Source organism: Myotis myotis, unplaced genomic scaffold (assembly GCF_014108235.1).
Source record: "Myotis myotis isolate mMyoMyo1 unplaced genomic scaffold, mMyoMyo1.p scaffold_m19_p_1, whole genome shotgun sequence".
NCBI classification, from domain to species: Eukaryota; Metazoa; Chordata; class Mammalia; order Chiroptera; family Vespertilionidae; genus Myotis; species Myotis myotis.
The window spans coordinates 83,944,860-84,089,038 of record NW_023416313.1 but is presented as its reverse complement, the minus strand read 5'-3'; the positions used below and the strand labels follow the sequence as shown (position 1 = coordinate 84,089,038).

At 40.8% G+C, this 144,179-nt stretch overlaps 1 protein-coding gene across 1 annotated transcript; it reads left to right on the top strand.

Moving 5' to 3' along the window:
* Positions 1–42,923: 42,923 nt before the first annotated feature.
* Positions 42,924–141,355, top strand: LOC118672946 (glutamyl aminopeptidase). Its single transcript, XM_036343135.1, has 20 exons — positions 42,924–43,751; positions 59,517–59,658; positions 62,228–62,359; positions 80,859–80,979; positions 87,473–87,627; positions 88,054–88,167; positions 90,942–91,076; positions 92,682–92,747; positions 97,848–97,913; positions 98,502–98,653; positions 104,943–105,022; positions 116,967–117,100; positions 117,208–117,263; positions 125,311–125,461; positions 127,055–127,128; positions 127,239–127,343; positions 127,432–127,602; positions 130,740–130,880; positions 139,246–139,324; positions 140,596–141,355. Exons 1-20 carry the CDS (start codon positions 43,147–43,149, stop codon positions 140,746–140,748), a joined length of 2,832 nt encoding a protein of 943 aa, XP_036199028.1. The 5' UTR covers positions 42,924–43,146; the 3' UTR covers positions 140,749–141,355.
* Positions 141,356–144,179: the final 2,824 nt, after the last annotated feature.

Genomic DNA, 144,179 nt, shown 5'->3' with positions numbered 1-144,179 from the left:
GGGAGGAAAGGGTGCCTTAGGGGTGAGGTCCTCATTAACAGTGCTTATCTCCAATACTTGTTCTACCAGTTTTTCCCATTGTTGGGTGTCCAGGATGTTCTGCCGTGGTGATCTTATACTTGGCCCATTGTCCTTGCTCTGCTCATGTCTGTCTAATTCAGTGGTTCTCAATCTTCCTAATGCTGCGACCCTTTAATACAGTTCCTCATGTGTGGTGACCCCCAACCATAAAATTATTTTTGTTGCTACTTCATAACTGTAATTTTGCTACTATTATGAATCTTAATGTAAATATCTGATATGCAGGATGTATTTAGGCGACCCCTGTGAAAGGGTCGTTCGACCCCCAAAAGGGTCGCGACCCACAGGTTGAGAACCGCTGGATTGCCTACCACATATCTATGAAATGTTTCAGATTATGCTCAAAGCACTCCTTATGGACAAAAAGTAATGCCTTCCAGAGGGTAGAATCTAGAGAGGGTCTAGTTCTAATCATGTAAGGGTTTGAAAGTCTGGAGAATTATTATACATTTAAATGTTAAAACTATTACATCACTTTTAATTTTCTTTAATTATTATTTATGTGAAAATATAGATTGTTTTAAAAGTGTTATTTTATCTTAAGGAACATATATAAAGATAGCAGCAGGGAATTAAGATATTCAGAGCTATGGTAATTGTAACTGTAAAAGAGTCATTTATTAATGAATTTTACTTTATATGGGTGCTAATTGCATTTGCTAGACTTTCAGCAGTGTGCAGTGTCCAAAGAGTTACCTCTGACATGAGCAAAAATACATTTTTAGATTTCAGGACTCATATGTAGACTTGGTAATGATTTCTAACACCAGATAACATTAGCAGTGCTTTGTATAGCTCCTAGGTGAAACGCTTTTTATTTTACAGCATACTATACAGAAAAATCTATAGATTGTAGTGTGAATTAAATTTGAAATATGTAGTTACGACATGTCACGGCTTAGGGTCTCAATGACTCAGCAATTACAAGCACTATCTTTCTAGGAGAAAATGGACCACAGTGATTGTATTAGCTTGCTAGGGCCACCATAACAAAATACCACGGGCTGGGTGGCTTGAATAACATAAATCTATTTTCTCACAGTTCTGCAGGATCAAGTCCAAGATCAAAGTGTTGGTAGGCTTGGTTTCTCCTGAGGCCTCCTCTCTCCTTGGTTTCTCACTGTGTCCTCACGTGGATTTCCCCATGGTGTCTCTTTGCATGTCCAAATTTCCTCTTCTTGTGAGGACACCAGTCAGATTGGATTAGGACCCACCTTAACTCAATCATCACTTTAAAAGCCCTATTTCCAGATATGGTCACATATTGAGAGGTTAGGGCTTCAACATATGAATTTGGGAGGAAATAGTTCAGCCCATAACAGTGGTCAAGCTTGTGAGTTTTAGAATCAGTGAAACTAATGTCAAAAGTCATGCTTTCAGCACTGTATCAGTCAGGATGGTCCAGGTTTGACTGCAGTGATAAACAATCCCAAGACAAAGATTTATTTTTCACTCATGCTCTATGCTCACTGTGGATTGGCTGGGTTCCCTGTCCTCTATTGTCCTGACTCCAGAACCCAAGTTGTCAGAGCTGACATCAATACCTGAAACATTGATGACAGGCGGAAAAAGCACTGAGGCAAATTTCACACTGACTCCTCATGAGAAATCAAGTCTGACCAGTGCCTGGAAGGAACATAAACTGGAATATTTGTAAGTAGCCTCAATATCAATGGAAACCACTTACTATTAAGTGCCATTAGGTAAGTTATTTAATCCTTCCAGGCCTCATTTTTTTTTTCTGAATGTAAAAGTACATAATAGTGAAAGGAGTTTTAGGGGTAAAATAGGCAGGTTTAGGAGTTTTAGGAATAAAGAGGTCCCATGGGGGAGGAATGTATAGGTGAGGGCTTGGAGCCTTTAGAAGGCATACATTCACAGGGAAAAAAAAAAAAAAGTGCCACAGGATAAGGGGAGGAAGCTATCCACTCACAGAAGAGAGGGAAAAGCCACAGGGTATAAAGAAAAAGGAAATAAACTTTCATGTAGCACAGAGAAATGCCGACAAATGGTAGAAAAAGGAGAACAGATTTTCACAGGAGATAGAGAAATGTTACAAGTTAAGGGGGAGAGGAAAAGAGGGGTACCACGTGGGATTTGGGCTTTGAAACTGATATTCTGCAAAAAGAGTGACCAATCATAAGGGAGCATGAAGAAACAAAGAACTACAGCATTTATAAAGCTTAGAAAAAGCGGCTCAGTGGGTTACCCCCTTGGAGTCCCTTCCCTATGTGGGTGCCTATATTTGCTTCCAATAAATTTCTGCCCTTTTCATCTACCACCTTTGTCTGTGGCCTCATTCTTCGAATCCATCTGGACAAGGACCCGGGAAAGAAATCACCCTTGTATCCTGCTCAGGACAACAAGCTGAATCAACAGCAATACTGAAACATGTCACATAAGGTTCTTGTGAAGATTAGCTAATGAAAATAATACACTTACATAGTGTTTGGAAAAGGTTAAATGCTCAATGTATGTTAGGTATTATTATTATTGTTATTATTATTAATTATTACTGTAAATAGGATTAGAAATTTCTTCAGATGGGAGCAATGTAGAGATCTAGTCAACTCTTTCAAAAAAATAAAAATAAAATAAATGTGGAAACAGAGGCCCAGAGTGGATAAGCGACTTTCAGATGGAATAGAACCCAAGTGTGAAAATTTGTAACTTTAGCCCATCATTCTCTGTACTGTGCTGACTTTCACAGTCTGCTTTAAGCACATAGACTATAATGGTAATTTATAGAGTTTGGGAGAATTCCAGATCCTGTAATACTTTAATGGACTGGGAGACAAGAAGTGCTTTAGGCAGAGTCTCTTTATCAAAAGGTTAGTGGTTGTAAAATAGGGACAGGGACCCATAGGGAAAAATCCAGATGAGCTGCTGAAAATGAGAAAGAAATGAGAAGAAAAATGCTGCCAAACCTGACAGCTGGCACCACTACGCAAGAACAAGGAGTCACCTGAGCTGACAGGTGGGTATGAACTGAGTATAGAAAATACTAGAGAGAAAAGAGCTGCAAGAGTGTCCACAGATGCCCTCCTCACAGGTATGATCCCTTTATGAACATATTTCCTGAATTAATTTTCACACTAGGGAAGTGGTCTCTCTACTGGGAATAACAAGACATCTCAACATCTCCTTGGGCAAACAGCAGTTTGACTTCGAGGGGTCTGCTCATTCCTTTATCTTGCAGAATGCAGAGGAGAATGCAGAGGAGAGGTGCCAATTCTTCCCTGTTTCTCCCAATTCCTGGCGAACATTAGCTTGTCATTTAGGAATGCAGTCTATTGAAAGGTGTTCTGGCTTTTTAAAAAAATTAACAATGCTGCAAAACAGAATTTCTGGCCCTAGCTGGTTTGGCTCAGCAGATAGAGCGACGGCCTGTGGACTGAAAGATCCTCGGTTCCCTTCCAGTTAGGGGCACATGCCCGGGTTGTGGGCTCGGTCTCCCGTGGGGGGCGTGCAGGAGGCAGCTGATCAATGATTCTCTGTCATCATTGATGTTTCTATCTCTTCCTCTCCCTTCCTTTCTGAAATAAATTAAATATACATATATTTAAAAATAAATAAATTAAAAAACAAAACAAAAGAGAATTTCTGAGAGAGCCAGAATTATGTGGAATCCATTTGTCCCAGGCATAGGTTCATTTGAGAACACAGAATTTGGAATCTGGCCAAGTGACCTGGGTTATAACTCTAACGCCAGTCATTTTAATTATGTGACTTGTACAGGTTACTTAATGTCCACAAGCACCCATTCCCCTGTCAATAAAACAGAGATAATAATAGTATGTACATAGCTCCTGAGGTTCTTGTGAAGATTAAGTGACATCTATCATCAAGAAATGTTAGCTGCTGCCCAGTCAGCATGGCTCAGTGGTTGAATGTCGACCTATGAACCAGGAGGTCACAATTCGATTCCTGGTCAGGACACATGCCCAGGTTGTGAGCTTGATCCCCAGTGTGGGCTGTGCAGGAGGCAGCCAATTAATGATTCTCTATCATCATTGATGTTTCTCTCTCTCTCTCCCTTCCTCACTGAAATAAAAAAACTATATTTAAAAGAAGAAATGTGGAGAGAAACCAAGATGGCAGCATAGGTTAACGCTGGAGATTGCTGCCTCGAACAACCACTTCAAAAAACAATTAAAAGATGGAACGGACATCATCCAGAACCACAGGAAGGCTGGCTGAGTGGAAATTCTACAACTAGGAGGAAAGAGAATATCATACCCAGACTCAGAGGAGGCGCAGTGCTGAAGTGAAATACTAAGGTGCGGAGTGCACATGGAGTGGGCTGGAGGCAGAGGGCGCGGTTGTTGTTTTCAATCGGGAGGGAGTTTCAGACTCTGAGCTCCAGATCCGGGCGAGTCTCTAGGGACCCAGACTCAAATGGGAGAAGCGGGACTGTCTGGCTTCGGTCGGAACTCGAAGGCAGCTTTCTCTCCGAGGTTTGCAGCGGTTGCTGGGACTCTGTGAGGCAGAGCCCCTTGGGACGGAACTGAGAGCAGCCATAACTGCTCGCTCCGGCCCACCCTGTAGATCCCCGGGGACCCGCCCCACTCAAGCTCTGCGCAGAGCCATTTGCCGGATAGCCTCAGGCAAATGGTAGATTAGCACCGCCCTAGAGATCCAGCACAGAAGCTCTCCCACTGCAGACACAGCGGACTCTCATAGCCAGTTAGCCTGGAGGTCAAATCACCCCCGGTATTGCCGACAACAGTCAAGGCTTAACTACAACAAGACTGCCCACAAAGACCACTAGGGGGTGCACCAAGAAAGCATAAAAAATGCAGAGACAAAGAAACAGGACAAAATTGTCAATGGAGGATATTGAGTTCAGAACCACACTTTTCAGGTCTCTTAAGAACTGTCTAGAAGTCACCGATAAATGTAGTGAGATCCTCAAGAAATCTAATGAGACCCTCGATGTTATGATAAAGACCCAACTAGAAATTAAGCATACACGGACTGAAATAACGAATACTATACAGACTCCCAACAGCAGACCAGAAGAGCGCAAGAATCAAGGCAAAGATTTGAAATGCGAAGAAGCAAAAAACACCCAACCGGAAAAGCAAAATGAAAAAAGAATCCGAAAATACGAAGATAGTGTAAGGAGCCTCTGGGACAGCTTCAAGCGTACCAACATCAGAATTATATGGGTGCCAGAAGATGAGAGAGAGCAAGATATTGAAAACCTATTTGAAGAAATAATGACAGAAAACTTCCCCCACCTGGTGAAAGAAATAGACTTACAGGTCCAGGAAGCGCAGAGAACCCCAAACAAAAGGAATCCAAAGAGGACCACACCAAGACACATCATAATTAAAATGCCAAGAGCAAAAGACAAAGAGAGAATCTTAAAAACAGCAAGAGGAAGAAACTCAGTTACCTACAAGGGAATACCCATACGACTGTCAGCTGATTTCTCAACAGAAACTTTGCAGGCCAGAAGGGAATGGCAAGAAATATTCAAAGTGATGAATACCAAGAACCTACAACCAAGATTTCTTTATCCAGCAAAGCTATCATTCAGAATTGAAGGTCAGATAAAGAGCTTCACAGATAAGGAAAAGCTAAAGGAGTTCATCACCACCAAACCAGGATTATATGAAATGCTGAAAGGTATCCTTTAAGAAGAGGAAGAAGAAGAAAAAGGTAAAGATATAAATTATGAACAACAAACATGCATCTATCAACAAGTGAATCTAAGAATCAAGTGAATAAATAATCTGGTGATCATAATATAATCAGGGACATAGAAAGGGAATGGACTGACTATTCTTGGGGGGGAAAGGGGTGTGGGAGATGCGGGAAGAGACTGGACAAAAATCGTGCACCTATGGATGAGGACAGTGGGTGGGGAGTGAGGGCGGAGGGTTGGGCGGGAACTGGGAGGAGGGGAGTTATGGGGGGAAAAAAGAGGAACAAATGTAATAATCTGAACAATAAATATTTAATTTAAAAAATAAATAAAAGAAGAAATGTTAGTTGCAATCATTATCCTCATTGTCACACTAACAGAGTTTCTTCAGACACAAATCAGTTTCAAAATGAATTTTTAAAATGAAATCTATCTTTCCTTTGTAAATCTGATAGTGAAGATAAAGCTTTGTAGCTTTATTCTCATTTATTGTTGTTAGTGGAATTAACTTTCAGCATCGTAAATTTATGTTTATATTCAGGAAAATATCGCTTACTAAATTTTCTTGGGTTAGAAATCTGTGCACAAATGTAATAGATTTTCTCAATGTGAAGGGAGCCCAATTTTGATGAAAAGAATACTAAATTTGGCCATCAAGAAACTTACAGTTTTATGCAAGAACATGGTTAGTCACCAGCTAGATGGCCTCGGACTATTACTTTAACCCTTTGCTTCCTTATTCATCAAATTTAGTATCTAATGAGGTCTGACTGGGTAAGCAAAGAGGATTCACCAGAAGTTCAAAGTCTCAATTTGAACAATTGTAAGAATAATCATGCCTCTAACAAAAATATGGAAGTTAGAAAGAAAAAATAGTCTGTTGTGCATGAACATAAACTTGCTTTTAAACGTGTCGAGTTTGAGAATGATGGTGGAACGTCTGAATGGAAATGTCTAGGCATCAGTTGGAAATCTACAATTGGATTTCAGCAGCAATGTTAAGGCAGAAAAATGTCGATGTTAGGACCGTTACATAGAATACTTGACGTTATTAAAGTGAATGATAATGTTAATGATAAATATGCAGATATGAAAAGAGCTAGAAGGCTAGCAAATTATATTTGGGAAAAGGAGTGGAAATTAGAGAAGAAATTAGTGGGAAATTACAACAGCGTGGTGCCACAGGTATAAATGTGCACTTCTCTGTGGTCAGCAGTGATGCGTGAAGGAGTAGGTAAGGAATTGACTGTGTGAACTGACTACCCCCCACCCTCACCACCCCCATGCTGGAAAACATACACACACACACACACACACACACACACACAAAGTCTTTGCGCTTAATTAAGCACTGAATAGGCCACCAACTTCTAACTCCTGACAACAAGGGAAGAGAATGTCAAGAAAAATCCGGAAACAAAATGTCAGTGACAGCAGGAAATACAAATCATGAGTGAGACTCGAGAGTTAAAGTCCATTGAGTTTAACTCTGAGAAATTGTCTGTGGCTTTGAACAGTGCTTGTTCCTCAGTGGAGTGGGCTGGTGAAAAGTCATATAGTTGCGAATTGACAGAAAAGTGACTGATGAAGAAGTGGAGAGAAATCCAGTTCAGGAGTGAAAAGACTTGGTGTGATAGTCAAAGGGAAAAGGGGGAAGGAAAGAGAAACATGCTGTGTATGGGGGCACAGGGAAGAAAGGCCATTTTGAGGAAACGGTTGAGGTGAGATCTCAGAGCACCCATGTAATCAAGCAGAGTGAAGCTTTGAAACATTCATCTAACATACTGATAATTCTTTAAATATTTACTCATCGGGCTTAGATTAGTTTAGTCGAGAACTCTGTTAAAAGCAACTTCTGTTTCTAGAATTCATCATTATTTTAAGCAAAGGTATAGACTCTACATAGACTGATTGACGAGCATGTTGATGGTAAAATGTGATTACCTTAGCAATTTGAATGAGTGACCCCCCCTCCCCAATTTTTCTTTTTCTTTAACTAATTATAATAATCCTCAAGGAGCCTTGTTTTGCTCCATCGCTGCATCTAATGTCGGCCCTCAGTGACTCCTTCCCAACCTACTGCATCCAACGTTTATGAGAAGGGGGAGCTAACAAACTAATTAGAGCGGTAGCTTAAGAAAATATGAATTGTGGTACAGGCCCACACCAAAAAGGCTTACATGCACAGAAATCAAGCTTTGGGGCTTGCCCAGACATCCAAAACTGCTAACCTCAGACTTTATCTCACACTTGGAACATTGGTATTGTTTTGCTTTGTTTTGTACTTTAGCACACTGCATAGAAGTTTGCCATACTCATGGAATAAAAACTGCTTTTCAATGTAGGTGAGGTCTACATTGGGAAAAGTATGTATGAGAACATTTGGGAATATAACCCAACCATTTTGCCATGAGTAAAAATATGCAAATTGAAAAAAATAATAGAATCTACTTTAGCTGTTAAAATTTTGAGGATGGCTATAAATTGGTTAATTTTTTGTGTCAAATAAAAACACAACAGCACATGTTGTCTCTGCCAAATACCTATCTCTGTTGATATTCTGTGGCCTCTGTATAATCATTAAATGGAAGGAAAATTTTTACAAAAAGTTATGTTGACATGCTCATGTTCCTGTACAATGAATATTTATATCTGCATCTTGAAGTTAAAAGACTTTGAGGAAAAGGTAAAGAAAAGAATAGGCATTATAAGTGGGTGCACCAAATTGAAGATGTTGGGCTAAAAGTGGGATCGTGGATGTTTTTTATTTCTCCTTTTGCTCATCTACAATTGCTTTCATTGCTGTTCTTGTAAAAACAAACAAACAAATAAAAACAAAGATGAGCAAGATCTGACTATGCCTCACATAAAATATATGGCAAAGTTTGTGCTTTTGTAAGAATGGTATTTTAAAAATATATATATTTTTTATTGATTTCAGAGAGGAAGGGAGAAGGATAGAGAGATAGAAACATCAACGATGAGAGAAAATCATTGATGGCTGCCTCCTGCACACCCCCTACTGGGGATCGAGCCCACAACCCAGGCATGTGCCACTGGCTGGAATCCAACCTGGGACCCTTCAGTCCACAGTCTGACGATCTATCCACTGTGCCAAATCAGCTAGGGCTGTAAGAGTGGTTTTTTTGGTATAAACAGACTAAGTTATAACCTTATAAGCAGAAAAGGAAAAATCAAATATTCCAGCATTCTCTTTCCTTTACAGTGGTCTACCATGTTTCTAGCCTGTTTTCTCAGGCTCCTTTTTCATGAGTATAAGTGACTTTTTTTCTTTATTAGCAGTTTTATTTTCTATTCGATCTTTTTCTCCCCCACAAGTGATAAGATTCCCCTTTCTAAACAAATAATGCTCTTTGCCTCATCTAAAAACCGAAATGTGATATCCTTATTTAGTAAGTTATCTTGGGTCTTTTAGGGAAGCCAGCTATATTCAGAACAATCTGAATTACATATGTAGATAAACCAATCAATCAGTTGTGATTCAGTCTATGGTGACAAAATTTACAAGGACCTCAAGGTGGATGCCACACCAAACTCTTGCCCACATTAATGTTGAGTTAACTATTATAATTAAAACATTTCTTGAACTTATTTTACTTTAGTACAAGCAGGTATAACTGATGTTCTCTTTATTTTACAAATGTCATTATTCTTTAAGAAGAATCTGACGGTGGAGATGATCAGCTTGCTTTCTGATTTTAACTCTGAATTGTTATATGTTTTGCTGGTAATTTATTTTAATCAACATATTATTTTTAAATGTGAAAATATGTTATGCACCTAAAATTTACTATCAAGTTACATCATCTTTTAAAAAAATGAAGTAAATGGACATGCAAAATAGATTTGGAGCCATCATAGTAAAAAAAAAAACATGTACTTGTAAATGACAATCTGTCATTTCTGGGGATGTTTAAATTGACATTTTTGTGTCTCAGCAAACATCCAATTTGGACAGAATCAGGAGTTAAAAAAATAACATATCCAACCTGAGCCATAATTTCTTATTTGCAAATATAAGAACTCTGTCATTTGAAATAAAACCAACTTCTTTTTATTATTTCAAGAAGTGCCCTTACTTATCCAAAAGAAGTACAGAGAATAAATAACCAAGGCCACAAAACAATCCTTGTGAGATTGCCAATTTTGTAACAAAATGTTAATTAACTTCTAAACATTCTCTTTTTGAATATTTCTCAAATTCATTGTGTTATTACATATTTTTCTACCACCATAATTTTTATAATTGTATCTTCATGTTTTAAACCAAACACATAAGTCCATTTTATTATAGAACATAGAAATATGTTTATGGTATGACTATAATGCTTATAAGCACACATAATTTCAGTCTCTAAAATATTCTGTATAATTTGCAATGAACAATAAATCTTTGAAAAACATTTCAAGTGGATGTACCTTAAGATCAAAGTTTTCAGCACTTCCATAAGGTCATGAAGTAGTTATTGGATAAGCTCCAAAAAGATCTCAACAGATATTGATGGGTAATTAAATCATAACTCATAAAGTATATTGCTTGGTCTTTTATTGTACGAATTCCTTCTTTTTTCTTTTTAGATATATAAGCCCACATTACCTCGTTTCAGATTTTTTTTTAATTCTTTATAACTTTGTCATTTCACACCATGAAAAATGCTCATTCTTAGCAGCCTATCGAAATAATTGAAGAAAAATTGATTCAGATATTTTAATCAAATCCATTAGTTATAGGTAGCCCATTCAGTAGGGTAATTGAGAGAAAACTTCAGATTTGTTGCTCTGGAAAGGAAAAACTACCCTGCAAAACTTTGACTGATGTTGGTGTTCAAATGGTTCTTGTAATTGTTTGTGATTATTCAGAAAGACATTCACCACGCTGACATACTCCAAAGCAACACTGTAGAGTGAGAAAAGCTCTGCTTGTGAATCAGAGTATCTGTTTGACTCTCCTATTGCCATGTCCTCATGCATAAAATGATGACAATAATAATGATATCTCAGGTGGTAAATAATGCACTGGAAACTGCCTGCCACGTAATCAACTCACAATAGATGTTAGTTTTCCCCCTTTGAACAATAAATATAAGTGGAATATCTACTGATTTTTCAACGTAATAGTGTGCCGTGCTCAGTATGGCCAGGGGTGAACCTGAGGGGTGGGCAGTGAAGGATTAAAGAAGACAGATAAGAGAATAAAGCTGGGGCTAGGTGGGACGCTGCTCTCTGAAGAGACAGTGCCACAGCCTGCAAGCCGAGTCTTTATTTTATAGCCAGTTTCCACAAGGCCAAGTAAGGGCCTGGTCAAGATGTTCATAATGTTCTCACGGGTTTCAAAGTTACACAGTTACATGCACCTGAACTTTATCAAGCTTTGTTTTGGCAGCACTTGCTGTACCTCCCACAGCCTATATCACTTAGCCTCCTGGGACCACAGGTTCGGACCATAAGGTCAAGCTTACAACTATAACCTTTGGCTATAATTGTGCTGGGAGGGCTTTGCCCTCCAAGCTGGGACTTGCACGTGGCTTTGCCACGAGAGGACTGTGCCTTCTCATTAGTCCGAGGCTTGAACCTGTCCAAAACGCTGTAGTCGCTTTCCACATAATAGAACTGTTTTTCTTTCATTTTGCAAATATTTCTTGAACCAGTCAGTCAGGGTTTGGGCATGAAAACAGACACCACTTAATATATTTCCAGTATTAATGCCAGGAATTAGAGGCTTGCAAAATGGTGGGAAGTATAGGGAAAGCCGCCAGCTTCCCTATACAAGGCCAGGGAGGCTGCCCGCAACAATCAGCCTGTAGCACCAAAAGATTCTCAAGAGCTTGTGCAAGATACTCCTTAGTATCAAGTACCCCTGCGAGGTTCCCTGTGACCCCTCAGGCTGCAGAACTACTGCCGATGATTTTCAGGGAGCTTGCCTGGAAGCTGCTTGGAACCCCACAGCTGCTCCCTCACCTGCCTGCAACTGCCTCCAGAAAATAATGATTCCCTTCTATTCTAAAACTTGTGATGCCTCTAGCTGCAACAGGATTCTGGGAAATGTAGTTCTCAGCTTCTCCTGCCATGGAGACCGTGGGAGAGATGGGCGGGAGTGATTCCAAATTGACTCCAGATAATCTAGCACATCTTGTGAGTGCCAGGCTCAGTGCTCAACGTTGCAGGGAACACAACGATGATTTAAATGTGGATCTTGTTCTCATGTCGCTCCTAATCTGCCCAAGATGGTAAGCCATGCGAATAAAAACAGTAGTGCAAGTCAGAAGGCTTGGGTAGAAGCAGGAACAAGGCCAATGCTGGCAGTTCAGAGAAAAAGATGGTTTCCAGCTGGGGGAGAGAGAACCATGAAGGCCTCATGGAACAGGTGGACTTTGAATTGAGCTGTGGAGAACCAGTAAGTCAGAAGTATAAGTAAACATGGAAAAGCAGGGAATTCCAGGGCCATGAAAATGGCATGAAGAGAGGCACAGAAATAGAAGAACATGTGGTGAGTACTAGGAGCGCTAAGTGATTTTATTAGGCTGAAGAAAAGTGTTCTTGAAAAGGAACAAAACAGAGGGGAAATCCCAGGAAGTAGTTCTTATTTAATCTTAGAACATTGTTACCAAATACAAGTTTGACATTTATTAGAAAATGGGAAGGAATGTAAGGTTTTGGGAGTATCATGATTGGATTGCCCAGGAAGGACCTCTGCTAGCCCAGGTGAGCTCTGCTTCCCAGGGGGATGCAGGATCCAGTGTGCACAGGGAGATGGACAGGGATGTGCGCATGACTCCAGATGTGTGTACAGTCGGAAGTATACATTTAGATAGTTTTTTATCCTTACCAAAATACTTAATGAAAAGCAAGTTGACTCCAGTCATGTTAACGAAGAGACAGAGTAAAAGGAACCACTGGAAACAAAGCCTCTACAGTGGGGCCTTGACTTACGAGTTTAATTCGTTCCGTGATGGAGCTCGTTAAGGAGCTCGTTAACGCAAATTACTCTGTCAACTCAAAGCAAAAAATCTGCCAGACAGCTCGTATCTTGGAAAAGCTCGTTAGTCGGGACACTCGTAAGTCAAGGCCCCACTGTATTTTAGATCTAGGCTACAGCCAGTCTTTGCAATGCCCCGATGAAAGGAAATGGAAGTAAAATAGTTTATGAAAAAAAAAAATGTGTGCTTATGAAGGGATATTGATGATGAAATTTTCATATTCTGAATCACTAGCACAGTTGGCAACATAAGTACAGTCCTAATGAAGCAAAATTGTGAAACAGCTTCCTGTGCAGAAAGAAAAGTTTCTTTCATTCTCCTAATAAGAGCCCGATGAGGTAAACACTGGTAATGAGGAAACTGAGAAATTAAGTTGCCGGCACAGCTGACAAGCAGTGGAGGCAGGACTTAAACCCACACAGTCTGTTTCCACAGCCTGTGCTGCATCTCCCAGTCTCCTCCACACCACTCACTGTTTGGGTTTTACTTAATGGCTGAAAAGATACATCATTATATATATATATATTTTTTGCTCAAACCCTCCAGGCCCTTTCAAAGTCCTGTAGTTAGCCCTAGCCAGTTTGGCTCAGTGGATAGAGCATCAGCCTACGGACTGAAGGGTCCCGGATTGAATTCTGGTCAAGGATTTAAAAAAAAAAAAAAAAGTCCTCTAGTTATACCAAGGATTTTGCAGGACCGGTTATGTCCTATAAACATAACACATTTAGCTGCTATGTTATAGCCACCTTTTCCTGTAACATCCCTGCTCTGGTCTGGTTCCCCCTGACGTTATGACCCTGGGTCAGCCACGCCTTGTGAAGGCACTGGCTGTCGACAGTGCTGCTGCTCCACAGCTGGCCTGGCCTGGCCTGCCCAGGTTCCTCCTTGCTGTGCTGCGGCTGCCAGCCCAGATGTGTTCACTCCCACCCAGCCAGGCCAGTGCTGCCAGTGCCGGCAAGCTCTTGTGTTGCCAGCGGATGTCACAGCTGCCAGCAGGAGTGCTGAGCTGAGCCAGGCCTCTCTGTCTCTCACCCCACAGCCTCCAGCAAAGTCCAGGCAGGCCAGCTGAGCAGAGTGACAGACGCTGCTGTCTTCAGAAGGCCTCCTCCGCCTCCTGATGCTGAGCACTGGTCCAGAGCACGCTCAAGCTTCCTACTGGCTTCCCTTAGGATGAATTTTTCTTCAAGAGGTAATTCAATCCAGATGTGAATGGACTCCTGGCAGGTCTGCCCTACTGGTGCTTAGTCTCCCGACTCCCTGACATAAGTTCAAAAGCTTTAAGTTCCATTAAATTTAAGCTGAGATCCCCACAATAATCATTTCAGAACCCTCAGTGTTTGGCATACACATGTTTATCTAAACTGGGTCAATACACTGGGTCAATACAAAACTCCCAGGTAACTAACATTATTATTCGTATTATCCAAGTAGCAACAGTTTTTAAGAGTATTTTTCTAGTGATTCTCATTCTGATAAATGATATTTTCATATACAGGAGAAAGAATTACTTTTATGAAAAACATTGCACTGACTTTTATCTTGGTATTCTAAAAAATTTCTTTTTATATTGAAACTTGGAGTAGTTCATTTTGGAGAACTGCCTTTTTAGTACAATTTTGCTGCTTCTGTGTGATTTTCAATGTTATTTTCCCTGGAGGTTAAAGCATAACCTCTTGGAATAGTTTGTATTTATACTTTAAAAGTAAAGATGTTTGACAAGTACAATTGTGATTTTTGTTTTCTTTTCTTGGTCATCTTTCCATGAGTGAATAGGCTATTTCTCAGGACAAAGTTAGCTTTTTAATTTTTCCTAATGTTGCATACACTTTTCGGAATAGTTTCCCTTATTACATTAGGATTGAATCTTAGTAAGTGAACTAAAGGAGTGAATATACCTCAGATCATGAATTATCTTTTTACTCATTAAGTAATCTTTCTTTTTTTCCTTTTTATTGAATTTATTGGGGTGACACTGGTTGACAAAATTACACAGGTTTCAGGTGCACAATTCCATAGCACATCATCTGTACACTGTATTGTGTGTTCACCACCCCAGTCAAGTTAAGCAGCTTTCTAACTAATGGGCTCTGGCTCTGATGAGGACTATAAGAAAAGCACACAGAATTGAATATTTAAGTTTTCCCTTGAGTGTTTTGTTTTTTTTATTGTGTGTTCACCACCCTAAGTCAAGTCTACTTCCATCATCATTTATCTCCCTGTACCTACCTTACCGTCCCCGCCCCCCGCCACAGTCACCACACTGCTGTTCATGTCCATGAGTTGTTTCTCTCTCTTTTTTTTTCTTTGTTGATCAAACCCTCCAACCAATTCAACCCAACCCTGCAATCACCCTCCTCCATAGCAGTCAGCCAGCTCTCTGTGAGTCTGTCTCTATTTTGCTTATTGGTTCATTTAGTTCATTAGATTCCAATATGAGTGAAATCAAATGGTATTTGAAATACTATATTCCCTGATTTTTTAAACATGATCTGTATTTGTAGAAAGACTAGCTACAGATAAGTACAATTACTTAAGAATTATTATATTCATTCCTTTCATTAAGAATAAAATTATTTTTAAAAGTTACTTCCAATTTCAGTGTTTAATAAAAACAAAACATTTGATATTAAACATGTAATAATTTGAGATACCCACTGAAGAAGTATTATTTTAAAAATGCAACTCACAAGGAACCCAAACCCGTTGATTTTCAAATATTAGTGTATTTGTTAAGTTATAGTGTTTTTAGTTCTCACGCTTTTGGAATTATTTATACAGAAAGCTATTCTTTGGATACAAAAGAACATTAAGAATGGTATTTTTAACAAGACAAATAGCCTGGCTGGAGTGGCTCCATTGATTGAACATTGCTGGGTCCTGGTCAGGGCACATACCTGGGTTGCAGGTTTGACCTGATGTTTCTCTCTCACATTGATGTTTCTCTCTCCCTCTCTCTCTAAAATCAGTAAAAAAAACCCCCAACCAAACAACAACAAAAAAACAAATAAAAGCAAGCATAGTTGACATTTTTGCTTTGTAATACATATCCTATCTAATAATAGACAAACATGGTAATTAACTGTAACTTCGCTACCCTTCCCATTGGCTAATCAGGGCAATATGCAAATTAACTGCCAACTGAGATGGTGGTTAACCGCCAACAAAGATGGCGGTTAATTTGCATACGTAGGCACAATGCTGGGAGGCAAAAGGGGAAGGACGGAAGAAGCTGCCGCTGCTGCCAGTGATCGGAAACCAAGGAGGCAGCCAAGAGAACCGGGTGCTTTTGCCTGCCCCCGGCCAGTGATGGGGGAAGCAGGGGCGGAACCGGCAATGGGAGCTGGGGGTCCCCTGCCCAGGCCTAACACCTTGGCCAGAGGCATTAGGCCTGGGCAGGGGTGGAGCCGGCAATCGCGGGGAGCAGGAGCAGAGTCAGCGATGGTGGGCAGCTGGGGGTCCCCTATCCATGCCTAATGCTTCCGCCAGAGGCGTTAGGCCTAGGCAGGGGTGGAGAAGGAGATAGTGGGGAGTTGGGGGTCCCCTGCTCAGGCCTAACACCTTAGCCAGGGGCATTAGGTCTGGGTAGGGGTGGAGCCGGCAATGGTGGGAGCTGGGGGTCCTCTGCCCAGGCCTTAATGCCTTGGCCAGAGGCATTAGGCCTGGGCAGGGGCAGAGCCAGCAATCGAGGGGAGCAGGGGCGGAGTCAGTGATCGTGGGCAGCTGGGGGTCCCCTGCCCAGGCCTAAGGCAGGGGCTGAGCGGGAGATCGTGGGGGGTTGAGGGGTCCACTGCCCAGGCCTAATGCCTTGGCCAGAGGCGTTAGGCCTGGGCATGGGTGGAGCCAGCGATCATGAGCAGGGGCGGAGTCGGCGATCATAGGGAGCTGGGGGTCTCCTGCCCAGGCCTAACTCCATGGCCAGAGGTGTTAGGTCTGGGCAGGGGCAGTGCCAGCGATCATGAGTAGCAGGGGGGGAGCGGGCGATGGTGGGAGCTGGGAGTCCCCTGCCCAGGCCTAAGGCCTTGGCCAGAGGCATTAAGCCTGTGCAGGGGCGGAGCCAGCGATTGCGGGGAGCAGGGAGGGAGCTGGCGATGGTGGGGAGAGGGGCAGAGCCAGCAATCATGGGGAGCAGGGGCTGAGCCAACGATTGAGGGAGCTGGAGGTCCCCTGCCCAGGGCTAATGACTCGGCCATAGGCGTTAGGCCTGGGCAGGGGCCAAGCCGGCAATTGATGTGAACTACAGAGGAAACACCTTTTCTGACTGCTCATTGGCTTAGCTCCCTGTATGTCACTGGTAATATTCTTAGTAACTTGGGTAATAAGAATCCAAATAAGTGATCTAGGGTTTTTTACCACACTCCTGGAGAAAAAAAGGAAGGTCTGCTGCTGGAGGGTTAAGAAATGTCATATCCTGTCCTAGCTGGTTTTGCTCAGTGGATAATGCCTCGGCCTGCCCACTGCTGGGTCTGGGTTCAATTCTGACCAAGGGCATGTACCTAGGTTGCAGGCTCCTCCCTGGCCGGAGCCCAGGTCAGGGCTTATGCAGGAGGCAACCAATAAAGTGTTCCTCTCACTTTGATATTACTCTCTGTCTTTCACTTTCTCTTCCACATTCTCTAAAAATCAATGGAAACATATCCTCAAGTGAGGATAAAAAATATAATAAAGAAATGTCATATCCTATGAAAGACACATCTTGAAAATGCCTAAAGAAAGTTGTCATTTTTTCATGGTGAAGGGACTGGAGTCCGTGTTGATGAAAACACCTTGGTGGCTGCGGTGACTGGCAGTGGCTGCAGCAGCGGGGTGACGGGGGCTGGTGCCTTCCCCTGATCAGCCGGGTCGCCTCCCACAAAGGGAGGCCAGACTGTGGCTTAGGCCCGCTCCCCAAGGGGAGCAGGGAGCAGGGAGTAGGACATCCCCTGAGGGCTCCCAGTATTTGATAGGGGGCAAGCTGGGCTGAGGAACCCCCCCTCCAGTGCACAAATTTTTGTGCACCGGGCCTCTAGTAAAGTTATATAAATCATAACTAGGGAGTTTGGAAATTTTTTTAAATTTACAAAATGGTTGGAAACAATTTTCATTATAAAGAAGCAGAAGAGACTGCATATCAGCAAAGTGATTTATTGGAGAATGACTTGTTGGAATCTTTGAGATTTGCATACATGAGCACTTCTGTTCAGATGGGTGCAATCCCTTCCCACCACTCCCTCTTAGTCTCATTTCTTTTATGTACACTTTAGGGAATGCATTTTTATAGATCTACTGGAGGCCTGGTGCATGAAATTCATGCACGGGTAGGGTCCCTAGGTTTGGCCAGTGATCAGGGCCTACCGGGGCCTTCTGGCTGCCCGCCAGGGCCTTCCTTCCCTGGCTGCTGGCCGCTGGCCAGGGCCTTTCTTTACTCCATGCCACCCCCTGGTGGACAGCACACATCATACTCCCAGTCTCCCAGTCAAACTCCCAAAGGGACACTTTGCATATTAGCCTTTTATATATTAGTATATAGATTGTGTTAATGGCTTTATAATCCAAGAGCAACAACGTGCGCATAAATCAAGAGAAATATTATTTAGAGCCAGTGAAAGTGGGACTCATGGAACTGGACAAATGAAGACAAATCCAGGAAGAAGAAAAATACAATGCTGTGGTCCTTCCTTCAGAGCAAAGGTAAGTCAGGGTAAGTTAAAGAAAGCTCCAGCAACCAGCGAGGGGAGGGTGGCGAAGAGTGGCCATTGCAGTGAGAACATAGAGGAGGAGCCCACCATCGCATGGCTCGTAAGGGAAAGCAAAACAGTCCCTTGGATTATGAAACTGTTTCCTGACTTGGCTGGATTGTGTCATTCAAATTCTGAATCATAATTTTAAAACATCTTAAATAACGTTTGACATTTTATTTTATGAAATTGTATCCACCATTATGCTATTTACTTTTCAGAGTAAAATTTCAAAAAGTCTTCTTTATTTCATTTCCCACTTCCTGCAACATCTGACTTTTAATGTCAAATTGAACTTTTCTCTCACTATGCTGTGAATTTATCATATAAATTTTCAAATACTGTAAGTTCATGAAGAGAAGGTTCAAAAATATTCTTTATCTCAGAGGGAAGGTGGGGAGGGTGGGTGGGTGAGTGAGAAGAGAACAACTACAGAACTTGTATGTATATATGCATAACCCATGGTCACAGACAATAGGGTGGTGGTGGAGGTCTGGGGGGTGGGGGGTGGGGGGTGGGCTATAAGGAGTCAATGGGAGGAAAAAAAGGGGACATATGCAATACTTTCAACAATAAAAATTTAAAAATATATGTCTTCTTCTAACTCTAATGCTAAATTATTGTTTTTACTATTCCAATCAAATATTTTTGAACTATTTCTACATGAAGAACAACTAGTATTGATAATTAAATCCAGGAATGCCATCCTAATTTACTTTCCTTTTAGAAATAACTACCAATATATCAAAGAAATAACATCATTGCACTCTTCGCATCAGAGGTGGAATTACACACACTGCATTAAGAACCCTGAGATAAAGCCACACCTCAGGGTGTGTTCATCAGGCAGTGTGACTACAGATCGGAGCATGTGAGAGTCAGATAAGCATACAGTTCATACTGTGTAAGTCATTGTGCCTTACAGTCTTGCCTGAGTTTTACATCCTCAAAAGATAGAGATAAATGAAAAGCACCAAGATACTATAATCACTACTTCAAATTGAAGCCAAATCTCTAAATGAAAAAAATCTGTTTAATAACTTCATGTTCACTGTCCATTCATGTATTGTCATTTGGTTGCCTTCTATGTGACAGGCACTGTGACAGAGAAGAAACGATTAACTCTTGCAAAAGAGTTAATCATATAATTAATAAACATTGATTTTCATTAGATGGAGGGGAAAGAGCCTTGGGCTAGGTGGCTCCGCCTTTACCTGGCTTAGTGACCTTTGGAAATCTACTTTGCCTCACCTTGGGTTTTAGTTTTCTTACCTGTAAACTAGATTATATCTAAGTTGCATTGCAGCTTTAAATTGCCATGTTCTATAAAAGATAAATTTATTTTAATTATGAATCAGTGAAGTTATAGGCAGTTATGGTTGAAAAAAATTTTAGGATGAATTAGAAAAATTGGTTAGGCTGTGTTGCTATAAAACCATTTTATAATTCCCATTTTGACCTAAGTTCTTTTCTTTTTTTTTTTTTTAAACCCTCACCCAAAGATATTTTTCCATTGATTTTTAGGGAGAGTGGAAGAGAGAAGGAAAGGCAGAGAGAATATGGGTGTGAGAGGAACACATCAATTGGTTGCCACCTGCAGGAGCCCCTACCAGGGCCTGGGCCAGGCAGGAGCCTGCAACCGAGGCACATGCCCTCGACTGGAATCATACCCCGGAGCCTTCAGTCCACAGGCCGATGCTCCATCCACTTTGCCAAACCAGCTAGGACTTGACCTGAGTTCTAAAACACACTCAAGTCCTTCTGACCAATGTTGCAGAAGAATGCTCTGATTCAAGGTCAGGGCACAGGTGTGATAGATAAGCAATATTCAACTGAAAGCAAAAGCCCTACTAATGATGGCATCATAGTTTCACCTTGGTAGACCAAAAGACAACACCGAGATGACTGAGGTGCTTTCCATTACAGAATCTAATTTCCATTACCCTAGTCTAATTGGTGAAAGCCAGAAGATGGACGTGGGATCGGGACAATGGCGCTTTTGGTGGTGGCCGGAAAAGGCACCGACTGAGAATGGTGACAAAGAGAAGCAGAGGACCTGGGAGAAAGGACTTGCTCTACTCGGAGATGGAAGGTGTGCTCCTTACACCCTGAGCAGCAGATTCTGTAGCCGTTTTTAGGAGCAAACAAGGTACAGCTACTGTCTATTACTCAAAGACAACTTTTATTTAAATCCCCAAACAAGAGGCACTTATTTTGTGCCTACTCTGTACCTGGCATACTTCTAGGCAACAGGAACAAAAGAAAAAGTTCTGTTTGGTGGAGCTTCCATTCTAGCTGGGAGACAGGTAGTGTGTATTAATGGACAACGAAGGGAAATAACTTCAGATGGAGAGAAGGCTACAAAAACTGACATCGTGTAATGGAATAGAAAATGCGAAGGAGGAGGGAGAAGGGCTGTAACAATGTACCTACGTAGCTGTTGAGGTCCGCTCTGAGGTCAGGGTGAGGTGTGAATGGTGAGAAGGAGGCAGCCTGGGAAAGATGTTGGGAAAATGTGTTTTAATAGCCCAGAAGTGGGACTGTAGAGTGTCCAAAGAACAGAAAGAACGGTCATAAGGATGGAGCCTATGAGGTAAAAAGAGAAGACAATGTGCAGGTTCTGGCAGGCCATAGAAACGAGTTTCAATATTGTTTTAATTGAGAATTTCAAGGAGGGAAGTAACACTATTTATGTTGGTTTTTTGTTTTTTTTTTAAATGCTGTGGCTGCTGTGTATATTGTATTGTTTGGGAATGAGAAAAAGAAAAGTAAACTTCATATTGAAAAATTTTGCCAAGTTTCCTTTAATAAAAAAATAAAATCAGGTTTTAAAACATGAAACATTTGTTTTATCCTCCTCATGTGTATCTGAATGTCAGATGTCTTCAATAAAGGCTTAGCACAGTGTATTTGTTGTTTGACTGCTCTTTAATTCATGTTGTGAAAATATCTCCAAGGAAAGGAGTAAGGTTTAGTAAAGCCTGAGTGAGGGCCTCAGCATGGGCGGGGTGGCCGGGAAGTGGGAAGGAGATGGGAGGGGAGTGGATAGCACATGGAATGTAAATATCAGCACAAATCAGAGGTCAGCAATGAAAACATGACTTATGAGAAAGTGTTTAAAGGAGGACCGAGGTAAATAATTAAACTTATCCTAATAAAACTACAAGTATAAAATGATGACAGGAAATAGATTTGTATATTTTAGAGACGGCATAAACCTCTTGCCTTGATTTATTTAACTTAGTAGGTCAAGATTTGGAAAGGGATGGTCATTAAAATGCAGGGAAGTAACAGATGCTGATGAGCACCTAGATTTTTTTTAAAGAAGAACTTGACCCAGTATGACATGTATGTGTGTGTTTAGTTTTCACTAAATACTAAAGTAACATATCTTTCAGAAAATGCTCTACACAGGCCTGACCAGGCGTGCCTCAGTGGTTGAACATCGATCTATAAACCAGGAGGTCACAGTCTGATTCCCTGTTAGGGCGCATACCTGGGTTGCAGGCTTGATCTCCAGTGGGGGTTGTGTAGGAGGCAGCCGATCAATGATTCTCTCTCATTGTTGATGTTTCTGTCTTTCTCTCCCTCTCCCTTCCTCTCTGAAATCAATAACAATATATTAACAAAAGAAAATACACAAAATAAAAACAATACAAAAGTGCAAAAAAAATGTTTCTATGTCCTATATATTACCAAAGAAACCACTGTTTTAAACATTCTGATTTATATTTTTCAGTCTTTGGGGGAGTTTTATATTGTCCCTGTCATTTTGTTAACTGCTTTTATTGCATAATGTATATACACATATATTACTTTATGTGCATTTTCTTATTTTTCTACAATAAGACTATATTAGTAATTAAAACAGTTAAATACAGTAGCATAATAAAATTGATTACTATCCTACAATGAAAAACTGGTAAAATGCTGTTTTCTAAAATTAGTTAAACTTGTAAATTTATAAGCAAAAGAGAAAACGAATTTTTCTTTCAGCTTAAGTGTTATCCGAGCATCATTTTATCCTCTATGAATTTAGCACCATGCGATGCAGTGTGGGGGACACAAAGGGAGTAGAAAACGCTATGCTGGCCTTGAATCTCAGGAGAAAATTGGTTACTGACGAAATGTGAGAGTTCTCAGAAAAAACATGATGGTTGAGTTTTCCAGTGGAGGAAGAGAAAGTGTCTGCCTTGTGGAAGAATTACATTTAGAGGAAAAGAGAAGACACAGGGAGAGGCGAACCAAAGCAATGTGGCGGCACAGAAGCTAAGGGAAAGGAGAGTCAGGGCAAGGAATGATTCTTTTCTTTCCTCTCTGCTTTTATTTGCTTTCATTCCGTCTTCGCTCATGAAACATTTATCAAACACTTACTCTCTGCCAAGTGTTGCTGGGGACATAGCAGTGAGAATTGTACCGTGTAAGGGAGGACAGGGTGAGAGGGCTATGGAGATTACAGAGCTTTGCACAAATGACAATTAATGATCAACGCTATCAGTTGATCACAGCATCAAAATAAGAATCTAAATTAATCAAGGACAGGATCAGGAGATTACTAAATTAGGGATTTGATACAACTAACCAAATATTTAAGGATATTTATTTTTTCCATGTGGATATAGCCTAGAGCAGGGTTGGTCAACCTCAGCATGACTGGCATTTGGACTAGATGACATACGGGGAGCTGTCCTGTGCACTGATGTTTAGCAGCATCTTAGATCTCTACCCATGAGAAGCCAATAGCAGGTGTAAGTATTGGCTTTCATTCCCCAAGTCCTGACAATTAAAGATGTTGCCAAAAACTGCCAGGTGTGCCCTGAGGAGAGCCAAAATTGTCCCTGATGGACAACTACTGGCTTGAAGTAAACATTCAGCAATTAAATAAAACTTATATGTACAGTAAATAGAGGAGAACTCTTCCATCTTTCGATAAATAAAATTTATCTTGTTCACATAAGAATCCGTTGGTGGTGTAGAGTTAGGGAGGGGATATAGTCATTGGAAGCCCAGACTCCTGCCACCTTTTCCCTTTTCCATGTGTACATTTCCTGATTTCCCTGAGTGTCAACATCTAGCTAGCAGGCAAAAGGAGAGTATAGGACCACACAGGTGGTTTCTGTGGACAAGGTCTGAAGAGAAGATAGCACTTCTTTTCACATTCCACGAGCCAAAATGGAGTCACATTTCCACTGCCAAGTAGGCTGAAAACCACTGGCCAGCTGTGAGTCCAGGAGGAAAAAGAGGTATGCTTCCCGAGCAATTAGCCTGTCACTGCCAGGAAACCACCAGCTACCTTGGACCTCAAATGGACCTTTGTCCGTAATTATCAGGTTCCCATGTCTACCTGAGTCCATTTGATAAAACTGTTATATGAATCTCCGCATATCTTATTGCCTTATAAACCTCTGCGTTAGAGACAGCAGGATTGAGTTTCAGTTGCTAAAGGAAAGCAACCAAATGAATAAGGGATTCTGTGCTGAGAGACACATAGTTATTATGCAAATAACTTTATAAGCAGTTGCGGGGAATGAACAATGCTGGCCTTCAGAGAGATGCGGAACAGAACGCTGAGTGTTACGATTAAAGTCACAGATTGGTTCAGGCTGTGCTGCCCAGGTTTCCTCAGACTGATGTGGGTGACTCTGAGTGTGGATGTGGGTGTAGTTATTCGTATCTATGTTGTAGTTGAGACACACAAGACATCAGTCATCAAGAGTGATCCTACTTCTAGGAATATATCCCAAGAAACCAGAAACACCAATCAGAAAGGATATATGCACCCCTATGTTCATAGCAGCACAATTTACCATAGCTAAGATTTGGAAACAGCCTAAGTGCCCATCAGCAGATGAGTGGATTAAAAAACTGTGGTGCATCTACACAATGGAATACTACACTGCTGTAAAAAGGAAGGCACTCCTACCATTTGCAACAGCATGGATGGACCTGGAGAGCATTATGCTAAGGGGAATAAGCCAGTCGGAGAAAGATAAATATCACATGATCTCACTCATTTGTGGAATATAATGAACAACATAAACAAAACTGATGAACAAAAACAGATCCAGAGACAGAGAAGCATCAATCACATGCTCAAACCTCAGAAGGAAGGTAGGGGAGGGTGGGGGTAAGGGGGAAAGATCAACCAAAGGACTTGTATGCATGCATATAAGCCTACCTGATGGACACACACACCAGGGGTGAGGGCATGAGTGGGGGCAGTGGCAGTGGGGGGATAAGGACACATATGTAATATCTTAATCAATAAAGAAAGAATATATATATAAATTCTATAAGCTAAAGGGAAAATACTAAAAAAAGAAAAGAAAATGAAAGCCTTCGTTAAAATCATCTGAAATGATAACTCACTCAGTTTCTCAAATCTATGATTTATTTAAAAAATAGAATAACAATCAGTTTTTTAAAACTGTTTAAAAAACAGTGCATCACACTTCCTGTTCTTTTGTTGTTGTTGTTCTTTTGTTATTTGCACTTTTATCATCACTTACCAAATAAGCTAGGCAGTACTTACACTGCTCAGACTATAAGACCAATTTCTGCACACCACAAGCAAACAGAAACACCCTCCAAAAGTAATGCAATAGCCCCCCAGCTCAGAGCATGTTGGAAAGGGGCCTCTCCCAGGGCACTGAGAGGACTGATGACCAGATAAACAAATAAGTATTATATTTGGATCTTCTAGCACATTCTTGTTGGGAAACAACATTGTAAACGTGATTTGTTGCCTAGCCTAGATGCAAAGATCTATGTAGCTTAAAATAAAAAATCATGGAAAAGTCTGGATTAGCCCATAAATATTGCTAAATTCCTTCTATTAGATTTGGAGGCAGAAAGACATGGTTAAGTAGCAACTGGGGCTCATAATAACGAACTCAGAGCATCGCTGGATGAATCAAAAGACAGCAGATAGAAGACATCTGGCACCATGTAAGACTAAGGAGGTTGGTTCTGTGTCACTCCATTTCCTTCCCTTTCCTTCCAGCTCAATGCAATTATCTTTACTTACATGTGTTTCTATGTTGTGCTGAAGTACACATACAATGGTATTTTGCAAAATAAAATAGAGAGTTGCTGTATCTAGGCCATTCTAGAAGCAGTGTGAGACCTGGAAAAATTCCTTTGATTGTATCCCCCCCTCGGTATGAAAAGTCTATTCAGAGAAAATCAAGTCAAAATAATTTTTTGGATCAGCCATGATGGGAAATAAACATTAGTGTATTGATCATATAGCTGAATAGTTTTTATATATGTGTGAGAAGACTACTTTGCCTTGGATATATAGCCTTAGGCCTCTATAAAAGTTTTAACAGCATTTCTTTATTTTTTTTTTAAAGCACTGACTTTTATTTATTTACTAGAGGCCCAATGCATGAAATTCCTGAAAGAGTAGGCCTTCCTTCCCTCGGCTGCCGGCACCGGCTTCCCTCTGGCACTCAGACCTGGGCTTCCTTCGAAGCCCTGGCTTCGTCCAAATCTTATGCTAATTACATCTGGTCTAATTAACATATTACACTTTTATTATTATAGATTTTAAAATTATTTTTATTTTTACTGATTTCAGAGAGGAAGGGAAAGGGAGAGGGAGTGATAGAGATAGAAACATTAATGATGAGAGAGAATCATTGCTCGGCTGCCTCTTGCACGCCTCCTACTGGGGATTGAGCCAGCAATCCAGGCATGTACCCTTGACCAAAATCGAACCTGGGACCCTTCAATCTGCAGGCGGTGCTCTATCCACTGAGCTGAACCAGCCAAGGCTCGTTTTCTATTTATAACCTCCTTTTTCTGACTCACTGCCCTACACCAACAAAATAAATCCTAAGATGAGGGAAGGCCAGCCTGGGTGGACATGGCTAACTGACCAGCAGACACGGCAGAGCTGTTGTGGCCGACATGCTCCAACCCCCTTTGCTTTTAAGAAGGCTTCTGTGACTAGTTCTGGACAATGCTTGTGAGTGAAAGTAATGTGAGTGACTTCCAGGCCAATGTGTTCAGAAATTCAGCGTGAGCTCTTCATGCTACCTTCTCCTTCTGGAGCCGTATATTGAAGAGGGCAGCACCATGAGCCAGACGAAGCCTAAATCTGAATCACTGCTTGGAGGAGAGCTAACTAGGAAAGCTCTTTAACTAACACATTCACCTTAGATGCAGCCTGATTGAAAAATAAATAATAGAGTACAGATATATTGGTACAGCTTGTTTGGGTTGTTAGAATACCCTTACTGATACACAGCACAATTGGCCAGATTGGGACTGGTCTGAAGATGAATGTCAAAGAAATAATATCACCTATAAATGTTTACAGGGGTTTATAGGAGGATTAGTCATTGTGGTCTGTCTGGAGACGTGAAGGTTTACTTGAGCCTCCTGAGAATGAGTAAAAAGAGAAGAAGAGGGAGAGAGACCTGAGCAGGATCATGAGCACAAGCATTGTGTTTGAACTGTGCAATGTATGTCTGCAACACAACCAGTGGACCAGTTTGGCTTGGGGGTAAATTTGAGAAATGATTTTGGGAGGTTAGGAACTTTCTGGAGAGAATGGAAGGGGGCTCTGAATACTGTGCCAAGAACCTGATTCATTTGGTGAACGAGACTCGCTTGAGACTTTTACATGGTGCAATGGCAATGTGAACAATGACTTCAGGAAGAAGTGAGGAGACAGGTAAGGTGCTGGGGAGAATGGGCAGCAGGTGGAAAACAATAGGGAGCACAGACTCTCTGCTGCTCTCAGATCTGTTCTCCTCTCCACCGAAAGGATGTCTTCGGCCTGGCCTGTGCTCTTTGATATGTGCACCAGTCTTTCTTGTCCAGCCAATGGCCTTTGCCTCCTTCTTACTTTCAAACAAATATCTGAGTTTGTTAGTGGCAGAAATGTGTGCTGTTCTGGAGATGGGTTGGAGTTGTTTCAAGTCAGTCATTTCCGCCCAGAAACCAAGATGGCAGCATAGGTAAACACCGGAGATTGCTGCCTCGCACAACCACTTCAAAAATACAACTAAAAGACGGAACGGACATCACCCAGAACCACAGGAAGGCTGGCTGAGGGGAAATTCTACAACTAGAAGGAAAGAGAAAAGCATACCGAGACTCAGAGGTGGTGCGGTGTGGACATAAAATACTAAGGTGCGGAGGTGCGTGCGGAGAGGGCTCGCAGCTGAAGGCGCTGTTGTCTGTTTCAATTGGGAGGGAGTCTCAGGCTCTGAGCTCCAGTTCCGGGCGAGACTCTGGGGACCCAGACTCAAACAGGAGAAGTGGGACTGTCTGGCATTGGTCGGAACTCGAGGGCAGCTTTCTCTCCGAGGTACCTGCAGCAATTGCTGGGACACTGAGAGGCAGAGCCTTTGGGGACGGGACTGAGAGCAGCCATAACTGCTCGCTCTGCCCGCCCTGTTGATCCCCTGGGACCCACCCCACCCAAGCCTTGCACAGAGGCATTTGCTGGATAGCCTCAGGCAAAGGCTAGATTAGCACCTCCCTAGAGGACAGAAGTTCTCCCACTGCAGACACAGCTGATTCTCACAGCCAGTTGGCCTGGAGGTCAAATCCTCCCCAGTATTACCTACAACAATCAAGGTTTAACTACAATAAGACTGCACACAAAGACCACTAGGGGGTGCACCAAGAAAGCATAAAAAATGCAGAGACAAAGAAAGAGGACACAAATGACAGAAATGGAGGAAAGCAAAATTCTGGATAGAGAGTTCAAAACCACACTTTTAAGGTCTCTCAAGAACTGTTTAGAAGCCGCCGATAAATTTTGTAAGGCCCTCGAAAAGACTGGTGAGACCACCGATAAATATAGTGAGATCCTCAAGAAATCTAATGAGACCCTCGATGTTGTGATAAAGGACCAACTAGAAATGAAGCATACACTGACTGAAATAAAGAATATTATACAGACTCCCAACAGCAGACCAGAGGAGCGCAAGAATCAAGTCAAAGATTTGAAATGCGAAGAAGCAAAAAACACCCAACCGGAAAAGCAAAATGAAAAAAGGATCCAAAAATACGAAGATAGTGTAAGGAGCCTCTGGGACAGCTTCAAGCGTACAACATCCAAATTATAGGCGTGCCAGAAGAAGAGAGAGAGCAAGATATTGAAAAGCTATTTGAAGAAATAATGACAGAAAACTTCCCCTACCTGGTGAAAGAAATAGACTTCCAAGTCCAGGAAGCACAGAGAACCCCAAACAAAAGGAATCCAAAGAGGACCACACCAAGACACATCATAATTAAAATGCCAAGAGCAAAAGACAAAGAGAGAATCTTAAAATTGGCAAGAGAAAGAAAGTCAGTTACCTGCAAGAGAGTACCCATATGACTGTCAGCTGATTTCGCAACAGAAACTTTGCAGGCCAGAAGGGAGTGGCAAGAAATATTCAAAGTGATGAATGCCAAGAACCTACAACCAAGATTACTTTATCCAGCAAAGCTATCATTCAGAAGTGAAGGTCAGATAAAGAGGTTCACAGGTAAGGAAAAGTTAAAGGAGTTCATCACCACCAAACCAGGATTATATGAAATGCTGAAAGGTATCCTTTAAGAAGAGGAAGAAGAAGAAAAAGGTAAAGATACAAATTATGAACAACAAATGCACATCTATCAACAAGTGAATCTAAGAATCAAGTGAATAAATAATCTGATGAACAGAATGAACTGGTGATTATAATAGAATCAGGGACATAGAAAGGGAATGGACTGACTATTCTTGGGGGGGAAAGGGGGGTGGGGGATGTGGGAAGAGACTGGACAAAAATCGTGCAGCTATGGATGAAGATAGTGGATGGGGAGTGAGGGCGGAGGGTGGGGTGGGAACTGGGAGGAGGGGAGTTATGGAGGAAAAAAGAGGAACAAATGTAATAATCTGAACAATAAAGATTTAATTAAAAAAAAAATCAGTCATTTCCATCACATTCCTCTGTAGCTACGGAGGTGAAGTTACAGAGGGACTGTGAGTCAGGACTGCAATGCCAGGAAAGCCTGCCGAGAGTGTCTGGGAACTTCTTTCCTTCACTGATAGAAGGAAAGAAATCTTAAGGAAAAAAATCTTTACTCTTCCTCATTCCCTTCTCTTCTTTCTTTTTGAAAGACTTGCTTTACAGCCAGGTGCAAACATTTTACAGTTTAACCAAATGTTTGTGAAGTGTTTTCACATGCCTCATCTTATTTGATCCTCACAGAAGCCCTGGAGTAGGTAGATAGGAGACTTGGTAGAATCCTATTTTCTTTTCATTAGCCAGAAAATGGAGATTTATTGGCTATATTCCCTGTGCTAAACTTTACTTGATGACATTATGGAGAGGCCAAACCTGGAGATACTCCCCACCTCCAGATTTGTTGTTATCGGAGGTAATTAGATGTCTTTATAGATTAAGTCACAGTTAGTTAAGTTTTTTTTACTTGGAACTAAAAGCATATCTGACTTACAAATTTCAAAATAAATTCTTTCTCAAAGGGCATTGAACATTTTCATATGCTCCAACCCACTGTAAGCTGCACCTGATGATTTCACACATGGAGACACGTCTGAATCCTGAGTAAAGAGATTTTAAGCAATTAAGCTAAAACCCTTGCAAGATATGCATATAACTATTTTAGGCCCAAATTAAAGAGATATCAGACAAACCAAGGTTAAAAGGGTCACATGAAAACCCTTTAAAAGCTAATAGAAATCAAGTCATCAAAGAAACATTTCTAGCCCTACCTGGTTTGCCCCAGTGGATAGAGCTTCGGCCTGTGGACTGAAGGGTCCTGGGTTTGATTTTGGTCAAGGGCATGTACCCTAGTTGCAGGCTCCTCCCCAACACGAACCCTGGTTGGGGCATGCGCAGGAGGCAACCAAACAATGTGTTTCTCTCACATTAATATTTCTGCCTTTCCTTCTCTTCCACTCACTCTAAAAAATCAATGGAAAAATATTCTTGGGTAAGGATATTTATCATCAATGACAAGAGAAGAAATAAAAAAGGCAAAGCATTCAGACGATAGAAAGAAATCACTATATCCATAAGAAATAGTATTATTTTGCCAAAGATTTTAGCATCATTAACAAAAAAACAACACACCTAGAATTAAAGCTTCCCAATAAGAAGTATGTAAATCTTTCTCCAGACATAAAGTTTATATATAATGTAAATAAATTCAGTGGGAGTAATAATGTTTATACAAAAATATACATTCTGTTCACTGAAGAAATAATTTATCAACCTTGTTAACAAATATCCTATGTAAAAGCAATTGGAAAATGACTGCATAAAAATCCTTTAAAGCCTTGAGTAAAATATGTATATTTACTGAACAACAATAACAGTTGTTCTGAAGTTTATCTCTAGAAAATAAGAAGTGAATGCAAAAAAGAAAGAACACTATGGTGTAATAAGCCAATATTCTGATTCTGAGCCTCTTTCTAATTGAGAAAAACTTCTGTTCTGACTGTTTTCATGTGTATTTTTTTAAAAATATATTTTATTGATTTTTTACAGAGAGGAAGGGAGAGTGATAGAGAGTTAGAAACATCGATCAGCTGCCTCCTGCACATCTCCCACTGGGGATATGCCCGCAGCCCAGGTACATGCCCCTGACCGGAATCGAACCCGGGACTCTTCAGTCCGCAGGCCGATGCTCTATCCACTGAGCCAAACCGGTTTCGGCAATGTGTATTTTTATTTAGTGCTTTTTCATCAGTTGAAATACCTGGCAAGATGTGTTTCCCAATAAAGTTGTGTGGAATGAATACATAAACACTACTGTATTCATTTTCTGTGGCTACTGTAACAAATTACTACGAGCTTCATGGCTTAAAATAACAAACTTATTCTATCACATTTTTTAAGTCCAAAATCAATATTGCGCCACAATGGGGTGTCAGCGGAGCCACACTTTTTTTTTTTTTCAGAAGCTGTAGGGGAGAATCTCTTCCTTGCTTCTTCCACCTTCTGGTGGCTGCCAGCATTCCTAGGTTTGTGGATGCATCACTCCAATCTTTAAGACAGTCATCTTCAAATCTCTCCCTGCCTTCCTTTTACAACAACACAGGAGATTGTGTTTAGGACCCACTCTGATACCAGATAATTCCACTCTAATCTCCCCATCTCAGGATTCTTACTTTTTTTTTTTTAAGTGAGTCAGTTGATTGTGGTTTATTTTTTTTTTCAGTGCTTCCCTGAGGGCATGCTTCCCTTGATTTTTAGAGAAAGAGGAAGGAAGGGGAAAAGAGAGAGAGACAGAGAGAGAGAGACAGAGACAGAGAGAGAGACACAGAGAGAGAAACATCGATTGATTGCCTCTTGCACACCCCCCAACCTGGGATCGAACCTGCAACCCAGGCATGTGCCCCAACCAGGAACTTTGCTGCATGGGACGTTGATCCAACCAATTGAGCTCCACTGGCCAGGGCCCAAGATTCTTAATTTAATCTGCAAAGACCTTTTAAAAAAACAAAAAACAAAACAAAACATATAAAGTAACATTTACAGATTCCAGACATTAGGATATGAATGTCTTTGGTGGGGGAATGGGGGAACCATTTTTCACCTTAAGACAAAAGCATACTAAAGAGTGATAAATGAAAAATGGAAGAAATGCCAAGAAAAGGGTACAACAACAGAAGAAATGACATTCCTAATACTCCCATGGAAGACTTTTATCATCATATTACAGTTAACATCTTTATTACCAAAGAAAACAAAAATTAAAGACAACTTTATTTGTTAAGATTAATGTGGTAATAAAGACATTTTCAAATAAAACAGCCAGTGATAATAAATGAAGATTGGAAAATTACAGGCTTTTCCTCTGAAAGAAATACTATCACTTAACGTGGAGACTGTAGCTATTAGAAATCTTGTGGGAAACATGATCCAAAATCATCATTGCTAGTATAATGCTCTTGGACTCCTTATGGGATAAAAGAACACTGGGTGGGATATTTACCCCACATCAACATTGCATTTGCAGACTGCTGCAGGCAGAAGAGAGAAAAGAAAATATCGCCAAGAATTTTGATACTACAAAGGCTGAGAGAAAGTATTGAGTGAATTAAGCATAAAATAAAATTAAACATAAAATAAAAAAGATAAATTTGAAATTCTTTAGAACTATGGAAATCTAGACTACATTATCGCTACTATTTTTCTCCTGCTGTTTCTCTATCCTGCCGCTGTCTCCCACTGTATTATTGCACATTGGAGAACCCAATAGAAAAGCAATTTAAAATTATAGGAAAATAAATCCTTTCATTTTATTTTTCTTGCTTTTCTGAATACTTCAAAACCTCTACTTACTAGGAGCAAAGCAGAGATTTACATACATGCATGTCAGAGCACTTACTAATATTTCCTTTAATGTCCACATTTTCGTTTATCTTACGATTTTTTGTCCAGTATATATATGTTGAAAAGTAAATATTAGGCTTCTGCTTTCTCCTCTTCCCACAACTACACCAAAATAACAACAAAATTACAGAACAACTATCACTGAGAACCACGTATAACTGAATTCCTATAACTAAGGATATAAAGAAGAAGCCACATGGAGACTAATAAGATGGTAAAGATAGGGGCAGACAGGTTTCCCATTCACGGTGTGGTGGTTAAGAAACGGGAGGGGTGTCTCGGCTGAGGAGGTTTCCCCTAAGAAGTGAGGGAAACTGATTCCATATTGGGGTCCCCTGCCTGAGGTATCAGTGCTGGGAAGAAAATTCCTGATTACACCTGGCTGTGAAAACCAGAGTGGATTGCATCTCAGTGAGATGGAGGGCTGCTGGATACCTGGGCGCTGCAGGTATTAAAGGACCTAAGCACAGGCTTACTCACTCTGAGCTCCAATGCTGGGGCCATAGTTTGAAAAGCAGCAGGGACATATGGGAAGGAACTGAATTGACTGTATTTAGAGCAAGAGCTAGAAGGGAAAGGTCAGGGCATCTCTCTCTGGGGACAGAAGAGCCAGCAGGTGCCATTCTTCTTTTGCTGAGTTTTCTCCCAACCCAGCCCATATGGACACCAAATTTGAGCTCTCAATTAACTTGGCTGACATCATTTGCTACACCCCGATGATTCCCTGAGACACTGCCCCACTCAACTTGCATGCCCAAACTGAACTATTTCCAGCAGCTTTTCCACTCAAGTAACAGACTTTCCTAAAATCAGTTCAAGCTACAAACTTTCCTAAAATCTCTCAAAGGTCCTAAAACACCAAACAAGCAAAGGCTGCCCTAAGTGTGCCCCATACTACTTGCAAAAAGGCACCAAACCTTGACACTAGCATCGGTTCCAAGCCCAACACAGGTGGAAACCAATCACTTCGTAGCTCCTACCAGGTGGCCCTGGGGGGCGCAGACTGGCTGAACTGGGCCTGCACAAGAGACACTCCCAAGAGGGCCCAGAACCAACACACGTAGTGGCCAGCTTCAGACCACACCAGAGCACAAGCCAACCAGCCCCACCAATGAAGCCCCCAAAGGGCAGACTCAGCAGGCACCAGACGCCCACTGAAGTGAATCCTACTTTGTAGGGTCGGCCCCTATAAAAAAGCTCATCCCCTGGAGTCAAGGCCATTCCTCTCAGTCAGTCAACCTGAGGGTCCATCCCACCTATTGACATGCCAACAGCAATCAGAGCTCAACTACAACATGAGGGCACACAGAACCCCCACACAAGGGACACTCCTGGAACACCTGGCTCAGGTGACCAGAGAGACTGCACCAATTGACCCCACAGGACACCTACTACATAAGGCCACTCTGCCAAGACCAAAAGACATGACAGATCTACCTAATGCATAAAAACAATCACAGGGAGTCAGCCGAATTGAGGAGACAAAGAAACATGTCCCAAATTTAAAGAACAGGTCAAAACTCCAGAAAAAGAACTAAATGAAATGGAGTCAAGCAATATTCTACTAGCGGTGGAGTTTAAAACACTGATTATAAAGATACTCAGTGAACTTAGGAGAAGAAAAATGAACACGTTGAAAAATTTAACAGAGATAGAAAACATAAAAATGGAGATAGAAAACAAAAAAGAATCAGTCAAAAATAAAGAATACAATAATGATAACGAATACATTGGAGAGAATCAACAACTGATTTGATGATCAGAACAAAGCAATCATAATTAACAGAACATGATTAATCCTATATAATAAGAGAGGGATATGCTAATTAGCTCAGATATGCTAATTAGTCATGACTGGACATGCTAATTACTCACAACCAGTATGCAAATTGGCCATCAATCCAACACAATAATAAGAGAGGGATATGCTAATTAGTCTTGATATGCTAATTAGTCACAACCAGTATGCAAATTGACCATCACTCCAACACATAAGATGGCTGCCTCCATGTGGCCACAAGATGGCCAGCAGGGGAGGGCAGTTGGGGGCAACCGGCAGGGGAACATTTAGGCATCAATCAGGCTGGCAGGGGAGTGGTTAGGGGGTGATAAGTCTGGCAGGCAGAAGCGGTTAGGGGCAATCAGGTAGGCAGGCAGGTGAGTGGTTGGGAGCCAGCAGTCCTGGATTGTGAGAGGGATGTCCGACTGTGGGATTGTGCCTAAATGGGCAGTCAGACATCCCTTGAGGGTTCCCAGATTGGAGAGGATGAAAGCTGGGCTGAGGGACCCCCGCCCATGCACAAATTTCATGCACCAGGCCTCTAGTATCCTATCTAATAAAACAGAAACATGGTAATTGGCATACGACTGCTACCCTTCCCATTGGCTAATCAGGGAGATATACAAATTAACTGACAGCCAAGATGGTGGCCGGCAGCCAGGCAGTTGGAAACTAACATGAGGCTTGTTTGCTTTAGTGATGGAGGAAGCCAAAGCTTCCCCGCCTGCCTTGCCAGCCTCTCAGCTGCACTCTAAGCAACTATGTTACAAAAATAGAAGCTAAACAAAACCCCGGACTTCAGCCAGCAGGACCGCAACATTGTTTCAAATACAGAAGGGTAAACAAAGGCCAGAAACCTGCTTTCAGCAGCAGAAGTCTCATAGCTGGAGCCAAGCCTCAGACCTAAAGCTGGCCCAGAATGAAAAAAAAGGAAAAAAGGAGAGGTTGGGAGCTTCAGTCACCCGTCAGCCTGAAAACGACCCTCATCCCCTCACCCAGGCTGGCCAGGCACCCCAGTGGGGACCCCCACCCTGATCCACGACACCCTTCAGGGCAAACCAGCCGGCCCCCACCTGTGCACCAGGCTTCTATCCTATATAGTAAAAGGGTAATATGCCTCCCAGCACCGGGATCAGCATGACAGGGGGCAGCGACCAAAACCCCTTGATCGGCCCTGCTCTGTGTGTGACTGAGTAGAACCATAACCTCCCCATCGACCCTGCCCTGAGTGTGAGAGTGGCGGCGCCCCAACCCCCTGATCCGCCCTGCTCTGTGTGTGACAGGGGGGAGCTCCTCAACCCCCTGATCAGCCCTGCTCTCTGCGTGACAGGGGGGAGCTCCCCAACCCCCTGATCGACCCTGCTCTGTGCGTGACAGGGGGCGGCGCCCCAACTCCCCAATTGGCCCTGCTCTGAGCCCGACCAGGGGCTGCACCTAGGGATTGGGCCTGCCCTCTGCCACCTGGGAGCTGGCCTAAGCCAGCAGGGCGTTATCTCCTGAGGGGTCCCAGACTGCGAGAGGGCACAGGCCGGGCTGAGGGACCCCCCTCCCCCCCGAGTGCACAAATTTTTGTGCACTGGGCCTCTAGTTTCTTATAATTATAGTTAGTTCCCAATTCTATTTATGCCTCTAATATTTTCTCTTAGTCATATTCCATCCACTGCACCTACCCTGATCCTTGGCTATACATCTCCACTTAACCTTATTGCATTTGGGGTTGAACCTGATCTGTCTCCCCTACTGCAACACCCCACTGTTATTCTCTATTGAATAAAGTCTTCTTTATCACCTTAAAAAAAAAAGAAGTAAAAAATAATAATAATATAAATGTAGATGGGATAAGAGTCTAGCTATTTTAGAATGTGTTCAAACTTAAGCAACCATTAACTTTATATATATATAGACTGATATAAACATAGCTTGGTATATAGGAAGCACAAGACAACCACAAACCAAAATCTACAAAAGATATCAAAGAAATGAAGAAAAAGGATCCAGACACAATGCTATAGGAAGTCGTTAATACGAGAGAAAGAAGCAAGAGGATAAGAAAGGAATACAGCAAAACTACAAAAACAAACATAAAATCCTATCTAATAAAAGAGAAACATGGTAATTAGCCGTACATCCGCTACCCTTCCCATTGGCTAATCAGGGCGATATGCAAATTAACTGCCAGCCAAGATGGCGGCCGGCAGCCAGGCTACTGACGCGAACATGAGGCTTGCTTGCTTCAGTGACGGAGGACTCCAATGTTCCCCGCCTGACGCTGCTGGGCTCTGAGCTGCTAAGAAAGATTGTTACAAATATAGGAGCTAAACAAAACCCCAGAAACCTGTTTTCAGTCAGCCGGGATATCAGAGCTGGAGTCTTAACAAAGTTTCAAATACAGAAAGTAAACAAAGTCCAGAAACCTGCTTTCAGCAGTGAGTTCTCACAGCTAAAGCCGGCTCTCGGCTCCAGTGACAGCCATAAATCCAAGAATAAAAAAAAAAAAAAAAAGGAAAAAAGGAGAGGTTGGGAGCTTCAGTCACCCACCAGCCTGAAAACAGCCCTCAGCCCCTCACCCAGACTGGCTAGGCACCCCAGTGGGGACCCCCACCCTGAAGGGGGTGTGACCAGATGCAAACAGCCATCATCGCCTCATCCAGGCAGGCCAGACACCCAAGCGGGACCCCCACCCTGATCCAGGACACCCTTCAGGGCAAACCAGCCAGCCCCCACCCATGCACCAGGCCTCTATCCTATATAGTAAAAGGGTAATATGCCTCCCAGCACCCGGATCAGCGGAGCCGCAAGGCCTCCCAGCATCGGGATCAGCGTGACAGGGGGCAGCGCCCAAACCCCCTGATCACCCTGCAGCTCTGTGTGTGACAGGGGGTGGGGCCACAACCTCCCTATCCGCCCTGCTCTGTTCGTGACAGGGGAAGGTGCCCCAACCCCCTGATCAGCCCTGCTCTGTGCCTGATAGGGTGGAGCTCCCCAACCTCCTGATCGCCCTGCGGCTCTGTGTGTGACAGGGTGTGGCGCCCCAACCCCCTGATCGGTCCTACTCTGTGCCTGATAAGGGGGAGCTCCCCAACTCCCTGATCGGCCCTGCCCTGAGTGTGACAGTGGCAGCGCCCCAACCCCCTGATCGGCCCTGCTCTGTGGATGTTAGAGGGTGGTGCCCCAACCGCCCCCCTTGGCCCTGCTCTGTGTGTGACTGAGTAGAGCCATAACCTCCCCATCGGCCCTGCCCTGAGTGTGACAGGGTGCAGCGCCCCAACCCCCTGATCGACCCTGCTCTGTGTATGAAAGGGTACGGAGCCCCAACCCCCCAATCGGCCCTACCCTGAACATGACTGAGGGTGGCATCGCAACCTCCAGATCTGCCCTGCTCTGTGCATGACAGGGGGCGGCACCCCAACTCCCCAATTGGCCCTGCTCTGAGCCCGACCAGGGGCTGCACCTAGGGATTGGGCCTGCCCTCTGCCACCCGGATGCAGGCCTAAGCCAGCAGGTCATTATCTCCTGAGGGGTCCCAGACTGTGAGAGGGCACAGGCCAGGCTGAGGGACCCCCCCCCCTCCCCACCGAGTGCACAAATTTTTGTGCACTGGGCCTCTAGTAATTAATAATAGGCAATAACTACATACCTATCAATAATTACTATATATGTAAATGGTGTAAATGCTCCAATAACAAGGCATAAGATGGGTCCTAGCCAGTTTGCTCAGTGGGTAGAGTGTCAGCCCACAGACTGAAGGGTTCCTGGTTTGATTTCAGTCAAGGGCATGTACTTCTGTTGTAAGCTCCATCTCTCACTCTGGGTGGGGCACATGATGTGTCTCTCACATATCAATGTTTCTCTGTCTCTCCCCCTCCCTTCCACTCTCTCTCTCTGAAAATCAGTGGGAAAATATCCTCAGGTGAGGATTAACAACAACAAAAAGACATAAGGTGGTTGAATGGGCAAAGAAAACAAGACTTGAATATCTGTTGCCTACAAGAGACCCACTTCAGATCAAAAGACACACGGACTGAAAGTAAAGGGTTTGAAAAAGAGATTTCATGCAAATTGAAAGGGGAAAAAAAGCTGAGGTAGCAATATTTATATCAAACAAAATAGACTTTAAAACAAGGGCTCCAACAAGAGACAAAGAATGGCATTTCAAAATGATAAAGGAATAAATTAAACAAGAGGATATAAATATCATAAACATTTATGCACCCAACATGGGAGCACCTAAATATATAAAGCAAATTATGACGGCCATAAAGGGAGGGAAGGACAGCAATGGAGTCACCGTATAGGACTTTAAACCCTACTGATATCAATGGATAGATCATCCAGACAGAAAATCAGCAAGGCCACAAGGGCCTTAATTAACACATTTAGATCACAGGAACTTAATTAATCTTTTAGGACATTTCACCCAAAAGTAGCAGATATACAGTATTTTCAAGTGCACATAAAACATTTTCAAGGATAGACCGCATGTTAGGCCACAAAAATTTAAGAAGACAAATCATATAAAGCACCTTTTCTGATCACAATCATATGAAACTAGAAATCAATTACGAGAAAACTGAAAAATGCACAAACATGTGGAAGCTAAATAATATACTACTAACCAATGGGTTAGCAACAAGATCAAGAAAGAAATCAAAGGATACCTTGAGACAAATGAAAATAAAAACACAATGATCCAAACTCTATGGGATTCAGCCAGAGCAGTTCTAAGAGTGCAATTCATAACATTACCAGCCTACCTTAAGAATCTAGAAAAATCTCAAGGAAACAATCTAGACTTACACTTAAATAAATTAGTCTAAAAAAGAAAAGAAAAAAACAATAGAAACAATCTATGAAACCAAGAGCTGGTTCTTTGAGTAAACACAATTGGTAAGCCTATACAGACTCAACAAAAAAAAGAGAGAGAGGGCCCAAATAAATAAAATCAGAAATGAAAGAGGAAATAGAACAACTGACACCAAAGTAATGCAAAGGATTATAAGGAAACACTACAATTATACACCAACAAATTAGACATCTTGGAAAAAAATGGGTAAATTCCTAGAAACATAGAATCTTCCAAGGCTGAGTTAGGAAGAAACAGAAAATCAGACAAACTTATAACTGGTAACGTAAAAACATTCAAACCTGTAAAGAATTTTTGTGAGTTTATTTGAGTCAAACTGTTGATAATTGCTGGGAAGCAGAATCTCAACGGATTGGAATAATGCTTCAGAGAATGGCGTTTTTCATCTATTTTTATACATTGCAATCAAAAGGAGGAGATGTAAGTGGGTTACATGAAATCAATTGCTGATAGATTAGAGAGGCGGGAGAAAGCAAAGCAAGGAAACCTCTGGGATTGGATAAAGAGTAAAATGATAAGATATATACTTCTTTTATTTAGTGGGTACAGGATAGTTAACAGTCAACAATCAACATGATAACAATAACAGTGAAGGAATTTGTGGTATCTGTCCTGGCACCCAGGGCATTTGGTTGCCTGAGGAGTCGGTGGGGGGGGGGGGGGGGGTTGTTACCCTGATATTTCAATGATATGTTATAATACAGTCAAAAAGACAATAAGCTCAGTTAAGGTAAAGATTAACCTTGTCAGGGAAGATTAACACCTAGGAGATGACTACCCACCATAACTGCTTTAATTAAAGTTTAATGTCAGACCATCCTTTGTGGTTACTTCAGGTCTTTGAGTTTGCAAGACTGCCGTGCAGGCCTTCCCTGAGCTTGTCAGGTTAGCATGTGGCCCCTTTTGTCCACATAACTACTAATGAAATGGAATTGGTAACCAAAAAAACCCTCCAAAAAACAAAAGTTATGGACCTGATGGCTTCATAAGTAAATTTTACCAAACATTCCAACAATTAATACCTATACTTCTCAAACTATTCCAAGAAATTGAAGAAGAGAGATGGCTACCTAACTCATTTTATGAGGCCAGCATTACTATATACCAAAATCAGAAAAAGACACTAAAAAAGAAAGTTATAGGCCAATATCACTGATGAACTTTGATGCAAAAATTCTCAACAAAATATTAGCCAAATTCAATAATACATTAAAAAAGACATATGCCACAATCAAGTGGGATTTATTGTTGGGATGCAAAGTTGGTACAATCTTTGCAAATCAATTATTCTGATTACCACATTATCAAAATAAAAAAATATAAATCATATTATCATATCAATAGATATAGAATAAACACTGACAAATGTTTCTACTAAGTGTAGAAACTACTCAATAGTACATCCTGCCTGGGACATTCACAATATATGTAATATCATCTGGAGGCTCTGAGAGAATGGAAGGTAGTGATAGAACTTAATAACTTTTTCTAACCCAGCATTGCTTGCTCTGTAAGTGTAATCGGACAACCAATGGGTCCGTGCTGCCTGTCACTACTTGAGCCAATTAAGCAGAGACAGGGTTGAATCATATATGAGCATTTATTTAAATACTGCCAGCAATATGGGAAAGCAGCAGGTCATCCACTAAAGTCTGCTCTGCAGCCCCCCATAAGCCAGCTGCTTATATAAGGTAGGACAAAGACTACATGGGGAAGTAGGGATTACAGGTATGGGGAAGTGGGAGGCTGGAGTGGGACTCCATCGTTTGGGCAATCAGGTTGTTAATCTTTCCATGATAATAGGCAGTTCTTGAATGAGAATGGTTCCAAGGTTGATTGCTAGGTCCAAGGTTGACTCCCAGGTCCAAGTTCCTGAGGGCATACAACTTCCAGCCAAGTTAGAATGTCCTTTCTTTTTTTTTTTTTTTTTTTTTTAAAAAAAAAAAATATTTTTATTGATTTCAGAGAGGAAGGGAGAGGGAGAGATAGAAACATCAATGATGAGAGAGAATCATTGATTGGCTGCCTCTTGCACGTCACCTACTGGAGGTCAAGCCAGCAACCTGGGTATGTGCCCTTGACTGGAATTGAACCCAGGACCCTTCAGTCCACAGGACCCTTCTATCCACTGAGCCAAACCAGCTAAGGCTAGAATGTCCTTTCTTTAACCAGAACAAGGCAATCATGGTTAATAGAGCATGATTAATATTTCCCATAAGCATAGCTAGTCCCCATTATTTTATTTTTGCCCCCAATATATCTATTAATATCCATGGATTGCACTTTGGGAAATATTGATCAAGTTTTTCATAGTTACTTACCCTTTAAACGTTTCTCCCTGTTAAACATTTCTCTTCTTCAGAGAATGGAGGCAGTGAGTTAGATATATGGGCTTTGGATTCAGACAACCTGGGTTCCAACCTTAATTCTGCTATTTATCAGTTGTTTGACCTTAAGCAAATGACTTAACCTTCTTAAATATCAGTCTTCTCATTTTTAAAATAGGCAACATAAGTGTACCACTCTTACAGAGTTGTTGGAAAGATTTAAATAACTTCCATGAAGTTCTTGTATAGTACCTAGCATATAGAAAGTTTTCAAAATGTTTATAATTATTATTGTATCACTACTAATAGAGAAGGCTCAGGTGCCTACATTTTAACAAGGAGGTCATTTTGTGATTTCTCCCCGTGACCTTACCATTCAGAAGCAATAATGAGTCTCCCAACAGGCCTCCTTTCCCATCAGAATCTGTTCCAAATGTGACCTACCACATCCAAATCTAAAGCACATCTCCCTTGGAGGCAAAGTGCAGAGATAAGTTTATCTAATCTGACACGATTATCTAACAAGTTTACCTTCCTTAGAGTTCTGACTTTCCAATCCTTCTCCCTTCCGTCTCTTGGGCTTTTCAAGCCCAGGACTGCTTTGGCTAATTTCTTCGTGTCTCCCCTTCTCTTCCATCCAGCATCCACTGTACTCATTGAGGGCTACCTGGCTCTGCTTTACTAACTCCCCTGTTCATTAAATACTCACTTGAGTCCCCAAGTGGTCCTTGAATCTATGCATCGCTCTGAACATCCGATTCCAGGACATGAATTTTGGCAAAAGATAGGACCTGAATGTTTACATTACATGAGGAAAAGAATGAAAACACTTGGCTTCTTTGGCAAGCTACCTGATAAAACAGCTGAAATTCAAGAAGCCCTTCGGTGAAGAGAGAGACCGTGAGCACAGCAGGAAGAAGGCAGAGACCCGGTGACAAAGGTTGAGTTTTTCTATGGCCAGCACACCCCTTTCCCAAATGTTCTCCAGAAAGCTGCTGACAGAGCTTTGGCAAAGGACCATCCTCCTGCTGCCTGATAAGCTAAGTCCTGTTTTATATTTAACTCCCTCCAGCGCCCGAGGGGTGGGGTGGGGGTGCGCTGTTTATAAGGCAGCGGGGACAATTTTCTCGTCAGTCCTCTCCCTCCCGCTCAGCTCCTCTCCCACCCCATCCCTCCTCCGCATTCATCCTTGGGTGGCTGGCGGAAACGTGCAGGGAGAGAAGCCAGAGAGAGGTGTGGGGAAAGTGAAAACAGGCTGCCCAAACCAGGGCATTCCCCCCATTTTTTTTTTTTTTTTAAAAAAAGGAAGTCTGCTGACGTCCGCCAGTTAGTTTTAACATCCTTTCGGGAGCAGCCTTTGTCTTTGGAAACAACGATGAACTTTGCGGAGGGAGACGACTCCAAGAGATACTGCATTAGAGGGAAACATGTGGCCATCATCTGCGCGGTGGTGGTGGGCGTAGGCTTGATCGTCGGACTCGCTGTTGGCTTGACCAGATCGTGTGACCCCGCGGAAAGCGCCCCCACCCAGGGGCCTCCCACCTCCGGCCCTCCGCAGGACCAGGGCGTCTGCCCCGCCAGCGAGGATGAGAGTGGGGGCTGGAAGAACTTCAGGCTCCCGGACTCCATCAGCCCGGTGCACTACGACCTGGAGGTGAAGCCGGTGCTGGAGCAGGACACGTACACGGGCACCGTGACCATCGCCATCAACGTGAGCGCGCCCACCCGGCACCTGTGGCTGCACCTCCGCGAGACCAAGATCAGCCGGCTCCCCGCGCTGCGCGGGCCCTCCGGGGCGGCCGTGGGTGTGCAGCGCTGCTTCGAGTACCGAAAGCAGGAGTACGTGGTGGTGGAGGCCGACGCGGAGCTGGCCCCGACCCGCGACGGCTTCTACCGCCTGACCCTGGAGTTCGCCGGCCAGCTGAACGGCTCGCTCGTGGGCTTTTATAGGACGACCTACGTGGAGAACGGGCAGATCAAGTAAATATTAATTTTTGCTCTCTGTCGCCTCATTTCACATGCTTGCTTTCCGTTTCTTTTTTCTTTCTTTATCGCTTTCCACCTTTTCATTCGTTCGTTGGTCTGCTGTGTATCCTTGGCGTCCACGCTGCCTGTTTTTCCTGGGAGGCACAAAGTCTTGCCCTGGGGCCTGTTCAGAATCATAACATTTGAAAGTTTTGAGTGAACTGCACAGAGTGTAAAAAAAAAAGAAAAATCAGTGTAAGGCTTTTGTTCCTTTGGGAAAACTATTATATGCTAAACCGTGTCCTTTCTATTATTTTATTTCTGTTAAACCTCACTGGAGGATATTTTTTCCTTTGATTTTGGAGGAATTGGAAGGGAGTGGGGAGAGAAGAGAGAGAAACATCGATGTGAGAGCCTCCGCATTCACAAGTTGCCTCCTGCACGGGCCCCAGTCGGGGAGGGGAACCCGAAACCCAGGTACCTGCTCTTGACCTGAATCGAACCCGCGACCCTTGTTCTCCAGCCGACGCTCTATCACTGAGCCACACCGGCCAGGGCCCGGTCCTTAATATTTAGTAGAAACTAACTCAGATTTTTTTTTAATTTTAATTAAATCTTTATTGTTCAGATTATTACATTTGTTCCTCTTTTTTCCCCCCCATAACTCCCCTCCTCCCAGTTCCTGCCCCACCCTCCGCCCTCACTCCCCACCCACTGTCCTCATCCATACGTGCACGATTTTTGTCCAGTCTCTTCCCGCATCTCCCACACCCCTTTCCCCCCCAAGAATAGTCAGTCCATTCCCTTTCTATGTCCCTGATTCTATTATAATCAACAGTTCATTCTGTTCATCAGATTATTTATTCACTTGATTCTTAGATTCACTTGTTGATAGATGCATATTTGTTGTTCATAATTTGTATCTTTACCTTTTTCTTCCTCTTCCTCTTCTTAAAGGATAGCTTTCAGCATTTCATATAATCCTGGTTTGGTGGTGATGAACTCCTTTAGCTTTTCCTTATCTGTGAAGCTCTTTATCTGACCTTCAATTCTGAATGATAGCTTTGCTGGATAAAGTAATCTTGGTTGTAGGTTCTTGGTATTCATCACTTTGAATATTTCTTGCCACTCCCTTCTGGCCTGCAAAGTTTCTGTTGAGAAATCAGCTGACAGTCGTATGGGTATTCCCTTGTAGGTAACTGAGTTTCTTTCTCTTGCTGTTTTTAAGATTCTCTCTTTATCTTTTGCTCTTGGCATTTTAATTATGATGTGTCTTGGTGTGGTCCTCTTTGGATTCCTTTTGTTTGGGGTTCTCCGCGCTTCTTGGACCTGTAAGTCCATTTCTTTCACCAGGTGGGGGAAGTTTTCTGTCATTATTTCTTCAAGTAGGTTTTCAATATCTTGCTCTCTCTCATCTTCTGGCACCCCTATAATTCTGATGTTTGTACGCTTGAAGCTGTTCCAGAGGCTCCTTACACTATTCTCGCATTTTTGGATTCTTTTTTCATTTTGCTTTTCCGGTTGGGTGTTTTTTGCTTCCTCGAATTTCAAATCATTGACTTGATTCTTGCGCTCCTCTGGTCTGCTGTCGGGAGTCTGTATAATATTCGTTATTTCAGTCCGTGTATGCTTAATTTCTAGTTGGTTCCCCAATATAAGATCGAGGGTCTCATTAGTTTTCTTGTAGATCTCATTAAGTTTATCGGCGGCTTCTAAACAGTTCTTGAGAGACCTTAAAAGTGTGGTTCTGAACTCTATATCTTCCATTGAGAATTTTGTCCTGTTTCTTTGTCTCCGCATTTTGTTATGCTTCCTTGGTGCACCCCCTAGTGGTCTTTGTGCGCAGTCTTATAGTTAAACCTTGTTGTAGCTAATTCCAGGGAGGGTTTGACCTCCAGGCCAAGTGGCTATGAGAATCAGCTGTGTCAGCAGTGAGAGAACTTCTGTCCTCTAGGGAGGTGCTAATCTGGCGTTTGCCTGAGGCTATCCGGCAAATGCCTGTGTGCAGGGCTTGGGCGGGGCGGGTCGCACAGGATCAACAGGGTGGGCCGGAGAGAGCAGTTATGGCGGCTCTCAGTCCTGTCCCCAGGGGCTCTGCCTCTCTGAGTCCCAGCACCCGCTGCAAAGCTCAGAGAGAAAGCTGCACTCGCTCTGACCGAAGCCAGACAGTCCCGCTTCTCCCGTTTGAGTCAGGGTCCCTAAAGACTCGCCCGTATCTGGAGCTCAGAGTCTGCGACTCCCTCCCAATTGAAAATGCCAACCGCGCCCTCCGCCGCCAGCCCGCTCCGCGCACTCCGCCCCTCAGAATTTGACTTCAGCACTGTGCCTCCTCTGAGTGTCAGTATGTGTTTCTCTTTCCTCCTAGTTGTAGGACTTCCACTCAGCCAGCGTTCCTGTGGTTCTGGGTGATGTCCGTTCTGTCTTTTAGTTTCACTTTTGAAGTAGTTGTTCAAAGCAGCAAACTCCGGCGTTAACCTATGCCGCCATCTTGGTTCTCCCAGAAACTAACTCAGATTTTTGAAATACATGTATTTGGCAAATTTCACTGGCGATATTAGTGGGTCCCATGGCGATGATTTTTAAACGGAACCTTTAAAATGCTGTTACACTCAATTTAAGTGAAAGTCAGTACATGTCAATTATAATTTTGACTATTTTACTAGAGAAAAGACATGGAAAGAGTATGTAAAATTCATGGAGCTGTTTTTTGTGACTCCATCTAAGAATGAAGGCAGGACTGTGTCCTTTATCTCATTTAGCCAGAATCATATACAGATAAGCTTTCAATAAATACTGAGTCCACACATCAGTGGCAGCACATAGATACATCTTTGGACTTATTGCCCATGATGCAATATGCATGTGAATGCCTTATAAGCTTTTTGCAACATTAAAGATATATAATTAAGGACATAAAAACATTTTCTTCCCCAAAGTCTTCCAAGTGTGTGTGTGTGTGTGTGTGTGTGTACACAACTTCATTTCCTGAGTCCAACAAAGATGTTACTTGCCTTGACAATCAATCAGAGGCTGCCACTAGAGTTGTACTAAAGGTATAAACTCAATGATCTTAGAAAACCTTCACACTGTGGGTGTGGCCCTTGTATCAAGGAGGAAGGCTACACCTGAAGTGTCACTGAACTTGAAATTGCTTTGACCTTTGCCTACTTAGATTCTGAACAGGTAAATGAGTAAGAAACCATAGTATCACAGTTCAGAAATGTGAACCTGGGGCCAGATCACTGTACATCCCTTTCCCATGTTGTTCTAAGTATCTTATAGGGCAAAGCGAATATTTTACCCAAAGTTCTTTCTGTTTGTCAGAGAGACCCAAGTACTAAAATAAAATATTGAAATGTCCCTGTCTTACTGTGTAGGACACTGATACATTGGGTAGAGATGCAGTGTGAAGGCATCATGCTCCTATAGATGGTGTATCTTAACAGTAACCAAACAAACTTCTTTATTGTTTACATTTTTCTGTTTATAAAAACTACATATGTTGAATGCATAGAAAATTATTAAAAAGGAAAATCAAAAGAGCCAATAAATGCTTCCACCATTCATTGGTAACCCCATTAACATGTTAATGTAATTCTAACATTTTTCTAGGCGATCAAAATGGCAATCCATCTATATACCTTTTTAACTTATTATAAGCATTTCTTATTCATTCTTAAATATTTTTAAGAGTCAGATTTTTAAAATGGTACAATACTCCCCTGCACGAATGCACTATTTTTTAAAACCAATTCCCTGATGCACATTTGAGTTGTTTCCAGAATTTTATTACTATAAAAAAGTCAGAAAAGAACATAGTGTAAATACACATTGCCACAGAAAACTTGGAAGACAGGGAACATTTTATAGGAAAATATAAAAATCCATTTATAAGTCCATCGCTCAAGTATAGTCATTGTTAATATTTAGGCAAATATTCTTTTAGCATTTTTTTCTGGACACATAAACATGGCATTATTATGCTGTGCACAGCATTATGCAATAGCCTTTAGGATATATCAACACTTTAACAAGTCATTGGCTATTCTTCCATATGATTTAATGGATACATGGTAGTTCATTGTATGAATATAATTTATTCAATTGTTCCATTAAGCCTGAGCATTTAAGTTGCTCCTATGTTTTACCTAGAAACACCTGTAAAAATGTAATGAATATCTCTATAATAATGTATAACATTTTCTAAGATTTCTTTAGGAAAATGGTCCAAACTACATATGTATATATACATATATATATATATATATATATATATATATATATATATACTAGTACACACAAATATATGACACACTTATATATGACGCGTGCATGCACATATGTATTTATGTGTGTCTCCAAACCAACTTTCAAAAAGTATGTCCCAAATTACATTTCCGCCAACAATGCATGAAAGTACCTACTTTTATGAGCCACACTAACAGTAACATAATTTTTTAAAGTGTTTGCACTTTGGTGGAGGAAAAGGCATACTATTCCGCCTTCAAGAGATACTAAAAATTCTTTAGTATAAATTGAGTCAAAGCTTTAAAATTACTATTTCTCAGACTTTAAAACTGCTTCCTAGGTTGTGAAAATAATAGAAATTTCATCCAATTAAAGCCATCAAAATATTTCATAAAAATTCTATACATTATAGGAAGGCCAAAAAAATATGAAACAAGGTTCCATTAATAAATTTCTGTTACATATTTCATAAATTAAAAAGACACACACTGTGGATAGAGAGTTGCCCTGCAGACTGAGAGGTCCCGGGTTCAGTTCTGATCAGGGGCACATGCCTGGGTTGCGGGCTCGATCCCCAGTAGGGTGCGTGAAGGGGGCAGCTGATCAATGATTCTCATCATTGGTATTTCTCTCCCTTCCTCTCTGAAATCAATATAAATATATTTAAGAAAACCATACATTGTATACTAAAATATATATTACTCTGATTCTTTGGATTATTTTACCGCACCAGTTAATTTTGCCATAAAATATATGTGTGAGAGAGCTGACATTCCGAAACTCAGTTGTATTAATTGTTGGGCAGCAAACACCATGCTGTCACAAGATTGGTGAGGAAGGCCTGTGCTGCTAGGTTCTCAGGGAAGATTGGCCTTCCTGAGTTTGTTTTCATTGGTAGCTTTTGAGGCTCTCATATTACACAGGATGCTGCCAGTTGTGCACTGCATACACGCTTTGGAATAGCCCTGGCACATACTCAATAACTTCATTTAGGCTCAATGGAATACTTTTGGTTTGGCTTGTTAGGAAATATCTCAGACATATGAGAAAAAATGCATTTCTTTTAAGCCTTTGGACAATGCAGGCCTCTGGGGGTTCCCATCACTGTCCATATAAGGACGGCAAGAGTGAATTCATTGGAGCAACACCATGCTTTCACATTATAGACTGAGCTTTGTAATATTCGAAGCTCCTGCAATTTAAAGCACCACTGTAGTAATACACTTTATGCAATCAAAATCATATTCTCTGACTATTTTGCCTTAATGTAAAATTTAACTCCAGGATTGAGTATTGGCAGTTTGGGGTATTATTGTTGCAGCCATAATGCAAATTAAACATGAATGAACTCAGTAGCTTCTTTCCCTCAAAATGCTAAGGTAAAGGAGAGTTGTAGAAGAAGGGCCAGCCAGCTTAGAGTTCTCTATGTCCAGCTGTCACCTTGCTGGGGACAGACTTGTAGTCTGCTTAGGAGGAGAACGTGTGGAAAATTTAAAAGTCACTTTTCCTACTACTCTCTTAAGGTCTGAGAAAAAAAAACACTTAAGAAGGATTGAAACTTTTGAAATGTTTCCTTGCCCACACCACCCGAACCCCCACACTCTTTTCAGTTGTTTTTTTCCCAGAGTCCCCTCTACTCAAATCTTCAAGTATATAACAATATATTTTTTTTCTCTCCCAAGTTGAGCATTTCTTTCTTGGCATTTAAACTAATTTTACACAGCATTTCCCAAAGTGTGTCGCACAGAGCTTTAGCTGCATGGGATAGCAATAGATTTTGCCAGGACAAAAGTAGGGGAGGGATACTGTGGCCAAATTAGTTTGGGCAATAATATTAAATACAATAGGATTTCCTGTGTGTTTTTTAATGGTGAGACTTTTCAGAGGCTTTCTTCCGACAGTGTCCATAAGAATTTTCAGAGACTGCCATAGTGTGGTTTTCCTACCTTATGTGACTGGACTCTTCCGTGGGTCTCTGAGAGTAAGCCAAGCCTCTCTTGTTCACTGTCTGGCACACACTGAACACTCCAATATTATGGGATGAATATATGGGAACAGTTCACACCGGCTTCTCCACTCCTAATGTCCTCTGGCGACAAGCGGGGCCAGGCCACATGGCTACGGCCCTTTCCCATGAAGGAGTCCAGCTTCCACCAATGACATCTCTACCTTCCAAATCAGGGTGGAAACTTTCCTTGTTTGTTTTCTGCCCATCTTGTTGAAGGGAAATGGAATTGGTATATATTTTCTTTGTAAATTTAGGAACACGGTCTTTATGCTTTAAGGACTGAGATGATTGGAATTGATAGAAATTACAAGGATTTAAAAGGAGGACAGATGGTTTCCAGTTTGAGTTTTCTGGATCGTCCTCAGAACATTGGTAGGATTGACACTGACTTTAACAGTATGGTGGGATTTTAATAGGCAAACTGAGAAGGTAAAAAGCAAGTAAAAAGGAAAGGCACCAAGTCAGAAGAGTAGAGTGGGGAGAAAATTAGTTTGTGGGAGAGGTTTATAGGAAGAGGTTAGCTAGAGATAACTCTGGAAAACCCATGAGAAAGGAAAGGAAGGATAGCGGATGAAAGGCATTATGCAGGAAAAATTAACTGGTCCCCATTTGGAAGTGGATGGTGAAGGAAAGAGCCAAATCCATACATGGGTATATGGGAGACAGTGCAATGACCCAGGAAAGAGATGAAGATCAGGTAGGACAGTGGCTTCAAGATAGACAGAAGATGACACAATGGAGAAGGAAGTTTGGAGGAAAGGAATTAGGATTTGCAAACTGACTATGCAGAGGGTTAAGGTAAACTTATGGGCCTAGATGTCCCAGATACCTGATCTTAACAATAGCCACACATTATTTAGAAGAGAAGAACCAGACTGAGAAGGGAAGGTCTTAAGTTCAGTGTCAGGTGTGTTGAATGCCTATCAGATCTAGGAAGATGTCTAGGAGGCATTTGGATAAATAAATCTGTAGCACAAGGTGAAGGCTTGTGATAAAGATTTAGGAGTTAAGTGGAAATATGGTAAAAAAGGAAATCAGTGGGATGGTCTTAGGTCAGTGTGTTTGGTACATTCCCACATGCGTGGATGTGTATGTCAGTTTATTCATTATATTCTTAGATCGCTATGTCGAGCTATCAGTATATCCATTATCAATGAAGAATTCATTTTTTTGGTCTTGTTTACTTGTTGCAGGAAGCTTAGTAATTTATTTTAGGAGCAATGAAACATTTACTTGGCCTTGCATGTCTGCTACATAGGGAAAGATAATTGGAAGATAAAGGTAAATAATTAACGGTTTCATTCAAACCACCAAAAGCATGTTGGAATCTGAATAAGTGGGATGGGCTGTTTTGCACTGACCAACTTCCATTCTTAACGTGTGGAACACTCACTTTGGCCTGCACTGACACGTAGCAACCTTGGCTGCCCCACTTGTGTCAGAGCCTTTTGTGTTTTTTTGTTGTTGTTGTTTTTTGTTTTTGTTTTTTTAGCGTCTCCAGAGTATTTTATTTTATTTTTTATTTTATTCTTTTTGGAACTATAGTTTTTTCTTTTTAATTAAATCTTTATTGTTCAGATTATTACATTTGTTCCTCTTTTTTCCCCCATAACTCCCCTCCACCCAGTTCCCACCCAGCCTCCGCCCTTACTCCTCACCCCCTGTCCTCATCCATAGGTGTGCGATTTTTGTCCAGTCTCTTCCCGCATCCCACACACCCCTTTCCCCCCCAAGAATAGTCAGTCCATTCCCTTTCTATGCGCCTGATTCTGTTATAATCACCAGTTCATTCTGTTCATCAGATTATGTATTCCCTTGATTTTTAGATTCACTTATTGATAGATATGTATTTGTTGTTTATAATTTGTATTTTTACCTTTTTCTTCTTCTTCCTCTTCTTAAAGGATACCTTTCAGCATTTCATATAATATTGGTTTGGTGGTGATGAACTCCTTTAGCTTTTCCTTATCTGTGAAGCTCTTTTTCTGACATTCCAGTCTGAATAATAGCTTTGCTGGATAAAGTAATCTTGGTTGTAGGTTCTTGGTATTCATCACTTTGAATATTTCTTGCCACTCCCTTCTGGCTTGCAAAGTTTCTGTTGAGAAATCAGCTGACAGTTGTATGGGTATGCCCTTGTATGTAACTGACTTTCTTTCTCTTGCTGCTTTTAAGATTCTCTCTTTGTCTTTTGCTCTTGGCATTTTAATTATGATGTGTCTTGGTGTGGTCCTCTTTGGATTCCTTTTGTTTGGGGTTCTCTGCACTTCCTGGACTTGTAAATCTATTTCTTTCACCAGGTAGGGGAAGTTTTCTGTCATTATTTCTTCAAATAGGTTTTCAATATCTTGCTCTCTCTCTTCTTCTGGCACCCCTATAATTCGGATGTTGGTGCGCTTGAAGCTGTCCCAGAGGCTTCTTACACTATCTTCGTATTTTCGGATTCTTTTTTCATTTTGCTTTTCCGGTTGGGTGTTTTTTGCTTCTTTGCATTTCAAATCTTTGACTTGATTCTTGTGCTCCTCTGGTCTGCTGTTGGGATTCTGTATAATATTCATTATTTCAGTCAGTGTATGCTTAATTTCTAGTTGGTCCTTTATCACAACATCGAGGGTCTCACTAGTCTTTTCGAGGGCCTTACTAAATTTATCTGCGGCTTCTAGACAGTTCTTGAAACACCTTAAAAGTGTGGTTTTGAACTCTCTATCCAGCAGTTTGCTTTCCTCCATTTCTGTCATTTGTGTCCTGTTTCTTTGTCTCCGCATTCTTTATGCTTTCTTGGTGCATCCCCTTGTGGTCTTTGTGCACAGTCTTGTTGTAGTTAAGCCTTGATTGTAGTAGGTAACACTGGGGGGGATTTGACCTCCAGGCCAATGGGCTGTGAGAATCAGCTGTGTCTGCAGTGCGAGAACTTCTGTCCTGATCTCTAGGGAGGTGCTAATCTAGCCTCTGCCTGAGGCTATCCAGCAAATGCCTGTGTTCAAGGCTTGGACAGGGCGGGTGCCAGGGGATCAACAGGGTGGGCGGAGCGAGCAGTTATGGCTGCTCTCAGTCCTGCCTTCAGAGGCTCTGCTTCTTAGTGTCCCAGCAATTGCTGCAAGTACCTCGGAGAGAAAGCTGCCCTTGAGTTCTGACCGATGCCAGATAGTCCCGCTTCTCCCGTTTGAGTCTGGGTCCCCAGAGACTCACCCAGAACTGGAGCTCAGAGCCTGAGACTCCCTCCCGATTGAAAAAGACAACCGTGCCCTCAGCCACCAGCCCGCTCCACATGCACCTCCACACCTTGGTATTTTACTTCCGCACTGCACCGCATCTCCTCTGAGTTTCGGTATGCTTTTATCTTTCCTTCTAGTTGTAGAATTTCCCCTCAGCCAGCCTTCCTGTGGTTCTGGGTGATGTCCGTTCCGTCTTTTAGTTGTATTTTTGAAGTGGTTGTGTGAGGCAGCAATCTCTGGTGTTTACCTATGCTGCCATCTTGGTTTCTCCAGAAGCCTTTTGTTTAAGGTTTTTACCTACACCAGTGATGGCAAACCTATGACACGCATGTCAGAGGTGACACGCGAACTCATTTTTTTGGTTGATTTTTCTTTGTTAAATGGCATTTAAATATATAAAATAAATATCAAAAATATAAGTCTTTGTTTTACCATGGTTGCAAATATCAAAAAATTTCTATATGTGACACGGCACCAGAGTTAAGTTAGGGTTTTTCAAAATGCTGACACGCCGCGCTCAAAAGGTTCGCCATCACTGACCTAGACCTTGCTATTTATTTTGCTGGATTAAGTCATCGAATTGCTGAATATAGCCTGAGAGTCTTCCTTGGAAATAGTCTGCCAGATGACTTATGGGATAGTAGTGTGTTGTTGTTTTTTCAATTTTTAAAAGTTGATTCAGAGTGAATTGCATCATCACTTCCTCTCTCTTTAGCTTTCTCTAAAGTCACGTTGATGTGACTTACTCAGAGAAGTCAGAGGGGTGTTCTTCCCTTTTATAAATTAATAAGCTACATAGAATTATATTTTTAATGTGCTGGGCCTCGAAAGGGGCTTATTAACAGAGCATAGCAAGGCCCCATGGGAAAGTGGTTTACCTCAGCCCCTTTGCCTGGCATGGTAATTATTCAGAACACACCCAGCAGTCACTTTTGAACATACTGTGTTATTAGCCTGGCTTTCCGCATTAATTTGCAACACAATTCAGCTGATTGTAAAAAGGAAAGTTTAATCACTGAATAAAACCTCCCCAAAGAAGTTGTAGTCTAAAATTGTTTTGTACTGCTCTCTCATATGCCTCCTTTTCAAATTTGCATATATACACAAAACTTTAGTAACTTTAGTAACTTTAGATGGAATTTAACATATATATAATTGATTTCAGAGAGGAAGGGAGAGGGAGAGAGAGATAGAAACATAAGTGTTGAGAGAGAATCATTGATTGGCTGCCTCCTGCACAGCCCACAACCCAGGCATGTGCCCTGACCAGGAATCGAACTGTGACTTACTGGTTCATAGGTTAACACCAAGGCATGCCAGCCAGGTGAATTTAGCATATTTAAATTGGAGCTTTTGAGTCATACAGGAGTTCATGAGAAAAATGTTATTTTAAAAAATTGTTATATCTCCTATAGTATTTACACACAAATTAAAAAAATTGTTCCAGTACAGATATTTGTGTCTGAATGAATTTTGAAGTCTGTTGGTGTGGAAGGTGCTACATCATAAAGCAGAGTCAGGCTCACCTAAGCCTGGACCTACGATGGCAGCCTGGTTGGGACTCTGCTTCCTGATTTCGGGTTGGTTACAGGCCTTTACTTGGGAGCACTCTGTGCAAAGCTGTTTTGGGGGCCTAGGCATCTGGTGTGGGTGCAGGATGGAAGGATCTTAACCAATTGAGTGGAGCCTACATGGTCTGAATACTGGTTTCACAGTGTTGTCAATCTTAGAATGTCCTTTTTTTGTAAGATGTGAATGAAGTGTTGATGTCTCCACCAAGTGGTGGCAAATACATTTGGGACTTTTTCTTTTGGTTGATTAAAGTTGCATATGCTATGTGAGAAAGCAAAGAAAGAAAGAAAAGAGAGAAGGAAAGAAAGAAAGAAAGAAAGAAAGAAAGAAAGAAAGAAAGAAAGAAAGAAAGAAAGAAAGAAAGAAAGAAAAAAGAAGCATAGCTAGCTTTCCAGAATTTAAGAAAATAGAATGAGGTGTATCCTATCCCATTATGCACATTTTAAGAGAGTTTCAAATATCACTACACATGACCTAGCCCTCTGTCTCCTCCCAGCCCTGGGAAGAGGCCTGATGTGCTTTGGTAACCAGCTTTCATAGATGAGGGCACCGAGAATGGTAGATTTTGTGATTTGTGCAAGTACACATTAGGGGCTAAAGACTGATTAGAATCTAGGAAGTTTTACTCTTAGAAGAGAATTTCCCCCATAAAATCATATTGGTTCTACAATTTAGAAATAACAGGGCACATTTTGTAACTCTTCTTGGTAATTCGTGTCACTTGGCCTACACCAATGTACGTCCAGATTACTGTAGCTGCATGGGTTTGCCGTGATTAACATTCACTGACAGGACCAGCAAAGGCACCACACAGAGACATTTCCAACACTGTTCGGTTCATTTTTAAAGTACAGGATCTCTGAGTTTCTTTTTTTTTTTTTTTTTTTTTTTATTGCTTAAAGTATTACAAAGGGTATTACATATGTGTCCATTTTATCCCCCCGCCCTAGACAGTCCCCTAGCCTCCCCTATCCCCCCATGTCTTATGTCCACTGGTTATGCTTCTATGCATGCATACAAGTCCTTTAGTTGATCTCTTACCCCCCTACCTCCTGCCCCGCAACCCTCCCCGGCCTTCCTGCTGCAGTTTGACAATCTGTTTGAGGGAGCTCTGCCTCTGTATCTATTATTGTTCAAAAGTTTATAATGGTCTCTATTATCCATGAATGAGTGAGATCATGTGGTATTTTTCCTTCATTGACTGGCTTATTTCACTTAGCATAATGCTCTCCAGTTCCATCCATGACGTTGCAAATGGTAAGAGTTCCTTCCTTTTTAGAGCAGCATAGTATTCCATCGTGTAGATGTACCACAGTTTTCTAATCCATTCATCTACTGATGGGCACTTAGGCTGTTTCCAGATCTTAGCTATGGTGAATTGTGCTGCTATGAACATAGGGGTGCATATATCCTTTCTGATTGGTGTTTCTGGTTTCTTGGGATATATTCCTAGAAGTGGGATCACAGGGTCAAATGGGAGTTCCATTTTCAGTTTTTTAAGGAAACTCCATACTGTCTTCCATAGTGGCTGCACCAGTCTGCATTCCCACCAGCAGTGCACAAGTGTTCCTTTTTCTCCACATCCTCTCCAGCACTTGTCGTTTGTTGATTTGTTGATGATAGCCAGTCTGACAGGTGTGAGATGGTACCTCATTGTTGTTTTGATTTGCATCTCTCGGATGATTAGTGACTTTGAGCATGTTTTCATATGTCTCTTGGCTTTCTGAATGTCCTCTTTTGAAAGGTGTCTATTTAGGTCCTTTGCCCATTTTTTGATTGGATTGTTTATCTTCCTTTTGTTAAGTTGTATGAGTTCCCTATAAATTTTGGAGATTAGGCCCTTATCGGATATGACATTGGCAAATATGTTTTCCCACACAGTGGGTTTTCTCGTTGTTTTGTTGATGGTTTCTTTTGCTGTGCAGAAGCTTTTTATTTTGATGTAGTCCCATTTGTTCATTTTCTCTTTAGTTTCAAGTGCCCTAGGAGCTGTATCAGTGAAGAAATTGCTTCGGCATATGTCTGAGATTTTGTTGCCTTTGGATTCTTCTAGAATTTTTATAGTTTCCTGTCGTACATTTAAGTCCTTTATCCATTTTGAGTTTATTTTTGTGTATGGTGTAAGTTGGTGGTCTAGTTTCATTTTCTTGCATATATCTGTCCAATTTTCCCAGCACCATTTATTGAAGAGACTATCTTGGCTCCATTGTATGTTCTTGCCTCCTTTGTCAAATATTAATTGAGCATATTGGTTCGGGCCGATTTCTGGGCTCTCTATTCTATTCCATTGATCTATATGCCTATTCTTGTGCCAGTACCAGGCAGTTTTGAGAACAGTGGCTTTGTAATACATCTTGATATCTGGTATTGAGATCCCACCTACTTTGGTCTTTTTCAGGATTGCTGCAGCTATTCGAGGTCTTTTTTTATTCCAGATGAATTTTTGGAGAGTTCGTTCTAGATCTCTGAAGTATGCCGTTGGTATTTTAATGGGAAGTGCGTTGAATTTATAGATTGCTTTGGGTAGTATGGACATTTTAATGATGTTGATTCTACCAATCCATGAACACGGTATGTTCTTCCATCTGTTTATGTCTTCCTCTATATCTTTTTTCAACGTCCTGTAGTTTTCTGAGTAGAGGTCTTTTACCTCTTTAGTTAAGTTTATTCCTAGGTAGCTTAATTTTTTTGGTGCGATGGTAAACGGGATTGTTTTTATAATCTCTCTTTCTGAAAGTTCACTATTGGTGTATAGAAATGCCTCGGATTTCTTGGGGTTAATTTTGTATCCTGCTACATTGCCAAATTCATGTATTAAGTCCAGTAGCTTTTTGATGGAGTCTCTAGGGTTTTGTATGTATAATATCATGTCGTCTGCAAATAAGGACAGTTTTACTTCCTCTTTTCCAATTTGGATGCCTTTTATTTCTTCTTCTTGCCGAATTGCAATGGCTAACACTTCCAGTACTATGTTGAACAGGAGTGGTGAGAGGGGGCATCCCTGTCTTGTTCCTGTTCTTAGGGGAAATGGTGTTAGTTTTTGTCCATTGAGTATGATGTTGGCTGTGGGCCTGTCATATATGGCTTTTATTATGTTGAGGTATGATCCTTCTACTCCCACCTTGCTGAGAGCTTTTATCAAAAATGGGTGTTGAATTTTGTCAAATGCTTTTTCTGCATCAATTGATATGACCATGTGGTTTTTTTCTTTCAATTTGTTTATGTGATGTATCACGTTTATTGATTTGCGGATATTGTACCATCCTTGCATCCCTGGGATAAATCCTACTTGGTCATGGTGTATGATCTTTCTGATGTACTGCTGGATCCGATTTGCTAAGATTTTGTTGAGGATTTTGGCATCTATGTTCATGAGGGATATTGGCCTGTAATTCTCTTTCATTGTGTTGTCTTTACCTGGTTTTGGTATTAGGGTGATGCTGGCTTCATAGAATGAGCTTGGAAGTGTTCCTTTCTCTTGAATTTTTTGTAGTAGTCTGAGGAGGATAGGTTTTAGTTCTTCCTTGAATGTTTGGTAAAACTCCCCTGTGAAGCCGTCTGGTCCTGGGCTTTTGTTTGCTGGAAGCTTTTTGATGACTGCTTCAATTTCTTCCATAGTTATTGGCCTGTTGAGATTTTTAGATTCTTCCTGATTGAGTTTTGGAATGTTGTATTTTTCTAGGAATTTGTCCATTTCCTCCAGGTTGTCTAGTTTGTTGGAGTAGAGCTGTCCATAGTATTTTTTAACAATCATTTGTATTTCTGTGGGGTCTGTTGTTATTTCGCCTCTATCGTTTCTGATTTTGTTTATTTGGGTCCTCTCTCTTTGCTTCTTGGTGAGTCTGGCTAGAGGTTTGTCAATCTTGTTTATCCTTTCAAAGAACCAGCTCTTGGTTTCATTGATTTTCTGTATTGTTTTTTTGGTCTCTATGTCATTTATTTCTGCTCTAATCTTTATTATCTCCGAAACATTAAATGTAAAGATTTTTGCTTACGTAAGCATATGCTAAGTTAGAGCCATAAAAAATGCTCTTCTCAAAACTGGGCTTTAAACTTGGCCAAAGGTTGCTTCACCTGGCAGATTACTCAGAGCCTTCCTTTGCAGGGAAATGAAACTGGGTTTTGTCCCTGGAGCAACATAAATAAGACAGAATGTGCCATTAGGGACAGGAGCTGGGACTCTGGAACATGCTCCTCTGCTCTGTGAGGGAACACAGCTGCTCCCTCTCACAGGGGCAGTTCCGGACAAGCCCGGAGTTGGTTTTGTGATTATCTACTTCAGTGATTCTCAACCTTCTGGCCCTTTAAATACAGTTCCTCATGTTGTGAACCAACCATAAAATTATTTTCGTTGCTACTTCATAACTGTAATGTTGCTACTGTTATGAATCGTAATGTAAATATCCGATATGCAGGATGGTCTTAGGCGACCCCTGTGAAAGGGTCGTTCGACCGCCAAAGGGGTCCCGACCCACAGGTTGAGAACTGCTGATCTACTTGTTGTTCGACAACTCTGTGGTGAAGAGAGTGATAGCTCATAATTGGGTTTATTTTTGCTCATCCACAGTTCACGTATTTGTAATTATGGCACCAAAATACCTGAGTGTGGATGGAGACTCATTTTAAGAAATGTGACGGTTATAATTACACAGTTGGTTGTTTTCTGTAGGGATAGAAACAGAGGGGCTGTCAGAAGAGACAACACGGATTTTGTGTGTGTGTGTGTTTGTTTTCAAGGAGCATAGCAGCCACTGATCATGAACCAACAGATGCCAGGAAATCCTTCCCTTGTTTTGATGAGCCCAACAAAAAGGCAACTTATACAATATCTATCGTCCACCCCAAAGACTATCAGGCACTTTCAAATATGCCGGTGGAGGTGAGTATTTTTTTAAAAATTGTTTGTTTATGAATATAGTTAGTTTAAAATATCAGGTAAGTTACCTGATTTGCTATGAAAGAACACTGCTGAATTCTAAAATTAAATGTGCTCCAGTGGCTTATTTAGAGGTGTCAGAATACATTTCCTTTGAATTCCTAGAAGTCTTTATCGCAGGAGATCACAGTCCAGTCAAAAAGCCACACTGGGTTTTCTAAGTTAGAGAGAATACAGCAGGCATACACCAGCTGGGCTCTGCTTTACTGAAAGAATGACAAATTAATGGAAAAATAAAGGAATTGAAGACTGAAAAATATTCAAGGGCCTCATCACTATTCTTGGTTTGTATTTGAATATAAATTCAGCTTTTAAAATAGAAATACTGCAAAATATCATCACTTAAATATTGGTGTGCAGAAGCCAATCCCAGAGAACAGTGTACCCATAGATTTTCTGGTGAATTAGACATGCTCTTTAAACGTTTAAAAAATAGGCTACAACAAGCTCTGTTTGTATAATCTATATATACAAAAGCCTGAGCGACCATTATGACTGGTTGCTATGATGATGCACTGACCACCAGGGGGCAGATGCTCCCACAGCCAACTGGTGGTCAGTGCACTCCCACAGCCAACCTCCCGTGGTCTCTCCCCCAGCAAGCTGGCTGGCCAACCTCCCGACCCCCATTGGCCCAATCAGGAATGGGTGAGACAGGCCCTGATCACCAGACAGGTCGAGGGACCCCACCCATGTATGAATTCATGCACTGGGCCTCTAGTTATTAACATAAGATTCTTTCCTCTGTTCTTGCTCCTTATCCCCATAATGGGTAATGTAGTTAACCAAAATGTCATTACCTCAGCCCAGCTGGTGTGGCTCAGTGATTGAGCATCCACCCATGAACCAGAAGGTCACTGGTTCGATTCTTGGTCAGAGCACATGCCTGGGTTACAGGCTTGATCCCCAGAAGGGGACATGCAGAAGGCAGCCAATTGATGTATCTATCTCATCAATGTTTCTATCTCTCTATCCCTCTCCCATCCTCTCTCTCCAAAAAATCAATAAAAACATAGTAAAAAAGATAAAATATTATTACCTTAAAGTTGAGGTATATTATATCTTAAACGTTTGACATGTAAAAGGGTCAAGCTTGTCCTTAGATATAATTTTCACCTACTTAATATCAAAAAGACAACCTGCCCAAATTATATCCCCCATCCTTCTGGTTTACTATTTGAGATATCACCACTGAAATTTATCCATCTTTATTATAAATATTCCTCGAAAAAGCCACAAGAACAAACTAAAACAAACAAAATCTTAAGAGGATTAAAAACTGAACTGCCACCAGCTATCTATGTCCCAGTTTGAATTAGTTTATCAACTTTTCTTCCAGTGTCAGGCACCTGAGCAATTGAGTTTTGATTGGAGAAGAAAGAGGACAGGATAAACTTAACATATGAGACGCCAATGCAGAAGACTGGATCAGAATAAAATGTTATTAGAATGTCTTGGCATGGGAGGTGGAAGGTGAAAGTGGGAGGAAAAAGAATGCCAACTTTAGTAACCTGCTGAAGACCTCCCCATGTGACCTTTAACTTTTGCAGAATATGCTTCTGGAAATCCTGGAAAGAAGAGACTATTCTGAATCATTAGGAGATCAAAACTAATGCCAGTAGGTTTTTATTGCAGAGCATATTACTTCCCTGGAGCTCCAATGCACATGTGTACACACACTTGCTTTGTGAATTCTACTTCAGCCTCCTTTGCTTAATCCCTTTTTAAAGCTTCTCACTGGCCTGTGACTTACTGTGTGGCTGAAGGGCATGTGGGGATGTTTAAACAATGGGTAGCAGGAGTTGGGCAAGTATTCATAGATGGAGTATTAGGACTGGTGATTGGCAGTGGGGGAAGCAAAGCTGGCATGGAGAGAAAACCAGACAGATGGGATCAGTAGCTGCACCAAGCAATGGAATCCTTCTCTCTCCCCACAGTGGGGCAGTGACTTTAGTGACCATACCTTGGGTCTTTGTTGTAGACAACCAGACATGGACAAGAGAACCCAACATGCTGCTGTGCCTGGTACAGCTATTGCCCTCCTGCACATGTGCAAATCAGCAAATACCTACTTAGTTCTTCCTCTGTGCAAGGCTTTGGACACTAGCCTTATCTTCTTTAAAGAATCACAGTATCTCCTCAACATATGGTCAGTGGGGAAAAAAGGGGGACATATGAATACTTTCAACAATAAGGATTTTAAAAAATATTATGGTCAGGATTGTGTGCTTTATGTCGAAAGATAACTAACTCCTGTCCAGTTTATATCACAGTCAGAATTATATTCTCTGAGAAGCTTTATACAGTGTATGGTTCAATCACTCTTTCACAGTAATGAAAATAAATAAATTTTCCTATAGCCTTTTCAACACTATTTTACCCCTAAAAAGAAATTTTACCCCTAAGCTTTGACAAAGGACTTCTGAGTAGAAAGTCAAGTTCGGAGCAATCATTTGTCCTTGTACATGATTGACCTTTTGATAGATAAAATATTATCTTTTGTTTTCAACAGAAAGAAGAGTCAGTGGATGACAAATGGAAACGAACAATTTTCCAGAAGTCTGTCCCCATGAGCACTTACCTGGTGTGCTTTGCTGTGCATCAATTTCACCCCATAAAGAGAACATCAAAGAGGGGAATACCTGTGAGTCACATTATAGTTTTAAAAAAAATTATCACTTGTGCCCTTGTGATTCATTTTCTATTTTTTTGAGTGTTTTTTTTTTTTCAAGTGACAGACTAGAAAAGTTACCCAGGTCTGCGAGATTGATGGTACCCTGAACATAAAAAAATGTAAACTAAATACGGGTGAAAAATAGACAAACACAACAGACATCAAAATGGGTAGCCTCAGTTTATTGCCCAGTTTAGTAAAATGGTTGAGTATCTCTGTTTGGATGGGGCCTCAGACGGTCCAGAGAGGGAGGAGGAAGCCAGAGGTAGGCCAAAATCCTTTGAGTGACTAACAGTGAGAGGTTGTTGGGGCCATTTCTATAAGCATAAGTGCCAGTAAGCATTTTATTAAAGTGTAAGAAAGTATAAATACTAAGCTTATTTTTAATCAAGATAACTAATTCAATACTTCTCTTTTAAAAAACTTAATACTTTTACCTAATCATTTTTCTCATTTTGGAGGCCCCCATTTTGCTTCTGTCCTAAAGACTAGGCCTATCATTCCACATCTGTGCCTTTGTGCTACATAATAATATATATTCTCATAATTTTTGATATCATTTTATAAGGAAGAAATTATCACCTCATTTTAAAGATGAGAGAATTAAAATTTAATAATTTTAAGTAATTTGTTCAAGATCACTCAATAGGCAAGTGGTGGAGACTCAAAATCCTCAAATCTTCCTCAAATACTGTGCCTGCTATGCCTTCTGAAATATGATATTCTGAAAATATCTTTACCTCCCTGGCCATCACGTGAAGAAAGGAATGGATTTCTCTATTACTCTATTTACTGTAAAACTAGCTCCCAGGGAAATTTACCTTAATGTTAGTACAGTAGGGGTTGATACTGAGATATCCTAAACCTAGGTTTTCAGTATGCTGCCTATACTGTATCCAAATTATAGCAAATGGAGGAATATTCATTTTTCAAAGGGGTTGTCTACATCCAACTTTTGCCTTTCCTTTACTACATATGTTGCTATGATGCTCCCTTCAAAAATAGTAAAGAACACTCCCATTGGCTAAGAGATAATATTACTGTGTAGCTATACCAGCTGGGGGAGCCATTAGAGCCTGTATAAGTTAGTGAGCTGAGCTCTAATGATGGGTTTCACTATGTAAAGAATTTGGAAGGATGTAATGGAAAATCTAGTTTGGAAAAGGTAGCCAAATATCTTTTAAGTGGTAAATAGTTCTTTTTTTTCTCTCTTTTTTAAAAATTAAATCTTTATTGTTCAGATTATTACAGGTGTTCCGTTTTTTTCCCCCCATAGCTCCCCTCCACTCGGTTCCCACCCCACCCTCTGCTCTTACACCCCCCACCCCACTGTCCTCATCCATAGGTTTACGATTTTTGCCCAGACTTCCCGCACCCCTTCCCCCCCGAGAATAGTCAGTCCATTCCCTTTCTATGCCCCTGATTCTATTCTATTCACCAGTTTATTCTGTTCATCAGATTATTTATTCACTTGATTTTTAGATTCACTTGTTGATAGATATGTATTTGTTGTTCATAATTTGTATCTTTACCTTTTTCTTCTTCTTCCTCTTCTTAAAGGATACCTTTCAGCATTTCATATAATACTGGTTTGGTGGTGATGAACTCCTTAATCTTTTTCTTATCTGTGAAGTTCTTTATCTGACCTTCGATTCTGAATGATAGCTTTCCTGGGTAAAGTAATCTTGGTTGTAGGTTCTTGGTATTCATCACTTTGAATATTTCTTGCCACTCCCTTCTGGCCTGCATAGTTTCTGTTGAGAAATCAGCTGACATTTGTATGGGTACTCCCTGGAGGTAACTGACTGTTTTTCTCTTGCTGCTTTTAAGATTCTCTCTTTGTCTTTTGCTCTTGGCATTTTAATTATGATGTGTCTTGGTGTGGTCCTCTTTGGATTCCTTTTGTTTGGGGTTCTCTGCACTTCCTGGACTTGTAAGTCTATTTATTTCACCAGGTAGGGGAAGTTTTCTGTCATTATTTCTTCAAATAGGTTTTCAATATCTTGCCCTCTCTCTCTTCTGGCACCCCCATAATTTGGATGTTGGTACACTTGAAGTTGTCCCAGAGGCTCCTTACACTATCTTCATATTTTTGGATTCTTTTTTCTTTTTGTATTTCCGGTTGGGAGTTTTTTGCTTCTTCGTATTTCAAATCTTTGACTTGATTCTTGTGCTCCTCTGGTCTGCTGTTGGATCTCTGTATAATATTCTTTATTTCAGTCAGTGTATGCTTAATTTCTAGTTGGTCCTTTTTCATAACCTCGAGGGTCTCACTAAATTTATTGGCGGTTTCTAGAAAATTCTTGAAAAACCTTAGAAGTGTGGTTTTGAACTCTATATCCTGTAGTTTGTTTTCCTCCATTTCTGTCATTGGTGACCTGTTTCTTTGTCTCCGCATTTTTTATGGTTTCCTGTGTTGATAGAGTGGCTTTCTATGCTAGGTGTCCTCTAGGGCCCAGTGGTTCAGCCTCCCCAATTACCTGAGGTGGACACTCTTGGCGTACCCATTTGTGGGCTTTGTGCACAGTCTTGTTGTAGTTAAGCCCCTATAGGGCTCAGGGCTCAGCCTCCCCAATTACCTGAGGTGGACACTCTTGGTGGACCCCTATGTGGGCTGTGTGCACAGTCTTGTTGTAATTAAGCCTTGATTGTTGTAGGTATCACTGGGAGAAATTGACCTCCATGCCAACTGGCTGTGAGAATCAGCTGTGTCTGCAGTGGGAGAACGTCTGTGCTGGAGATACCCTTCTGGGGCAAGACTTGCTTCAGTGGGGCTCTGGTGCTCACTGAGTCTGCCCCCTGAGTGTGTCCGTTATGGATCTGAGGAGTTGTAATCTGGATGGTCCCACTCTGACCACTGGGTACACTGGCTCTTGGATCTCTAAGGAGGTGCTAATTTAGCCTCTGCCTGAGGCTACCCAGCAGGAGCTATGGAGAGATCTGCAGATTCCTCTTCCTTGTTTGGCATTTGGAGGTGCCCAGATGAGGCCCAGCTGTGAAGCAATGCAAGCTGCTGTGGGGCCTTGGGCCTTCTTTTGGATGTTCTGGGTCTCTTTGACCCAGCTGCAGTTTGTTAGGTAATTTTCAGATTGCCAAGGGCCAGCCCATTCATATGCAAAAGCCTCTGCACACAACTTGGGTGGGGCAGGGTCTCAGGGAATCAACAGGGCAGAGCAAACCACTATGGCTGATCCTCAGTCTTACCCTAAGAGGCCCTGGGTCTCAGTTTCCCGGTAATCACTGCAAGCACCTCTGAGAGAAAGTTGCCCTCGAGTTCCTACCCATGCCAGACAGTACAGTTTCTTGCCATATGAGTCTGGGTCCCCAGAGCCCTGCCCGGAACTGGAGTTCAGAGCAGTCGGGAGCTTTAGACTCCCTCCCGATTGAAAAAGACAATCGTGTCCTGAGTTGCCAGCCATTTCCACATGTGCCTCTGTACCTCTGCACTTTACTTCCGCAGCTCCTCTCAGTCTCAGTGTGCTTTTCTCTTTCCTTCTAGTTGTAGAATTTCCACTCAGCCAGCCTTCCTGCGGTTCTGGATGATGTCCGTTTTGTCTTTTAGTTGTATTTTTGAAGTGGTTGTGCAAGGCAGCAATTTCAGGTGTTTACCTATGCTACCATCTTGGTTTCCTTAAGTGGTAAATAGTTCTTAAGTGCGTCTTCTTTCAAAGCCGAGTGCATAACATTCTATCTTAAATCAGTGAAGTTTTCCTCTTTTGGGTGGGAAATGAAGATAATACTGTTGTATTGTGTTACTTTCTAGTCACCTGTTTGAAAAGAGATGAACAGAAAGCCAGACTGTCTTTGGATACTTACCAGAGACTCGAGGTGGGAAAACTTGGTGAAAGTGAGATGTGGAGCTGAGCAGAGTAGGTGCCCCTTCCTCTGCCCCATGCAGAGAAGACAGAGTTTTTCCTCTGGCAAAAACCTGTGCTCTTTTTAATTATTTACTTGGACAGAGCATAGCCGATAGTAGTAGTTGAACCAGTCATTATGTTAAAATGCCCTTGTTGCTCATGAGAAAAAATTATATTAGAAGACCTTGTCCTAAAAACTTGTTAAGAAAAATGGTAACTGAGTTGGAAAGTAGCTCAGAAGTATTTAAACTTTGCATATTTCCTTTTTAGAATGTTAGATGAATTACATTTTGACTCAATTCTGAAAAAAAAACAGAATAACTTGAAGAGTAACTTACAGTAATTTATCAACAGTGGAGTCCAGCCATTGGTGGATTTTTTACAGCTTTGTTGGCAAGAAATCTATGCCTGACGTCTTTTTCAGGGTTAGTTGAAGTAAATAAGGGTTTTAAAGTAAATAAAATTACCAAATTCTATGCCCCAAAAACCAAAATACCCTGAACTGTATAAAATGTAGAGCTATTACATGATGTTTTAATTATGTGAATTAACTCTTGAGCGAAAATGTGCTTCTCTTGCTCTTGCAGGAGTCATATCATGGGAAAGAATATCCCCAATAGGTATGTTATTAACTTTATAGTTCAACTCTAAGTCTCTTATTGGGATATACTACAATCCATTTTTAAATCCAGAATAATGTGAGTTATTAATATATTTTTAAGTTTTAAAAAGTATAGGTTTAATGAACATACATTATAAAATTTTGGAAGAAATAAAGCAGATAGGAAAAACAAAGAGTCCCATATTTCCATTTGTAAAATTATTTTAAACTAGAGGCCTGGTGTACAACATTCATGCATGGGTAGGGTCCCTAGGTCTGGCCAGTAATCAGGTCTGATCTGGGCCTTCCGGCTGCCAGCTAGGGCCTTCCTTCATTCTGTGCCACCCCTTGGTGGTCAGTGCATGTCATAGCAAGTGATAGAACTCTCGGTCTCCTGATCGAACTCCCACGGGGACACTTTGCATATTAGCCTTTTATATATATACTAGAGGCCCGGTACACAAAAATTTGTGCACTCGGGAAGGAGGGGGGTCCCTCAGCCCGGCCTGTGTCCTCTTGCAGTCTGGGACCCCTCGGGAGATAACGATCTGCTGGCTTAGGCCTGTTCCCGGGTGGCAGAGGGCAGGCCCAATCCCTAGGTGCAGCCCCTGGTCAGACTCAGAGCAGGGCCGATTGGGGAGTTGGGGCGCCACCCCCTGTCATGCACAGAGCAGGGAGATTGGGAGGTTGTGATGCCACCCTCAGTCACGATCAGGGTAGGGCCGATTGGGGTGTTGGGGCACCGTCCTCTGTCACACTCAAGGCAGGGTCGATGGGGAGGTTGCGGCGCCACCCCCTGTCACGCACAGAGCAGGGCCGAGCAGGGGGTTGGGGCACTGCCCCCTGTCACTCACAGAGCAGGGCCCATCAGGGGGGTTGGGGCTCTGTACCCTGTCATGCACAGAGCAGGGTTGATCAGGGGGTTGCGGCGCTGCCCCTGTCACACACAGAGCAGGGCCCATCAGGGGGGTTGGGGCTCTGTACCCTGTCACGCACAGAGCAGGGCCATCAGGGGGCTTGGGGCTCTGTACCCTGTCACGCACAGAGCAGGGCCAATCAGGGGGTGGGGCACCGCCCTCTATCACCCACAGAGCAGGGCCGATCAGGGGGGTTGGGGCACCACCACTCTCACACTCAGGGCAGGGCCGATGGAGAGGTTATGGCTCTACCCCGTCACACACAGAGCAGGGCCCGTGGGGGGGAGGGGTTGGGGAGCTCTTCCCTATCACGCACAGAGCAGGGCTGATCAGGGGGTTGGGGTGCCTTCCCCTGTCATGAACAGAGTAGGGTGGATAGGGAGGTTGTGGCCCCTCCCCCTGTCACACACAGAGCCGCAGGGCGATCAGGGGGTTAGGGCGCTGCCCCCTGTCATGCTGATCCCGGTGCTAGGAGGCATATTACCCTTTTACTATATAGGGTAGAGGCCTGGTGGTGCATGGGTGGGGGCTGGCTGGTTTGCCCTGAAGGGTGTCCTGGATCAGGGTGGGGGTCCTCACTGGGGTGCCTGGCCAGCCTGGGTGAGGGGATGATGGCTGTTTGTAGCTGGTCACACACCCTTCAGGGTAGGGGTCCCCATTGGGGGGCCTGGCCAGTCTGGGTGAGGGGCTGAGGGTTGTTTTCAGGCTGGCAGGTGACTGAAGCTCCCAACCGCTCCTTTTTTTCTTTCTTTTCTTTTTTTTATTCTGGGCCAGCTTTAGCTTTGAGGCTTGGCTCCAGCTCTTAGATTTCTGGCCTTTGCTTACAATGTTGCCATCCTGCTGGCTGAAGTCCGGAGGTATTTGTTACAGAGTTTCTTAAACTGCCCGCTCAGAGGCCTGCAGTGGCAGGTGGGGAACGTTGGTTTCCTCCGTCACTGAGGCAAGCAAGCCTCATGTTAGTTTCAAGCTGCCTGGCTGCCGGCTGCCATCTTGGCTGACAGTTAATTTGCATATCTCACTGATTAGCCAGTGAAAAGGGTAGCGGTCGTACCCCAATTACCATGTTTCTCTTTTATTAGTGTAGACTAGTGGCCCTGTGCACGAAATTCGTGCATGGGAGAGGGGATGTTCCTCAGCCCGGCCTGCACCCTCTCCAATTTGGGACCCCTCGAAGAATGTCCTACTGCCAATTTACAGGGATTGGGCCTAAACTGGCAGTCGGACATCCTTCTCGCAATCCGAGACTGCTGGCTCCTAACCGCTCACCTGCCTGCCTGCCTGCCTGATTACCCCTAACCACTCTGCCTGCAGGCCTGCTTGCCCACAAATGCCCCTCCGCCCTGCCAGCCTGCTCACCCCCAACTGCCTCCCCCCACTCACCCCCACCTCCCCTCCCCACTGGACTGCTCGCCCCCAACTGCCCCCTTGCTGGCCTGCTCACTCCAAACTGCGCCCCCCTGCTGTCCGGATCACCTCCAACTGACCCCCACTGATGGCCTGCTTGCCCCCAACTGGTCCCCCTGCTGGTCTGCTTACCCCCAATGGCCCAATCCCCCACCAGCCTGATCACCCACAACTGCCCTCTCCTCTTGGCCTCTAACCACCTCTACCTTGGCCCCACCACCATGGCTTTGTCCAGAAGAACGTCTGGAAGGTCTCCTGGAAGGTCTCCCAGTGTAATTAGCATATTACCCTTTTTTTAGTATAGATAGAGGCCTGGGGCATGGGTGGGGGCCGGTTGGTTTGCCCTGAAGAGTGTCCCAAATCAGGGTGGGGGTTCCCTTGGGGCGTGGGGCAGCCTGGGCGAAGGGCCTGTGGTGGTTTTCAGCCCAGCCATGCCCCCATGGGGTTAGGGACCCAGCTGGGGGTGTGTGGCCAGCCTGGGTAAAGGGCTGAGGGCTGTTTGCAGGCTGGCCAAGCCCCCTTCAGGGTGGGGGTCCCCACTGGGGTGCCTGGCCAGCCTGTGTGAGGGGCTGAGGGTTGTTTTGAGGCTGGCCACAGCCCCCTCAAGGTGGGGGTCCCCAACTGGGGTGCCTGGCCAGCCTGGATGAGGGGCTGATGACTGTTTGCAGGCTGGCCACGGCCCCGGGCGACCCAAGCTCCCAGCCTCTCCTTTTTTTCTTTTTTTTTCCCAACACCTCCTTGAGCGGAGGGAAGCAGGTATCTGGGATTTATTTATCTTCTATAATTGAAACTTTGTAGCCTTGAGTGGAGGCCAGGGCTGGCCAGGGCTGGCCAGGGCGGGCAGGAAGCTTGGCTTCCTCCATCTCCGGGAGCAACCCAAGCCTCCTGCTCACTCCAGCTCCATGGTCGCTGCTATCTTGGTTGGGTTAATTTGCATACTTGCTCCTGATTGGCTGGTGGGCATGGCTTGAGGGTGTAGCAGAGTGACACCAATTTGCACGTTTCTCTTTTATTAGTGTAGACTAGAGGCCTACATTAGTGTAGACTAGTGTAGACAGGAAAAGGGGTGTCCCTCAGCCCGGCTTGTACTCTCTTGCAGTCTGGGAGCCATCAGTCAGACATCCACCACTGCTGCGCTTGCCAGCTGTGAGTCCAGCTCAGTGCTTCTGGCTGAGTGGTGCACCCCTTGTGGGAGCACACTGACCATGAGAGGGCAGCTCCTGCGTTGAGCGTCTGCCCCCTGGTGGTCATGTGTGTCATAGCGGCCAGTTGTTCCACCATTCAATCAATTTGCATATTAGCCTTTTATTATATAGGATAGGATAGATTAGTAGGTTTGTGATGCTATCTGAGGTACATTTGAACTACATCCTCAGCAACTTTGCCAGTGAAACTAGCTTCCAAGGGAAATTTGCCTTAATGTTGGTATAGTAGGAATTGATACTGAGATATCCTAAACCTAGGTTTTCAGTATGCTGCCTATACCAGTGATGGTGAACCTATAACATTCGTGTCAGAGGTGACACGCGAACTCATTTTTTTGGTTGATTTTTCTTTGTTAAATGGCATTTAAATATATAAAATAAATATCAAAAATATAAGTCTTTGTTTTACTATGGTTGCAAATATCAAAAAATTTCTATATGTGACACGGCACCAGAGTTAAGTTAGGGTTTTTCAAAATGCTGACATGCTGAGCTCAAAAGGTTCGCCATCACTGGCCTATACTGTTTCCAAATTATAGCAAATGGAGGAATATTCATTTTTCAAAGGGACTTTGAATTTTTAGTTTTGCACTAGTCTCCTAAGAACCGTACAGGACAAGTTAAATGGCAAGGGCAATCCTTGAAAAACAGTAAGTCCTAAGTAAGTCTTGAATTTCTTTGGGCATTTGATCTTTGTCTTCTGTAAAGAAGGATGTGCTAAAAGGAGCAGTTAACCGGCAGAAGATTATTCAACTCTTGGCTTTCATGAGAGGAGGAAGCTGGGAAGAATTGTTCACTAAGAGGATGCAGATTGGAACTATCCATTTAATTAGGTTTATGCCATAACCATATTAATTTTAATAACTCAGTAAAAGGTTGTATTGTACCTTCTTCCAAAAGGTCTCACAGGATGGTTTCTGAATAGTCACACCTAGAATTATACCTGTGAATGAATCCCTCCAACTTGCCTAGGTCTTCTTACTTGCCTCCCTTGCAGAGCCATTTTAACTCAGGCTTATTTTATTATTTAAAAAAATATGTTTTTGGTGTGGTTTTGCTAAAGTTTTCTGAAGGATTATGATTTTATAACATTTTATTGAGTTTTTATATTCTTCCTTTTTTTTACTGGTTTATTCTAAATTAAGGGCTCTAATTTTCTCCAAAGGAATATATTTAATTTAGGAAGCCATAAAAGATTGCTAGTGATTCTTATTCTTTATTTAAATTTAAAAAATGAAAACAAAACATTAATAAAATAATATAAAGTTCTATGAGGAAGTTAGTTTTTAAATGTTATTTTTTTTGTTTTTAAAAAAGTCTACTACAGTAATAATAATCAGCAAGCATCAAACAAATTTTGACTTAAATGGAAAGTGAGCTGCCAAGAAATGCTTTGTATATCCTAAATGCCAGCGTTAGGCTTCTTCTCAAGCATTACTTCATAGTAGCTGAGTACTGAACTCAAAGTTCTGAACATGTTTTCAATATTTATAGTCACAACAGAAAAATAGCTCTTAGTCACCCAACCAAGCCAAGGTTGTGCATATTTACAATTTATCTATGGGTCAGGAGCAAATTAAAATTTAGAAGAACTATATCACAATCCTGTAATAAGGCAGTCACCAACAAAACCTGGAAAAAAAAAATGTATCACTATTCCTTTCTACCACGTTTTATGGCCCCTCAACTTCCTGCCCAGTGCTGAAAACCATTTTGAAAAACATAAACTTTGTAAAATTAAACAAATAGATATTATATTCATAGTATCAACTATGTAACTTAAATATGCATTTATATAATTAAAAACAATATAAAGTTATTTTTTCTTTCCCATCCTGCTACCTCAGCATTGATAATGAAACAGATGGTTTCTTCAACCAGATTGATTTATCAGTCTTTATTGAGTGCCTACTATCTTCAAAAGGAAGACGCTAAGCCCTAAAGGGACTGAAATATGCTAAGATATCAGTACCTCAATAAAGATGTGAAACAAATGTGGCCTTCACTGTCCGGTGTCACTCAAATATGTTTTCAGGTCTTTGTTGGTCATACCATCCCTTTGTCAACCAAAGCCCTCACCTGCGATTTTAGGGGCCCTGCAATACCTAGGCCATTTAAAGAGATGTGTCTCTTTGGAGCAGTTCAGATGAAACTCTGCAAAACCTCAACAGATGAACAGGTGCTAATTCTGCTGGATGAGAAGCAGTAAAAGGCAAGTTGTTGTTGATAGGTAAAGTGACCATCATGTTATCATCTATTAAATACAAATAATGAGGTGTTAGTAATTATTAAGTATGACAGGAGGTGGAAACATAAGCGACAGACTTGGGGCATTCCTAGGCAAGCCTGGATGTGTGGCCACCTTTATCACCTTCATCAGTGGGAGGTGCTCAGCAGATAAGTACAATGAGGACATGGAGCCAGCACACAGCTGACTTGCAGAGTTCCCCAGAGATGGTGGGAATCCTGCAGGCCCCGCCTGACTTCTGACCAGGGGATAGTAGCAGTGGTGGCTGGCAGTCTGTTCACCCTCATTCCTTTCTGTTCACATGGTCTTTCCAAGTTCAGTGCCACCTTCACCTCAGACCCTAACACACCCTTCCAGACTCTTGCCTCATCCACCTTACTGCTTCTCGCCTGCCCCAGGTGACTGTCATCCAGTTTTTTGAGACAAAACCATCTAGACTTTCCTCTATTCTCTTTCCCCTCTATCTTTACAACATACATTCTGTGGTTTGCTTTTTTTTTCTTTTTCTTGGCCTTCTGTTTTTATTGCTAAAAGCCTTTCCAAACAGGCTCTTGCAAATCAAATAGTTTTGGTTTTCAAATTTATTGTGGTCATGAAAAGCGTATTTTGGAAGTAAAAAACTTAGCTTTTCTTCCCCCCTGCATTCCCTTAGTGTTTCTCATGGTAATGTGGATACCACAATGTGGAAATCGCTAGCCTATGGGGAAATGCGGACGGACAGAGGTTAATAATTCTACGGATTATCTCTATTGATACCAATGCTCTTGATGGGCCATATACCTAGTAAAACTCTTACTGTTTAGGCATTAGCTTAGTTAATGCTCACAAGAATTCCATGAGATAGTCATTATCTCTATTTTGCAGCTAGAGAAAGTCAGGTTTCAGTGGTAGGAGTAGAGAAAAGAGGCAGTATGGCCCCGCCTGCATGGCCCAGTGGTTGAGCTTCAGCCTATAAACCAGGAGGTCGTGGTTCAATTCCTGGTCAGGGCACATACTCAGGTTGCAGGCTCCACCCCCAGTGTGGGGCCTGCAGGAGGCAGCCAATCGATGGCTCTCTGTTATCATTGATGTTTCAGTCTCTCTCCCCATCTCCATTTCTCTCTCTGAAATCAATAAAAAAATATTTTTTAAAAGAGGCAGTATGATATAGTGAAAACAAGCTTTGTACTGAATTCTAGTGTCAGTTCTGCCTTAGACTCTCATGTATACAGTGAGGAAATTTATTTTGAAAACTCTTCAAATTAAGGTTTTAACTAGAGGTCCACACCCTTATTTAAAACCTTGTGGCTAGTTGAATGTTGGAATTCATATTTGTGCAATGTAATAAAGTAAAAACACTTTGTATTATTAACTGCAGTGGGATCTGGGGCCTCAAATGATAATCAAACTAATACTTCCGCAGCAATATTTTCATAGAAAAAGAAAGATTATTTTAAAAACCTCCTATCAGTTCAGGTTAGATGGTAATGTTAACTTGGTTTATTTTGAACATGTAAAAAGTTTTTATTTTTCAGAGTTCTTTCAATTTTATAATTGTGGAAGCTGGACTAGTGAAAGAATTGGGGTAAAGTTATCATCAGTGAAGCAAAATGTTTTATTATATTATTAATAATTTCAGGTTCATAGAATTGTTGTGTAGAGTGAGACATTACCTGAGAAAAGCTGTATTACCCAGAAAATTTTCAAGCACTCCATTAGGCTAATAATTATTCGTAATGATTACACTACTGGGTTTTCTACTTGGTTTTGGTTTCAGAGACCTAATAATCATTGAGCGTACAGAGGCACATGGCTTCATTAGGTTGTTCTGAGAGATGGTGAGCGGGTGGGTCTAATCATTGTCATAAGGCACATAGAGGGAGTGCCAGTGGCCAATCATGAATCAGGACTTAGGCCCAATTTCTCAAATTCCTGGAGATACTTGGATGGAAGGGAGACTACTAGGAATTCAAAGACCATTCTTTACAGTGGGTTCCAATATGATAGAGAAAAGCAGAGCCACAGCAGTGATCACGCAGATGTGCCACGCCTCCCACAAGAACAATGAGCTGAAGGTGGGCTTTAGAAAGCTGGACTTTTACACGGACACTAGCTCAATAGATTCAGTGCTTTGAGGTATGACAACTGGTATCCAACAGTGGTGTATCTTGGTAATTCAGTTTGCTTAGGCAATTTACTGTTTTTAAAAACTGAAAATATATGCATACAAGTTAGGTTCTTAAAGTCTAACAAACTTTATACTTATATATAAAGTTTATACCTAAAGGTATAAATCTTATGTATAAACTTTATGTGTAGCCTTTAATAGAGTCCTTGAATAATAAAGGCGAATATGATTCTTCTAGAAGGTAAGGAGAGGAAAGACTATCCAGGCATGCCTGCCTCCTCTCTCTGTGCTATTTTAATATGGCTGGTCATATCTTTATTCAAAAGTCATCTCGTTAAAGCAAGCATGCAAACTGGAAAGATGAGAATTATTACTAAAGAAATGATAACTCAGGGGTAATTTCTGATCTTTGTCATGGACAAAAAGCAGTGCTGGGACTTAGCAGATGATGGATGGTGTTAGCCTCTGTATAAAGCCACAGAGAAGAGAGGGGATGCGGATGGGGCCTGGGCTGAAGATGAGGTCAGAGAGCAGAAAGGCTGAGCTGAGGAGTGGAGGTGACAGCAGCGAGGAGGATACTTTTTAAAATCTCCAAATCTAAACATCACAGTGGTTCTGCTGTTGGCAGGTTGGCAGCGTCTTAAAGTAAAAATAGGGCTGTGATTTATGGTGGATAGGACACATTCATGGATATGCTTTGGCTCATGACATTAGGAGGTTAATAGTCTGTGATTGCTTAGCCCAGTTGATAAAAGCAGTGGTCATAAAACAGGATCTATGATCCTTCAAGATAAGAGTCGGAGCTCACAGGTGACGGGCAGATTGGCCCGACCTTAAAGACAGAACATACTTCTGTGGGGTGGAGTTTCTCAGAAACAAAAGAGGAAGGGACTGGTTTTATCTTGACTGAATTTACATTAATATCAGTCCTATTCAAGGACACTGCCTTCCTGATGCTGCCAACGGCAGAAATACAGAGAGTAAGAAACCGGTTATACGGCCTCAGCAGCCTCCTGCTGCAGGAGGTCAGGCTCCTGGCATGGGAAAGGAGAAGATTGCATGGAAAGAGCGCCCTGCCTTTCTCCCCCGCATTGCTCCGCGTGGGGTGGGAGGCCTCACTGTTATCTCCCCTTCCTCTTCCTCAACCCTCCCACTCTCCACACATTGTACCTAGGGCTCAAGTACAGAGTGTAGGCAGCACTGGAGCGAGCCCAGAGGAGCTGCCCTTCCTGCAGTTTTTAATGGCGGCAAACAAAGGTGATGGAGATTCTGGGGAGTTTTGACACACTAATTAGCTCACAGATGAGAAATTCTAAGGAGCTCCCTTTGCAACATAGCAGTCCTGCATGAACGTGAGGCTTTGGATTTCGCACGGAGCAGTTATTTTGGCTCTGATCAGTGGCCCCTGGCTGGACCCTTAGTTTCCCTTAACCTCCTGGATAATGCGCGTCATGGCACAGGAGGGCAGGGGGAAATGTATCTCCACTTATGGCCAATTAAAAATAAATAGAAAGCAAAAACCTCAGAGAATGTTGGGATGATAATTGAGTGAGTGTGTTGCCTTTGGAGACAAAGATGATCACAGTTTTACTTACGCAGATAAAACAAGAATGTCAAGTACCCAGTGGAAGTGAGCACAGAGAGCCAGCACTGGCCATTTAAGGGGTGCCCTTTCAGAACTCGTCTTTTAAATTTCTGGTCTCTCCACTGTTCTTCTAGGCAAAGATGGCTCAGATGTGTGCCTACCTGAAATCCAAAAGTAGCAATGCATTTAGAATAATAAAGAAGGAAAATGGGCATAATTTTTTCCCTTTCTTTTTTTAATGACGAGTCAGCCATTCTGGTCAGGTGTACGGGCTGGAACTAACCAGATGACTGCATCTTTTGCTTTGCTTGAAGGTTTTTTTTTTTTTTTTTTTAATTAAATCTTTATTGTTCAGATTATTACATTTGTTCCTCTTTTTTTTCCCCCCATAACTCCCCTCCTCCCAGTTCCCGCCCCACCCTCCGCCCTCACTCCCCACCCACTGTCCTCATCCATAGGTGCACGATTTTTGTCCAGTCTCTTCCCGCATCTCCCACACCCCTATCCTCCCCAGGAATAGTCAGTCCATTCCCTTTCTATGTCCCTGATTCTATTATAATCACCAGTTCATTCTGTTCATCAGATTATTTATTCACTTGATTCTTAGATTCACTTGTTGATAGATGCATATTTGTTGTTCATAATTTGTATCTTTACCTTTTTCTTCCTCTTCCTCTTCTTAAAGGATAGCTTTCAGCATTTCATATAATCCTGGTTTGGTGGTGATGAACTCCTTTAGCTTTTCCTTATCTGTGAAGCTCTTTATCTGACCTTCAATTCTGAATGATAGCTTTGCTGGATAAAGTAATCTTGGTTGTAGGTTCTTGGTATTCATCACTTTGAATATTTCTTGCCACTCCCTTCTGGCCTGCAAAGTTTCTGTTGAGAAATCAGCTGACAGTCGTATGGGTATTCCCTTGTAGGTAACTGAGTTTCTTTCTCTTGCTGTTTTTAAGATTCTCTCTTTATCTTTTGCTCTTGGCATTTTAATTATGATGTGTCTTGGTGTGGTCCTCTTTGGATTCCTTTTGTTTGGGGTTCTCCGCGCTTCTTGGACCTGTAAGTCCATTTCTTTCACCAGGTGGGGGAAGTTTTCTGTCATGGTTTCTTCAAATAGGTTTTCAATATCTTGCTCTCTCTCATCTTCTGGCACCCCTATAATTCTGATGTTGGTACGCTTGAAGCTGTCCCAGAGGCTCCTTACACTGTGCTCGCATTTTTGGATTCTTTTTTCATTTCGCTTTTCCGGTTGGGTGTTTTTTGCTTCCTCACATTTCAAATCATTGACTTGATTCTTGCGCTCCTCTGGTCTGCTGTCGGGAGTCTGTATAATATTCGTTATTTCAGTCCGTGTATGCTTAATTTCTAGTTGGTTCCCCAATATAAGATCGAGGGTCTCATTAGTTTTCTTGGAGATCTCATTAAGTTTATCGGCGGCTTCTAAACAGTTCTTGAGAGACCTTAAAAGTGTGGTTCTGAACTCTATATCTTCCATTGACAATTTTGTCCTGTTTCTTTGTCTCCGCATTTTGTTATGCTTCCTTGGTGCACCCCCTAGTGGTCTTTGTTCGCAGTCTTATAGTTAAATCTTGATTGTTGTAGCTAATTCCAGGGAGGGTTTGACCTCCAGGCCAAGTGGCTATGAGAATCAGCTGTGTCAGCAGTGAGAGAACTTCTGTCCTCTAGGGAGGTGCTAATCTAGCCTTTGCCTGAGGCTATCCGGCAAATGCCTGTGTGCAGGGCTTGGGCTGGGCGGGTCGCACAGGATCAACAGGGTGGGCCGGAGAGAGCAGTTATGGCGGCTCTCAGTCCTGTCCCCAGGGGCTCTGCCTCTCTGAGTCCCAGCACCCGCTGCAAAGCTCAGAGAGAAAGCTGCACTCGCTCTGACCGAAGCCAGACAGTCACGCTTCTCCCGTTTGAGTCTGGGTCCCTAAAGACTCGCCCGGATCTGGAGCTCAGAGTCTGCGACTCCCTCCCGATTGAAAACGCCAACCGCGCCCTCCGCGGCCAGCCCGCTCTGCGCACTCCGCACCTCAGAATTTGACTTCAGCACTGCGCCTCCTCTGAGTGTCCGTATGCGTTTCTCTTTCCTCCTAGTTGTAGGACTTCCACTCAGCCAGCGTTCCTGTGGTTCTGGGTGATGTCCCTTCCGTTTTTTGGTTTCACTTTTGAAGTAGTTGTTCAAAGCAGCAAACTCCGGCGTTAACCTATGCCGCCATCTTGGTTCTCCCTGCTTGAAGGTTTTGAATTATTTTTTTAAATTCAGCGAACATACTTTATTTGAAGTCTTCGAAACCTTGTTTCTTTCAAGACATTTTTAAAGCAGTTTTTAAGTAGAGTTTACAACCAAATTAAGGGAAGGTACCAAGATTTAACACATACCCCCTGCTCCCACACTTACATAGTTTCTCCCATTACCAATATCACTGCCCCAAATAATACCTCTCTTTTTTTTTTCTAAACCATGGATGAACTTATATTGACACATCATAATACCCAAGGTCTATAGTTTACCTTCGGGTTAATTCTTGGTTGTACATTCTATGGATCTCAACAAATCATATATGAAGCATTTCCAAGGCTCTAAAAATCCTCCGAACTTCACCTAGTCATCTCTTCCTCCTCCTCACTACCCAGCTCAGGCAACCACTGATCTCTTTATTGTCTCTATAATTTTGCCTCTTCCAAAACGTCACATAGTTGGAATTATACAGGATGTAGCCTTTTCAGCTTGGCTTCTCTCATTTAGTAATATGCATTGACGTGTTCTCCCTCTCTTTTTATAGTTGCATAGCTTATTTCTTTTTAGAACGAAATAATTTTCCATTTTATCCATTCACCCACTGGAGGACACCTTGGGGAATTATGAATAAAGCTGCTGTAAACATCTGTGTGCAATTTGTGTGGACATGTTTTAAACCCCTTTGATTAAATACCAAGGAGAGTGATTGCTGGATCCTATGGTAAGAGTCTGTTTATAAGAACTGCCAAGCTGTCTTCCAAAGTAGCTTTACATCCCCAACAGCAATGATGACAGTTCCTGTCGCTCCTCATCCTCACCAGCATTTGGTGCTGTCAGTGGTCCAGATTTTGGCATTCTTTGTAGGTGTCTAGTGGTATCTCCTTTTAATTTGCATCTCATTGATAACATATGACGTAGAGCATCTTTTCATATATGACTTCCCATCTGTATATATTATTTGGTGAGGTACCTGTTAAGGTCTTTGGTCCATTTTTTAATCTGGTTGTTTTCTTGTTGCATTTTGAGCGTTCTTTGTATATGTTGGATAATATACCTTTGTCAGATATGTCTTTTGCAAATATTTGTTCTCAGCTTGGCTTGTCTTCTCACTTGGCGCTGTCTTTCACAGGGCAGAAGTTTTTAGTATAAAGTCCAGATTGTCAATTATTTCTTTCATGGAGCATGCCTTTGGTGTTGTATCTAAGAAGTCATCTTCACATCCAAGGTCATCTAGGTTTTGTTCTATTTTATCTTCTAGGAGTTTTATAGTTGCATATTTTACATTTTGGTCTAGTTTCAAGTTTTGTGAATGGTACAGGGTTTGTGTCCAGACTTATTTATTTATTATTTTTTTACATGTGGATATTCACTTGTTCCAGCACTATTTTGTTTATAAAATGCAAAAAAACTGTCCTGCTCCATTGTATTGCCTTCGCTCCTTTGTCAAAGATCGTTAATTATATTTATGTGGGTCTATTTCTGGGTTATGGTGTTATATTGATCTGTGTGTGTGTTTTTTTTGTTGTTATTTTTTGCTACACTGTCTTGATTACTGGTGCTCTGTAGTAAATCTTGGACTCAGCTAGTATCAGTACTCCAACTTTGTTTTTCCTCTTTCAACATTGTGTTGGCTATTGTGGGCCATAGATGCTTAGAATTAGTGGTGTTGGTGGTGGGTAATCTGTACTTGGTTGTATTTATAAATGATGTCACAAAATAATATCCTAGAGACTTATAGAATGATGTAGCTTATCAAGATGCCTCCCTCTCAGGAAAATCTTAAAATCGTTGTATTTTAGATTCTTAGAGTAGAATAGTTAAAATATCAAAACAGTCATTTGGATAGCAATGGATAGAATAGACCAAGTGGTAAACATGTATCCAAGGGCTCTTTAGATGAGAAAAACCGCATGATTGATTTCCTCAAAGACAAATTGCACAGAGATGATACATAGATGATAGATAGATAGGACGATGGATAGGTAGATATATAGATTGATACACAGATATTAAAATGTCAATACATGTTTGAAATAGAAAAGAGTAGTAACATTTTAAAAATGTATTAAATAGTATGCCAACCTTTGTCTTAAAGTATTTCTAATCATTGAAACCCCTCAATGAGCCATGCAGTGTTATCTTGCTTTACACATGAGTTTCAGAAATGTGACATGATTTGTCCATGCAGAACTGAGATTCAAATTAGGCTTATTTGGCTCTAAGGCCTACCTTCTTTCCACTGATTCATATGTTTTATCAAATGAAGATTAATTTTCACTGAATCTTTGTGTTTTGTTTAATAGCTCACTGTATATGTCCAGCCAGAGCAAAAGCACACAGGTGAATATGCTGCCAACATAACTCAAATTGTGTTCGATTATTATGAAGAATACTTTGCTATGGATTATGCTCTTCCTAAATTGGGTGAGAATCATTTATTTTCTTACTAGTAGCCCGGTGCATGAAATTAATGCCGGGGGGGTGGCATTCCCTCAGCCCAGCCTGCACCCTTTCCAATCAGGGACCCCTTGGGGGATGTCCGACTGCCGGCAGTCGGACATCGCTCTCGCAATCTGGGACAGCTGCCTCCTAACTGCCCTCCCCTGCCGGCCTGATCCCCTGCCGGCCTGATCACCTCTAACTGCCTCTGCTTCAGCCCCCACCACCATGACTTCCGGACATCCAGAAGATTGCAGGTCGACCTGGTCTAATGAGCATATTACCCTTTTATTAGTATAGATAGATAATATAGGATAGGATTGCTTAAATTGGGGGGGGGGGAGCCTTTTTCAGCAGGAGGAGATGCTCTTGGCAGACAAAAATACATAATCCCTATATCTGGACTGATAGCCAGCCATATGCACTGTACTGCCAAACCAGTCATTAAAAAATTAAGCTTTCTTACACCTTACACCAAATAGCTGTTGCCCTTAAAACACCTCCTCAGCCCCCACCTTAGGTTCTGCCTTTGCAGTTCACCCAGATTAGGTTCTGATTGGTCAGTTTCTATGCCATTCAGCGTCAAAAGCTCCGCCTCCTAGGCAGCCATTGGCTCCTTCCAGTTCACCCAGATTTAGTTCTGATTGGTTGGTTTCTATGCCAGTCAGCGTCTCCAAGCCTATCTCCAAGCCTGATCAGAAAGGCAAGGCTGATAAGCAGGTGCCCCAGGCTGCTGGCCAGCAGGCGGAACTGCTGACCTCTTGGAAAGAGAGAGAGGCCCGGCTGCTGACAAGGCCTGGAGAGAGAGAGAGAGGTGAGGGCTGATCAACAGCTGCCACAGAGGCTGTGGATCAGACTCTGCTTCTCTCTCTGGGCCTCACCAGCAGCCGCGGCAGCTGCTGATCAGCCCTGCCTCTCTCTCCCCAAGAGGTCAGCAGTTCAGCCTGCTGGCCAGTCCCCGCCCAGCCTGCTGCATGCACAGCCTGGCATTCGGTCATCTCTTCGGTCGTTTTGGACATTATGAACACTGGTTCTTTATATATATTTTTTAATATTGTTTTTGTTTTCACCTAAGTTAATTCACTTTCTCCAGCTTTATCATACTTAGTTAATACCCATCCCTAAATCTTTTTGTTGTGTGCCCACAGTATGTGTCTAATACTTAGTAGATGTGGAAGGATTCATTCTGGATTCCTCCAAGAATGTTTATATTCTGTTCTCACCTGATAAATATATAGTCTTTTATCTCCAAATAAAAATTAAAGTACTCTACTGCACAAAACTACAGATGTTGATAATGAAGGAACCAGAAATAGCAATCTAGATAAATTGATTTCAAAATTAGTACCCATCCTAATAGCTTATACTGCCTCCTTACCATCAATGAGTTGGAAAATAAGAAGAATAAATAATGCTGTTGAGGTCCCATCTGCATCTAGTTTTTCTGTTGTTACACAGGACTAATTCTAGATTTTTTCAGCAGTTAAAATAAAACAATGGTGCTCCTTCAATAAATATTTTTTTCTGATGAAGCAGTTTTATTTATTTTTTAAAATAAACTATATTAGGGGTGGGCAACCTTTTTGTGAGTGCATGCCAAAACCAGCAAAATCTCTGACTCAAAATTCTTCTGCGTGCCCACCCTAATTTTTTGAGAACATGTTACACCTACTTGACATCTCTTAAGGTGTACGTATGTGAAGAACCTTGAAGAAATAATAAAATTCATTCGAGTGACAAAAACACAGCATATGATGATGAAAAATACATTTATTTTTTAATGTATACATGTTATGTAAAATTATTTAAGTATCTAAGATGCACCTACACTGAATTTATCTGAAAAATAAAAAAGTCGATATTGAGAAAAAAAATTGTAAATGGAAGATTATAAGAGAGGGTTTCGCGTGCCAGCAAAAGTTACTGGTGTGCCATGTTTGGCACATATGCCAGGGGTTGCCCACCCTTGAGCTATATCAAAATTGTACTGATATGATACTACTGTCAATAGCAGAAATTCTTTATTGTAACCTCAATGGTATTAGCAAAGACTTTAAATGGAACACCCATATCCATGTCTGATATAATTCTTAATGCAAAGCAGCTGAAATGCCAAATTTTCTACATGGGAATGGCTGTGGCTCTAAGCAAGTATATAGATTTTCTCATCAATGGCGGTAGATCCAGCTTCTTTTTTGATTGCTTGGAAACTATTACCAATAGAGGACACAGGCAGAGAAACAACTTTTCATCAAAATCAGAATGTTTGGAAACCAAGATGACGGCATATGTAAACACTTGAAATTGCTGCCTTGCACAACCACTTCAAAAATACAACTAAAAGACAAAACATACATCATCCAGAACTGCAGGAAGTCTGGCTGAGTGGAAATTCTACAACTAGAAGGAAAGAGAAAAGCATACTGAGACTCAGAGGAGGTGCAGAAGTTAAGTGCAGAGGTACAAAGGTGCACGTGGAAAGGGCTGGCAACTGAGAACACAGTTGTTTTTTTCAATCGGGAGGGAGACACAAGCTCCCGACTGCTCAGAACTCCATTTCCGGGCGAGTCTCTGGGGACCCAGACTCATACGGCAAGAAACTGGACTGTCTGGCAGCAGGCGGAACTCGAGGGTGGCTTTCTCTCAGAGGTGCTTACAGCAATTACCACAGGACACTGAGACCCGGGGCTTCTTAAGGCAGGACTGAGGAGCAGCCATAGCTGTTTGTTCTGCCCTGTTGATTCCCTGAGACCCCGCCTCACCCAAGCTGTGTGCAGAGGCTTTTGCATATGAAAGGCGTGGACCTTTGCAATCTAAAATTACCTAACAAACTGCAGCTGCATCAGAGAGACCCAGAACAACCAAGAGAAGGCCCAAGGCCCCACAGCAGCGTGCATTGCTTCACAGCTGGGCCTCATCTGGGCACCTCCAAACCCCAAACAAAGAAGAAGAATCTGCAGATCTCTCCATAGCTCCTGCTGGGTAGCCTCAGGCAGAGGCTAAATTAGCACCTCCTTAGAGATCCAAGAGCCAGTGTACCCAGTGGTCAGAGTGGGACCATCCAGATTATAACTCCTCACATCCATAAGGGACACACTCAGGGGGCAGACTCAGTGAACACCAGAGCCCCACTGAAGCAAGTCTTGCCCCATAAGGGCGTTTCCAGCACAGAAGTTCTCCCACTGTAGACACAGCTGATTCTCACAGACAATTGGCATGGAGGTCAATTTCTCCCAGTGATAACCTACAACAATCAAGGCTTAACTACAACAAGACTGTGCACACAGCCCACATAGGGGTCCACCAAGAGTGTCCACCTCAGGTAATTGGGGAGGCTGAGCCCTGAGCCCTATAGGACACCTAGCACACAAAGCCACTCTATCAACACAGGGAATCAGCCAAACTGTGGAGACAAAGAAACAGGTCACAAATGACAGAAATGGAGGAAAGCAAACTACTGGATATGGAGTTCAAAACCACGGTTATAAGGTTTTTTAAGAATCTTCTAGAAACCGCCGATAAATTTAGTGAGACCCTCAAGAAATCTAGTGAGATGCTCGAAGATATGAAAAAGGACCAACTAGAAATTAAGCATACACTGACTGAAATAAAGAATATTATACAGACTCCCAACAGCAGACAAGAGGATTGCAAGAATCAAGTCAAAGATTTGAAATACGAAGAAGCAAAAAACATCCAACTGGAAAAGCAGAAAGAGAAAAGAATCCAAAAATATGAAGATAGTGTAAGGAGCCTCTGGGACAACTTCAAGAGTACCAACATCTGAATTATGGAGGTGCCAGAAGAAGAGAGAGAGCAAGCTATCAAAAACCTATTTGAAGAAATAATGACAGAAAACTTCCCCTACCTGATGAAAGAAATAGACTTACAAGTCCAGGAAGCACAGAGAACCCCAAACAAAAGGAATCCAAAGAGGACCACACCAAGACACATCATAATTAAAATGCCAAGAGCAAAAGACAAAGAGAATCTTAAAAGCAGCAAGAGAAAAACAGTTAGTTACCTACAAGGGAGTACCCATATGATTGTCAGCTGATTTCTCAACAGAAACTATGCAGGCCAGAAGGGAGTGGCAAGAAATATTCAAAGTGATGAATACCAAGAACCTACAACCAAGGTTATTTTACTCAGCAAAGCTATCATTCAGAATTGAAGGTCAGATAAAGAGCTTCACCGATAAGAAAAAAGCTAAAGGAGTTCATCACCACCAAACCAGTATTATATGAAATACTGAAAAGTATCCTTTAAGAAGAGGAAGAAGAAGAAAAAGGTAAAGATAAAGGTTATGAACAACAAATATATTTCTATCTACAAGTGAATCTAAAAATCAAGTGAATAAATAATCTGATGAACAGAGTAAACTGGTGATTATAATAGAATCAGGGGCATAGAAAGAAAGTGGACTGACAATTCTCAGGGGAAAGGGGTGTGGGGGTGCGGGAAGAGACTGGACAAAAATCATACACCTATGGATGAGGACAGTGGGGGGAGAGGGGGTAAGGGCAGATGGTGGGGTGGGACCTGGGTGGAGAGGAGCTTTGAGGAGAAAAAAGAGGAACAACTGTAATAATTTGAACAATAAAGATTTAATTTTAAAAAATCAGAATGTTTAATAAAATGTTCCACACATTAATTTAAAGGTCTTTTTTTTCTCTTTATCTCACTTGTTCCACCCAAGTAATCCTCGGAAGTGGAAATCTCACATATTTATTTCTCTGTTCTCTTTGCTTTGTTCCTTCCTCTCCACAAATACTGCTGCCACTATACTAACTACAGCCACTACTAAAGTCACTACTATTACTACTTCTTCTACTACTACAACTGCTACAATTACTATGACTACCACCACCACTACTACTTCTACTACTACAACTGCAACAACTACTACTACTGCAATTATTCTTGCTATTGTACTACTACTAAAACTACTATAAGAACGACTACTGTAACAATTACTATTACAACTTCTCTTCTTCCTTGTCTTCATCCTCCTCTTCCTCCTCCCCCATATTTCTACAAGCATTTCAACTCTTTCAGTCCCCCCCCCAACCTTTTCAGTATTGACACGATCTTAGACTTTGCCTAGAAATGACTTCTGTGTTTATTATTACCCCCCCCAAAAAATTAAATTATTCTTCATAATATATGGAAAAATATTGGCCCTTGTGGGGAATACTTCTCTACCTTTTAAGTGGTATTCTTGTGGGGAAAAAAAAAACACAAATAAACAAACAAAAACCAAACATAAGAATGAAGAGAAAATGAAAAGGAAACTATAGCCATAATCTTGACCTCCACTTAAGATCTATTTTCATTCTTTTGTAAAAAGCTTTAAGAATCTTTATTTTAACCAGAAAAGGCCTTTCTTATATGTTAGATGGAATTTTAATTTTCATTTATATGCCTCATTTAAATTCTATGTAATAATAAAAAAATTAGATTTTTATTATAGTTCACTAACTGGACTGTAATTTGTCCAGTAATCAAGCTAAATATTTTCTGTTTTAGGATTTAACATAGAACTGATCAACACATCTTCTGGTCAGATAGTATGTCTAAGATTATAAGCCCCAGCAAAAATAAGGAATAGGAAGTTGTGATAAAATTCAACATTTTAGACTTGGAAGGAAATTTAGAGAGAATGTAGTCAATTCCATCTTTTTTTAAAAAATGTATTTTTATTGGTTTCAGAGAGTAAGGGAGAGTAAGGGAGAGGAAGAGAGAGAGAGAAACATCAATGATAAGAGAGAATCATTGATCTGCTGCCTCCTGCACACCCCCTACTGGGAATGGAGCCCGCAACCCAGGCATGTGCCCTTGACCAGAATCAAACCTGGGACCCTTCAATCTGCAGGCCGACATTCTATCCACTGAGCCAAACCAGCTAGGGCATCAATTCCATCTTGATCCAGCTACTTTAATACATACAACCGGATGGTAAGTTACTCAATTCGTAGGGAGTCAGGTTGACCTCAAATTATACAGAGTTAAGGAAAAAGTAGAATGTCTATTTTCTAATATTGTGTAACCTTAGATAGAAATATATTTTTGTGCACTTGGAAGCTCTGTGCTTCTAAGTCCTCATTTGAAAACGTCATTCTCTTAATTTTTCACAGCTTATCCCCAAAACAGATACTCTGTGTTATCTAAGTGAAGATTATTTAAAAAGCTAATTAAAATGAAGTACAGAGAGGAACAAAAGACACAAAATTACAGAGGTCTTGAAAAGAGCATTGCCATTAGTAAAAATGTGTAATTAGTAAAATTGCTATTAAAACACATGACACATTGATATCTGGAGCCAACAGGAAAAGGGCCATGGAAATTTTGAGTGCACGAAGACTGAAAAGTTATTTTTAGATTTTTTAAAATACATTCATCCAAAGAACTTACGTTGTTAATTTTATGAACAAATGGAAAGAATGTATTTCTCACTGGACTCTTTCTTTTTCCATAGATAAGATTGCTATTCCAGACTTTGGCACTGGGGCTATGGAGAACTGGGGACTCATCACGTACCGGGAAACGAACCTGCTGTATGACCCCCTGGAATCAGCCTCATCCAACAAGCAGAGGGTTGCCACTGTGGTTGCCCATGAACTTGTGCATCAGGTATAGAATCTTAGCTTCAAATTAGCTCATTTTGTAATTGAAATAATTTAGCCAATTAAAAGTAGCCAACTCAAAAAATCCTGCTTGGAAAGTCTTTCTTAGTGCCGATAAATGTTGTACTATAAACTTTTTCCTTTTATTTATTTATTTTATTTTTAATTTAATCCTTTATTGTTGAGACTTTTAAGACGCATTGTTTTGCCTTTAGTAAATGCACTTCCTAAAACTTTAAATGTTCCCAGTAATGCCTAACTAAAGGCAAGAAACTAGGGAAAATTTAGATCATTTTAAAGCCAGGAGATAAAGGCTGAGAACACCTGCCACTTCTGTGTCAAGTGATAAAATTTACATGAACAAATGAATGTACTGAAGTTTTCTACCAAAGGCACAAGAACTTAACTATGCCACTATTGCTTATCATTTCAGTGGTTTGGAAATACTGTGACCATGGATTGGTGGGAAGACTTGTGGCTGAATGAAGGCTTCGCTTCCTTCTTTGAGTTCCTGGGAGTAAACCATGCAGAAGGAGACTGGCAGATGGTGAGTCCTAAGCACACAAGCTCCAAATCCCCGTTTTTCTCATGCAAAGCAGACTGAAGCATTTGGACTATAACCCAGAGTCTGGGGCCAAGGGAAGTGGTCAATCAGGAATTCCACTGTGAGAATGGGGTGGAGCCAGCTGGCTCTACTGCACTGGACCTCAGAGCCTAGACCCAGGCCCTAGAGGGCAACTGGCCTCCAGGATCTGGGGATGTCCTCAGTAGAGTCACTCAAGAACATGTGTCAGGGCAGGAAAAAAATAGCTTCGACTGTGCCAACTCTGTTCAAGAAAGTGTCTGTAGTGCTAACCCTCTGAAAAATGTCTAAGCCTAATTTTGTGAATGACTTACCTTATACAGGCTGCTGAAATAGTGCGGTGAAGAGATGAGAGCATAAACTTACTAGTTCAACTCAAGTTCAAATCCTAGATGCTTCGTTTCTTAGGGGCTTCACAGGGAATGTGACCTTGAGCAAGTTACATACCCTCTCTGAGTCAGTTCCATCCTCTACGAAAAAACATTGTTCTCTGTCTTGTAAGTTCCCCAAATGCACATGTAATTACTATTATCATATTGTGTGTCCCTGAGGGGCCTGGAACAGAGGCTTCTATGAACTCTACAGACATGTCTTTCCAAAAAGCTAGGTCTGTTTGTATTTATATTTAGATAGCGAGAGTATTCTTATCTGTTTATATATATGAAAGTGTGTGAAATTAGAGAATCACAGTTGTGTACTGTATAGACTACTGCCCTCTAGTGTACAGAATAAAAAGACAATGTTAAATGCTTAAAGCCCTACAGTTTCCACAATCTACTTTAAAAAATGAAAAAGTAAATTTGTAACAATTGTTGTTTCTTTACAAATTTAATATACATCAGGTTTTTTACCCATGAAACTATTGACATTTTGGATGAATAATTCTTCATTGTGGGCTGTTCTTCTGTGTCTTGTACAATATTTAGCAACGTCTTAGGCTTATATCTACTATATCTACTAGATGCCAGTTATCCTTCCATTCCAGTTGTAAAACCAAAAATGTCTTCCCATATTTCTAGATGTCCCCTGGGAACAAAAATATAATCTCCTACTTGAGAACTACCCATCTATGCTAAAAATTGCTGATTTCATAATTTATTGAAATTAAGCTATATAAATGAAAAAATGTCTTTTCTATAAAATAACCTGATATCCTTCTTACATCAACATATTATAATAAATTATAACATTTCAATACTGCTATATATATAATCCATTATATTTTAACATTCTAACTTCAGTGTTTCAAAAACACCAATTACATTCCAGAAGAATTTAGTATGCAATTCTTAAGTAAAAATCTAATCACACAATTGAACTCAATCATTCTTCATTCATTTATTTATTCATTCATTTCTCATTCAATAAACACTATAAAGAACCTAAAACTGAATAAATAATACCTGCCATTAAGAATTTCCAAAATTGGTGTCTTGTGGGTGGAAAAAAGGGCAGATAAATAAAGATGCATCATGAGAGAGCTTGCTAAGTACCACAATAGTGGAGCCTCATCTCACAGGTGAAAATGTGATGCTCAGGGTATATAACATTCCATTGTCTCACAGACAATTAATTGGTAGCACAACTAAGACTAGAGTAAAATTTCCTGACACTGAGAACAGGATTCTGTCTACTTACCTAAAGATTGTACAGGGGCAGAAAAAATTGAAGTCCAAGTCAAAATTACCTTGATTGGCAGTCATCACTCTAAAGCTACATATTCAGTAACTTTAGGTATAAATATATTTCTGCGTACTTGGAAGCTCTGTACGTCTAAATCCTAATTTGAAAACTTTATTCTCTTCATGCCTCACAGTTTACCTTGATTGACAGTAGTACCTTGCCTATTTTAAAAGGAAATCATAAAATCTGAAAATGTAAACTAATATTTTTAATTCAGGAAGACCAATAAAGCTTTTGATTTTTTTATTAGTAGTGATTTAACAAGTTAGGTTTTAGAATCTAATTGATTAAGAATCAAAATAATAATAGCTGCGTTAGGTTTTCCTTTTATGTCAGGTACTCTGCCAATTGCTTACCATGCATTAGCTCATTGAATCAGCTGCGCAATTCTAAAAAGTAGATGCCATCATTACCCTATTTAGCAGGTAAGGGAACTTGTTTGAACTTACACATCGAGGAAATAGAAAGATGAGCTTTGAACCAAGAAAGACTATGGGGCTAGAGTCTAGCCGCTAGACTGCTTAACAACTCTATTTTGGTGAGAAAACAGGACTGGGATGAGAAGATGATTATTAATTGAACTAAAGCAAAAGTAAATGTTTTCTTCAATTAATTATATCTCACCCAAATTCCAATGATTAGTTGAAAAAAATTTTTTTGTAAAGAACTCAAACATCAATTTTTGGTAAATCAACATGCTTCCTCAATTCTCAGAACAAATCTGGGAGGAGATGATATCATCATTCCCACTGCACAGATATGGAAACAGGGATTCAAAAGTCTGGCACACGTCTGAGACAGAATCCACAGACGCTGTGTCTTCTTAGCCTGTAATATGGAGGCAAAGTCCAAGGAGTTATAAATAGGAGAAGGCAATGGAATCAGTATAGACAATTAGTGTAAGATGGGATTGATTTGAACACCCAATGCTTGTTTTAAATAATTGGAATAATTTATATTTATTTCCCTCAATTTGTGTTATATACATGCTATGTTGAAATCTGAACCAGTGTAAAGGAAGTACTGTATTTCTCTGGTTCATTCTGTCATTTTAGCGGGACCAGATGTTACTTGAAGATGTACTACCTGTACAAGAGGATGATTCTTTGATGTCTTCACACCCCATTGTTGTCACTGTGTCAAATCCTGCTGAAATAACATCTGCTTTTGATGGAATATCCTACAGCAAGGTGGGGAAACTATGGCATTGTTTTTAGTATCTTCCTGCTTGGTGCCTTTTCTTTTAGTAAATCCACAAAATGGTGGTCATGCGGTTAAACCATGTTAATAGGCGTTAGAAACAGTGCAGAACTCATTCTGAGTGACTATTCAAAAGCTTGTCCTCTTCAGTGCAACTGATCAATGTGACCGATGTCTCCGGATTCTGAATCAGATTTTTAAAAAATTCTCTTTTGTACTTTTGTTTATAACAGGACTCTCTCTGATAATTGAACATTTAAACTTTAGGCATCAAATTTTAAATTGCTTTATTTGATTTTTATTTTTTATTAATCCTCACCCAAGGAGATATATATATTAAGAGAGAGTGGAAGGGAGCGGGAGAGAGAGAGAGGAAACATGAATCATCAATGTGAGAGAGACACATTGATGGTTGCCTCCCTAACACGTCTCGACTGGGGCTGGGATCGAACCTGCAACCCAGATATGTCACGCCCTTGACCAGGAATCGAACCTGAGATCCTTCTGTGGGCAGGTGGATGCTCTAACCCAGCTGTGGGCAAACTACGGCCCGCGGGCCGGATCCGGCCCGTTCGGCTGTTCTATCCGGCCCGCAGAGCCGAAAGAGCGGAGGGTTCTCTTGCTCTCCCCTCCGCTCCTTCACCAGCAGCAGTGTTAACATGTATTAGTTCACACAAACACTCCATCCATGCTTTTGTTCCGGCCCTCCAGTCCAGTTTAAGAACCCATTGTGGCCCTCGGGTCAAAAAGTTTGCCCATCCCTGCAACCACTGGGAACACCAGTCAGGGTTGTTTTGTGTGTTTTTTTAAAGGCAGTAAATATATATATATTTTTGCCCATGTGGTTGATAAGAAATGCCATACATGTGGACACCTTTTCTAGTAGACTCCTTTAGTGCTTCTAATAAGTGTTTAAATCCAACTCAGTTTGGAAGAATTACCTTTATTCATTTTTAGGTAAGATTTAATAATGACTTTGTTAACATGTTGTAAAAGGGCAGTTTTATCCATTATAATTTTATGAAAAATGGTTGAAAAATCTATAGTGACCTAAAGTTTTGTTACCCATTTTCTTCCTCAATATGTCCTACAGCGTCTCCTCTAAACATATTCACACCTGAATGCAGATAATTTATCAAATATCTACTTCCCTCTGTTAAATATAATTCTTTTTCAAGTATTTTAATGTAAATTATAAGTAGCCAAAATTGTATCCTGAAACTGCTTTCCTTTTTCGTGAAAGAGCAGTATTTATAAGATGTTCTCCCCTTCTCTTTCATTAAAATGTCTCCCTCTGCTGGTTCATTTTGTGAACTGCAATAGTTACTTGAGCCTCAAGCCACTGAAATGCTGGTGGCTGTTTTATCTATTTTGATTTCTCTTTATCCATAAGTTATTTCAGAAGCACCGATACAGGAGTATGCAAAGTGGTATTTTTACCCTAACGTAACAAAGCTATAATTAGTAATTTAGCAGAATCATCTTCAAGAAATCTCACAAATATGATCATGAAATTATAGTCACAATAATAATTACTGATATTTGTCCCTTACATATCTTTTATCAGTTTACTTTCTCATTCTTTGCCATTATAGGGAGCTTCCATTCTGAGAATGATTGAAGACTGGATAACACCAGCGAACTTTCAAAAAGGATGTCAGGTATGATTTATTATTATTATTATTTTTTTCTGTCAACATTGGCAATCTTTATTTTTATTTATTTATTTATTTATTTATTTATTTATTTATTATTTAATTTTTTTTATTGCTTAAAGTATTACAAAGGGTATTACATATGTGTCATTTTTTCCCCCTGCCCTTGACAGTCCCCTAGCCTCCCTTATCCCCCAGTGTCTTTGATTTATTATTTTTAATGATATTAAAAGCAAACTATACTATGTGGCTGATGAATGTTAAGAAATGTAATTAATTAAGGGAAATTCCCTTTTTACTGTAACTTTCTTTACTCAGGGATAGGCAACATAGCAAAACATTAAAAACTGATTCACATCCACTTAAGTGCCTACTGTACATTGTATCAATAATTGTCCTGTGGCAAGTTTCATAGAGTATTTTAAACAAATTACTTAGTCTGTTTTGTGTGTGTGTGTGTGTGTGTGTGTGTGTGTCCTTTACATGTGAATGAGTCTGCTGGGCACACTGAGTAGCTTAAACAACAGACACTTATTTTCTCACAATTCTGGAGGCTCAGGAGTGGGAGATGAAGAAGGACACTTCCCATCTAAACCTAAATACCTCCCCAAGGCCTCATCTCCAAACACCATTACGTTGGCATTGGGGATTAGGGCTTCAGTGTGTGAATGTCTGGGGAAGATGATTTAGTCTGTAGCTACATGATATGAAAATATAAACCTATCTCTTAAACTCTTCTCTTACAGATTTTAGAAAGACTCTTTCCTTATGACTGGATTTGAAAACGGTTAATGTAAACATTCCTATTACGGTGGAGTCAGTGAATAAAAAAGGCCTGCTCCTTTTTGGAAATGGAAATGACAATAAGCTTTCTAGAGCATTTCACATATCCCACTGCAGCTTATTCCTCCCATTACATGTTTCCATCTGATTTTGTTCTCCCGGCAGACTCTAAGCCAGTTCTCTCGGGGTCTTAGATAATCAAAGTAGCGGCACTGCGCCCCCATCCTGTCTGCAGGTTGGCCCCGCTGCAGCCTGGAGATGGGCCGTCTTCCTGGTGTTGGCCTTCCCTCTCCGTCCTCCCCGCTCTGACATCCCAGGCAGTTAGCAGAGCAGCGCTGATTGGTGCCCAGCCCGTAAAGCAGGACACAGGTCATCGCGGCGGCCCCACTAGCCTTCCTGCAGGGCACCACAGTGACTCCCAGGGCAGTGCCTGTCCACCCTGCCTGTAACCCTCACTTCCACCGTGCCTGCTTGTGGGGCATGAGTGTTTTCTCAACTGCCCCGAAGGAGCTGGTCCCTTTCAACCCAATATTAAAGTTCCCAGGTGACTATGAAAGCAAGAAGTAAGAGCAGCATTTAGGATGTATTCAGTCAGTACCCAAGTACCTCTTCATCCGTTTGCCCAAAATAAAGGGCTCTGTTTGGACGTTAGGTGGTAAGGGGAGGCTTCATGCTTGTTCTTATATGTGCATTAGAACATTGTGCAAGTTTCCCACCAGCTTCAAACTCAGAGTTCATATCTTCTCTCACTGTAAGCACCTTAAGTGAGGAACTCTGCCATCCTATCTTTGCATAGACTCCAGTGCCTAGAACGCATCATACGGTAGGAGATCCCAAAAATGTTTCTTAAATGAATGAGTCTGTTTCAACTTTGTTTGTTCATGTATTTTGTTCTTTAGAATCGACAGAAGTGAGATCATATGGTATTTGTCTTTCTCTGACTGACTTATTTTACTTAGCATAATGCCCTCTAGGTCCATTCATACTGTCACAAATGGTAACAGTTCATTTTTTATGGCCGAGTAATATTCCCTTGTATATGTACCATAGCTTTTTTATTCATTCACCTATTGATGGACATTTGGGTTGCTTCTATATTTTGGCTATTGTAAATAATGCTGCAATGAACATAGGAATGCATATGTCCTTTCTAATTAGTTTTGGGTTTCTTCAGATATATACCCAGAAGTGGAATTGCTGAGTTATAAGGTAGTTCCATTTTCAATTTTTTGAGGAACCTCCATACTGTTTTCCACAGTGGCTCCACCCATCTACATTCCCACCAACAGTGCACGAGGGTTCCCTTTTCTCCACATCCTCACCAGTATTTGTTGTTTTTTGATTTGTTGATGATAGCCATTCTGGCAGGTGTGAGGTGATATCTCATTGTGGTTTTAACTTGCATTTTTCTGATGATTAGTGAAGTTGAGCATCTTTTCATATGTCTACAGGCCATCTGTGTGTCTAAAATGAGTACCTTCAATATACTGTTTACATAAATATTCAGTAGAAGCAAGAAATATAATTTACAAAAAAAACAAAAAAAAGCCCTGGCTGGGTAGCTTAGTTAGACTATTGTCCCCGTGGGCCATGGTGAGGTTCAACCTCTGGTCAAGACCCTTACAAGAAGCAATCAATGAACTCAAATAAGAGGAACAACAAACCCATGTTTCTCTCAAATCAATAAAAAAAATAAGCATAGTGGCAAAACCCCCACAAACGGGTCCAGGATTCAGAATTCTCCTCAAGATAATCTCAGGCAAATTTGTTCACCTCTGTAAGCACCAGTTTCCTTCACCGCCACCCCTCCCCCCCACATGTGGGAGTCGTATTAAATAATATTCAAGGTCCCTTTCAGTTCCAAGATTGCTTATTTCTAAGCTCAAGACATTGTGAAAATACTGATAAACTCCTCCAAATTAATCTTAAGAAGCTACTATTCACTAGAACTTGACATTAACAGGTATCAATAGTCATAATTATTAATATTCCAAGTATCCAATTATTTTACCAAAATAAATGATTTTTGCAAACTCTGGGATGACTACCTGAAATTGACGCTAGAGTATGCGCCTGTCATTTCTTCTCCTTGCCTTTGCCTGCCCTCCGGTGGCGGTGCTGACCGGTGAACTAGCCAGAAGAGCAAACGTGAAGGCCCCATTCCAAACTGGCCTCAGCCCTTCCAGGCTTTGGGGAGCATCCTGCTAACACTGTTCTATCTCTCTATTCCTGGAAAGAAGAGGAATGTAGAAGATAATGTGACCTAGGTACAGCACCTCTTGAAAATTATAACAACTTAGAGTGAAAAATATATGTGCAAAGTCACCCACTAGTTATTTTTTTTGAAGGCTCGGAGAATATTTAAGAAGTTTCTGTTTTGTTTTGTTTTAATCCTCACCTGAGGATATTTTTTTCATTGACTTTTAGAAAGAGTGGAAAGGAGAAGGAGAGACAGAGAGAAACACTGATGTGAGAGAGACACATCGATTGGTTGCCTGCCGCATGCCCCCAACCAGAGCCGGGAGGTATATGCCCTTGTCCAGAATCGAACCCGAGAATCTTCAATCTGCAGGCCAATGCTCTATCCATGGAGCCAAATCAGCTAGGGCAAGAAGTTTCTGTTTTTATCAAAGGCTTCCACATTTTAAAATATATTTTTATTTATTTCAGAGAGAAGGGAGAGAAAGAGAAAGATAGAAACATCAGTGATAAGAGAGAATCATTGATTGGCTGCCTCCTGCATGCCCCCTATTGGGATTGAGCCCACAACCCAGGCATGTGCCCTGACCGGGAATGAACCATAACTTCCTGGTTCATAGGTCGATGCTCAATCACTGAGCCAAGCTGGCCAGCCAGGCAAAGACCCCCACATTTTAAATGGGACAACCCTAGAGAGTGACAAAGGAGCGATACAGCGGGAACTTTGCAAGGTTTGCTGGAGAACCACCCATGGTGCTCAATTATGTTAGGGGAAGACTGGGAATTTAGGAATAAGTCACATATCTGAAAACTCACATATGGAGAGATTTTGTAAATAGAATTGCCAAAAGGGGAAGTCTTCTAATTAAAATTTTGTATTTTAAAAATATTTGAAGACTTATTCTTTAAAGTGAATGATTTCCCCAATTTATCCACCGCCACCACCACCATCATCATCATCAATCACAAGGTTGTATATTCATTTCAAACTATTGACTGTGGGCATAATCTGGCCTACCACTTATTTTTGTAAGGTCTGCAGGCAAAATTATTTCTAAATTCTTAAATGGCTGAAAAAATTCTGAGTAATTCATGACACGAAAGTTATGTGCCACTCAAATATCAGCGTGCATAAATGAGCTTTCATTGGGAGGCAGCTCATTCACTTAGGTGTTATTTATGGCTGCTTTTCTGCTATGGAGGTGGAGTTGAGTAGTTGCAACAGAGATTTTATGGCCCACAACGCTTAAAATCCTCACTATATAGCTTTTTATACAAAAGTATTTTTCAGCCATTTAAAAATTTAGAAATAATTTTGTTTGCAGAGCCCTGGCTTAGAGTCAAGCTCACTTGTTTTATGTTTGATTATCACCTCAATCACCCATGTGTATGATGGGGTCATGTAGTGTCTGAGATGAGAAAACACCACTATAAGTGAAGATACAGGATGCAGCAGGCAGTGGATAGGCTAACACCATTAAATAAAGATCACAGAATTATGGATCTCTCTTCAGAGTGGATCAGAAGTGTTATGAACTGTTGACTGTTTGCTGAACATTTCACTCCCCTTGTCTATCTTATATTGTTTATCCTGAAAAAAATGAAACTATTTCTCTTGTTCACAATTGCAATCGATAAAAAAAAAAAGAACAAACTCATTAATAAGAAAAAATATTTCTCTCCCTAGCCGTTTTGGCTCTGTGGATAGAGCATCAGGACCAAAGGGTCCTGGGTTCGATTCCAGTCAAACCTTGGTTGCAGTCTCCTCCTCGGGCCCAGAGCCTGGTCAGGGCTCATGCGGAAGGCAACCAATCAATGTGTTTCTCTCACATTGATGTTTCTCTCTCTTTCCCTCTCTATTTCACTCTCTCTAAAAATCAATGGAAAAAATATCCACTGGTGAGGATTAAAAAAAAAAATTTCTTATGCTTTACAAATAAGTTATTGTTTGTACAATGTTTTTTAGGTTAAAATACTTTTCATACAGTGTATCACTTGATTTTCAATCCAGGTACACTATATTATACATCCGAGTGAAATGTGTCTAAGGGTTCAGCTCATATTGTGGAAATGCAAGGAAAGCAAACATTGACTCCTAAAGTATTTGTTTTCTTTCACATACAGATTTATTTGAAAAGATACAAATTTGAGAATGCAAAAACTTCAGATTTTTGGGCAGCACTTGAAGAGGTAAGGAAGAGTATGTCCCCAAGTACTTCTTTGTTTTATTAATAAATAGTTTATTGATCATATATTTATCTCATTATTTATCCTTTTATTTCTTTTTTTAAAAATATATATATTTTATTGATTTTTTACAGAGAAGAAGGGAGAGGGACAGAGAGTTAGAAACACCGATGAGAGAGATCAATCAGTTGCCTCCTGCACACCCCCCACTGAGGATGTGCCCACAGCCAAGGCACATGCCCCTGACCGGAATCGAACCCGGGACCCTTCAGTCTGCAGGCCGACGCTCTATCTCAGCCGTGGGCAAACTACGGCCCGCGGGCCGGATCCGGCCTGTTTGAAATGAATAAAACTAAAAAAAAAAAAAAGACCGTACCCTTTTATGTAATGATGTTTACTTTGAATTTATATTAGTTCACACAAACACTCCATCCATGCTTTTGTTCCGGCCCTCCGGTCCAGTTTAAGAACCCATTATGGCCCTCGAGTCAAAAAGTTTGCCCACCCCTGCTCTATCCACTGAGCCAAACCGGTTCAGCTATCCTTTTATTTCTTATTTGTTAATTATTCTCCGTGTTTTTTAAACCTTAGGCAAGTAATCTGCCAGTGAAAGAAGTGATGGACACCTGGACCAAACAGATGGGTTATCCTGTCCTTGATGTGACTGATATGAAGAATATCAAACAGAAACGCTTTCTATTGGACCCAAAAGCTAATCCTTCTCTGCCACATTCAGAGCTTGGGTAAGGATCTATAATGCATTTCAAGAGAAAAGCAGAAAGTTGATGGAAATATTGGTCATTTGCTTAGGTCTTGCTCATCGGTACAAGATTGATGGGTGATAATATAAAAAGCACTAGAGGCCCGGTGCACAAATTCATACACCAGTGGGGTCCCTCGGCCTGGCCTGTGGGATAGAGCCGAAACCAGTTCTTCAACATCCTCTGAGGGGTCCTCGATTGCGAGAGGGGGCAGGCCAGGTTGAGGGACCCCACCAGTGCATGATTGGGGTCGGGGAGGAATGCAGGAGGTTGGCCAGCCAGAAAGGGACCGCAGGAGGGATCCAGGGTGTGTTCGACCTATCTCACTTAGACCCGATCGGCTGGACCCCAGCAGCAAGCTAACGTACCGGTCAGAGCATCTGCCACCTGGTGGTCAGTGCATGTCATAGTGACTGTCTGGTCCCTAGTGGTCAGTGCATGTCATAGCCAATTGGTTGACTGTCTATCCCTGGTGGTCGGTGTACATTATAGTGAGCGGTTGAGCATATCATTAGCATATTACGCTTTGATTGGATGAATGGCGAACCAAATGACCAGACATTTAGCATATTAGGCTTTTATCATATAGGATGGTGTCTTTAGGGACACAAAGGCATTTAAAAATAGCTCAGTGATCTCCAGGTTCAAAATGCACCTACATCCTATTCTTCCCAGAAACTATTGAACAGAGAAATAGAAGTGCTGAAAGAAATAAACTCATAAAAGTAAAGAAAATGGAGGGAAGGGGTTATATGTAGCATAGAATTCTAGAGGACAAAAAGCAGGAGAAATATTGACAAAAAACAAACTGAGGAAGATGCAGCCAATAAAAAGAGATTTGAGGAAGAATGAAAGCATGAAGAGTGGGGGGAGGGGGAGAGTCGGAGTGTCAAGAGGCTGAAAACAGGGCAATTGATTTGAAATTAACTCAGGACACTGGACCCTCAGACTTTCTCTTCCACTTTCCCTTTGTCTACTGCCTTCCTTTCCTCTGTACAGAGCTCTCAGAAGTCTGTCAATGACCCAAGGCAAAAATCCAGAGGGCTTTTTCCCCCTAAAGAAATGGACTTAATCAGTGGAGAAGAGCTAAGGATTTCCCTTAGGCTGAGACATCCAGTGTAAAGCATCCCTCATTATGCCATTTGCAGGATGGATGGGTGCAGCTACCTGCACCCCTCATTCATCCACAGAGCTCGCAGCCAGACTTCTTGTTCAGTAGAGAAGACTTTCAAAAATAATACTCCCTTCTCAACAGTAGAGGGATTACATACAAAACACCAAGGATAATCAATTTAGTCCTTTCTTAAATATGAATGGACAATTAAGCCTCAAAAACCACGGGAAAAGAATCTAAAAGCATAAAAAGGTAAAATCCCATGTGAACAAATAAAACACCTGTCTCTATAAGAAACATAATTGAGGAAACAGAAAATGAACTTACAGAATAGAGAGATCAAAGAAACTATTATACCCATTAACTAAGAGCAGAATGTCTTTGAAAGGACAAACTGAGAAGACAAAAGGTCTCCGGAAGATTAAATTTTTGGTTGTAGAAAATTTATAGACCAGCTAGAAATAAATTTGGGGAATTCTCTAAAAATATAAGACAAACACACATAGAACTGGCAAATAGGAAAGAGAAGATGTGAAAAATCTAGCACCGAACTAATAGAAGTCTCACAAAAAAGAAAACAGAGAAACTTGAGTGGCAAATTATATCAAAGAAATAATGAAGAACATCAGGGTTTTGATGAAAGGCCCCATTGAGTGCATGCCTTTTTGTGTTGAGTACACACATGCCTAGCTACAACTTCAAAAAAATGTGAAAACAAGGATACATTAGTTAGTGTGGCATTAGTCTTTTTCACAGCAACCCTGAATGCAAGAAGAAAATGGAACAATCTAAAATGGTGAAGCAAAACATATTTTCAACCTTTCATTCCCTACCCAGTGAAAGTAAACCAAATGCAAAAATGCACAGTGAAGACATTTCCAGAAAGTGCTTTCCACACAGCACTTCTTTGAAAGTTACTAAGGCTACACTCCAGGGGGATTGGAGGAGAGAGAAAAAAATATGAATCCTGTATAATAAAGAGGCAATATGCAAATTGACCTTCACACCCTGGTGTCACAAGATGGCTGCCTCCACGTTGTCACAAGATGGTTACACCCCACGTCATCACAAGATGGCTGCCCCACATCATCACAAGATGGCCACCCCCACATTGTCACAAGATGGCCACCCCTACATTGTCACAAGATGGTTGGCAGGGGAGGGCAGTTGGGGTGACCAGGCCTGCAGGGGAGGGCAGTTGGGGGTGATCAGGCTGCAGGGGAGCAGTTAGGTGTCGATCATGCCGTCAGGGGAGTGGTTAGGAGCAATCAGACAGGCAGGCAGGCAAGTGTTTAGGAGCCAGCGGTCCCAGATTGTGAGAGGGATGTCCAACTGCCCCCGAGGAGTCCCAGATTGGAGAGGGTGCAGGCTGGGCTGAGGGACACCTCTCCAGTGCATGAATTTCATGCACCAGGCCTCTAGTACATCAATAAAAAAGGAAGAGATGGGATCCAGGACACAGTGCATCCAATCTAGGAAAGCCATGGAAGGAAATACAGGCCCACAGCCATCAGGGGGCTCAGCGCTGAGAGTCAGAGCAGGTGACTCCAGGAACAAGAGTGAATGGGAAGATGGAAAAACTTGAGGACTCAGTGAAGGCCCATCAGTTAGATCAACTACAAAGAGAAAAATAGATAGATAGATAGATAGATAGATAGATAGATAGATAGATAGATATAGATAGGTAGATAGATAGATAGATAGATAGATAGTTAGATAGATAAATGGCTATATGTAACAATTGTGATTGAAAAATATGAAGCAGGTGAAATAATTTCATGCTACTGATAAAGCACAATAAAAAAGGAGTCCACTTGACCTTTATATTAAGCTGTTGGGGGAAATACTATTTAAATGATTCAGAGACCATGAAATTAGACCATAGAGAAGGGAATGTAACTCCAACACACTTCTTGGCTAACAATATGAGTATAGTATAATTTCACAAATGTTATTTATTGGCTCTTAATTTTTATAATCAACCAATGGCTAACAAATATAGAGATTTTGTTATGGTGGCAGAGTAGATTGTAAATATAAATAGTCAACGTTGTCATCAGAAAATATTTGCTGCCCTAAGAAAGGAACTGGAAAGGAGAGAAAGGTAGAAGACAGTGTGGGATGCTAATTCGGTCATGTGCTGGCGCTGGCTCCCGTCCTACCTCAGTAACATCATGCTGGTAGCTTGCAATGATTGGTCATAATGCACATTAATGGAAGTCAACAAATACTATATCCTACCCACACCCACACCCGCCCCCAAGCTAGTTAATTGCCAGCATTCCACAAGATATCCTTTTCCAGTTAGGAGAGAGTGTCAATACTCATTTATGAAATAAAAATAGCAGAATGAGTATATTATTTACAAGAACAATTGTAACCTACAAAAGTCTAATAACAATAATAATTTTACTTTATTAAATTTTGACTGCTAAAAGGGGAATGGAAGACAAAGTAATATAAGTAACTAAATCACCCTCTCTTGTGGGTGAGTTAAAAAAAATAGAGGTATTGAGCCCTGGCTGGTGTGTCCCAGTGGGTTGGGCGTCATCCTGTGCACCGAAAGTTTGCTGGTTCACACTTGCATAAATACTACTTGTACAAAAGCCTTAATACTTTATCCTATTTCTGTATAACTTAATGGTTATTCTTATATATGTTTATGGAGTGTCAACCACTCCCAGCTGAAGAGAAGAAAATCAGGACCTCCGGGACTAAGAACCTCCAGCCCCCGGTGTGACCCTTTGGCATTATCACTCCAGACCCCTGTTACCCAGCTGGGCCTCTTCCTAGACTGGATCCAGCTACCTGGGAGCAGCACAGTGTGGCCCTGGTCCCCTTGGATATCGTTCCAATGTCACCCATGCTAATTTTCATTATTCCTTCTTTCAGCTTCTTAACATAGTTTGCATCCACCCCAACTCCAGTGGCCTCTCATCTCCACTGAAAAGACCTTTCACCCTCTTTCTTTCTTAATAGTCTCATTGGCCTTATTTTATAGTCACATATAAGTCACCACAGATCAATTATTCAGTAGCAATTAGGATAACAAGAGGAAGGAGAATGAGAGGGTGTGAAGTTGTGTCAGAAACTGTTTCATTTAATAACTGTAATCTCCTTTCGTTATAGTTACTGTTTTATGTCCTTGCAAATTACTTGGCCAAATTTAATACTGCTGGAGCCTTTTGATATTAAATTTTAAAAGTATTTGTCTCTTTTGAAACAGGCTTCCATTTGAAAGTTTCACAGTAATTATTGTCTCCTGTCATCTGTATCCACTGATAGGCTGAGCCTGAACTAATGGGTGGGTCAGGACGGGTGGTGGGGTAGGGAGGGCTACAGAGGACGTTCTTTCTTCTGGAAGGGATATTTAAGCTGAGTAAATGGGTGTGGAGGTTTGGCTATCAGTGATGTTCAAAACAGAAACTATTACATGTGTGAAGGCTCTGGAGTTAGAAAGGAGCACTGTAATATGCGACACTCATTTAGCATTTCCTGAGTAGTTGGCACTATTTTAAATACCTTATGGTTTATTATTATAACATGGGAAATGGGGCAGAAAATGATTCAATAATTTATGCAAGGTTACATAGCATATAAGTGATGGAGCCTTGATCTGAATGCAGGTAGTCTGGCTCCTAGAAACTGGGCAGCTGAGAGGCCCTGGGAAAAGTGGTGGAGAGGAAGGCAGAGGCCTGGCATGCAGACCACGTTACAGATTTTTGAACAATAGTGCTGAAACTCGAGGACTTTAAGGGAAGAAGTGGTGGATCACACTTACATTTTTCAAAGTTCCCGTCTGGCTGCACTTTGGAGGACAGATAAGAGGGGCAAGCGTGGGACAGGGAGGTGGTGAGGGCAATTCTGTAAAGAGATGGGAGAGACGATGGATTGGCTGCCCTGATGTTCCAAAGATTAGGCTGAGCTAAAATTCCTAAGTAAAGAATAAACAGTGTTCAGGGGATTGAGTTGGATGAATGAATCCATTTTAAAATTATGTTTACTTTGGGTATGTTTTTATTTTTTTAGAGGACAATCTCCTCTTAGAATGTTGTTCGTAGCCATGTTTCTAGAGAAATGCAGATCTCTGTAGGCCCACTCTGTGCCAGGGGCTCCGTGCTGTGAGTAGCAGGACCTGTTTTCTGGCTCCCAGTTCAGAGCTTTGGGAATGAGGTCACCCTAACAGCACAGCTAGGTGTTTACTAACGTTCAAACAGCCAAAAAAGTACTTTCTGTCCAAGGCCTGGAAGAAAACTGAGAATTATTAAATTGGCGGGGTGCTCACCTGTGGAGACCCATGCCTGGCCTCTCCTCCTGGACTCTCAGCCAGCCAGTTCTTCCAGAGTAAAGGGGGTTCAGAGAAACTGGATATGTGACTGTAATCCAAGTTTTGAAAAAGAATAGTTCTCACCAAAACAAAGGAAAATCTGAGTTCCTAGACCAAATGAGATCAGTCAGGGTGTGTCTGTGTATACTTCTTTATCTTTTGTTTATTTTGGAAAGCAAAAAATTATGATGGCAAAAACTTTTTTTTTTTTCCACCCTTTCCTCTTAATATATGAATGCATTGAAACATAGAAGTGACTTGTTATCAGGTGATAATTCAGTGACAAAAAAATCAATATAATAAAGTCTGTGATTGTGCTGTTAACTATAAACTGTTTATTTTATAGTTGCTATTTTATATTCTAGCAAATTAGATCAGACATATTTTAAACTGCTGTTTAGCCTGACCAGTGTGGCTCAGTGGTTGAGTGTCGGCCTATGAAGCAGGAGATCACGGTTCGATTCCCAGTCAGGGCACATGTCCCGGTTGCTGGCTTGATCCCCACTGTGGGGTGTGCAGGAGGCAGCCAGTCAATGATTCTGTCTCGTCACTGATGTTTCTATCTCTCCCTCTCCCTTCCTCTCTGACATCAATTCCCAAGAAGTTTTTAATTTATTGCTTGATCTCATTGGTAACCCATTAATTGTTTACTAACATGCTATTTAGCTTCCATGTATTTGAGTGTTTTTGAGTTGTTTTTTTATTGTAAGTTGATTTCTAACTTCATGCCATTGTGATCTGAGAAAATGCTTTTAAAATTATGTTTACTTTGGGTATGTTTTTATTTTTTTAGTAATAAAAGTTATTTTTTTCTTTTTAAATCGCTTTAGTTACACATGGAATATTCCAGTTAAATGGAGTGAAGATAGTGGCTCAAGTATTACATTCTACAATAGGTCAGAAACAGGAGGTAAATATCAATTGGTTTATTTTTTCTTTGGATTAATATAGCACATTAAATTAATATAAATGTAAAAAAATAACAGTAAAGATGGAACTTATGATGCAAATTTCAGCTAAAAGAGCTCTCTTAAATAATTTATTGATGAGTTCAAATTCTTATCTACAACAATGAGAACTTTTCTATCTCGAAATATTCTTTTTAATGATTTATCATGACTGACACAATAATAAATACCCATATCCAAAGAAGAAGGGTCATATACCCAACAATTGGAAGACCAATCTATAAATTTTCTTCCTTTCTTCCCTCCATTCCTCCCTCCCACCTTTCCTTCCTTCTTCCTCCTTTCCTTTTTTCTTTATATCAGATTAGTAAGCCATTGAATTTCTTAAAATGTTATGTGACAAGCCTGATTTTTAAAATGCTGTCATTAAATTAGACATATAATTTCCCCAAATCAACATATTAGAATCCCTAATTACGTAAAATTTTCTTTTACGAGCTGTGAATTGTCATCAATAGTTCAAGTCACTTTCCATCCGTCCGTCCTTCCATCCATCCATCCATCCATCCATCCATCTCCCTAAATGAATTACTTGGCATTTGCCTGTGTTAAAATTCAATTGTGACTGTTCTTCTCACTTAAATTGATTTGAAATATATTTCTGTATTCTGTCTCCATTGATTTGTCTTTTTCTTTCTTGAAAGATTTTAGTTATATAAAAACAAAGAAACTTTATCACTTGTTGTCTCCTCCAAATCATTGAAAAAATAATGATAAGGCATGTTTTAGCACCCATCCCAGAAGAATCCTGCTTTTTATACTTTTTCCACTGTACTTATTTTGTGTTTCAAAGCCATTTCTTATCTAGCACAAACCTGAAGGAGACATAGAACAGGATATATAGACTCTTCTTCACCCCATCTCACTGGGACTTGGTATCAGAATAACAAGTGGCTTCTTAAGCATAAAACTAGACCACCTATTCTTTATTTGCATATGCCTATTTGCTTTTGCAAAATATTCTAAAAATTAATTAGGTATTATTTCCCCTGGTAAGTAAAATTTTACCATATTTCCAGTAGATTATTTATAAAAACAGCTTTATTGACATATGATTCACATGCTCCACAATTCACCCATTTAAAGGGTGCAGTCCAATGGTTTTTACTACATTCTTAGATACATGTAACCATAACCAGTCAATTTTAGAGCACTTTAATCATCTCAAAAAGAAATTCCGTACTCTTTAGTTGTTAACCCTTTTATCCTCCCGTACCCCTAACCCTAAGCAACCACTAACCTATTTTGTGTCTTCATATATTTGCCTATTTTAGAGATTTCATATAAAAGGAATGACATATGTAGTTTTTGTGATCAGATCTCTTACTGTCCATAATGTTTTCAAGGTTCATCCATCTCATAGCATGTGTTAGTATTTTATTCCTTTTTATTGCCAAATTATATTCATGTGATATCACTATACCTTTTATATATCTACCAATCAGTTGATGGGCATTTGGATTGTTGCTACCTTGGGCCATTATGAACAACGCTGCTATAAACATTTGTGTGAACATGATAGGTTATTTTCAACTTTGGCGTTTTTTTCTTTCATTGTAAGTTCTTTTGTGATTTTTTTTTGCTTTAAGTATAATCTCAACCAGCTTTGCAATTGTTGAACTAAGATCCCTTTTAGTAGCTTTTACAACAAAACTTTCTTTTGGTCATTTATGCTAACAATTACTTTAGTTATTGTGGTCAGCAGTTCTCTTGAATTCCTCCAGAATTTCCAGATCAATGCCGCTTTGTCTTGGTATTTAATGATTATGTTGTGTTTGAGTACCAATGTTCATTTTTTCTAAATTGTCTTCTGACCATTTCCTTTCTCATAAGCACGTTTGCCAAAGGAAAATGAAGAATAAAAACAACAACAAGAACAACAAAAAACCCTTTAAAAATGTGTAATAGCATTGATTAAAGGCAGAGTGAGGCTAGGGTTCCATTGGGAAGTTTTCAATGGACTTGGTTTAACTATTGCTACATATTATCCTCACCAATCACCGTTGGTTAATTGAGGGTTGCAGAAATGTCTTGGAAGCTGCTTGAGTACCTGTTTACAAATTTAACAGCATGGATAATTCATCTACACTGACACAATTTACCCATCATGTTTACAGAGTGAATTTTCACACAGGTGAATTTTTCAGATAACTAAAGCTTACTCAAGTGATTCATAAAATTTCAAGAGTTAACAACAATAAACACTTTTGTATGTATTATATGCATATTAGAAAGGATATTTGAGTGATGAATTTTATCTTTAATTACTTAATTAGTTAGTTATTTCAAGTAAGTATTTACTGAGGACAACTTAGTGCCAGCCACAGGGGTAGACATGGAGACAGTACTGAAGGGGAAAAGCACAATCCTCAGCCTGTGGCACTTACTGTCTAGGGAGGGAGTGGACAGGTCAGTAGGCAAATAGAATATTGTGTCACAAGTGCCTCCTGTGGTCATAGCCAGGGGCGCTCACTGGAGAGGCACTGGGCCAGATTTGGGGGTTCTGGAAAGGTTACTAGAGAAAAAGACATCCAGCGTGGCTCAGTGGTTGAGTGTCAACATATGAACCAGGAAGTCACAGTTCAATTCCATGTTAAGGCATAGGGAATTCCCTGCCCGGGTTGTGGGCTGGATCCCAGTGTGGGGCGTGCAGGAGGCAGCCAATCAATGGTTTTCTCTCATCATTGATGTTTCTGTCTCTCTTTCTCCCCCTCCTTTCCTCTCTCTGAGATCAGTAAAAACATATTTTTTTTTAAAAAAAAAAGACATCTAGGCTTAGAGTTAGGGGAGCTTTTAACTGGGTGATAGGTTTGACCAAGGGTGGACAGGAATTGTGCCCTGGACAGAAAATGCTAGTATGGAGGTGAGAGAGCAGAGAGGGCTCTCAGAGCAATTCTGTCCTCCTGTCATTACAGTTAGCACTTTCTTGTGTTGTTGTTTTGTTTGTATTTTTTGTTTTGTTTTGTTTTGCTATAGCTATTGACTTATCTGTCTCTCCCCTTCCCATAGAATATTCTTCTAGGAAATGGAGCTTGTGTGTGTGTGTGTGTGTGTGTGTGTGTGTGTGTGTGTTCTATATCTCCAGCAGGTACCTAGTAGTGGTTTATTGAGTGAATCAGTGAATCAATCAATGAATTAATAAGCACTAATGTCCACAGAGCTTTGATGACAAAACCTATTTTTATCTGAACTTCAATCATAACCGGTCACTTGGCCAGAAGCAAACTAGACATCTCTTCCTACTTCAAAGTGCCGGCTCCATTCTTAGGCTATGCACTAAGTTCCTGTTTCCTGTTTAGGGACTTTTTCGGCTCTCAGCTCAGAGCAGAGAGGAGATCAAGTCCTGAGTGTGCTGAATGGGTAATCAGCTCAGGTTACAGCCCTATCTCCCTCCTCTAGGTTTCTGTGATGAGTCATCAGTCAGAAATTTCCCAGGCTAGAGTGGGACTTCCCCCAGAGCCTTTTATTTACATTTGTGTTTTACATAGTATTTTCAACATTAAAAATAAACTTGCAATATATAACAAAAGAAGGGAGCCTCTATCACGGAAGCTTTTCTGGTTACTCTAACCTGCCCCGAAAAATGTCTCTTCCTGCCTTCTATCGTGTATTTTATGCTGTCAGTTTTATTAATCCTTATTCGTAGTCTTATTACTTTATATTTTAAACAACGTAATTATTGTTTAAGTGGTGTATGTTGGCTTTTTCTTTTTAAGTAAATTACAAGCTCCTTAAAGATACAAACTACACGTCATGCTTCTTGTCCCTTGCCCACCCTATTACCAGCAAGGGGCTATGCAAGCTATGCAAGCGCTAACACTTACTAAGAGTTGAGTAAGTCACTGCATAGTGAAGGCTTGTCTGCCCCCGTACTGCTGTGCTTTTAGTCATTACCTGTGGAGGCTTTATGCTTCTGTCTTTAGTAGCTCCTATTTTGACTTTTGTAAGTGCATCTACATTTAGTGGTCTGTCACCTTTTTGTTTCTAATCTGCTGCTTTCTAACTTCTAGAAGAATTGAAGCCTATCACATGAATCAGATCATCCATCTTGTTAAAACATAATACTTTAAAATAGGCATTCCTAAACACATAGGGTCTAGGAAGGGATCTAGACCAGTGATGGCGAACCTATGACACGCGTGTCAGAGGTGACACGCGAACTCATTTTTTTGGTTGATTTTTCTTTGTTAAATGGCGTTTAAATATATAAAATAAATATAAAAAATATAAGTCTTTGTTTTACTATGGTTGCAAATATCAAAAAATGTCTATATGTGACATAGCACCAGAGTTAAGTTAGGGTTTTTCAAAATGCTGATGTGCCGAGCTCAAAAGGTTCGCCATCACTGGTCTAGGGCATAATCCTTCATCATGACCTGTGATGACTGTCCATAACTCTTTCAAGTTTGAGAATCCATTCTGGATGGTTTAAGTCACCAAATTATGACTGTCATATAAATAGGATATTACTAAAATTTGATAGTAGTTATATTTAAATATTTCATCTCAAAATAATGATGGGAATATATATATATTTTTTAATTAAATCTTTATTGTTCAGATTATTACATTTGTTCCTCTTTTTTCCTCCCATAACTCCCCTCCTCCCAGTTCCTGCCCCACCATCCGCCCTCACTCCCCACCCACTGTCCTCATCGATAGGTGCACAATTTTTGTCCAATCTCTTCCCGCATTTCCCACACCCCTTTACCCCCCAAGAATAGTCCATTCCCTTTCTATGTCCCTGATTCTATTATGATCACCAGTTTATTCACTTGATTCTTAGATTCGCTTGTTGATAGATGCATGTTTGTTGTTCATAATTTGTATCTTTACCTTTTTCTTCTTCTTCCTATTCTTAAAGGATACCTTTCAGCATTTCATATAATACTGGTTTGGTGGTGATGAACTCCTTTAGCTTTTCCTTATCTGTGAAGCTCTTTATCTGACCTTCACTTCTGAATGATAGCTTTGCTGGATAAAGTAATCTTGGTTGTAGGTTCTTGGTATTCATCACTTTGAATATTTCTTACCATTCCCTTCTGGCCTGCAAAGTTTCTGTTGAGAAATCAGCTGACAGTCGTATGGGTATTCCCTTGTAGGTAACTGAGTTTCTTTCTCTTGCTGCTTTTAAGATTCTCTCTTTGTCTTTTGCTCTTGGCATTTTAATTATGATGTGTCTTGGTGTGGTCCTCTTTGGATTCCTTTTGTTTGGGGTTCTCCGTGCTTCCTGGACTTGTAAGTCTATTTCTTTCACCAGGTGGGGGAAGTTTTCTGTCATTATTTCTTCAAATAGGTTTTCAATATCTTGCTCTCTCTCATCTTCTGGCACCCCTATAATTCTGATGTTTGTACGCTTGAAGTTGTCCCAGAGGCTCCTTACACTATCTTCATATTTTCGGATTCTTTTTTCATTTTGCTTTTCCGGTTGGGTGTTTTTAGCTTCTTCGCATTTCAAATCTTTGCCTTGATTCTTGTGCTCCTCTGGTCTGCTGTTGGGAGTCTGTATAATATTCGTTATTTCAGTCCGTGTATGTTTAATTTCTAGTTGGTTCTTTATCATAACATCGAGGGTCTCATTGGATTTGTTGAGGATCTCAATAACTTTATCGGCGGCTTCTAGACAGTTCTTGAGAGACCTTAAAAGTGTGGTTCTGAACTGAATATCCTCCATTGACAGTTTTGTCCTGTTTCTTTGTCTCCGCGTTTTTTATGCTTTCTTGGTGCACCCCCTAGTGGTCTTTGTGTGCAGTCCTCCTGTAGTTAAGCCTTGATTGTTGTAGTTAATACTAGGGGGATTTGACCTCCAGGCCAGCTGTCTGTGAGAATCAGCTGTGTCTGCAGTGGGACAACTTCTGTCCTCTAGGGAGGTGCTAATCTAGCCTTTGCCTGAGGCTATCTAGCAAATGGCTCTGTGCAGGGCTTGGGTGGGGCGGGTGGGTCGCTCAGGCTCGGGATCAACAGGGTGGGCCGGAGAGAGCAGTTATGGCGGCTCTCAGTTCCGTCCTTAGGGGCTCTGCCTCACAGAGTCCCAGCAACCGCTGCAAACCTCAGAGAGAAAGCTGCCTTCCAGTTCCGACTGAAGCCAGACAGTTCCGCTTCTCCCGTTTGAGTCTGGGTCCCTAGAGACTCGCCTGGATCTGGAGCTCAGAATCTGAGACTCCCTCCCGATTGAAAGCACCAACCGCGCTCTCCGCCGCCAGCCCGCTCTGTGCGCACTCCGCACCTGAGTATTTCACTTCAGCACTGCGCCTCCTCTGAGTCTGGGTATGATATTCTCTTTCCTCCTAGTTGTAGAATTTCCACTCAGCCAGCCTTCCTGTGGTTCTGGATGATGTCCGTTCCATCTTTTAGGTGTATTTTGATTTGGTTGTTCAAGGCAGCAATCTCCGGCGTTAACCTATGCTGCCATCTTGGTTCTCCTTGGGAATATATTTTTAAATTTAATAGCAAAGAGCGAACAAGAGACTTTCTTTTCTTTTCTTTTTTTTTTAATCCTCACCATAGGATATTTTTCCATTGTTTTTTTGAGAGAGTGGAAGAGAGAGGGAAAGACAGAGAGAAATATCGATGTGAGAGGAACACATTGATTGGTTGCCTCCTGCACGAGCCCTGACCAGGGCCCAGACCTGGGAGGAGCCTGCAACCAAGGCTCCTGTCCTTGACGGCAATTGAACCCGGGACCCTTCCACTGAGCCAAACCAGCTAGGGCAGGAGACTTTCTTTATTCTTTCAAGTTGAGCCTCATGGAGTGTTTGAAACTTGATTGGAGCATTAATGCTTCATTGTTGCAGGTTCAGAAGCTCAGTTTCATTTCAGCCCTTGTCAACAAAGTCTTGGAAGATTTATTCACATAAGTCAAGTATATGAGAGTTCTATTTGTTAATTTATAGAACTAAAGATATACTTGCCAAAGTGAACCAGAATACTCCTGTCAGGCAATTAGGTTATCTCTTCCAGGAAAAAAGTTCACTTAATTAGGGTCAAGAGAGAACTAAGATAAATAAATTATTTTATTTAATTATTATTTCAATGATTCTTTATTGTTGAAAGTATTACATATGTCTTCTTTTTTCCTCCCATTGACCCCCTTCAGACTGCCCCCGCCCTCCCCAAACCCCACCACCCCATTGTCTGTGTCCATGGGCCATACATATATGCATACAAGGTTCATGGTTGATTACCTCCCACCCATGGGTTAATCTTCAACCCTCCCCCAAGATTCTGCACTCTGTTTCATACTTTGAGTCTCTGGATCCACTCTGTTCATACATTTATTTTGTTACTTAGATTCCATGGATACTTGTTTTTCTCTGGCTGACTTATTTCACTTAGCATGATATTCTCTAGGTCCCTCCATGCTGTCTCAAAGGGTAAGAGATTTTTTTTTTTTACTGCTGCATAGTATTCCATGATATAAATATACCAGCGCTTTTTTATCCACTCATGTACTGATGGGCACTTGGACTGTTTCCAGACCTTAACTATTATAAATTGTGCTGCTGTGAACATAAGGGTGCATATATTCTTTCTGATTGCTATTTTGGGTTTCTTAGGATATATTCCTAGAAGTGGAATCACTGGGTCAGATGGCAGTTCCATGTTTAAGTTTTTGAGGAAACTCCATACTGTTTTCCACAGTGGCTGCACCAGTCTGCATCCCCACCAGCAGTGCACGAGGGTCCCCTTTTCTCCACATCCTCGCCAGCACTTGTCATTTGTGGATTTGTTGATGGTAGCCATTCTGAGAAGTGTGAGATGGTATCTCATTGTCATTTTGATTTGCATCTCTTGGATGATTAGTGACTTGAGCATTTTTTCATGTCTCTTGGCTTTCTGTACGTCCTCCTTGGAGAAGTGTTGATAAATTATTTGCGAGATTTCAAGTTGTGATAGTCTTACATGTTGCATTTAACAGAGGAGTCTAATTATGGCATTTAAAGGCTATTAGTAGTGACTCTGCAATAAAAATTTCTTATTCATGCAATAGTCAATTTCTTGACCTGCCATCTCTCCTAGGTGGCTCTCCCCCAAATAATGACTTAGAAATTGTTTTCTTTCTTCTTATGGCTCCACTGCTCTCCCCCACTCCTCACCCCCCATCTTGGACTTACCTGCTGTATCTTTTGCATTTGGCCAGATGACAGAGCAAGATAATGGGAGGACCTGGTCTAGGAGAGGAGCATTTATTACTTTTGCCCACATTTATGCCAGTTTTCAATCATATATTGCCACCTAACTGCAAAGGAGGCTAATAAGTATTGTGTAGCTGTGTACCCAGGAGGAAAAGGGAACAGTGTGCTAGGTAACTAACAGGTCTTTGCCACATACTGTTCTCTATAGGAACAGCTATGTCAAAAGACTTGGAACATATATACCAGCTCACTTGGGCACCTGCTTCCCTGGGCTGACTGGAGACACATTGACAGATCTTCACAATCTAACTCTTTTTTGCAATTATGTCTTCCTCATCATCAAAACCACTGCCAGTGATAATCCTTTATCATCCTAGTCAGGTTGCATTTTTCCAGATTCCTGCTTATTATATAATACATATTAATACTACACCTTTCTTTTCTGGGACATTCTCTAGGCCATGTGCTGAAATTCGGAAGGGACACAATCAACACTTTCTCGAATAAGTAACTTGTTGAAAACTTTACCACAAAGGGATAAGTAGTCCATTTTACAATGTTTCATGTTAGTCTTAGTTCCAGAGATTGAAATTTTCTTCTTGACCCCAAATCCTGATAGTGCATTGTACTCAAACTTTTTAGCTTTCTAGTATAATTTTTGTGTCATTAGTCAAAAGCACTACCCTTGTATCTTTCAGCTTTTTTACTATTAAGTGATACACAAAATTTAATAAGATATACCGTCATTTTACACTAAAAAATAATTCACATGAGTATTGAAACACAGCATTTTTATCACACACAAAAAAATGTTTCTTTTTCTGGGATCTTAGGCTATTACAAGCTGTCTAGTTGTCTAAAGTTTATTATAATTATTCCTATAAAATAGTACATGAAAAAAATTTTATGTGTGCCCTGTTATTGAAATCTACTTGGGTTGAAATTAAATAACCTCTGCATGAAATTTTTAAAAGATAATTATTCATCTCCTACTAGTATACCACCTAGAAAAATAATAGAAGAAAAGAATAACGAATTTATAGAAAAAACAAGTACCTAGAAATAATTCATTCAACACTTTTGTGCATAAAATTAGCAAGGAACAAAACAAAGTAATTCATAACCCGAGGGATAGAGTATGTGACCATTAAATTCACATTTTCATGCATATAAAACAATTACATTACAGGTGTTCACAATATCATTTCAAATGAAAAAGATTACTAGTCATAAAAACAGTAAGGTTCTATTGTGATGTGTATTGTGTGTTTGTATGTGCATGTATCTGAAAGATGCACACACACACACACACACACACAAGATAAAAACATAATGTAACATGTATGCCATCTGGAATAAGGATCAGTATTTTACATCTAATTATTCATTATGTCACTAAACAACCCAATAGCATTTTGCTGTTGACAACTTCTGCAAGAAGCATGAACTACTTGCTTCTTGCAGAAGTCTCTAACTACTAATTTCTTGGATCTCAGCTTCCTCATCTATAAAGCGAGAAAAATCACAGTAACTTTAGACAGGCTTAACTAGGTATATATAAAGCACACTAAAATACTGCAGCATTTAGTTGGATTGCCAGGAACTTTTCAATGTTATTTATATTTGCTTTGCTATTTATATAACCGGAGGCATATCCCCTTTCATAATAATGGGAGAGCTACCATCTGTTGGACATAGTACTGTATGGCCAACACTTTACTATGTTATCTTATTTAATCTTCACAACAGGCTTGTGAGGGAATTTTATCCCTGTTTCCCTCGTGGTGAACTGGGACACAGAGAGGTCAAGTGATTTGGCCAAGATCAAACAGCTAGTAAGTCACAGAGTAAGGACTTTATCCTTGATCTGTCAGACTCGTTAAGCCCATGCTCTTTCTCCTGTAACACATGGCTCTGTGCTTAGCAAGAGGCTCTCCTCCTGATACAAACATTCAAAGTGTGCAGTTGCCAAAAGATTAACTTCCTTTTAACAACTTGTCCATGGGAGAATGACAAAGAAAGACAAATACTGCAAGAGTGAGGTAAAAGTTTATAATTTGTCAAGCGCCTACTCTGAAAAGTCCTAAAGAAACGTATTGTCTTGTTGAAGTGGGTACAAATATATATTATGAAAAACTTAGGAGTCCTGGATATCTTCCAAACCTTGCAAACACTTCCAAAATTTAAGTTATCTTTCCTCCCAAACTGATTCCTTTCCCACTATTCTCTAACGGTGACATCATTATTCGTCCAATCACACAAGCCGTGTTCCCCTCCGCTAACTATCCGCATCAAGTCACAAGAAGAGTTGTGTTGACTTTACCTGTAATATGTTTCTTGAATATGTCATCTTTTTTGTATTTCATCATCTCCACCTTAGTGTAAGCCTTCATTCTCTCTTGCCCTAGATCATTACAGTGGACTCTTGAGTCTCCTTCCAAGTTGTATGTCATGCCACTATCGAAATTATCTCTCTAGATAACAGACCTAAGCATGTTGTTTCCCTGCTAAAAAAAATCTTTACCATCTCACCATTCTCAGCCTATGGATCCTTTAACATGGCTTCACACGGAAGCCCCAGCACTATTTCCAGCCTCATCCCCTATTTTCCAGTCCTACACCCTACAGTCACTACATCAAACTATGCGTAGTTCCTCAAACATACTAAGTGTTCCCACACCCTTATTTAGATTGTACACTGTCCCTGCAAATATATATATAGTATAGTAGGGCCTCACAAATCTGGTCATGTCAGGGCATAACTGTTATTTTAAGAGTATATTTAAAACATAAGTCTCTATTCATTCAATGTTGAGCTTCTAACATCTATTTACTAGAGCCTTATGTACATAGTGGATGTTACTTTAGAAAGTTAATTCAGAAAATCCATCGATGAAAAGGCATTTATGTAATCAGTTGGAATAAGGAAGTAGAAGACTTTACAAAGATAAATGAAATTGGAAGAGCAAGTATGAAATGGATTATGAAATCAAGAATGTCATGTTTGGATTTCAGTTCTATCGCAAGCCTTCTTGACATTTTAAAGGAGTTACTGATTCTCAAATTATTATTCTGCTTAGCAATAGCCATTTCCATCCATCTGAATACTGATTTTTAACAAACAACATATTATTTTAAATGTTTACATTTTTGTCCCCTCCCCAGGTGTTCTAGTGAATATTCCTTTTTAAAAATATATTCCTTTATTGATTTCAGAGAGGAAGGAAGATGGAGAGAGAGATAGAAACATCAATGATGAGAGAATCATTGATTGGCTGCCTCCTGCACGCCCCCTACTGGGGATCGAGCCCACAACCCAGGCATGTGCCCTTGGCCAGAATCAAACCTGGGACCCTTCATTCCGCAGGCCAAAGCTCTATCCACTGAGCCAAACTGGCTAGGGCTAGTGAATATTCTTTGTGTAATTAATTAATCCATTATGACTTATTTGTTTATTGGCATTTTCTCTTATTGAAGGATTTATAAGCACAAAATTATTTAGCAAACATCTGCCAGTAAAAAGTATAAGCCACAAATTACAGGACACTTATTTACATTCCTCTTTTTTTCAGCTTACACACTACAGTGACATTTTAAAGTTGGGCAACTAAATTAGAATTAGGCTTTGGATCCAATTCAAACTCAACTTTTTGAGCTCATATTTCTGTTCTCTTTACCCTCTGGGTTTAATTTCTCTGTGTTTACATTATATGCAAATGTGTTTATCATTACTGTTTATTTACTACCACAGGAATCAGTTTGAAGCCTCCTAATTCTGGAAATGGTTTTCTCAAAATAAACCCAGATCATATTGGGTTTTATCGTGTAAATTATGAAGTATCAACTTGGGACCTGATCATTACCAGTCTTTCCTCCAACCACACGGTAAAAAAGCAATGACTGGGACTTGTTTTACTTTTGTTCTAAGAACAGCATCTTAACACTTGGCTTTAAGAATCACATTTCTTACCTCTTTTTCTCTCTCTTCCCAGGGCTTTTCTTCTGCTGACCGTGCAAGTTTTATTGATGATGCTTTTGCCTTGGCAAGGTGGGTTTTAGAATGAGGTAGATCATTTAAAATACCGTGGATTTTGTCACAAAATTTATATATATATATAAATTTTATATATAAAATGCCCCACAATGGGGATTGAGCCCACAACTAAGGCATGTGCTCTGACCAGGAATTGAACCATGACCTCCTGGTTCATATGTCAACGCTCCATCACTGAGCCACGCTGGCTGTCACAAATTTTTTTAACGAGTTAAAACAGAATTTAAGAGTGAATGTTAGTTTAAAATATCCAAAGCAACTATTTATAACATTATTGTTTTCTTTAATGTGTTTTTGTGTGTGTGTGTGAAGTTCATATGATCCTCATAGCCAAAATACTGATATTAGCCCTTAATACTAATGATGACTGTAGCAATAAAAATTTTACAATGGGCTTCGGCTCACTTATACTGTTGACTTCGAGCAGGGTTTGTCTATATCAAATCTTGAGCTAATTATGAGTGAAATTTTCAAATGCTTAAAAGTACACCTTCATAATTTACTTTAGTAAAAAGGCAAACAATGTGTTTTATAAATTCATTTCTGTGAACTGAAGCCCATGGTAAAAGTTTTATTGCTACAGTCATCAAATCTTGTTCAGGTCATTGGGACAAGAAGAATGAGGCACGGTCCTCTTGGACTGATCAGAATTAAGACACCATTAGAAATTTTGACTTTTTTTTTTTTTCATGGCCTGAAGGTAATCTACATTTAAAAAATAATCAACACAGATTGGGAGAATGGAGGAGTAACCATAGTAACTCTGAAGGTTTTTTGTTTTTTCCAGGTAGCCTAGCTCCATTAATTCAACAAGTATTTGTTGGAATTTGTGACACTGGTAGGAGCCAGGGACACAGCTAACTTGTTCTGCTGGCTGTGTAGTGGCTTCATGCTAGATACAAGCAACGTAGCGCGAAGGAGATGCCACTTTCTCAGGAAGCCTCCGGTGGCCCTTTGGGCTGGGTATTTTCCCACAACATGTATTGCCATTGCTTAGTAACTGTCCATCTCACTCACCAAACTGGAACTATGGTGAGAGTGAGCACCCAGATTATGGTCCTCTTTATTTTATCCCCAGCTCCTGACTGTGACGCACCATAGTGAATGTTCATGAAATAGGAGCTGAGTGCATGGCTGGAAGGATAGCGTAATAACACTAACGGCATAGGGGAGTATGCCTCCAGACTTCCTCAGTAGACTACTGGAAATCAGAAAATGTTCTTAACATTTTTATTTTTAGGATTTTTAAAAAATTGTTGACACTATTATAGGTGTCCCTATTTCCATCTCCCTTTTGCCTGCCTTCACCAGCCCCTGTCCCCCCTTCTTTCTAGCCATCGCCACATTGTTGTCTGTGTCTATGCGTTATGTATAGATGTTCTTTGGTTAATCCCTTCACCTTCGTTCTCCCAGTTCTCTCCCCATTTCCCTCTGACAGCTGTCAGTCTGTTCCATGTGCCCATGCCTCCATTTCTATTTTGTTCATCAGTTTATTTTGTTCATTAGGTTCCGCATATAAGTGAGATCATGTGGTATTTGCCTTTCTCTGATGGGCTTATTTCACTTAATAATCTCCAAGTCCATCCATGCTGTCTCAAATTTTTTATAGCTGCATAGTATTCCATTGTGTGAATGTACCACAGCTTTTTATCCGCTCATCTACTGATGGGCCATTGGCTATTGTAAATAATGCTACTATAAACATAGGGGTGCCTATATTCTTTTGAATTGCTGGTTTGGGATTCTTAGGACATAGTCCCAGAAGTGGAATCTCCGGGTCAAAAGGCATTTCCATTTTTTATTTTTTGAAGGAACTCTTACTATTTTCCACAGTGGCTGCACCAGTCTGCATTCCCATCAACAGTGCAATGAGCATTCCCTTTTCTCCACATCCTCACCAGCACTTGTTTGTTGATTTATTGATGGTAGCCATTATGGCAGGTGCGAAGTGACATCTCACTGTAGTTTTAATTTGCATCTCTCTGATGATTAGTGACATTGAGCATCTTTTCATAAGTCTATTAGCTACCTGTATATCCTCTTTATTGACTTTTTTAAGGAGGAGCATTATAGGGTTAAACAGGTTCTCGAGCCAGATTAAAATCCTGCTTCGGTATAACCTTGAGTAAGTGTCTTAACCTCTCTCTGGCTCAATTTCCTTATTAGCAAAATGAAGATGACTTTATAAGACTCTTGAGGAATAAATGAGGTAATGCACATAAAGCAATGAAAGCATGGCAGGCCTTTAAGGCCTGTGAGAGTGCTCAATACATTGTAAAAATACATCCACCATTGATCAGTAGCAACAAAGAAGCATTTATGTAGAAAAGCTCTTCTGAATTTGTAATGTAGATTCCCTTTATAGGTAATAGACATTATAATCCCCTGTAGTGAATCTCCAAGTTTAACCTCCTGAACATATAACAAATTAATTACAGTCGTTGGCCCTTATTCGAGATGAGATTTTGCTTTTCACAGTTTCAGTTACTTGTGATTTACCGGAGTCTGACCCATAACTTTTATTACAGTATATTGTTATAATTGTTCTGTTTTATTAGCAGATGTTGTTAATCTCTGACTGTGCCTAATTTATAAATTAAACTTTTCACAGGCATGTACATATAGGAAGATACACATACACACATGTAGAATATATCCTCTATGGAAAAGGGGGGACTATATTGTATATTCATTATATTACAGTTTTTCAGTCACTCATTTAATAAATATTTATTGAGCACCTACTCTGTACCAGGCACTGAGTAGACCTGGGAAATTAAGTGATGAAAGAAGATCAATATTTTAAGACATAATAGAACCACTTAGATTTTTTTTTTTTAGGAAAACTCTCCTGTGAATACAAAATGATCTTTTCCAAAGCTTAGCATCTTTGCTGTTAAAAAGTACACAGAGATTGTAATATCTTTATAGCTTAATTCCCATCACAACACAACACACAGTTCTTTGTGCTTTAAGGAGCCAAAGCCTCTTGAGCAGTTCTCTCAACCGCGTGTTAAGCCGATAACTCGCACAGTGAGAGACTTTCTCACATTTGCTCAGCCCCTTGGCCATGCCCCGTAACATTTTGAAGAGCTTCAGAAAGAAAGAAAGTGAAACACACTTGAAAAAACAAAAATATCAAGAATCACACAATAACCAGTCCAGGAGACAACTGAGTTATGGCCTTAGCTATGGAGCTATTGTCCAATTTCCTTCTGCAAAACAGGACTCAGAGAGGGACAGACTGCACCAGTTTTATTAGAGATGGGTCCAGACCAGTCTGAAATGTTAGGCAGGAAAAAAAAAGGAGAAATGTGTAGTTAGACAGGTAAGTGCCTGTGGTGGGACTAGAATTTATGCAGATCTTCTCAGGTGTTTAGAAAGAAATGTAACTCATGTTTCATAAGCAGGACTGAAAGGGTGCATCTAAAAATACATGTATTCTTGATTCCCCCGTCCCCAGATTTGAGGAGCTAGTACTCTTACTGCCCTAGATGGAATATCTAGCTGGACACATTAGTTAAGATAGGGAGTAAAAATTCATCCAGTCACTTTAGTCTCCCAAACAGTCTCAGTTCATCAAATGCCCAGCCCAATGAAACCATCAACATTTTCAATGTCATTTAAAGTTATTTCCAGCCCCCCAGGAACAATGTGCTTGATTTCCTCTCCATTTTCCTGTGTGAAGTTTCTACTTCTCATTATGCTGCCTCTGGTTCCTCCAGCGTTGAGGCAGTGAGAGCAGGTGAAGGGAGGAACACTCCCAACATGCAGTTTGCTCTTGCTCCTCTAGACCCTGTGACATTTAACATGGACTCTCCTCCTTCTGTGCTCACACCATTCCATGGCCAAGGGTGTTTCTCTTGCAGTTACCTTGAGGGGCAGGTGAACACCACTGACTCACTCTGGTCCATAGCAAGTATTCATCCATCCTGTGCCCCGACGAAGTCTGAAAGGACAGGCCACCCAGGCAGTCCCATCTCTTCACTCTGAGATCAGAGCACTAGCCAGACATGGCCTCTTGTCCTATAGGTTTCTCGGGGTGTAAGACACCAGACCACTATGCCTCCAAGCTCTAGGATACACCTTTAAATTTTTCAAGTGTTCCCATTAAAGGCCCCATTTCCTAGGCTTAATATGAAGGGACACCCTCATAGTACACTGACAGCACTCCCAAAAGCCCTCTTCTACAAGGTCACTCTCTCCCCCTTAGCCGCTCCACCCTCTTCATTAGGATGGTGGTGTGTTATTAGCAAAGGGTCATAAAACCTGTTCCTGACCATGTCAGCTCCCGTTTGGTGGGCCTGCATCTTGCTTTGGAGAATAGGCCAAAGGGCCTAGTTTGGGGGCCTTGCCAAAACTGAGACAGAAAAAATCCTTTGTTGTACAGCTGTTGCAGTAGGTTTTATCCTTTTCAATAGCTTATGTTGTGCTCTGCAGCCCACTGTGTGCTAAAGCCAGGGGATGGATCAAGATTAACATAAAGGAAAGCAAAAGGCTGGCTAACAAACCCAGGAGTAGGAGCAGGAGTTTCTGGGTGAGGAAAGAGTGGCACAGAAGACAGCTTAACAGACCACCTAAGCCCTGATGAGACAGAATTCCAGCCAGTTTTTAAGGACCAGTGGCTCCAATGATATGCAAGGTGACGACCAGGTTAGCAATAAAGACCTCCAGGTGAACACCAACCATGTCAAGATATTCAGCTTTGCCATTTTATTTTATTTATTTATTTTTAAATATATTTTTATTGATTTCAGAGAGGAAGGGAGAGAAATAGAAACATCGATGAGATAGAAACAGCAATCCACTGCCTCTTGCATGCTCCCTATTGAAGACTGAGCCTGAAACCTGGGCATATGCCCTGACTGGGAATCAAAGCATAACCTCCTGGTTCAGTGCTGATGCTCAATCACCGTGCCACACTGGCCAAGCAGCCTTTTTTATTTTTTAAAGAAAAGGGGGAGCCGAAACCGGTTTGGCTCAGTGGATAGAGCGTCGGCCTGCGGACTGAAGGGTCCCAGGTTCGATTCCGGTCAAGGGCATGTACCTGGGTTGCGGGCACATCCCCAGCGGGGAGTGTGCAGGAGGCAGCTGATTGATGTTTCTCTCTCATCGATGTTTCTAACTCTCTATCTCTCTTCCTTCCTCTCTGTAAAAAATTAGTAAAATATGTTTAAAAAAAAGAAAAGAAAAGGGGGAGTAGGAAAATGAGGAGAGATAAAATGGGGTCGAGTTGATAGCAAAGAGACTGTTTTAAGCCGGAAATCTGAATTTAATTGGCAAGTTAATGTCAAGAGACCAGTACATGGGAACTTTCCAAAACTCTCCACACCACCTGAAGGCTCATGAATGTGGGTCAGTTCCATCCACTGAGGCACCTCTTTCAATTGTTCTACTGCCCCAGTCAAGAGCCATGTTTACCAAGACACCATGCTAAACCTGGGCTTCTCTGAGTTGGGGACTGTGCAGTCTTTTCAAGTCACACCAGGGAAGCAGAAACAAACCTTTGATATAAGAGTCCTCAAACTTCCTCCATGCCTCAGCCGGAGATAGGAAGACCTCTTAGTCCTCTTCTTCTCCATTGAGTCCGGTGGGAGCTTTCTTTGAGTTACAGCCTCCATCTTCTCTACACTCTGAATTATAGGAAAATTCTGATTTGAGTCCTTCAGGTTGGGTTCTCACTATGTAAATGGAAGATTTTAGAACAAAGAAAATTCTCAAGTCTGGCTTTCAGAACTGCTGTTTGCTATGGATTTAAAAAGAAATGGAACTTGAGACTCAAAGTTGAGTAAGAATGCTGTCTTAGGTGGAGTTCCCTAGGTGCAGAGTCTGAAATGAGGGTTCTTTACCTGTGGTATTGAAGAGTGCTGGCTTGAGGTAGAGAATGCAAGAAACATGATGGGGAAGGAGGAAAAGCTGAGCAAATATATGGTCTCATTTGGAATCTAGCTTTGCCAGATTCTACTAGGAAGCTTTGAGTTGTACCACAGAGTGGAACCAACTAGAGAGACGCAGGCTGGCTAGTGGCATTCCTGAATCAGATGATTGATTTATGGTCAGGAGTGAAGGCTACATAACCTCTTAGAAGCAAGATAGATGTATTTGGCCAAGGGCTATTGCCTGAAGAAGGTGGTAGCTGTGAGCTAACACAACATTGTAAGGCTATCTGGGTAGGACACTATAGATTTCTTTGTTGTAAAAAGACAGTTCTTCACATGTAATCCTAGCAATATCAGCATCGCCTAGCAACTTGTGAGCAATGCAAATACTTAGGCCCTATTCAAGACCCGCTGAATCAGAAATTCTGGGAATGAGGCCCGAGAGTGTGTGACTTAACCAACTTTCCAATGTTGCTGATATATGTTCAAATTTGAGAAGCATGGTTCTAAATGGTATTGCTTTTCCTCTGACATATCAAATACTACTGATTCCATGCATAAGAGTTGCAGAGTACATTATTTTAATTCTCAAAATATTATCATCTATAATATCAAGCATCAAAAATTCACTCCCAGTCCAGTGTTCTAACCTTATGACTTAGACTTAAAGAAAATGAGTGATATCAAAGTGGAACTATTGCAAAGCTATCAAGTGTGCTGGAAAAATAAGATGCTAAGACAAGATATTGATTTTTTAACATTTGAATACATAATACTTAGGACCTCTAATCTGTGAATTATTAGATTCCCTCCTTCCATTTATGGTATCCAATTACCGAATTTTTCTGGTCCTTGTAACCAAGACCCTTCTAATCTTTTCACCTGCCAGAAATGTGCAACCCACTTGATTTCTGACCAAGTTATCTGCCATTCTTCCTAAAATTTCATTAACCTCTTTGCTAATTTGATCCTTAGAGCAACAACTATTCTTCGAAAGTATCCTAAGAAAACACTGATTAGATGTGATTGTTGCTCTATCCTCAAAGAAAATAGAAAATCATTAAAATTAGAAAATTATCAAGTTTCACATGTTAGCACAACTTCTATAGTTTTTACTTAATAAACATTCTCAATAAAACACTCCATTTCTCAATATTATTTATTCTTTTATTAAGGGAGGCTGAATTATCCAAAATATAACCCCTTGTAAATCAAATCAGAAAATGAGAAATCAGCTTTCTGAACTGAAAAGAAAACTCTGTATCATATCTCATTAGTAAAAATCATATGATGCTAAAGATTTTAACACTTATCTGTCCAATGCTAGTTCATCCTCTAATCAAGCTCTTAGGAAGAAGTCATGATATAATTACATTATTCTTTATTCACAAAATGACCTCAAACATAATAGCACTCAGTGCATCAGTATTACTAATTCAATAATTTAAAATGTATTCTTTAATTTAAACTTTCAAAATGTAACTTGGAAAAATAAGATTCCCATAAATTTAAGCTAGAAATTGAAGCATGACAGTTTTCTAAGAACATGACTTCAAAAGGTTCTAGAATCTCTTTTGAGGAAGATATTGGATTCTTTAAACTTTGAAATGTCAAAAGTAACTTCAAATGTCCTGGAGGAACAAAATCCACTTTTTATTTAGCCTTATTATTGGTAAATGTATAAAAAAGGAGATGTTTTATGGGAAGTATAAATGCACTTGAAATGTTTTAAGCATTCATGATTTGTGAGTACTGTTATTCAGGTTTCCTCTTCATTTCAAATTCAAATCATTTCAATAAGATACATTTATAATGGTGTATTTGGCTATTATAATTAGCTTATGAAACTAAAATTTAAAAGTTTTTATTCACCAATATTAACCACATTGCTAAGTGGCTTTTGTTTCATCTGAAATTTTGCCACAGGGATTTTTCAAATGTGTATCTTAATGTTCTGTCTTCCCCTTAACTATTGGACATTTGAAAATATATCACTGTGAGGAAATCTCTTTGATTAGGCTTCAACCATACATGCATTTTATTAATCATGTAATAGAAGGATTCTCATTAACATTGAATTCTATAGTCCCCATATTAGTTCTTTGAGTTAAACGGAAACTAATTTATCTTTTTAATTAACTGTTTTGTTTTTCCTTCCTTAGAGCTCAACTTCTAGATTATAAGGTGGCTCTGAACTTGACCAAGTATCTCAAAATGGAAAAGGACTTTTTACCATGGCAGAGAGTTATTTCAGCTGTCACCTATATCATTAGCATGTTTGAAGATGATAAAGACCTTTACCCTGTGATTGAGGTGATGTGAATGGCTTTTCTTATGAAAGTAAATGTTTAGTCATTAGCAGAATAGGAAAATTTCTGAGGGAAGAAGCTCCTGGGAGACAAGAACATATCTTCCTTTCCAAGTGAAATCAAAAGAAAGTACAATGACTTGACTAGTCAAAGCAGAGATGCTATTTATTTTTTCAGCTTGAAATGTATCAATATTTCTGGCTCAATGTACCCCTTAAATGTATATTTTAGTGTTATAAGGAATCCAATAATTAATACTTCATTTAAAATAGGCAACACTTTAAACCATAGATACTAACTAGAGCCTATTTTCACTGTATTCATCTAGGTCAAAATGAATTCATTCGTCCCAAAATATAACATTACTAGAGGCCCAGTGCACGAATTTGTGCATGGGCGGGCCTGCCCCAATCAGGCCCGATCAGGGCCGGGCCAGCTGGGGAGTGGGGCCACAGGCGATTGGCTGGCAGGCCCTGCCCCCGAATGGGGTGGCGGGGACCGATTGGCAGTCAGCATCCAGGCGAGGGGCCATGGGAGGTTGGCTGGCCAGCTCCACCCTTGATTGATATAGGGGATGGGGTCAATCATGGACAGAGCTGGCTGGGGGGAGGGGCCACAGTCCAATCGAGGTGGTGGGGGCTGATTGAGGGTGGGGCCCACAGTGGGGAGGGGCTGTGGACGGTGGACAAGTGCTCCCATCCCTGAATGGGGCAGGGGGTGGGAGCAGGGGCCAGAAGCCTGGGGGAGGAGCCAGGGGTGGTGGGGTCAGGTGGAGGGAGAGGCTGCAGGAGGTTGGCTGGCTGGCCCCACCCCCTATTGGTGTGAGGTGGGGCTGCTGGGGAGAGGGGCCACAGGAGGTTGGCCTGCTGGCTCCACCCCCCTATTGGGCCGGTTTGCTGGCCAAAGTGGGCGTCAGAGCAACCAGTCGTTCAGGTCGTTATGGCGTTCCAGTCACTGGCTTTTTATATATAGAGATATTTCTGCTGTTATTTCCACATTGAGATTTTATTATGAGATAGTCATTACAAATACTTTGCTTTGTGATTTCTGTAGCACTTTGGCAAGACACTTGTAATTTTAAACAAATTCTGGATTCGAATCTCTGGCTCTTCCACTTAGTAAATGAAAGAACTTGGACAAATGATTTAATATTTGTGAGTCTTAATTTCCTTTGTACAATAAGAATCTTAGCACTTGGCTGCCTATGGTAAAGCGATAAAGATTATGTAATATAAATTTCCTTTGTAAATCCAAAGGCAATGTACAAATATTGAAATAATATTATTATTTCATCAGTACTTGAGCAAGTATGTCAAGTGTTATTCTATTTCACAAGAAGTGGAAGCTAAGAGATGCTAACCCAAAGTTGGGTAAAACACAAGAGAATGTTCAGTATGTTCTTACCTTGAAGCAATATTGCAATGTGATAAATAACTGAATGCATCCCTTCCTAATGACAGGCCCAAAGTTCTCTGAACTAGTAGGAAAAAAAAGGTTATAATGGTGGTGGGAGGAGGGTGGCTGTACATTATAATAGTTGAAGGACTGTTGATAAATAATGAATTGTTACTCATGGTACGTGGTGCTTTTATTTCAGGAATACTTCCGAGGTCAGGTGAAGCCGGTTGCAGATGCTTTGGCATGGGATGACACTGGAGACCACCTCACAAAGTTATTTTCTTTACATTTTTAAACTAATATCCATTCAATATCTGTTTGCGTGTTTTAAAATGTGTTGAAAAGTACTCAAGGCCCAGCTTTGTGTGTTTTTGTTTTCTAAGGTTACTCCGTGCCTCTGTGTTAGGGCTCGCATGCAAGGTGGGAGACAAAGAAGCCTTGGGCAACGCTTCCCAGTTATTTCAGCAGTGGCTCACTGGGACTGTGAGGTGACTATTCACCGTGTGTTCATTTCCAGAGGACTTTCAACTGCAAAACGAAAAATGGAAATCTCTGAAACACTGTTTATTCTTCTAGGATTCCTGTAAATCTCAGGCTTCTGGTATATCGTTATGGGATGCAGAACTCTGGCAATGAGGCTTCATGGAACTACACTCTTGATCAATATCAAAAAACTCCATTAGCTCAAGAAAAAGAAAAGCTGCTGTATGCATTAGCATCTATCAAGAATGTTACTCTTCTGTCAAGGTAAATTAGAACTTTTTTTTTACTTCTAGCAATTGTATTTTTTTGGTTTATACATCACAGTCTCTTATAGATGTTATTAAAGTATGTTTCCAAGAAAATCTATCAACAATTATTTTCCCTGCAAGAAACAAACTATAAGCCATACCAATGGACATGGACAACAGGGGGATGGGAGCATGAGTGTGTGTGGGGGGGAGGTTGGGGGTTAATGGGGGGGGATGAGGACACATTTGTAATACCTTAACTAATAAAAAAAAAAAAAAAAGAAACAAACTATATGTAATAGTGGCTTAAATAGTAAAGAAATGTAATCTCATACAAAAAAGTTCTAGAGGAAAACAATTTTCAGTTTTCATTGAGGAGCTAGGGTCTTTCCCTTTCTGTTTTGTCATCCTCAATGTCTAATGGATGTCTAATGACTTTCAGAGTTCCAAACATTTTGTCTTCATGCATATATGTTCAATGGAAGGACAGGAGCAAAAGAGTTTCCCCTGTCTTTTATGTTAAGAGATATGTTCTCTCCCTTCCCCTCCTTATCCAGAACTGGGTCATTCCTGATCATTCTGGGTCATACTCTGGGTCTACCACATGATCATTTGTGGACTAGGATGAACTTAAATTCCTTTGACTGATTTGGGTCAATCATGATACTCTGGGGCTGGGGTAGGACTCTAGTTTTTCTACAGTCAAGGAACAAGCCCAGAACAAAACCAGTTTCTGTCAGCAGAGGAAGAGTGTCTGCCACAATATGCATACACACAAATAAAGTTATTTACATTTCACTCAAAAGGTATAAAGATTTCTTGAAGCTTTTCTATGAATCTTCTTCTACTCCACACCTATGCCACAAGTCAACTGACTTCTGCCTTAATTCATTTTTTTGCTTAGTTATCGTTTCTCAGTTACTTCATTCATTTAAACAAATCTTTTAAAAAATATATATAGAGAGAGATTTCAGAGAGGGAGGGAAAGGGAGAGAGATAGAAACATCAATGATGAGAGAGAATTATTGATAGGCTGCCTCCACTACTGGGGATGAAGCCTGCAACCTGGGCATGTGCCCTTGACCAGAATAGAACCTGGGACCCTTCAGTCCGCAGTCCAACGCTCTATCCACCGAGCCAAACCAGCTGGGCCATTTAACCAAATCTTTTGTTGTCCTTTTTATGTATAGGTATATAGAGTGTGAGACTAAAAATGAATAAGATATCTACCCTTGAGAAACATACAGGTTCATGGGAGAGGCAGAATATAAATGATAAATTACCATGCAATAACCAATTTGTAAGAACTACCAGAAACTGTTTTTACCTGGCAGGACCAACAATACACCTTCAACAATGCTATCTTAAAGCAGTCAGTTCTCCTGCTCACTGCTCTAAGATAGTCCACCAAGAACTTGATCATCTTGACAGTCCACAGAGCATCATATTGATCCATTACTTGAATTAGCAAGTACTTAAATGCCTTACTAAGGCTCTTATGAATTAGAGGGTAAAAGATACATTGCACAAACATTCAGGGGCCCCCAATCCAGTGCAGTTTCTGGAAGTTCAATAGTCTACAGCATGTTGAGATATTCCCTTTAGATACAATCATGACATAAATTTAATACAAATCTATTGGTTTGGTCACCTAATCTATTGATTTGGACTTATTTGCATTATAGTATAATTATAATAAACTAATCTAACCACATAGGTTATATTAGGAATTTGTTTTGTACAATCTATGAAAGAACAAATAAGGCAACTTGTATCCCACAGAAAACCCTATATAATAAAGAGCTAATATGCTAATTAGACCAAACAGCAGAACAACCTTCCAGATGAAGCCGGGGCTGTGAGGGCTGACCGAGGCAGGTGGGGCTGCGAGGTCTGAGCCCCTTGCATAAATTTCGTGCATCGGGGCTCTAGTTAGACTATAAATACTTTCTCTTAACATATTGCCTTCTTTTTAATACTTCTAAGTGGATAAAATGCTTCTATTCAATAGGTCCAATTATTATTTTTTATTTTTGTTAGTTACTTATTGGGGTGACATTAGTTAATACAATTATATAGGTTTCAAGTATACATCGTCTGTATATTTCATTATGTGCCCACCACCCAAAGTCAAATCTTCTTTTATCACCGTACATTTGGCCCACTTTACCCTTTACAACCCTTCCTCACCCTGTTGGCCCTCTGGTCACCATTATACTGTTGTCTGTGTCTATGAGTTTTTGTTTGATTGTTCATTTGTTGCTTTCAGTTTTATATCCTACATATAAGTGAAATCATATGGTTCTTGACTTTTTCTGTCTCACTTGTTTCACTTAGCATGATATTCTTAAGATTTACCAGGTTGTCACAAATAATTAATAGTTAAAATGGTGTTTTTATATTGTTTTTAATACTTTCAAAATAATTAAAGTTTTAATATTCCTGTAGTTTACATTTCACTAGTCCTCAAAAATCATAGGTTATTTTTTTAAAAACAGTTAAATAGCCCTAACCGGTCTGTCTCAGTGGATAGAGCGTCAGCCTGCAGACTCAAGGGTCCCAGGTTCGATTCCGGTCAAGGGCATGTACCTTGCTTGCAGGTACATCCCCATTAGGGAGTGTGCAGGAAGCAGCTGATCGATGTTTCTCTCTCTTCAATGTTTCTGGCTCTCTATCCCTCTCCCTTCCTCTCTGTAAAAAAATCAATAAAATATATTTAAAAAAATAAAAATAAATAAAAACAGTTCAATAGAGACGGAGAGGCATTGATTGGACTGTTGGGGCTTGGAGGGAAGATAAGGGAGGATGGGGGTAAGGGAGACAGATCAACTAAAGCACTTAAATGCAAGCATATAGGCCTAACCAATGGACACGGACAACAGGGGGATGAGGGCATGAGCGGGGGGGAGTAGGGGGTAACGTGGGGATAAGGACACATATGTAATATCTTAATCAATAAAAAGTATATTAAAAAAATAAAAACAGTTAAATATTTTAGAAGATTTTAAATTGTGTTTTCTTATTTGTCATATTTAATTAAGTTTGTCGCTTAGTTCCTCAAGGATTGAATTACAGGAATGAAAGCTATGTTCTATTGGAATTCAGCTAAGGGTGAACATTAAACGTTCATTTTGAATTTTTGGCTTCTCTTAGGTATTTGGACTTGCTCAAGGACTCAAACCTTATTAAAAGCCAGGATGTGTTTACGGTCATCCGATATATCTCATATAACAGCTATGGGAAGAGCATGGCCTGGAACTGGATACAGCTCAACTGGGAATATCTAGTCAACAGGTGGGATGATCAGATAATGTTTTGTGCTCTTTGTTGGATACTATCTACAATTCTTTTTCTCTTTACTGTACTTTCTCTGACATCTATACAATATCTGAAATGGCATATCACCAGAGATAATGGATCATGGATTTTTCCCCTTCCAGGGAAGCAATATACTAATTAATTTTCAGCATAATTTCTTTTTGGAAAGTATTGTTTCCACCGGATCTATAGAATTCTGCAATCTGAAGAGATGCCTAAATCACATTATTTTTAGTTTGGTTAAAACAAGTTAATATAATTCTGCCTGTTGTGACAGCACCTAGCATAATGCCAGGCACATATTTAGTTGTCAATGAATATTTAATGAAAACTAAAGAAGAATTCCTGGACCTGGGTTCACATCAGAGCCCTATATCCTACTGAACATATATGATTGATAGCTTTTATCTCCCTTGACCAGATAATTAAACTTTAGGTATTTTGAAAGTTCTTAAGAAGAAACCACTTCCCAGGCAATAACAGTTTTAAAATGTAAAATAGCAAATTAACTAAAGAGTTGCTTTCCCCAGTGTTTTATTTTTTCAGGCCCATACAAAAGAAATATTACTATTCTTGGTTCTGATCCTCTAAATGTAATGCTTATTTCCATTAAAAAGATATTTCTTTTACAGAGTATAAAATAGAATATAGACTATGTATCCCAAACAAATATAAAAACATTGACCAAAAGCACTTCACTGTCTATAATTCCCACACCAGGAAATAGCCTCTGTTATCCCCTTCTAATCTCATCTGTCTTCCCCTCAGCACTGCCTAATTGACTGCCTTATCAGAAATATTAACTATGATGATAACTTTTATTTGTATTCTTTTTCCTACCCTACAATTCACCAGACTGCCATTAGAATGATTCACAGTTCTTATTCTTATAAGATCCAGATTAAATCTCTAGCTTTCAGTCAAGATAATCTACATTGCTTTTTACCTATTGGTGATAATATTTTGCCTTTTCTATTCTTGCAATGATTGATTGTAATAGTTCATCCATCTCTATGAAGATCGATTGATTTATGAGCATGCACACATGATGTTCTGTTCATCTGTTTGTAATCTTATATAATAAAAGCCTAATATGCTAAGTGTCCAACAGATCATTCAACAGTTTGACTGGTCGCTATGGTGTGCACTGAACACCAGGGGGCAGACGCTCAGATCAGTAGGTTAGCTTGCTGCTGGGGTCTGGCATCGGGACTGAGCGAGATGGGCCGGACATGCCCTGGAACCCTCCTGCGGTCCCTCCCCAGCCCTGACCATGCACCAGTGGGGTCCCTCGGCCTGGCCTGCACACTCTTGCAATCCAGGACCCCTCGGGGGATGTCAGAGAGCCGGTATCGGCCCAATCCCGACAGGCCAAGGGACCCCACCAGTGCATGAATCTGTGCACCGGGCCCCTAGCTGTTTCAATAAAATACTCGGTTTAGAATTAATAAATCTACCTATTTAGAACATGTTATCTGGGGGTAACATTTCATATTATGAAATATGATACCTTCCATTTTGGAAGGTATATGCCTACTGACAAATACTGTATATTTTGTTTTAATTGAAAAGACTATAAAACTTTTTTTGGCATATACTGCAAGAAACCTATGTAGATAAAGAATAATGCTTACTTTTGAATTATTGTGAAAAGATAAGTAAATTATGTTCATTTTGCAAATTGCTTATTAAGTAGAGTATTTCTCAAGGCCTATTTAAATAGCTCTGTAATTTATTTCAAATAATGCATTTTTCATTTAAAAAAATTAGTTCATTGTTATTCCTCTTTAAAAATTAAGAAGTAGAAAAAAACAGGTGTTGCCCTAGCCAGTTTGGCTCAGTGGATAGAGCGTGGGTCTGCAGACTTAAGGGTCCAGGGTTTCAATTCCAGTCAAGGGCACATGCCTGGGTTGCGGGCTCCATCCCCAGTAGGAGGTGTGCAGGAGGTAGCCAATCAACGATTCTCTCTCATCATTGATGTTTCTGTCTCTCTCTCCCTCTCCCTTCCTCTCTAAAATCAATAAAAATATTAAAAACAAAACACAAATAAAATCAGGTGTTACCTTGCCATAAAAGTCATAAACATCTGGCCTTAAAATAAATTTATTAGACATAATACTGAATTTTTTTCAAGAAAATTAATTGATAAACAATTTCCAGTGCTAGCTCCAAAGGCTAGCTCACCCAAGGCTTTTAATATTTCTTCATAGTCTAGTGATCTAATTCTCATTGGGTATTATTTCAAATTGCCTAATGCACAACATTATGTAATAACCACATGTTGGACACACACAATGCACCATATTAATGATGGTTAGTTTGAATAAATAGAATATTCCTATTAAAATTGGATGTGACCAATTAAACATAAATTAGCCAAGTTTTATCCAACTATTTCTAAACTCTTGAACATTTTCCAGACTTCAAAATGAGTGGATTTACTGCCTCCATTTTTATAAAGTTTTTGTCATGTGATTTTTATGACAATTGATGGCCACACCACTAATGTTTTTTCCAGTCTGAGGCTTAACCACAAAGTTCCAAAGATTCTTCAGAATTTATTCTTTGCTTTTTTTTATTTCACTAAACTCTTAGATGAAACTGTGAAGTTGGATAAACCCAATAAATCAGTAGTGTGGTATGAAAAGTATGGTTTTAATTTATGACTATAGCTGAAATATTAAGTCAATGGAATATGACTAAAGCCATTTAAACACTATCTCACAAGCAAAAATAATTTAATAAAAGTTTTGTATGTATCAAAATCATTTATTTTGGGAAACAATAATACTTCAGTTAATATTAAGTCTAAGAAGACTATTTTTTATATAATTATATTTCAGAATATTTAAGATATAATTAAATTCTTATTTTAGTTTTAAACTAATCAATATAATAAGTATATAACGTATTTTTCCTTAAATGATACACTTTATGTGATATTGGTTTCTTGGGAATGAACATATTTTGTTCTTATACTTCTAATATTTATACAGGTAGTTATAGTTTTTATTCAATCCATTCATTGTTGGTTCCCAAATATATCCTTTAATTTTTAGCTTCTAAGAACAAAATACAACAAATATTACAGAAATTATGGAAGGTTAATCTGTAGGATATCATGATAACAACTTTCCTTTCTTAAATTCCTTTATTTATTTATTTATTTATTTATTTATTTATTTATTTATTTATTTATTGTTGGCACTATTATAGGTGCCCCCCCATTTTCCTCCCCATTATCCATCTCCACCCAGCCCCAGGCTCCCTCTCCCTCTAGCCTTTACCACACTGTTGTCTGTGTCCATGGGCTATGCTTATATGTTTTTGGCTAATCTCTTCACCCTCTTTCATCCAGTCCCCCCATCTCCCTAAGTCCCTATTTTCTTATTATGAGTATACTAGATGCTCGGTGCACGAATTCCTGCATGGGTGGGGTCCCTTGGGGGTGCTGCACCACCAGCCTTGTAGCCCCACCTGGCAATCCGCCTTGGCCTGGCACCGCCCCTTCACCTGCTCCACCATCCCGCCTGTGGGGTGATTAGTTGGGGCCAGGCCCCCCGCCTGGCTCCCTCAGCACCTGGGAGTCTGGTAACGGCCCCATGCCCTGTCACCGCTGCGGCTGGTTGCCATCTATGGGGTGATCAGCAGGGAAATTGGGCCCCTGCTCGCACCAACCTTGGCCTGGCGCTACCCGCTCACCTGCTTCACCGTCTTGCTGTGGTCCTGCTCTCGTTAGGGCCCATCAGGGCCAGCAGCACCTTCACTGCTGCCCACTGCCAGTGCTGTGTCACTGAAGCCTTCCATGTTCCGCACCGCCCCCTGGTGGTCAGCACACGTCATAGTGAGCAGTTGAAGTCCCAGTCTTTCTGTCTAACCATCGGTTGAACAACTGTCTTAGGGGACAATTTGCATGTTAGGCTTTTATTATATAGGATGTTGTTTTGTACAAAATGCAGATAAGCAAAAATCACCCATAATTCTACCACCCTGTTGTCACACTAAAATTTCACTAAGATTTTTTTCTTGGGTCATTTTTTTATGGCTGTTTATTTATTTATTTACAGGAATGGAATCATATTATATATATATATAGTTTTATAAGATATCTCTCCATGTCTTTAAGTATGCTTTTTCAGGGTTATTTTTAATGCTCAATTATATTTCAACTAGAGGCCTGATGCATAAAATTCATGCAAGAGCAAGCCTTCCTTCCCCTGGTTGCTGGTACCCGTTTCCCTCTGGCACCCGGGACCCAGACTTCCCTCTGGCTGCCAACAGGAACCTGAGACTCGGGCTTCCATCGCAGCCCCGGCTTCGTCCGGAAGGTCGTCCAGAAGGACGTCTGGTCTAGTTAGCATATTATGCTTTTATTATTATAGATGTGTAGGTACATCTTAGTTTATTTAGCCCATCTCCAGCTGTTGGATAACAGTATTGTTCTAAATTTTCCAGTATATAAATAATGTGCTGATGAGCATCTTTGAAACTGAATCTTTTTAATAAATTGACCTATTTTTCTAACCCTTGCCAATAGCCAGTTTTGTCATTTCAAAACTTTCTTGCTATTAGAATACATGAAACCTGATATCTCATTTTTAATTATAATTCTCTCATCCAATAATCTTATCAGCATCAACTATGTCTTAGACACTGTGTTTGGCAGTAAGATACAATGGTAAGGAAAAACAAACCTGGTTCCTTGTTCTCATGGATCTTAGAATCTAGTGATGGAGACCAATACTAAGTAAAGAATCACACAAATCCTATACAATAAAGAGATAATATGCAAATTGACCCTCACTCCATCACGCTGTCACAAGATGTCTGCACCCACAGCGGAGATGGGGTTCCTGTAATGAGTGATCAGCAGGGACCTGCGGCTGTGTGGCGCTGGGCTGGGGTGGGGGACTTCAAGCTGTGCCCTGGTGCTGGGCCGAAGGACCTCAGGCTGCACACCCTGCCCCAGTGCTGGGCCAGGGAACCTCAGGCTGCACACCTTGCCCCAGTGCTGGGCCAGGGAATCTCAGGCCACACCCCTCATCCCCGCGCTGGGCCGGGTGACCTGAGGTCGTGCTCCTGGTCCATCAGGAATTGATGGGGGACCTCAGGCCACACCCCCTGCCCCGGTGCCGGGCTGGGGGACCTGAGAGTGTGCCCCCCACCCAGCACTGGACTGGGGAACCCTGAGACTGCACCCCCCCACCTGGTGGGGCTTGATGGGGGACCTGAGACTGTGCCTCCCACCCAGCAGGGCTTGATGGGGGTGGGGTTGGCCAGGTCTGGGTGTTACCCCATGAGAATGGGGCTGGCCAGGTCTGGGTCTTGTGCGATTTTGAGATGCACATGGGTGGGCGAGGACTTGACTCTGGGTCCCGCAGCATGCCCCAGACTCTGACAGGAGGAAGATTTTCATATATATTTTACTAATTTTCTTTTATCTCTGACACTTCTATTATAGAGAAAGGGCAAATAGCAATATTAAAATATTTCTTCTAATTCAGTGGGTCTCAAACTTCTTAATGCCACGACCCTTTAATACAGTTTCTCATGTTGTGATGACCCCCAACCATAAAATTATTTTCGTTGCTACTTCATAACTGTAATTTTGCTACTGTTATGAATCATAATGTAAATATCTGACATGCAGGATGTATTTAGGTGACCCCTGTGAAAGGGTTGTTTGACCCCCAAAGGGGTCGCAACCCACAGGTTGAGAACCGCTGCTCTAATAAATTCCCTTTTAATGTGCATGAATTTCATGCACTAGGCCACTAGTACATTAAAGATGTAATAATTACAAACAGAAGAGTTTCAAGGCACATTGAAAGAGTATAAAGGGAAAAACCAACCAAGTCTAGAGAAGTTGGAGATTAAGGGCTTCCCTAAGGAAGTGATGTTGCATTGAATTTTGAAGGAAGGGCAGGAGTTAACTAGGTCAACAGAGGGTGAAGCATTCTTGGATGAATGCTTTCTATCAGAAGAGAGGGATCATAAAGGCCAAGTTTTGCAGGGCTTTTGTTCTAAGAGCAATAAGTTCAGTTTTTTATATATAACTAGAGGCCCAGTGCATGAAATTCATGCACTGGGAGGGGGAGTGTCCCTCAGCCCAGCCTGCACCCTCTCCAATCTGGGACCCCTCGAGGGATGTCCGACTGCCGGTTGAAGCCCGATTCCTGTGGGATCGGGCCTCAACCGGCAGTCGGGCATCCCTCTCACAATCCAGGACTGCTGGCTCCCAACTGCTCGCTTGCCTGCCTGCCTGATCACCCCCTAACCCAGTGATGGCGAACCTTTTGAGCTCAGCATGTCAGCATTTTGAAAAACCCTAACTTAACTCTGGTGCCGTGTCACATATAGAAATTTTTTGATATTTGCAACCATAGTAAAACAAAGACTTATATTTCTGATATTTGTTTTATATATTTAAAAGCCATTTAACAAAGAAAAATCAACCAAAAAAATGAGTTCACGTGTCACCTCTGACACACGTGTCATAGGTTCGCCATCACTGCCCTAACCACTTCCTTGCCAGCCTGATCGACAGCTGCTTCCCTGAATGCCCGATTGCCCCCAACCTCCCTCCCCCTGCCAGCCCGGTTGCCCCTAACTGTCTTCTCCTGCTGGCCTGGTTACCCCTCACTGCCCTCCCCTGCTGGCCTGATCACCCACAACTGCCCTATCCTGCTGGCCATCTTGTGGTGGCCATCTTGTGATGACATGGGGGCAGCCATTTTGTGTGAGGGTGTGATGGTCAATTTGCATACTACCTCTTTATTATATAGGATACTTAAAAAAAAAAACCTTTACCCAAGGACATGTTTTTATTGATTTGTGAGAGAGCAGGAAGGATAGAGAAAGAAACATCAATGTGAGAAACATTGATGGGTCGCCTCTTGGGCCGCAACTGGGAATTGAGCCCAAAACTTGGGTATGAGCCCTGACTGGAAACCACAACCTTTTGATGTACTGGACAATACTCCAACCAACTAAGTCGCCTGCCCATGGCATATATGTAATGTTTTTGATTCTCTTTTGAGATGTTAAAGTGAAAATTGTTACAAGGACATTATAATTCCTTGTCAAATGCTGCTTAATGTTTGAGTAAACTGAAGACTAAAAAAAAATGCTCATTAGATTTATTTGCATAAAATCTAATAATAACTCTAAAAAGAGTTTTCCAGTGGAAAGATGGTGGAATAATCTAAATTAAAGCAAATGAATGGGTGGTGAGGAGACGGAGACAAGGACTGCAGAGAAATATCTTGACTATAAATGAAGAGATGAGAGAAAGGAAATTGAGAGAGATGCCAGATCAAGGGAAAGGGTTTAATTTTTAGGAAAATATTTGCTCTTTTTACAACAAAGTAATAAATTTCGACTTTTAGTTTCATGGCATTTTTAGGATAAAACTGAAAAATGTGTATGCAACAAATGTGATCAATTTTCATCTTTTTAGTTTCTGCTTTTGCTATGTAATCATTTTTAATGTAAAATTTCTCCTACTGATAGTTGATTGCTTTATCTATTGATGTATTTTATTTTATCCTTTCCCAACATTTCAGTGGTTCACATTTTATATGCATTTTTGTGGCTGTTTTTCCTCTTATACTGTGATTAATCGTGATGAGATGCTGACTTGTATAACAAAGCTTTTCTAAAGCAAGAAATAAAAATAGCCTATTTTCAAATGTCTGTACTGCAGGAAGAGGCATAGAGTATTAGTTAAGGTAAAGGTGGTAGAGTTTTCCTGCTGTAACAGAACATAGAGATCAGCAGCTGGAATGATACAAGTAATTATTTCTCATTCAGGTTAGTCTCCTGAAGTGAGCATTCCAAGTTGTTACATGGTTTTGCTCCTTGAATCCTAGGGCCTTATCCTAACGGTGTGGTTGAAATTTGGAGGAAAAAAAACCCAAGAGCTCTAAGGCAAGCAAATTCTTTCACTTAGCAAGGAGGTGAAAGTTGAACATATCCCTTCTGCTTGTGTCCCATTGATAACAATTGGTTCACCTGTTTGCACCTGGCTATGAGGGAGGCCGAGAAATGTCGTCTCTAGCTGGGTTCTCGTGTGCACAGAAGAGAGGAGAGCTGGTTTGGGTAACACAGCAAGCAGTCTACCACTTCTGGGAGAGTTAATGTGAATCTACCTACACAAAAAGGTGTGGAGTTTACAAAGAATTTCTCCTGAATAGAGTTATTTTAAATTAAATGTTTTGCTCACTTTGAAAATTACTTTTACAAAACCCCATAAAATAAAAAGCAAATGTTTGCATCCAGAGGAAAAATGTGAAGTTCTGTGTACTGATATTCCCTTTTACTGCCCTAAATTTCTCTTCAGATTCACACTCAATGACAGAACCCTTGGCCGGATTGTCACAATAGCAGAGCCATTCAACACTGAACTCCAGCTCTGGCAGGTATGGGGACCGATTCCTCTAGACTTGTCTCAGAAGTGACAAAAGTCGCTTTTCTAAAAATCAGAGATGGCATTTTCTCTATTAAGATCAGAGAAGACAAGGATAAAGAAATAATCCCTATATCTAATTAAATGTATACCTATATTTTCTAAACTGAAAAAAAATTTCAAATAAGCAAGAAACAGACAAGGTTTGAAACTTGAGAAAGGTGAGCTTTAGATGTCTGCATGAGACCATCCTGCTTATAACACATGAACATCATGTCTCTCCTCTCCTGGCAAATGTCACCCTGGAATAAGTTGGTCGAGATGTGATTTTTTTCAGAATTCATCACTTTGGAATTTCAAAACTTAACCAAAAGCTTCAAGGTTTCAAACATGTCAGTTCCCAGAGGGAAAAAATGTATATTCATGTTGGACACATTGTATGGACTTTCTGTGTATTAGATATCGGAATGTTAACATTCTTCTCTGTGTTAAGAAACAAAATAGTTCTTATTTTTGTAAATAGTAAATAATACTAGAGTTGAGCTTTGGGGAGGGTTTTGGAGGAAATTGGAAGGATAGAACCAGGTTTAACAAAGATTTTTTTATGAAAAAATTTTTTTTTCAGCCCTAACCGGTTTGGCTCAGTGGATAGAGCCCCACCCCAGCATGTGGACTGAAAGGTCCCGGGTTTGATTCCCAATCAGGGCACATGACCGAGTTGCAGGCTCGGTCCCCAGTAGCGTGCGTGCAGGAGGCAGTCAATCAATGATTCTCTCTCATCATTGATGTTCCTCTCTCTCTCTCTTCCTTTCCCTTCCTCTATGAAATCAATAAAAATATATATATTTTTAAAATTTGTTCCATTCACTTAACAAGTGAACTGGAAGTATATTAAAATGCCCCTGCCCCCTGGGATGAAAGGCTAAGCAAAGCCATCATTCCACAAACCAGATCTCCAAGGACTGCCCTGAGGCATGCACAGGAAGTAAAGAAACCAGCAGAAGCAGGAATGGGCATGCCAGCTGCTATTATGCTGTCCTTCCTCCCCAATATGTTGGAGTCTCTAGTGGCTTGACGTGCTGTCAGGCGTCCAAGAGCCATGGATGATTATGGCTGTTCTGAGAGGCAGGCCCAGTCTAAATGATGGACCAAAAGATGCATCTCAATGTGCCGTGATACTGAATTTCCAGGGAAGAAGCAAACAGATCCAGTTTTGTAAATAAAATCCTAGAAGAATAATTGTGTTTAAAATGACTTCCTTAATTATTTTCCTCTCTTTTATAGATGGAGAGTTTCTTCAAAAAATACCCAGAAGCTGGAGCAGGAGAAAAACCTAGGCAACAAGCGCTGGAAACAGTGAAGAACAATATCGAATGGCTAAAGCAAAACAGGAAGAGCATAAGCGAGTGGTTTTTGGCATTACCCAGGAGTGGATAAGGTGTTCAAAGAGCATTTTAATTTTGTAAAGGTCTTGTTTCTACTATTAAGCATTTGGTGACCCAATTTACAAGCTCTGTGGAGGAACCTTATACACAGATACTGCTTTCACTAAGGCATGTACTCAGGGATTTCTTCTAAGTGTACTTCATAGGAGATTCTTTACCAATGGAAGAGAATTTAATAGCCATTGGAAATGTCTTTAAATATCACTCTTTGTATTTTAAGTCTGTGAAAATAGAACAATTTGGTCCTAGCTTTACATTTTTAGTGCCAAAGAAACACCACTAATCTTTTCTCTTGATTGATTTTTTTTAAAGTTTGAATACCCGTATTTGAGGGACCAATATTACCATCTTAAACTTCATTTTATGATTCAGAATTATACAGCTCTAATACCATTTTATTCACATATGTCTTATTCCTTTAAATCCTACCAAAGTAACTGGGCTTAAATTTTACTTAAGAATTGTATGAATTAGCCAAAGAAGTGGCTGGCTGTTGGCGTTGCTCTTGTAAAATCAACGAGAACCCTCCTCTCCTTTTGAAAATAAATCTGAATGATTACCTTGAAAAAAAAAATGTTTTTCTGTGTCACTTTACTCTTGAATAATAACAGCTGCAGTGTTCCCCAAATAATTTAGCACAATGCAACGCTGATTCAAGAACTCAGCCTTTTTCATGCTTGCTACTGCATCAACTTGTTCCATTCTCTGCAAAGCTCCCTCAAATATGCTATGAAATTAGAGGGAAGATAGTGCTTAACTCTGCTCCATGGCTTTTAAGGAAAAGGGGGAAATAATTGGAAACTGGTCAGGAAGAAGCAAAGGCTGATTGTTCTATAAAACTAAATGGAATTAGAATTTAGTTTCAACCTAACCTAACAATCTAAGTGTGAAAATGAGGAGACTCATGGGTAGCTCCAGCATGACTCTGCATATCTGAAGATACATCTTCTTATAGTAACATTTATGTATAAACCCCTATCCTAATCCATACAGAATAGCACGGATCACATTTATATCTGTAACTTGATTAAAGACATCAGTTATGTTTAATATGGTACTTGATGCCTAGTTGATCCACAATTTAAGTCCAGTAAGCAGAAAAGATGGTTAAATTACTATGATCCAATCTGCTATCTCTAGAAAATCTAAATTTATTGGAACCTTCAGAAGTATAAGATTATTTAAGATTGGCTTGATGGTAATTGAAGCACAGGAAAACCATCCAAATCTTAGCTTTGACTTTATTTACATAATAATATGCCCTAATCGAGTTCTCTCAAACTTTCTTACTGCTGTCTCTCGTCATTCCTCAGTCCACACAGCTAAATTGAAATATTCAAATATAGACTGGGAAGAAATAAAAAAATAAAAAGAAAGAGATTTCCAGACCAAAACTTTAAAAATATTATTTTAAATTACTTCAGAAGAAAAAAACACATCAGCACCATAAATCATCAGTGTGCTCATGGGGATTTAAACTCTAACTTCCAATTAACCACAATCCAAACCAGCACTTGAAGTCTCTGTATTATTTCAAGTATACAAATAAGGAAGAAGGGTGGCTTATCTTTGTGCTTTATGTAATAAATTAACTTTTAAAGAAAAAAATGTAAGATGATAAGTAAAAAAGATTTCAACTTGTCTACCTGTTCATTTTATTTTAAGCAGTGAAATTGAGAATGAGCTGGTTAGTTCTCTTTACCGACGTGAGGAAGAGCTCTGTACACTTTACCATAATTACTCCCCTGGCCCATCAGGCCCTTCTCAAACAGTATCTGGTTTTCAAAATGTTGATGACCAGCCCTGGCCACTGTGGTTCAGTTGTGTGGGTGTCGTCCTGTGCACCAAAAGGTTGCCAGTTCAATTCCCTGTCAGGGTGCATGCCCAGGGTGAGGACTCTAGCCCTGGTAGCGGGTGTGCAGGAGGCAGTTTGATCGATGTTCTGCTCTCACATCAATGTCTCTCACTCTGTTCCTCTTCCTTCCTCTCTCTCTAAAAAAATCAATTAAAAAATCTTGAAAAATAAAATAAAAGGCTGATGACCAATAGACCTGTGCCAAGCACAACTTGCTACTGTACTAACTTGGTTTTGCCACAGTTTTCACAAGGGGAAAAATTAGTACATTGTTTCCAAAATTAAACTACAGTAAAACCACCAACTTTAAAAATGTAGCTGGAAAAAAACGATCAGCAAGGTCATATAGCAAGAAGCAGGACCAGTGATACTACCTTCACTCTAGGCCGCCTACTCCTGTGTTTCAGACCATTGCCATGCACCCACATAAAGTAAGCCAGAACTTTAAATAATAAATGATGAATGTGAATATGACAAGCAAGGAAGGTCTGGGAAACAGAGATATACAGCAGGGTTGAAAGCAATGGCATTCCTACAGTTCACCTTCCATGCTGGTGAAGTATTAGTCCAGAAATATATAAATATCCAGAACAGTAATTCTCAAAGGAGGTTAGGAATAAGGAAGAAACAAAAGGAAGGGGAGTAGAATTATCAATGGAGTTTTCCAAAACACTGCTAAATAACAATAGTAACAATACTAGCAAGCACTTCTTTTTATTTTATTTTATTAATTAATTTATTAATTTATTATTGATTTCTGAGAGGGAGAGGGAGAGAGAGAAACATCAATGATGAGAGAGAATCATTGATCGGCTGCCTCTTGCACTGCCCCCCTACTGGGGACTGAGCCCGCAACCTGGGCATGTGCCCTTGACGGTAATCAAACCCGGGACCCTTCAGTCCACAGGCAGATGCTTTAACCACTGAGCAAACCAGCTAGGGCACAAGCACTGCTTTTAAATTACCAGGTACTGTTCTAAACACTAGCACTCCGCATGCGTTAATTTTTACATTTAAACTTTACAAAAAACCTATGCGGTGGTACTACTACCTCTAATTTACAGATGCAGAAACAGAAGTTACAGAACTTGCCCAAGGCCATAAAAGTAGTAACTGGCACCAGCCAGGATTTAGACGTAGGGAGTTTATCACCAGAGCCTACGTTCTTAACCACTCTGTTAAAGTAGAAACACACACATTAAAATGAGGGTGATCATCTTAGCTGGTTTGGCCCAGTGGATAGAGCATTGGACTGTGGATTGAAGGGTCCCAGGTTCGATTCCAGTCAAGGGCACATGCCTGGGTTGCGGGCTCAATCCCCAGCTAGGGGTGTGCAGGAGGCAGCTGATCAATGATTTTCTCTCATCATTGATGTTTCTATCTCTCCCTCTCCCTTCTGCTCTGAAATCAATAAAAATATATTTAAAAAGTAAAATGAGAGTGATCTGGGTTTGAATTCAGCTATTTGGCAGTCCAGTGCCCTTAATCTCTTTATTGTTCAGTTTCCTCATCTATAAAGTGGGGATAGAAATAATTACTACCTCAACGAGTTGTTGTGAGAATTGAAT

Excerpts from the sequence above, each read along its gene's own strand:
- LOC118672946 (XM_036343135.1), top strand. The coding sequence starts at position 43,147 with ATGAACTTTGCGGAGGGAGACGACTCCAAGAGATACTGCATTAGAGGG. Across the intron at positions 80,980-87,472 it reads TTATGCTCTTCCTAAATTGG|ATAAGATTGCTATTCCAGAC; the intron begins GTGAGAATCATT and ends CTTTTTCCATAG. Across the intron at positions 130,881-139,245 it reads TGGGAATATCTAGTCAACAG|ATTCACACTCAATGACAGAA; the intron begins GTGGGATGATCA and ends ATTTCTCTTCAG.